Here is a 144,179-nt window from a genome sequence, read left to right as displayed (position 1 = left end):
TGCCTTGGAAGCCTAACAATATGCCCATAATCCAAAGGGAAGTCATTGGAATTCAAATCTGAGTTTTAACTTCCTGCAATAGCATTTCTCAGTGACTTAGCTCTCTGACTAGCATCTCTGTGTAGCTGCCTTGCAATGTATTTGCAGGGTGGTACCAGGAGCTCTCCTGGCTCAGAAAGGGTCAAGATGGGATCCCTTGAATGGTTTGGTTTCCTGGGACCTGCTGGAGCTTCTTAGGAAACAACAGGAGCTTACGCTCTCCAGTCACCATCTTCCTGGGCTTCTGGGAGTCTCCCTGATGTACCTGGCAAGTCAGTGCTTCCAGAAGATGTTCTGCAAACTGTAAGGTTGTGGGCAGTGTAACCCCACCATGAAGTAGGTACCAGTGTGAGCACAAGGCAAAACTGCACCCAGCCATGACTGTGACTGCTGAGACACCCCCTCAGTAGCACTTCTGGCTACATCAGAACATCTGTTCTGTTGACAATAGCTGAGTTTTTCAGTGTCAACACAGGTTTCATGGTATCACTGCCCTTGGGCTTGTACCTCTTCTTCAATGTCCAAGTGCAAAGAGGTTGAGGGGGGACAGAGCTTCTGCTCAGAGAATAAAAATGCTGGGAAGGAATAGGTTTTTAAATGTTCTGACTAAGCAAGTTTTAGCAACTCTGTTCCTGTCAAAGGTCGGACATGGAAACTATATGGGGAAAAAACAAATTAATAAAAAATGGCATACCTCTTCATTCTTATAATCTGGAAAGTTTTATGGAAAAGACAAAATCATTTTTTTCATGTTGCTGAAAACCAGAAGGCCTTTGTTCTTTCACTCCCCTAACCAAAGATAGGACGAAACATATCAAAAGATCTTTCCATGTTGTCTTCTGTCTCCTGCACCTTCCCCTGTCTCTCTGTCTGCAGCCATGTGTAATCCTGCTAATCCACCCTTTTGCATGGAGGTGAAGAGATCATTCATAGCAGTGCATTTAGAGCAGCTCTCTAAGAATTTTTCCAGCAAACCATTCACTATAGTCCTCTGAAAAAAAGGTATGAAGTAATCTCTCCATGTTAGTATTACATTATTTATGCTTCATTCCAGCTATCTCCTTGTTTCCTGTGGACAACATGTTGATTTATTCATGCTGTCGGGCAACCTCCTCTAACTATGTTTCCAGTAAAAAAAACTGAAAGGGAGATTTAGCCGCCTACTCCCCAGATGCGCAGTGGCTCCAGCTCTATGGCATCTGTGTAAACATCAGCAATAAACTTCTGACTGAGATTAAATACGGGGAGGTTTTCCTTTTACCCCATGTTCAGGTGCCTTGCATCAAAATATTTTAAAGGCATCTTTGGCATTTTTTGTTATGAAAGCATTTTGCACGCTATTCATCAAGGAATTATGTCCCCAGGAATCCAGCCACCACTGGAGACATCAAACCATACGACACCCCCATGAGAGGTCAAAGCCGTGATGTTCCCACCAAGGAATATGCCAAGGAAGAGCACAGCTCTGAGCTGCTCAGATATTAAACAGGGCTGCAGATGCCTGGTTGTGCTGTGGAGGTGTCACTGGTATCTCATAAATGAGGATGCTTAAGAGGGGTTATCCTAGGGCATTTACAAGTTAAGTATGTTAATTAACTAAGAGTAATTACTTAAATGTAAGAAGAAAAAAACACCAAAAAACCCCCAAAATAAACTATCACCAACTTGATGCTTATCAACCTAGTGATTAATTCCCTGAAATCAGTGGTCTGTTTTAGTATTTTACAGGAGTCAAAGCAATGCTTCTGTTTAGCAATATAATCCAGAAATTGCCTAGAGGAAGGGCATCAGTGGAGCGTAGCTGCCTTCAGTGGGAAGTGCATCATCTGGAAAGCTCCTTTTCACATGAGACAGGTTCAGTTCATTACCCTAATGACATTTTTTTGCTCTACTCACTCAGCTTGTACAAAACACGCCACTGTACTTGGGCCCACAACTTGCTGAAGGGTTGAAGAAGGGCTGTCAGAACAAAAGCGATCAGAGTTTGTATATCAGAGATATACAAATAGGGCAGCCAGAGGGGCTGGGTGGGGGCAGAACAGCCTGGGTCACATTGATTTTCTTAATTGTACCTTACTGCAGTAGCAGATTTAGACCTGCAGGACTCTGTCAGGGAAGGATCTTCCATTACCTCCCATATCACTCACTTTTGGCTTGGTTTACAACTGCCAGAAAAGGGGGCTGTGGCTGGGAGCTACACTGGTTTTCCTGATGCTTGAGTGCTTGACTTCTCAAACATGGCAATATTTTAATATAAGAGCTGGAGCAGTTTCTCATTAAAACCCACTGAAATTACCCCTCTTCAATGATGAGTTTAATCCTTGAATTATTAATACCCACCAATGACAGGCAGAAGATTGATGTTACTGCCCTGAATTGGTAATGTTGCTGGAAGAAGAAAGCACTGCATTAACAGACAACAGACAGATCAAGGGCTGTAGACTTAGCTTGTGCGGTTGGTTTTTCAGTTCAGTAACAGCTGATTTCGATCACTGCTAAACAAACTTCTGAAGTATTTTGTACAACCAGCTAATGTCTCTATAAATATCTTCTGTTTAACTATGGACAAATTATCTCACAGCTTGAAAAGCTAACCAGGGTTTGTTGGGGGGGTTGTTTCCTTCATCTGTCTATGACAAATGATTATCGATAAGAGACAAAATGTTGCCTTGGAGTTCACCCAGCTGAATCCCACCATGTGTGCTGTGTAGCTATACAGTACAAAACCACACAGTCCTGTATAGCTTTGTAACTCTGGAAAACACTAGCAGCTTTACAATTAAACTGCCTGTCTTGCCAGGGGTTACTTTCTGAGTCAAACCTCGAAACCCAAGAGTGCCCCAAACCTCAAGTTAAAAAGAGGGGAGTCTTTTGACCTTACTTCACTTTAGAGTGGAGTCCAAGCTCTCGTGCAATGCATGGTTTCCTCAGGCTAGAGCATGTCCTTGGCCAGCAGACTGTCCCGCAGAAGGAGCTGCTCCCTGTCTGCATCCTGTCGAAGCCTATTGGGAATTACACAGAACAATGCACTTCCGAGTTAATCTCAGCTCTGTGGAGCAGCCCAGAGAGCCCCTGGGCTGAAGCACAAGCTCCTGGGAGCACTGGACACACTTGGCCCTTAGATGTCCTTTGCCTGTCCATGTGCCCACCCCATGGGGCACCCCAGCACCAGGCAAGCTGTGTGCAGGGGTTTTCCCGTCAAAACCACATGGCAGGCAAGCCAAGGAAGACAGGGATCTAGGACTTACCTGACTGATGCTGGGCAAGGCTCAGAGCCTAGCTCAGTGGCAAATGGCCATGGCCAGGGGCCTGTCTCCTTTCACAGCCTGAAACCTGCTGTTTGTACAGTCCCTCAGGAAGATTCCCACTGGGAAAGGGAAGATGATGTAACGCAGGCAACATCCTCCTGTGACCGCTTTACATTTAGCTTTGTCCCCCTCTCTCCCCTCCTGTGGTGTCAGACAAAACAACATAGGTTGGACTTTCTGACTCAAACATGCATTTCCTGACACTTTTTTCTGTAAGCAGGACCTTTAAAACTATTTTCATAAAAACTGACTTGGCTTTCAGTGTTGTTCCATGTTTTATTTGAGTGAAAGCCATGTCTTCCTCCTAAGAACTTCTGGTAAACAAAAACTTCCTTATAAATCCTGATGGGAACTACTGTAAGGATGCTGGTGCATTGCACACACCAGCCAAGGCAGAGAGAGCCTGCACAACTGCAGCACTGAACAAATGACCCAAATCACAGCTTTCACTTCTGCCATAGAATGTGGCTCCTGACAAAGGAATTCATCATATAAAACCCCACTGTTCGGGCTAAATTATGAGATAAAATGCAAACATTTGTATTTCTGTCTTTCCTAAATTCAAAATACGTGGTGTTTTGAAAGTGCCATATCCAAATATAAAGGAATTGTCAAAATATCAATTTATGCTATAGTTAAACCCAGCTTTGGAATATCTGCCTGTCAATGGCCATATCATTATGAGCAGATGCTGCCTTCAAAGAATTAGACAATGTAGGGGGAGGAGATATTTCTCTTTCTCTCTCTCCTGTGTGTATATGTATGTGCACACACAGAGAGCAACCAAGAGCAATTGCGTTTGAAGAAAAATATGGAGCTATGCCACAGCACCTTGGCATAATAAACATATATAAGTCTACAGACATCCATTACACAAGGGCACTATGGCATAGATTTATAACTTTTTCACCATGCAATTCCCCTTCATTATACTGACAGTCCTAATAAGTTCCAAAGAGTTTGGCCTTCGCTATATCCTGCAGCTGAAAAAGCTTGGCAAGAAATAACCCAGCAGAAAACTTCAATTTTCCCCTACATATACCTTATTGTAAAAGAAAGAAAGAAAGAAAAAGAAAATTTTGGCATAGTATCCAGGTTTAAAGAAAGAAAAATAGCATAGCAGTAGTGAAACATACATTTTGCTGTTATCTGCTGGCAATCAGAGAGAGGTAGCAAAAATACAGTCTGTGTATGTATCACCTTCTGTTTTCCTCCTTTTAAAGAGGTGTAACTAAGACAATCCTCCTAGTAAGACCATAAAGAAAAAACATATCTGAATATCCTTCTTTTCAAGCAGGAAATTGTTGTTTACTTGAAAGCTACTGTGTACCATCAGTAACTAGAATTTTGCTAATATTGTCATTATCAAAGAGTTATCTGAGGAATGCAGTGACTGCCAAACAGCAAGGAGCATATCTGGGGTATGTCTAAATCGAAAGTCCGAAAAACACATACCTTGATGCTCTGTGTCCAGAAGAAAACCTTCTTACTATCACTGTTCACTAACCAGACCTTTAATGAAAGGCGCAGTTAGACAGTTCGCCTATTAGGTCATCACCAAGCCGTCATCGGCAGTGACACATAGCACCCAAGCAGTACTTACATCACCACAAATACTCAGAGGCACTGATAATGACTTCCAACACCATCTGCAAGAAAACTGAGTTTGGATTTTGATATTCTATCTCAGATTTGGTACGATGGGAAAGAAGACTATTTACACTAGAAGGAGAAATCCTACCCAGACAGAATCTCAAAATCGCTTTCAAATGAGACAAAGAAATGATTGCTATTGCTGGCAAGTGGCAAACTCACTCACACTTCATTCATGTGGCTGCACTCTCTTCTGCAGGATCAGGGATTCCTGTGAGAAGTGGGTAAGGGAATGGCTAAATCCAGCCCAGGAGGTTGCTGGTTTTATCCATTTGATCTTGTGAATTATTATGCCTCCCGCCTTTTCTAATGAACCTGCTGTCTCCAAAGGATGGAGATCCGATTTTTTCAATGTAGTCTGATTTAATATTATTACTGCATGTTCCACTATGCCACCATTAGACAAGGCATTCAATTTCCAAAAGAGCCACTTCCTCAAGTGTACACAGAACTTCAATACTCATCATTAATAAAAGTGCACAGGCAAAATTATTTATTTTTCATTGAAAGGCTACTTAAAGATTGACTCAGTGATTTTCTGTATAAAAATACCTAGTATGAGCTTTTTTCTTTCCTCTCACAGAAAGGAAGGACACCAGTCAGTGGGGTCCTCTGTGCAGCCAGGTGCACGTGCAAGTGGAATATTCTCCTGTGCACATATTTTTATGGATAACCTACCCAGCCAACATTTTGCAAATGAAACCCTTGATATATTGAGTGCCACTCTTTCAACATTCCTGGAAAATGGCTTTTGTTTTGTTAAACAAGGGGGTTTGCACTCCATGAGCCTGCATGATACAAAATTCAGTGTACATCTGTAAAAACGTCTTCTGCTCTTTGTACTGCCCCGGCCTCTCCAGTGGTGGGAAGGAACCAGAAACCAGGCTGCAAATCAGTCCCTGGTGAGACCCTTCAAATCTTGATAAAATTCATGCATAACTGGGCACTACAATTTTATTAAGTTTGCATTTTATTCTAATCCAGTGTAACGACCACCACTAAAACTCCTAAAAGTTTATGCAATAAAAGAGTAATATGATTGCCTCTGAATCTTTTTTCCTGTCTGGAGTGAAAAGCCATCCAGAGGGTTCCTATTATTTCGTCTTCTACACTGAGAAGTGAAAAAAAACCTACCAAAGTCTGATGTTTTTCAGTCAGCTATTACTATCACTTTGTCTGTTTATAACAGCAACAAAAAGAAACAGAAATTCCTGTTTCCAAGAGTCACCATGACACCTATAAAATTGGACAGACTGAAAGATCAAAATGAAAGCCTAAAAAACGATGTAGTACAAATGGTCCATCCAAAAAGACTTTTAAAGGTGGTTTCAGAAGATGTCAACAAATCCACATTTAAAAAAAAATTATGAAAAGTCTAAGTATCTAAAAGCATTTGATTTATACTGCGTGGGTGTTCTTATGCCAAAACTGGATATTACTCATAAAAACAAGAATAAAAGACACTTCCATACTTTTAAAGTAAGATAATGTTTTATCTATAGTCATCCAGCCTTCTAAAAGCAAGTTATACTGTAATGCATCGTGCTGAGAGACACCAAACCTGGAAAACATATCAAACGGTTACAACATATAAAAAGAAAATTCAGTGATAATGCTCTGCAGAGAGCAGTGAAAAATAATTACTTCAGAGAAAATACCTGGCCCATGCAGTTAATCACATTTGTCTGCCTGCTGGCTTTGTACAAAGTAAGAAGTATAAACTAAAAAATAGCACCCCCCAAAATTTCTCAGTTAAACAGACCCTGAATCAAAACTGCAGATCTGAACACTCTAAAAGAGCATCCAGGAAAAAAAAATCCTAGTCTAATCTACACAGATGAAGTTGTTCTTCACCTTCCACTCACTACAAGTCACTAGAAAAACAAACCAACCAAAATGAAGTTCTTATCAGTTGTACCTCCACCCAGAACACCCTATAGCAATCGAATGTGACCACGTAGGTGGTGCTGCAACTGCATGTCTTGGTCCTGTTACTGCCCTCCGTGGGAGATGTTCTGCATCCTGTGCCAGTTGGACCTCAAATATCACCAAATCCCAACAGCCCAATTGGATGTGTTCTGCACAACGGTAATGAACAGGCACCGGTTTTGAAAGAGTCAGACTTCTAAATCACTGGGAGACAGCAGAGAGGAGATCTCAAAGCCTCGTGTCAATAGTCACCCTTTGGACAAGCACAATGTTTGAAGGAATCTCAGCCCAAGAGCTGAAGTCTCTCCTCTAGACAAATCGCAACAGGTAGTTGCAAATAATCTGGGATTTTAGGCAAAAGCAATCATCGCCAACCCTAAAATCACTAAGATGATACAGCAAGTGCTAAACTGCGGCTTCAGCATGGAATAGCTGGTGTTTATTGAAAGGCAAAAGGTTTAAGGAAAACAGGTGGACCATACTGTACAAGCCGTGTCCAGCGCTGGCTGTCTTTTAACAGGTAACAGTTTCCACCACGCAACAGTTTAACAGCGAAATTGGGAACACTGAAAGCTAACTTAGACAGAAAAACTCACAATCCAAAGCTTCTTGAAGTCCCTCCAGCTTCAGACAAACTTAACGCTTTTGTTAGAAGGTGAAGGAAGGCTAAACAGCCCGATACCTTCCAGGATGGCACAGGATTTTACCATTCCTCCAGTTTGGCCCAGTCCTGCAGATTTTCTTTCCCTTCCTCCTTGTTTTGGGCAGAATGCCTTCTCCTTTGCAGCACCTCACCATCTGGTCCCACCCAAAGATACATCCCTGTTTTATCAGTTCAGCACCTCTTTTCACATTTCACTTGAAAACACACATGCTAGATAAGGAGAAATTTCTTCCAGATGTGAAGAACTGAATATGAACACATCCTTGTACAGAGAGAGGTGATATTATGTGATGGGAACACTGTGGGATAATTAGAAATAGAAAAAAGTCTTCTTTTAGAGGTCAGTGTCTAACTCTCCATCAAGACATTTTAAGTATTTAAGGTCTCCGCAGTATTCCTTACCCTAACTATGCCATCCAGAATTTGTCTAAATAAAGGAAGTCTTGGGAATATTTCAGAAATATGGTCTGTGTATTGAAGAATGACAAACTGCAAAGATGATAAAGACAAAACTCCCTTAAATCCAGCTTGGTCCTAGTGTTTGTCCTGTCCAGCTCAAAGGGAGCGCCTTCCCCCCAGCAGCTTCCCCTAAGGGACCTGGGTGCACCTCACCTCAAGAGACATCAACTCAGCGTTCCCGCCTGTGGGTAGAGGAGCGAAGAGGCACCCTCTGCGTTGTAGCTACAAACTCCAAGTTACACGTGGGGCATTTTCTAGATGCAAGACATGTTTACTTGGCTCCTCGCCACTACAACTTTCCTTGTACAATGGGAACAAAACAAATGCACCCCTTGTTCCAAAATCCAAGTGCGGTAGATGCGCATGACTGAATGATTGCTGCCATGGTAGTGGTTTATGACTTACTACATTTAGCCTGGTTCTTTGTAGCTGCATGAGTATATATTAGTCTGTTTTGTATGAGAGTAAGTCTGGTTTTGATTAGGCTTGTAGAGAGCTGTCAGAAAGTCAGACTCGAGCAAATAAGCCCCTGTAGGTTCACTTGGAAAAGCCCATAAAATGTCTGCTGTTCATTTAAATTAGGCTCAGAAAGAGACACAAACCTGAAAGCTGCCAGTGTTTATATATTTGATTAAGAATTTTTTTTTCTTGGGGGGCAGAGGAGGCTGGGAGAGGAGTTATTCTGGGAATGAGCCTAGTCAGAGAGCAGCCTTGGGTCCAGACCCTCATTCCTGCACACAAAGCAAAGGAAAAACAGGCTTATTCAGGCATCCTGAGCTGTCGTATAGCCAGAATAAATCCCTCCCTTGAACCAAAGCCCAGCAGTGGAGGAGCAGCACAGCTACTCTGCAGTCACTTCTGAAATGATTAGGTTGTGGCAGTGGCTAAAGCAAGTTTTGGGAATACTTTCTTATACATGGCTTGCTTAATTGCAGTTTTTCTACACATCTCTGAGCCTCGGTTGAGGAAATCTGCCTGAGCTGCAACCCAGATGGCAAGGCGAGATGGCTCGTGGCACTTGAGCTGCTCCAGGGCTAGCTCAGGTCTTCCCATGGGGCTGCCTTCCCCGGAGCATGGTCCCTGTCCTACACACAGATGCCCCTACATGCCCTGGTGTTTCTGCCTGCTTGGAGTGGATATGCCAACCGGCCCCTTTAACTTGTGCTATGCCTTTTTTTTCCCCTAAGTACCCACTGTTTTATATATCCACGTTTTAGCTGTCAGGGCCTCTCCCATGAGCAGGGGGTGAGGTCTGCACCCCCAGCCTGGATGATGACATTGATCTGTCATCTTCAACTCTCACTCCTTGCTGTCTGAAACACTACTTACAGTTGATTTTACTTAGGAGGCATCGCCTGACCCCCCTGTCTATGCTGTTTCTGAGACGAGCAGGCTGGCTGCTCTCTGCCCCTCTCCCTTTCATGCACGCACATGTGCATCCTCAGCTCTCCCACACCCCTGGCTCACGCATTCTCCATATGAAGACAATAGGCTCAAAACTTCCCTTCTTTGCCTGCCTCTGCCTCATCTGGGTCCCACAGGCTCCAGCGCATCCCCTCCCTATGTGTGGATCCACGGCTGTCCTCCAGAGCCTTCCTCGAGGTTCCTGCCTGCGCGCCTCCCCCCGCAGCCCCGTCTCTCGGGTTTTGGGGGCACATCTCCCACTGCCAGGCTGCCGTAAATCAGCAGCACCTCCCAAAGCCCCCAGCTGCATAGCTTTTCCTGGAGGATACACCTGCCCCTTGCACGCATACACATGCATGGGTCCTGTCTGCTCCTCCTTCTCGGTGCTTTTTCAACGTGCTTTTGGCCTCCCGAGCTGGGATGGAGAATGGACATAGCCTCCGAGGTCCCCAGGCCAAACCCGAGGGTGCAGAGCCTCCCCCAGGACCTCTGCCAGCTGCCTGCCCCCAGGTGTCTGGGGGTTAAGCGTGCCCCATCCCTGCACTGAAGGCACACAACCATCCTGGGCTTGAGGCTGCTACTTCAGGGGTCAGAAAGGACAGATTTCCTCAAGATTTTGGCATCACAACTGCTAATTATTTAACAATCTGAGAAACAAGTAGCTCTAAACAAAACTTGGAGGTCTTGCATCCCTGGGTATTTGACCACTCTGGATCAGCATCTAACTGCTCAGTGGGGAAACTGGCACCTTGGACCCTGGAGGGGGAGAATCTCTCTTTCTTTTTCTCTTTATTTCTGTCTGGCCACCCACTCAAATGCTTACAGAGATGTTGTAGCTGCTGCATCTAAGCAACCAGAACAAAGTCCCTTGATGCCCACTGCAGGGTCCTGAAGACAGTTTGGGAGTCTCTGAGACTTAAAACTTTCCATTAATTATTATTATCGTTGCTAGCAGGAAGGTGGGAAAGCACTGGCCTGCTCAGCGGGGCAAGCGACAGGTGGTGCCCTCATTTTAATCAGAACCTCCTCCTTCCTACCATATCAGGGTCAGGCTGCATTTGGCTGAACACACATGTGCTAATTGTAGGAAGAAGTTAATAGGCACAAAGAATTATCCATATCTTATCTAGTGCTGGCATTTTATTAATTGTTCCCAAAGACTGAGGCTTTTCAGACTTTCGTTTTAATTAGAAGGAACAGTTGCCAAAAGCAATTTCTCTCAGGCAACATTCACCATTCGTTGAAGTCTTCATTTATCTGATATTATTACAAGGTCGGGTTAAAAAAAAAAAAAAAAAACCAAAACAAAAAAACCACAGATGATAAGAACAACCCATCTATTCAGGTTCTGAGAAGTCTCCTAGACAGCAGCTGGGGGGGAAAAGCCCTTGTGAAAACCTCCTGTCCTTGGCTCAGCCGAGTCCCCCGAGCAGATTTGTTCCCTGCGTGCACTCCATGCTTCAGGGAGATACGAGGAGGCTACCTTTAAGCGTGTTCAAAATAGGGGAAAAGTGTCCGATCACCTGCAGGAATGCTTAAAAGACCCACTTGCGTTTCATGGGTGATTTAGGGAGGCTTTCTGTGTAGCAGCGATCTGCCTTTTGATCATGTTCCCTCTAATCCTCCCTCCCTGCCTTTTTTGCTCACAGGAATTCGCGCATGTAAACACTCATCCAGCTGCCTGGGTTGTTTTTGTTTGTACTAGATGACAGAGCTGTTCGAACTGCACAATACCTGTGCACAAATAACGATGGATGCCGTGCAAGGCAAAGGTGGATGGGTCCACAGCTATCTCACGGGATGAGGGGAGCACGTTGCACTGACCAGTGATAACAGTACGGCTGTGCCTGCTCCACAGACACATTGCCTGTGACATCCAGTCCTGCTGCGCTGGCAGAGGTAAGAAACTGTCCCTGCCCTGACAATTTTAGTCCCCAAGAGGCAAGGAGCTGTACAGTAAGCAAAATGCGGAGGAAGAACCATGGGGACAATAACCATATCCTGTGGGCGCACAGACTTATATACATTAACAGGATAATTCAGTGACAAAGGCAGCCCCGTACACGTTGCCTGCTTGGCTGTTAATGGTTGTATAGTTCAGACACGAAGCGATGGCACCAAATCATCCCTAGCCTGGGGAAAGTCCCATCCAACCAGGAGAACAGACTTCAAAGCTCTGGGTGGCCTGGGAGTGAGAGGGAAACAGCACAAATCTATGAACGTCACAGAAAATACTTTCACAGAGGTATTTTGTCTGTGACAAGTCACGTACATGTGCTGTGGAAATGGTTATGATGTCCCTCAGCAAATCGAAGATATGGACAAATATGACTACGAAAAAAACTTTTCTCAAGAAATGAGAGTGTCGTTGATCAATCAAAAGGTCAGGAGTTAGATGACTTATAAAATATTTCTGCTTTATTTTAAGCTCTTGCTGCAAACCATCAGGTACACAAGTTACATTCTTTTCATGAGGAATTTCTAGTATTTCACTCTGTTAATACTGACAGAGACCTTCTGTGTGTTGAATGGTACCCTATATTTCAACAAGTTTATAGTGACACTCTTAGCATTTATTTCTTCTCTTGGCAAAGTGAATATAAATAGAGCTAAACAAGATATTTTCCTTTGTAACATCAAGCTCCAAGCAGTTTCTTTTATTGCTACTAAAACTCTGTAAGGTTGATTGGTAAACTCTGCTCAGGCAACTTAATGCAAGGCATTACCCTGCAGTAGTTTTTAGTAGTAGAACACACCATGATGTTTTACAGCACCCACAGACACCACTGTCATGGTATGCGTGCAAATGGATGTCCAAAGTTCAGAATTTCTACAATAACCATGCCACCCATATGAAAGGCATTTAGAGATGGAAAATCAAGCACTCACAAAAATATGTGTAGATGAATTGATGTTCTAGGGGAAAAAGACTCATCAATTTGAACCAACTGGGGATAATAAAGCTTATTAATTGATCACAGATATTGAGCCACTTCCCAAAGAGATGCTACAATGGTACAATGAAATTGATAAATGTATGATACAAAGCTCTTGTCAGGCCTTCTTCTGAATACTGTGCACCATTTCTAGTCATCTGTGCTCAAGAAAGATGGATTGAAATAGAAATATACCCAGGGCCACCCAAATAGGATGATCAAGGGAATGAAGAGCCTCTCTCTTCAGAGGAGATGGAAAGATTTGGCTTTTTTAGCCTAGAGAAACAAAAACTAAGAGAAGACATGACTGCTTTCATCAGTAGGGCAAATACCAAAGGAGGGAACAAGGACTTTGCAGATAAAGAATGATACTGGCAGAAGAACAGAGAGATATACCCTGGAAGTCAATAAATTTGGGCCAGGAATCAGAATAAAATTTCCAAGCATCAGAGAAGTGAAATTCTGGAACAATGTTGCAATAAGAGATAGAGCATGGTGCAAAACAGACTTGTTTTTAAAACAGCAATTAATAAGATTAATAACATGATTACCCAAAGCCGTTGCTGTGACAGGAGGGCCCCTTCCAGCTCTGTCCTGGTGGTTCAGGAGATGTGACTGACCCTGTCTTTGATTGGAAAATCAACAGAAGGTGCAGCTAAAGGCAGGGAGTATGTTTCTGATTCAGAGACTTTGCAGAACTTATTAGGAAAACACCTCTTTCAGTCACAGGCAAAGGGGAAAGTAGAGCAACTTGCCAGCCAGCCATCACAACTGCACAATCTCTCAGAACAGAACAATTTTGCAAGCTGATATTTTCTTGAACTACATAAGAACTAGGATTAATAAAAAGTGGACAAAGGTTAAAAGTAGTTAATTTTCAATATGATTCTCAGTTTGTTTGTTTTTTTCTAAAGTAAAAGTTCTTTGAGAAGGTCAGTCAGGATATGACCAGGTAAATACCATTCACTTTAGAAAGCCACATTAATTTTGAAAAATTGACCCCCAAAAACCCTAAACCCAAATCAGTTTCTCCAATAACGGATTGATAGTGATGTTGATCTCATCAGCCGTATCTCAGGAGTTTCCACATCCTTATCAGGCAGCAACCTTTAACAGATCACTCAGCAAGCTAATTCTCCATTTGACATCTGTTGATACTGCCCGGATCTGTAACATTTACACATATATTTGCAAACCTCTCTTTGGCAATCAGCTTTTAAAACTGCGGTTAAAGGTAAAATCTGCTTTTTCTGTGCATAAGGCAATAGTGCCATCTCGTGGGAAATACTCTGCTTCATGCCTTATGGCGGGCAAAGCAGCTTGCAGCATTTCTCCACACAAACATCTCCTCAAGAAAAATAGATGTACCTTTTTTTTTTTTTTTTTTTTTAAGTTGGCTCGATCGGGTTAGCACAGAAACTTTCATCTAAAATGCTCACTAGCCTTTTCTGGGTGCTGTGGTAAGGTTTCATAAGGTTTTTGCTCCGCTCCAAGCTGCTCTCCTACAAACCATGGCCCCAGCACCCTGTTTGGGTACAGCGCAGGTCCTGTGCCCTGCTAGGAGGGTCCCGTGGGCAGTGGGGAGAGCACCCAGCCCAGCTCCGACTGCCCGCAGGCAGGACCAGCCTCCCTGGGCAAGCACATGCCATGAGTCCTCAGGTCCTCTGCACATGCGCTACACACGCACAGTTGCCGGTCACGTCTCATCCCTGCTTCTCCTATCGACATTTTTGGGCCTTTTTATCTGATTTTGTGCCTCTTTACCTTTTTAATGTTTTTTTCCTTCAGTCTCTGCAGAACACACAAACAGCACTTCACACACCGGAGAGCACTGGAAACCTTTTTACGTTTAAAATGTCGTCTGTCTCACAGAGGGAAAACAACGAGGATTCATCTGTCTCTTCCATGAGCAGTGGAAGAAGTGTGTCAGGAACAAGGCCTGACATGGCAAGCTCCATGCGGAAGGGAACGGATTGATTAACCCAAATCAGCTTCCTTTTACACAAAGCAGGTGTTCAACAGAAACCCCCGGCCTGCTTCAGACTCCAGCCTTTTCTGTCAGGCTTCGCCTCCTCCTGCCACGCTGGTCTGCCCTGACTCCTCACAGGCTTTAAGGGCTCTCCCGCCAAAATTACAGCAGGCTCTAACTCCACCTGGGCTCCGGTCAACCTACTTCTTTGTAAGCAAATAAGGGTAAATCCTAGCACAGCTTGTTTTTTTCCAGATCCCCGATAAAGGTGGTGAGTTTTGGAGCCACCAGATATAGGTATTAACCAGAAATGAGAATTAAATAGCATTCTGTATTCATAGCAAGTTTTCTTTTGCAGCCTGCACTCAGTGGTCCAAGACACACTCAAGAACAAATCTCAGGCTGGTACTTCCATGATGCTGTTGGTCCAGCATTACCAATGAAGCCAAGCATCAGGAAAAAGCGTAAAAGATTACCTTAATTTATCATTTGTACACTCTTGCAAGTATTATAAAATTGGTATTTATAATACCAGTATTATAAAATGAAAAGAAACGGTCATACCTATCTGTTTCGTCTTCCTGTACGAGGCTCTAGATTTCCCTGGATTGTTATACATGTAGTGCAAGACAATAAAATAAAAAAAATTCCAGTGATGGACAATCTATCACAACTCTCAATAAACTGTGCCAGCCCAGTTACAGCAGTATCAACAAAAAAGACCACAAGCTTACAGAGAACAGATGTCACCTTGAGGTTTAGCATCAGACGTCCATTTGCAATAACAGCAACTGACATCTGGTTTAATTTGGTTTAAACTAAATTCAGAGCAGGTCAGGTGCTGTCAGTGTAAGGTACAAAGAGCTTAGGCTTGGTATTTCATTAATTCTTTAACAAAATAACCAACTTACAATACAGTTTTGAGGTACTAGTTTAAAACATGCTGTTGATTCAGACTAATTGAAATGGACACGTTACTTAGATTGTAGTTAGTCATCCCTGAAATACCAGTCTGGGCAAGAAAGACATATGGTGCTAACTGGTATTAATCAACTGAAAATGGTTAAATTCAAAATTTCATATGCATTTCATAGATTTAATAGCTGAAGAATTTGAAGACAGTACTTCATTTAAAACCCAAGCTCTTCAGGTCGAGCAATACACCATACACTGATTGGAAATGAAAATACCAACTCTATTTATATATTAAAGGACTGGCACAGCTCTACCTGTGTCTGGTTTTAGTTGGGTAGATTCCTGTCCAAATTACAGATTATTAGAAATAATTGAGTTTCCTTTTCTGAGCAAAGGTCTATGTTCAGGGTAAAGTTGAGAGCAATGACAGTGTGCCTTGGGGAGGACTTTGCACTGAGCCAGATAATACTTCACATGCCCTAATCTAAGCAACTCACTGCAGCCTGAATAATAATCCTTCACTTACTTGCAGCGTGTAAATTGCATTTAAAGAATAAAACATTCAATTTCCGATTGACACATAAAACCACAAAGCATACATAAAGGTTCAGGGAAAATGAAGTCTGTCTACACAGCACGCACTAAATGCAGTATTACGATATGAACAAGTCACCCTGAAAGCAGTCATAAAAGCTTAGCCCTGGGAAAAAGAAAAAAAAAAACTGATAAAATAGCCCTTGAGATTGTCTTAATTTTACATTTGTTTCACAAGAGATTCTGATAAATCTTTGTTGTAAGTTAGTTAACATGAAAACTGCATATTGTCATATTTTTAAAAATTTAGTATAGTCATTTTATACAATAAACTTTGTGTGATTTTCCTAAACGGCAACATTTTACCTTATTTTTTTCATTAACTAAGTACCTGAGAACCACACTTTACCAGAAGACAGACAAAACTTGGAAAAATACTTGTCACTTTTTTAAAACTCCATTTATTTCTTATTAACTAAAACAATTCGGCCATTAAAAGTGCAAACAGTATAAAAGGTCATAGGGCAAAATAGTTTCTGTGAATAGAGAATGATGCTTCTAGATAATAGGTGTTTGTCTTGTCGATGCTGTTTTGAGGGTGCATGTATCACCAACACAGAGATGGGTTTTCACTGAAGGTCATGAATGCAGTTTATAAAGGTTAAGTGTTATATCTACTTTATGTGATCAATGTAAAAGGCTGAATGCCAGTTACTGTGAAGAGAAGGAATTAGCCTACAGTGATGTCTCTTTATAAAATTTTTCTTTGTTTTAAAAGAACTTTGAATGCAGGCCAGAGCCCTTTAGGAAAAAACAGTTTCACAGGAAGCAATACTAACAGTAGTAAACAGCATCTTTATGCTGACGGTCTACTTTCAAACAGGTAACATCATTACTTTGAGAACTGTTTTTGCAAGGCAGAAGTGTTGCCTTCTCAAAGTCATAAGAAAGTATAAACACATCGCCCACTTCATTTGTGTTTATGCTTTTGTCTGTTAACAGTAAAATGACACCAAGTGCTCTATGTTTGTGCTCCGTCTACCAAGTGAAACGTACAGCTTCTACATAAACAACACACCTGTGTATCAGCAAGAGCCTGACAGATACATGTGTTGCTTTAAACTACCAAAGACCTGTTTCCAACTTCTCAACCATAAAATGAAATGTTCGTTTCTTTAGTATATTTGATTAGTATGCTGCATGACTAAAAGAAATACAGTACTGAAACTTAAAATATTCAATCTGAACACATGCTAATACAGCTGCAAGCCATAACGCGTTTTCATTTCTTTAATACAAAGCTTTACTATTTAATGCTACAGTGAGAAAATCATTGTGTACTTAACACCTATCAAAAGCAGCAAACAAATGTTACATAAAGCTGAAAGAGTATTTAATTCTCATGGCACTTTTACAGGATGACAAACTTTTGCAGTACATACATACAATATAAAAGTAAAGTTAAAAGGCTCAAATCCTGGAGGATATACAGGCATATGTTTTCCAGGAAGCATTTTGATAATTTTTGGCCTTCACATTTACTTTTTTCAGGCTGTAGAGTATTTTTGCTTTAAACTTATCACTCATCTCCACAGCCTCCTACAAGACTGACTCAGCACTGCAACTCACTGCCAACCAGATTAGATGGGAGGACTCCACCAACCTCCTGCTCCCAACTTTCTTTCTCCTATCAGGATGCTAGGAGAATATCTAAGCTAATTTCTGAATTTAAATCTTCATTGTTCAGTAGCAAATTTAGCTGAGCTATTTACTCTCAGTATCTGTTGGCTCTGCATGAGTCTCTACTTTATGTTATTAAGCTGCAAACAGTGAAGAAGGAAGACCGAAGATATTTTGATGACATGGTATTTTCCCAGAAATAGGTGACAAAGCATCCACACATTTAGACTGACTGCGGGACAGCCTTTGAATTGAGACAAACATATTCAGCCTTCAAAGAGCTGACATCCAGGAGAAATTCTCCAGCAACCTCAAAATCCCTCACATGTGCTGTTCTATGTGAACACCTTGGCCCAAAGGTGGTGCTTTTTCACATCCCGTGCAGTCTCATTTCCATCAGTCCATCTGTGAATAGTTTAAATTAGCTCAAAATCTAGCCTTCTTTTTCGTGGTATTAACACTTTAATCATCATAACTGTTCTATAACTATCTTGTAATAGAAACCTTATTGGCTATTTTTATTTGTCACCTATTAGAATTCACCCTTACTTTTTCTACTTTGCTGTATTTGCAAGTGTAGCATTATCCAGGCTTGTGATTTAGAGAAAAAAAAAGAAAATTAAAAAATCTTACTTAAGATTTTAAAAACACATATTAAAATATCCAGTCATCGATTTCACATTCATGATCCATTCTTTCATAAGGTCTTAAAAGCAATTTCAGAAGTCCCTTTTTATAAGTTATTTTGCATTTGCTGGTTAATTCTATATAATCTTTATTGGTATGCATTCGCTGCACTGTAGATTTAATTGGCTATAAATAAGCTGCGCAAGCAGTACAAATAGTATATTCCTATAAGAAGACTATGGGCTGCAGAGTACAATTGAGTAGAGTTAGGTTTGTTTAATTACTTAAGTGCCAACTATGCTGTAGACAAAAAAAAAACAAAAACAAAAACAAAACTACACCAACCCTAGAGCTGCTTTCTCGCTACCAAAACAAGTCATTGGCTGTCATTTCATTAGTTTTCTCTTTTGCTTTGAGACTAATTAGCTCTCTAGGTACCTGCTGGGGGAGCAAGATAAGATGGTCCACCAAGCACTGAGAATTTGTCTTTTATGGCATCTTTAGATCTTTGGGAATACTAGTTCATAGTGGCATCACAGGTGTGTGCAAGTCTGGAACTACCCTGCCTCTCAGGCTTGTCAAGGAAAACATACTTTCTTGATGTAGTCTTAGTTTTCTTACAGTTGGTATGGAAACTTACTTCAACTCACAACAATAACACAGAAATGTCTTGGCAATTACATGCAGAAGACAAATATACAATATCTAATTTTAAAAAACCTACCTCCCCTTGGTAATTACAAGGTTTCTCAAAATAATTTTTCTGCTCAAAACCATACTCGGGATATCTAATTATCTTCTGTTGCCACACAAGTTGCAGGTGCTCAGTTTTTCCAGAACTGTGGCCTTTTTAGCCATGAGATCAGTGCAGAAATATGCAGGTTCACTTCAAGCCCAGACCCCTAGCTGTGACCAACAATCAGGCTCTTAGAAGAGGAAACATTGCTTTGCATTTTCTCTTGTGACTTTCTTAGATGCAAGAAAGTACACCACATAACGTGCATGTGCCTTTGTGTCCCCTTAGTTCATTCAGAGTGGCTCTGTGAATGACACTCAGGACCTCATTTTGCTCTCATTGGTTACTAATGGGCCTAATTCCAATGAAAATACATCTGTGTAACTAGAGTCACAGCTGATCCATGGCTCATGTGGACCAATGCTAAAGTCTGCCTGAACTCTGATCCTGTGTCAAAGAGCCTTGTGCCGAAGTCTTAAGCCACACAAGAAGTAGACAGAAAGAGCACGGATGTGTAAACCTGCGTAAGATCCCTGGAAAGGGATCACAAAATTTGCTCCTCTAACTTAATTTTAATTACTAAATAGTTTCAGAACTAATAAAAATATTTTTGCTCATGTTATTACAGTAGTACTAATGAAATGTCATGTTTCAGGGCATAGGCTGATTAAAAGAGGAGGCAGAAAGGAATTTTTCCTCCTTCCGATTTTTTATATTCCAAAACTGTGCAGACGAATTCGGGGAAAGCACCACATACCTTTGAAGCATCAGGTATTGACTGGAATGAGACAGTGGAGTTGGTGAATTACACATCAGCTCCATTATGACAAATCCTATGTTTCTGTGTAAAAGCACAAGGCCCCATGCAGTCACTTGTGTGGCCTTTATTTAAGGCTGGCCCTACAGATGAGGTTCTGAGAGAAAGACAGTACCAGTTCTCTCGAAAACAAAAATGCTGATATTAAAATAAACATTTACAAGGGGAACAAATTATTTAAAGTGCCAGAATAAAATCTCTTCAGGACTCTAATTTTTAAATTCAAAACTTAATAAACTCCCACGGTAAGAGATAACTGGATGGGTTTTTTTCACTGTGTTCACAAGAATTACTAATCTATCAGTCTGGTATGAAAGTCCATTAAAAGTGATACCAAATAGGCCACCTCAAGCAAATATTTCAAGCCTACAAATAGTCAGTGGCACACTTTCAAAATACTTTAAGTTCCAAACTACAGATTTTTATGATATTAATTTCTAAGTAACAATGAATTTAACACGGACTATTACCTTGCTAAAGCACAGACCTGTGTTTTCATAAGTAAACGTCAATAAAGTCCTGGGGATTGCTGGAGTATTGGTAGTTTATGACTGTTCTGTGCAACTTTTACATTGTAGTTAGAAAATTCAGTTTACTGCAAGGACATATTTAAAAGGATTCTGTGTGAGACTGGCACATCCTAAGATTATTGCTGTTTTCTAAAATTGTAAATAAGCACCAATTAATGAAATCGTTTCCAAGTAACAGCTAACCTCAACACTCTGCAACATTCACCATTTAGGTTATATTAAACATCCTATCAAGATAAACTGCATCGTTTGGTATCTGTGGAAAATATTCTAGATGCAATAATTCTACCTTCATCTGCAGGATTACAGCACGGGTTCCTCAGTGCTCTGCAAATTTTGCCAAACAAGTATGATCCTGTATTGCATACACTTTTTTTTCTTTTAAATCAGAAGGGTTGAATTAGTTTCTAAAATTATAAATAAGCCTTCTATAATTCTAAAAACCACACTGAACACAAACTCCATTTGGAGTGACAATTGCCATTCACATTATTGCAAGATTTGAGGTATTCTTGAAGAGAAAAGGCACCAGTGAAGTTGTTGGATCCGGATGTACTGAATCATAGGAACATGTTCAGTTAACTTAACGTCCTGTTGAAGAAAAAAAACACATTTCAGTACAACTATTTTCCTCTAAATCTCTAAATTGGCTTGGCTTCAAGATGGGCACACATTCGTACTGTTTGAAATCCCTCACTTCACCGTTGCCGCTTAGCTACCTCTTTGGATTTTGAACGGCATGAAGCCAGCAGGTGTGCAGCTAACTGTCTCTTGTGTGGGGAAGAGAACAAGTTTTACTTACTATAGAACTGGCCACAATAAAGGTAACCATCAGAGTTGGTGGTCTGAGTAGAGCAAAAAACAAGCTCTCCAAGTCAGAAATTTCAGCCTTTTTCCACACACACAAAAGAAAGGAGCTACCCACTTTAACAGTAAGACTTGGACAAGTATTTCAGAGTCAAAGACCTTCAGCATATTATTTTGTCTCTTTGCTCAGCCATTCAAGAGCTTAGTGGGAAACCCATGAGTCCTTATGAACTAATACGCCCACTTACTTGGGCTTCCGCTCCTCAGTGGTGAAGGACTGCGGCTTTGAGACAACTGCAAGACAAACAGAAAAGGAAACTCAGGTGTGCTAAAGAACTGTATCCAAGAAAGGCACCTGGGAACCCATCAACATTCAGAAAGTTTGCACATGTTACTCTACCAGTGCAGCTCTACTGCTACCAAGTCAAATTCAACAACTTTGTAATTTCTTTTCCACACCCTGCGCACACACACAAAAAAGTGAGTCTTACGCAAAACCTCTCACATTTCCAATATTCACATTTTAAGTTGAGGGCACCTATGTCAATTTAGTAAGATGGGCTAACAATTAGAAAAATACACAATTTTTACAGAAATAATTAATAATATTGTGTAACTATACCATACGCAGAACTCTGCTAAGGTTTCATATATGTTATTAGCACCACCTTGGTTCTTCCCCTCCTGCCCACCCTACATTGATTTTCTGCTCCTGCAAGGCATTAGAGGGTAAATTTAGATCACTAACTCCAGAAGGCAGGGATCATGTGCTGTATATGTACTGCAAGATGACTAAAACACTTCCAGATGATGTGATTAGTCATTCAGAAGGGTACTGAAGCAAGGGAGAGTAGGGAGAAAGCATTCTGAGATCCACAGTTGATACTTCTGAGAATTTAACTGTGATCTACTTCTCATACAGTATCTCCACTGATAATTATACCAGGCAATAACTATCTTTCAGTTCAGCTTCCCCTTATTCCAGATCTAGCAAAGGCATTTAATCCCAATGTTAAAATGTACATGTGGCACATTAGCATTTTTAAAAGGTTGCCTACATTCTGAGTTTAAAATACTTGATGCTACAAGCATCCAGCTGGGGCTTACATGATGAGATAGAAGAGGACTGGTGCTACGGTTGCGGCTTCTGCTTCTACTTCTGCTTCTGTGAGACCACTACAAGAGAAGAGTTTGACAAAGCTCTTTTGAGAGAGGGCATTTAATAAAGACAGATTTGGCAAGCAGACTTGCCATGCTGGAGACAAGACTTGAAGACAGAGAGTAAACACAGTAAACTTTCTCCTTAGAACAGGCTCTGCCAACAATCGTATATATGCATAATGAATACATTAAGGCAAATGGAACTATTCATCCTAAATGCAGGATGAGGCACTAAAACCTAACTGAGATTTGATATACACAATGCCAGCCACATAGGGAACAATCAATAATTTATCTTTTTAAATTTTAAAAGAGTGTTTAAATCCAATTACTTCCCTTAACATGTTTCTTAACAAAAGTACATACCAGCGCTCCTCTTTTTGTGACTGCCTCTCCCTTCACAATTACAACATCATTTTCCATCAGAGCAGGCCATACATGATAGGCCACCAAGGCAGCTGTGAAATCAGAGTCAAAACTACGATGGTACCTGTTGAAACACAGAGTACAAGAAATGTCTGCGTTTAAGTGCCAAAAGATAAATATGATTCTTCAAGTCATCAGTGCTGATGCAGAATACTAGTTACAGCTCATAGACATCTTTCTTGACAACATTTCCATATCACAAAAAAAGTATTCTTTAAGTGAACCTGTAAAAGAAATGCATTTGTAAGACAGACTTAGCAGAATATGCTGTCTACTGATACTGAAAGACACTCCAATAAAGCCATCTCACACTTCAGAAGGCTACTAGGCCATATTCTTGCGTAAGCTCCACACATACCAGGGTCCTTGGGTCCAGTGACAGAATAAATCTCCTGAGCAGCATTTTGGCAGGCATAATCATCCCATCTTCCTGAAATATCTTGCTAAAACAAGACCCCGATACAGGACATTGCAGAAATACTCTATCTCAACTATAAAGTTACTTCCTAGTATCTTATGAGACATAAGAGGCAACTTTATTAACAAGATCCTCAGATACTGATAATGAAACAGTGACTTTTCAGCTAAAAAAAATTATTTTGAAGGTCTGTATTAACATACCAGATATATATTAACTCCCTAAGTCTGCAATATTGGCTGAATAATACGTATCTGGTTTTGTGGATTCAAACTCAAACCAATACCAAATAACTGAAATAAAAAATAGCAATGCATCTATACATTAGTAATGTATATACAATAGCAATTTATACAAAACAATGTTGTAAACAGAGGCATGAAGCTCTGCATGGAGGAAGGTATAGGGTACGATGAGGTTTGGCCAGCCCTTTTATAGAATGGTATCACACGTAACTAACAGCTGTTTTAATTTCTACAAATTTTGCTCCATCTCTGTGTACCACATATATGTGCTATGCATGGAAACATATATATGCCACATATTTATCTATATAGATGGATAGATGTGCATATATATGTCTCCTGCAGCAGCACATGTAAACACATTACACCTGTTTTCTGAAGGCCACACACACCAAGTAGGTGGAGAAAGCATCCCAAGACTATACCATAGCATTGCTGCCTTCTTAAGCCAGCCAATAGCTTTGGGTATCAAATAGCTAACTGCCCAGTATTTGGGCAGGATCATTAAGCAGTCATGTATGACTATGCACTCTCCTGTTGAAGGGCTGCTTTCATCTTCCCTGTTTCTCTCCTTGGCTTCTCAAGCTCTTCCCCATCTGTGTTCCATTCTATTTCAAATTATTATTAGAAAACTCCTTATTGGTGCAGCTTTTCCTGCTTTTAAGAGCATTTTTTTTGGAGCTATCAATCGCGTTAGTTTTCTTGAAGGCATGCAAGTACCCTAGAGTTCTCTGCCAGCTAACAAAGCAGCCAGCCTACGGAAAAAAGAAAAACTATGTTATGGTGTACATTTTTTTAGACAAAATTTCCATTTTTAAAAGGCATTTTTCTTTTTGCTCAGCTCTAAACCAGAAGAGATGGGAGTGTAATAAGATCCATATGTTGTAAAGCAGTCACAGCCTGGAGGTCACAGCACACATATTGATGATCCTGGTAGCAGGCACCAACTGCCAGATCTCAGTAAGCATGACTTTTACAAGATGGGCCAGAAAGAAGGAATAAAGATGCACACGTTTTATAAACACTGGAGGCAGATAGAGACTAAACAGGGAAAGGAAAGTTGATAATTTTCCCCTTGAAGGATAAATTAAATATGCTCTAGACTGAACTTTACCCAGAAAATTGCTCTGCTGTTCATTAAAAAAGCTGTTAACACTGGTCTACATCCTGGCATTTATACACCATCATAAACCTTAAAGACATACCAAATTCACTACAGACCAGGAATATTTGCCCCAAATTAATGCTTAGCATCAATCTTAAACCTTTATATTAATTAGGAAAGAAGTAGACTATACAACCTGATGGATTTTTTTTAATAATAAGAATCTGACTGAAAATAAAGAGTTCTTACTTGGTCTCACTGAAAAGCTCTCCATCAGTACCAAAGGCAATATCAAGAGGAGGAACGAGTGTCTGCATTGAAAAAGCCACACGGCACAACTCTCGAATCAAAGTGCTGATCACAATGAAATCAATTTCTGGTGGAAATGAAATCTTTGGGTTGATGTTCATGGAGCGAATTACTTCCTGAAAATAAACACAATTGAGTCATTTGAGCTCACTTTTACCTGCAGGCAAGTATGGAAATCCCTCCTGAATATGCCTCTCAGCTTTCTACATTTAAAAATCAGTGTAAGAAGCTCCCAGCAATGTTGTCTTAGGCTATTCCAGAAAATATCAGCTTCAGAAAGAATGTGCTGTTATTTTAGAAATAAAGTATGAGCTACCTCATTGACATCAATCTTAGGAGGGAGACGCAGTTTTTCAGTAGGGCACAGAATTTAAGAAAAATATGAAATTTAGCTTACATTTGTTTGATTAAGACAGTTACACTGTATCTTGCCAAAAATATTATTCTGGCAGACAGAGACATTCTAGTCACAGGCAAATAAAACAAGTGATTACTGGCCATTGGAAAATAAACTTCTACAAGACATAAAATCCACGCAATAAATGCTTTTCCTTCTTCAGGTTACAACGGGTTTCTAGTTTACACACTCCGAATTTATTAGCTACTGAAATGGATCGACACGTCACTTCCCTGCTGCCCTTGACTTACATTGACACTGGCTTGAACATCATACAGATCCTCATGGCGAACTATATAATCCATGACAGTGTCTTCAAGTGACTCAGGCCCCGAGTGACCTAGAGACAGAGTCTCTCTTACACGTATTTTGAACTGCCTGTAGGCCATCTTTGCTGCATGAAAAGACTCCTGCAAACATAAAGAACCTCTAGTTAAATCCAGGAGACAGATTAATTTTTTATCATTGTCTGAGAGGATGAGCTTAACCCAGTATCATCATTGTAAGGAGGAATATAAAACGCTGTTGTAAAAGTGAAAGTTAAAAACAGTACTAATCTGGGAGGACTTCTCTGATTAAATCAAGTGTGATTTATTTGCAGAAGACAGGATTGAAAAGCTTCCCACCTAACCTTCTATTTATGTAGGATTCCATCACACATCCACGATCAATGGAGTCACACTCAAAAATATCAAAAGCAGAATTCAGTAAGAGCATTTTATGTGCCACAGCCTAACATGTCAGACAGGAGCACCTCTTGTCTGTTGGGAAGAAAGGTTGAATTGGAGAGTGACTGAATGACAGTTGTGGGGAAAAAAACTCAGTAAGTTAATTAAATGTGCTTGGGATCACACACATCAAGAGACGCACTGCCTCTCTGACACAGGTATGTACTACATCAAGTTTATAGAAAAGAATATTAAGTACAGAAAAATGAAAACGAGTTTCTTCAGACTGAGCTCATAGTAAACGTGAGGTATCTAGGTAATTTCAAGGGACCCAATAAGACTAGAAAAGTACTTAGCTACAGGCAAGAGGGAAGCATGATTTGGAAAGATTTTTAGCTTTCTAAAACATAGTATTCCCAAAAGAATTAATCTAAATGAGGCAGTGTTGTTTAGTGCAGGAATCATCTTTCAGAGCCATTCAGTCTTCTTATGCACCCCTTTTAGCACATGTACTGTAGATCACTGACCCTGTTCACATGTTGGGACAGGACAGTCAGAAAAGGACATTAAATTGAGAGTTCAATGTAAAAGCGTGAGGGAAAGAAAGGAAATGAAAAGGGAAAAAAGAGAAGTTTTCTTCTCAATACTTCACAGAAATGTTAATTTACACACAATTTAATCCAATCCAGCCATAATATTTTATAAAACCCTTCTGGCCTGTAAAACAATAAATTTTTTTTTTCTTACCACCGCTGCAATGTATATTATCCTTTGCACCATCTCTGTGTCACTGATGTATGTCCTCAGAAGGGTCTCTGCATCCAAGCGTTCTTGAGCATAAATGTCACCAAAGCGAGCTACCAGGCAGGCGCGACGCGAAGCATTTGTACGTCTGGCTCGGCCAGGTGAGCAGCTCCTCAGGGGAAGCGAACTAGGCGACTTGCTCTCACCGTGCCTTGGGGAAGGAGAGCGGCTCCGTGCAAGCCTATGACAGACATGTAAAGAGGCATGAGGTCACTTCATCATCCTCAGATGCTTTTGCCCAGTGCACAGTTTTGTGTCAACTTAATTATTACCAGGGTAAGCCGAGATTTTGAGCCAACACAATTAAAGAAGTAAAGCTGCAGCTGGTTAGTCTAATATGAAGGCATTTGTGTCAATACATTTTATATGCTAGAGCCTAAACAATAAAATTAAAGCAATTCCTAAAGTGTGTACAGCCAAGCACTTTGTTCTGGGGAAACACACTTTTAATTGGTAATACTTTAGAGATTTGTTCCACTGTCCATACCACTGAAGAGTTGTAAAGTTGAACAACTGAGAATATAACAACAAGTTCTGCCCTGTAATGGTACAGTATTCAAAGAGGACTTACAAAAAAATCCCAAAAAAACCCTAACCATCTCTTTTTATCCCATACACTTGCACTCAATATATTTTGTAAAGCTACTCTCTTTGCTGTTTTTCCAGAAACGTACCATAGCTGCCTGAAATTAAAACATTTGGTCACTAGGAGAAATCAGTTAAAGAGTTTATGTTCCTTCATAACAAAGCACAAAAGCTTAGCTTTTGTTTGTACTTCAATTTAAAATGAGGAGGGAATTCATGCTACCTAACATGAACAATTTCTCTGATTCAGTGACTTCTCTGAATAACACCTCTACCTGCTCTGGAGAACAGACTTTTGGGCATCCAGGATAGAAATCTCATCCCGCAGTATTTGAATCTGCTGCTCATAGTCATTCAGACGATCTAACTTCCTCAGGGCATCCTTCTCTTGGGCACGGGAAGTCTTCAGACTTAACCACACAGAATAAAGTCAGTCACAAGAGGTCCTTCTACCAATGCAAACCATCAATTAACCCTCATCATCAAACAAAAAGAACAGAAAAGGAGGAGAAATATTGAGCAAGATCCTTATGCTGAAATACAGGGAAATCAAGAGTTTAAAAAATGCATACTCCAAAGCATACTCTTAATTAAACTTTAAAATGTAAAAATGTACTGTGACAGGAGATTGGATACACTACACTTTATGTTACAGGAGAGATCATTGGTAAACGTTTGGTGTCCTTGCACTAGCTCAGATGATGAGGTCTAAGAAATAAACTGGTTTCTTTCTCATATTTAAGATGTTAACTAAACCGGCTCAGTTTTCTTTCCTACAGTTTAAGACTCTAGGTATCTTCTTATATCAGGTCCTCAGATTCTTTTCTTTGCTGGAATATATTAGTCAGTCAAAGGATATCAGCAATGATGTTATTCAAGTAATATCAAAAGTTAATGATTCCTCTCCTGCTCTCCCCAAGAGAAGCAGTGTTTCTTAAACATTGGCAGACAACCAGTTAAGCAAGTTTATCTTCCATCCTTTACTCTTACTTAATGTTAGAAAGTATCCCAACATCTCTGCTTACCCTACTAACACAGATGTTACTGTTTTCCTCTTTCCAAAAGAAGGAGGGAAAAAAAAAACAAACCCACAATAGATGTCTTCTGTTCATTTTGGAGGCATTCAGTCTGTCCTTCCTTTTCTTTACTGAAGGACCCTGGTGAGATTTTTGAGGATCTGAACCAAGGAAAGCTGTAACACCTATCAATTCACAAGCTTCCTGCTTGGGCTTTAAGGAGCAGGCTGACTGAGAGGACCACAGGTAATAAGGCCAGCACATCGCCTAAGAGGAAAGACTGTCCTTCTAACCTGGGTAGGAAAAGCCGCAGATACTTACAGATGCCTGAACATGAGCCAGCAGTGTGCCCAGGTGGCCAAGAGGGCCAATGGCATCCTGGCCTGTATCAAGAATAGTGGGGCCAGCAGGACCAGGGAGGTGATAGTGCCCCTGTACTCAGCACTGGTGAGGCCGCACCTCGAGTACTGTGTTCAGTTTTGGGCCCCTCACTACAAGAAGGATGTCGAGGTGCTGGAGCGTGTCCAGAGGAGCTGGTGAAGGGTCTAGAGCACAAGTCTTATGAGGAGAGGCTGAGGGAGCTGGGGTTGTTTAGTCTGGAGAAGAGGAGGCTGAGGGGAGACCTTATTGCTCTCTACAACTACCTGAAAGGAGGCTGTAGGGAGGTGGGGGTCGGTCTCTTCTCCCTAGTAACAAGCGATAGGACGAGAGGAAACGGCCTCAAGCTGCGCTAGGGGAGGTTTAGGTTAGACATTAGGAAAAACTTCTTCACCGGGAGGGTGGTCAAGCATTGGAACAGGCTGCCCAGGGAGGTTGTTGAGTCTCCATCCCTGGAGGTATTTAAAGAACGGATAGATACGGTGCTTGAGGACATGGTTTAGTGGTGGACTTGGCAGTGATAGGTTGACGGTTGGACTCGATGATCTTAAGGGTCTTTTCCAACCTTGACGATTCTATGATTCTACTATTACAATCCCATGGGCATCCTTAGCCAGCTCCTCCAGCAAGGACTTCTAGCAGAGTAGTAGTAAAAGAGGGCAAAAGAATTCTAATATAAAGAACAACTGGGAAAGGAAAGGAGATTTGGGAAGATGAGTTCTAGAGAGAGAGATTGGGGAAAATCATTATGTACTAAAAAAAAAAAAAAAGTTAAAAAACCCTATATAATACACAACACAGTAGTCAGGCTTTCCTTAAATTGCCATGATAGACAATGCTGACAGACAATGCAGTGTTAATAACTATCCAACAGAAAGGATAAATAAAAAGTAATCATTTCACTTCTGTATTATTTTATTTTTGTTATTTACCCCTATTCACACAAGGATTTTTCAGAAACTTTTACAGCCATTTTTGATGGTCTTTATCTTATTGGTGTGAGATCCACAACACTTCATCATGACCACAGATAATGATTACAAATACAAACAGATGCTTAATTATAGGTCTGCCTTTATCAGGAAAGAGAAAACAAACAAACAAACAAACAAACAAAACAAAAACAAAAAAAGAAAAACAAAAAAACCCCAAAAAACACAGGAAAACAAAACAGGAGAGCACATGACAGACTGAAACCAGCAGAAATGCCTCCATCTTTCATTGTCACAAACACAAGAAAAGCCACCACTGAAAATGAATGTTTCTTTCTTTGTAAGAAAAACTAAATACCAAAAGGAAAAAACCAACTTTCAGGCAAACACATTTATGAATTACCAGTGCTGACTTTTGTAAGCCTTATCACTAATCCTTTCCACACTAATTAAATCTATGAAGTATTTAGAGTTTCACCTGTTTTTTTGTTCGTTCACTCTACTGCTAAAAATTAATCTGAAATGAAGAGAGTATTATCATCTTTCTATTAAGGTTAAAGAAATGTAGATGCTACAAAAAAATATTGGGAACAAAGAAGGCAAAATGTGGTTCTTAGAAAAATCAGAATAGTTTTTATAACCCACTTTTATTTTAAGGCTATAACTAGTGTTTTAAACTCCACCATCTAACCATTTAAAAATAAAATAGACATCTTCAACCAGTTTCTCAGAAGAAAATACAACATCTTTGAGAATTTGTGTCAAATATCTGCTTAATGCTGTTTGGATAAAGAAGCCCACTGCTACCCTCCAGTTTCAAACAATTCATTAACGATAAAGACCCTCACAGTTCCCCAGTCACTGGGCTAAGCCCGATTCAGTCAGTCAGATTGCCTTGAAATTCAAGGCAAGAGCAACTCCACCTATGTCATTCTTAGCCAGATGCCTGTTTAACCTATTTTAAGAGCCCCCTGCACCAGCTGACACTACAGGGCCTTGAGGTAACCGATTCAAGCTACCATATTGGCTGTTGTTAATTACAATCATGTTTACCAAAACTTCTTCCTGCCAATCTCTATAACAGGTCCTCTGTACAGCAGGTCAAGAAAGAAAAGTCCTCTTGACCTCATTTACTTCAAAGTGAGTCATCTGGCTTTAAGTTTGATTAGAGCTTGGCACAAGTCTAAGCACCCTAGTAGTAAGTTTCCATTTATAATAGTACTAATAGGATTTTGTTCAGTCTGCATATAACAACCATTTTTAGTACACTTTATTTTTGTGTTCCCCTGAAGAACTTCAATTACTTTTAAATGTTGATCATTATTAATTTTTAAAAATTGTATTTTCCTTCATAATTCTGCAGCAAATAGCTAAATCCTGTTATAATCAATATCTTGATATAACAAAAGCTTATACTAGCTATAGAATTTACTTATATTGAGTCTAGACCACATTTGCTCTAACAACCCAGGTGACCAAGATGTCTTGTAAAACATGTTTTGATTTAAGTATGCGAGACAGACAGACTACAGACAAGAGGAATGAGATCATCAGCTATTCCAAAAGTCTCAAAAAGCAAGTTTACAGACAAAGATGCAAAGGACACTCCTGGCAAACTGTTCCTTGTGTAAAAAAAAAAATCCTTCCCTCAGTGTCACAGATCAGTCCTGACCTCATTTCCTCTACTTTTAGAAGGATTCTGGTTTTGACAGGCAGGTGAAGACTAGGCAAATCTGATTTCACCCAACTAAAAGGGTTCAAATTTTGAAACGATGATTCACAGAACATGAAAAATAGCACCTTTGCTTCAATCAAAAGTTCAACACCCAGACAGAAGATGCAAATGTAGAGTGCCACCCAAACTGAGAGCGAACATGAACCATAAGTATGTGGAGATTATGGAATTCCTGAAGTCACAGGAAGATAGGAATGTTTTATTCTTCTGTCAAATGGCAACATGAATTTCTGTCCAGTCTGCATTAAGACCTACACATGGGAATTGTGAGATGCTTTATTCCCTACTAATAGTTTTAGTTGGGAAGACAGCAGTCAGGTTATATCTAAGAATCAGGGAGTAATACGAGCTACTTTCCCCCCAACAAATCAAAAAAGCCCATTTTATGGGAATATGAGTTCATACCCCAGGTAGCCATCCAAAAAATTAAAATCCAAAGCGATCAACACTTGCAAGGAGAAGTCCATGGATGAAATCTGACAATTAATATTATTCTAGAAGCAATGATAAACATCCAGAGATGAACAAGTGATATTCAACTTGATATTAGAAGTGGAAACTCCAATGGCCCGAGGTTTATTTGTTTGCTTATCTGTATCAGGAGTACCTCATCCTCTTGCCCTAAAAGGAAAGATAAACTTATGGACAGTTATAACCTTTCCTACAGTGTAAGCAGCAAAGTCAAGTTTCGTCCATTTTTAAGAGCAACAATGTTATTTAACTGAAAGGCTGCAAGCCTTTATTTAACAAGTATGACTATATTTCTGTTGTTGAAATGTTAGTTATTACAAGAATTCACATGCTGTTGAAATTGATTTCAACTACCTTTGTATTCTTTTCTGATAATATAACTCACACAAACACAAAAAAAAAGAAAAAAAAAAAGAAAAAAAAAGACGTGGGCTACATTTCATAACAGTGAAGAATTATTACTGCTTCTGAAACCGCCTGTACATCAAGCCACAAAAGGAAATTAGTTTTAAGGACCCCTGTATTGAAATGGAAAAGTAGGTCCCCCAGCTGCACCCTTACCAATCCAGGTTAAATTCCCAGATGTGACCAACACACTTAGAAACTCAAAATCCATTTTTAAACCAGAGATGTCAGCATTACCAATAGCAATTACTTCTGCGCAGACAGGCAAAAGGATTTGGCAAAAATGGTCTAAGAGAAAAAGCCATATAAAGAACTTTATCTTAAGACAGAAAGGCTGAAGTGTCTTTTATTTAACACACACACTACTTCCAAGAGCATCATAGTAAATTGCAAACAACAGTTTCCAGTTATATTCGGAATATGGTTCTCTCCTACTTAACTCCATCTACAAGATTCAAATGCTATCAAGCTGGTACTTTCAAAGTAATCCTTCCTCTACCCTAAAAAAAAAAAGGATAGAAGTTCAGCCATAAACATTCTTCTCACATGGATCTGCTTATGCTAATTCTCTCTCTATAACACCAAGAAACAAAGCTACAGGATGTTAAGGAGCTAGACCTGTTTTTTTGCTGTAGCATAGGACAGTGTAGAATAAACAGAACCTGCTCAGGTAAATGACAGGCTGTGTCTCTGCATGCTGACTTTCTGCCACAAATACCCCAAGATCAAATTTTTCCTTACACTGCTTTTAGCAGAACAATTTCATCTTCTGCTGCCAAAAGAGTAGTGGCTGATTTGGTCTTTGTGTCTTCAAGAGCCAACTGGGTTTTTGCCAGACTGCAAGAAAAATTAATAACCTTCATGGTAAAGGCAGAGATTCTACCAGAACATTTAATATGACAAACTGACTGTTTAAGCAGACCAAGTCCATACCAATTTAACATATGAAAACAATCGCAGTGGGCTTTGTGCAGACGATCAGCACACAAATAGCTTATAAAAAGTCATATCTGACTATGGAATAACAGAATTATTTTGCTACAACCCATTATTTTCATTAAGACTCAATTCCAGTTTCTCTATCAATTTCAACAATTTACAGCATTCAGAATGACTTCACCATCCATAGATAGGGTATCTTGGGACATGAATTCTCTTTCTCCTGCACCTGTCCCCTGCCTGCCAATAACTACACAATCATGACTCCGTACTGCATCACCTTGAAAGCATCAGTTCTGAAACTGTCACATACGACTTCATCTCTGCTTGAATTACCTCCTCCCAACCCTCCACCTTCCAGACTTCTACCTTTGCAAACCACTGCCAACACCTCTCTGACCTGACTGCACAGAGAAATGCAACCCACAAATCTGTACAAAAGCTTTACCACCGATTTCCCACTTCTTGCAGGAGCTAGCCCAAAATGACTTTTTCTTGTATTGCAAACTGCCACACACTCACTCCAATCTGTATTAGTGAATAACTTTCCTTGCGCTTCTCACCTTGACCATCCAACACTTTTCTCCAGCTCATCAAATAATCTCTTTCCATCCACACAGGAAGATAGGATGAAATGCCTCACCCGTAAACCAACCTTTATATATACCTGAACCACAGAATGGCTGAGGTTGGAAGGGACCTCTGGAGGTCATCTGGTCCAACCCCCCCTGCTCAAGCAGGGCCACTTAGAGCCAGTTTCCCAGGCCATGTCCAGACAGCTTTTGAGTATCTCCGAGGATGGAGACTCCACAACCTCCCTAGGCAACCTGTTCAGTGCTCAGTCACCCTCACAGTAAAAAAGTGTTTCCTGATGTTCAGAGGGAACCTCCTGTGTTTCAGTTTGTGCCCACTGCCTCTCATCCTGTCACTGGGCACCACTGGAAATAGCCTGACTCTGTCTTCTTTACACCCTCCCTTCAGGTTTACACATTAATAAGGTCCACCCATCTCCCATAACTCTTCTCTATAGGTACAAATATCAACAGAAAACAACCCCTTTGCTTATTAAACCTTCCAGGCTGGAATTATTTTGCAAGATTACCTAATTCTGGCAAACCAGTTGAAATGCCAAGAACAAAAAAAACCTCTCTCTTCTTCCAGATAGTGTGGGGTCCTTCTCTGTCCCACCTTGTCACTTTTGATATTTAATGCATACTGCGAGATCACAAGATTTTTTTGTCCTCTTCTTTTCAAGGGGATGCACTGATCTTTAACTCAAAGTTGACTGAGAGACTTTTTTGATAGTGAAAAATTAGAATGCCTGCATTCATCCAAGATGAGACATAACAGACACTAATATGCATTGGTGAATAAGGGAAGAGCAACTGATGTCATCTCCCTTGTCTTCTGTGAGGCCTTTGACATGGTCCCACACAACATCTTTGTCTCTAAATTGGAGAGATATGAATTTGATGGATGGACTAATTGACAGAAAAGGAATTGGCTGGATGGCCATGCCCAAAGAGTTGCAGTTAATAACTCAACATCCAAATGGAGATCAATGACAAGCGGTGTCCCTCAGGGGTCTGTATTGGGACTGGTACTGTTCAACATCTTTATTAATGACATTGACAGTAGGATTGAGTGCACCCTCAGCAAATTTGTGGATGACACCAAGCTGAGTGGTGCAGTTCATACTCTTGAGGGAATGGATGCCATCCAGAGCGACCTTGACAGGCCTGAGGAATGGACACATGTGAATCTCATGAAGTTCAACAAGGCCAAGTGCAAAGTGATGCACCTGGGTCAGGGCAATCACCAGTATCAGTACAGACTGGGGGAAAAAATGGATTAAGAGCAGCCCTGTGGAGAAGGACTTGAAAACAGTGGTAGATAAAAACCTAGAAATGAGCTGGCAATGTGCATTTGCAGCCCAAAAAGCCAACCATATCCTGGGCTGCATAAAAAGAAGCGTGGCCAGCCGGTCAAGGGAGGTCATTCTCCCCCTCTACTCCCCTTTCATGACACCCCATCTGGACTACTGCATCCAGTTCTGGGGTGCCCAGTAAAAGAAAGACATGGACCTGTTAGAGCAGGTCCGGAGGAGGGCCACAAAAATGATCAGAGGGTTGGAACACCTCTCCTATGAAGAAAGGCTGAGAGAGTTGGGATTCTACAGCTTGGAGAAGAAAAGGCTTCAAGGAGACCTTATTGCAGCCTTTCAAAACTTAAAGGGGGCTTATAAAAAACATAGAGAGAGAGACTTTACTTTTTAACCCTGTCCTAGTGATAGGGGAAGGCGTAATGGTTTTAAACTAAAAGAGAGAAGATTTGGATTAGATATAAGGAAGAAATTATTTACAATGAGGGTGGTGAGACACTGAAACAGGCTGCCTAGAGAAGCTGTGGATGCCTCATCATTGGAAGTGTTCAGTGTCCCGTTGGACAGGGCTTTGAGTAACCTGATCTCGTGAAAGATGTCCCTGCTCATGGTAGGGGGTTGGACCAAATGATCTTTGACGGTTCCTTCCAACCCAAACCATTTTGTGATTCTACAGTTCTATGAAAGCGGGAGATATCTGCAAGATGAGGATACAGGATGAAATATTCTATTGAACCTCTTTCTTCTAATCTAGCTAATAGAGTTTACAGTTCTGAGAACTTGATATTCTTGGAATCACTGAGTAAGAGCATTAAATTATATCACTTATTGTACTGACCCAAGGACTGTGAACATTCACTGTTCTCATGCTAAGAGGATGCATGAGAAACCGTCTGTCACTTGGAGCTACCTCTGAAATGGCCCTGAAAGTGGCACTAACTACACAAATTTGTTTCTGAAGCAATTAAGTCATTTTGAGACTACAGTGCTCCACAAAACGTGTTTTATGCAACTGGACAAAAACTGTTCAGTCCTAGTCACTTATTTGAAAATCTGTCTCTTTCTTCCTCCGTCCTATCACAGTGGGTTTTGATCTTCTTAGATGTTCACATACCAATTACATACCATAACTAACTGTCACATGTTGTAGGTCTTCAATAAGTGTTGCACTATAGCTACTCAAATGATTTTTATCAAGGTTTGCTCAGCATGCAACAGTTCATTGACTATAATTCCACTGGGACGGTCATGTACTATACAAAACCCTTTTGTCTAGAATACTGGCATGTTTTCCAACTCCTCTGCCAGAATCAAAACCTATGAAGTCATTTATAAATGAGGGTATGACTGTATCATTTGTACCCCACTTTGGACACACACGGACAATCCAGAGCCTAGATGTACTTTGAAGCTCTGATTTTAAGGCAGAAATGAAACGTTTTACAAATCTCCATCAGTATTTAGACATCAAGAGAAATATATGGCTTGTTGAAGAACAAAAAACAAACAAAAAGAATCACAGTTAATTCCCCTACTCTTGTTGCACATGGTTGAGCTGTAGACGAGTTGAAGTCAGTTCTTCCTGCAGCTCTTGCAGTTGAAGAGTCTGATTGCTGGCTAGCTCTCTCAGTTGCCTCTCTTTCTCAATTGAATCCTACAACAAAACACAAAATCACACTGCTTCAATGTTCTACCTTACAGAATCCTTCAGCAACGTAGTATAGCATTATTAGCAGATGTATTTCTAAACATTTCAGTGAAGACCATTTCTAAAGTAACTGAAAACAAAAGCAATTGCATACCTTCTAGACACATAAGCAATACCTTCCAGGCACACAAAACAAAGACTAAATTATATTAGGAAAAATATTCACTTCATTTACACCTCATGACAGAGAATATGGAAGGTCTGCATGTGCAGATTTACTACCTTTATACACATCATCTGAACAAAGTGTTCTTGCAGATGTGTTACACAGGTTTTTTTTTCCAGTCAGTCATCTTCTGACTGACTATATCACCAACTCAAGGAAAGGTTTTGGGAATTCATGTACACACAATAGCAGAAAAAGTTATTAGAACAGAGGAGGCAACTACTGTCATTCCAGAAAGCACACAACATATGCAGCTCTGTCTTTAACAACCTGTAGATTTGCCTGATACTACCAGATTTAAATAAGTAACTGTGCAGCAGGCCTTTCTTTAAATTTTGAATGTCACATGCAGTGGCAAATCCGTAACTGGTGTACTATCATTTAATAACATCATTATTTTACATTTTGGGGCTTTTTGGCAGAACCCTCCTCCTGCAATACACTAGAATCTGACTCTTAAGGAATATCACTTTTCATTTGGCCTTATTTTAGTTGTGAAAAATTTTGACAGAAGAGGTATAAAAATGAGAAGTCAGAGAACATGGAAACATCACTGTCAAATCTCAAGATCTTCAATATTTTCCCCTAGTCAGCATCAACGAATGCTCTTATTTTCTTTCAAAGCACAAAGCCACAGCAGATCTCTCTTTCCTGCCAAACTGTCAGTAGTACAACCCCTTCAGTAAACATCAAATACATATTAACTCCAAAACTCAAGTCAAGCGCGTGATGGTAAAATGATGGACATGAGCACTTCTTTTTCCCTTCTGGAGATATTATAATGCTCAGATACTAAACAAAGATTTTTTTCTTCAAAAAAATAAATGGAACTCACAGATAAATGCATGAAGTTTATACACACTTTCAGCTTACATATGTTTTTTCACATAGTATTAGGTTTTTACTAGTAAAGATATGGTATAAATACTTCTATGTCTTTGCAAATGTAAATGTAGCATAATTCTTTACCTAGAAAAGGAAAGCAGCACAAGAAGATAGCTTCTCTTACAAAGCACACTCCTCCATATTGTCACTCATTGCTGTGAAACAGCTTAAGCCCTAGAAGGCCAAAACTAACTTCAATGACCTCTTTGATTTCCCTTTCAAAGGAAACACAAGATGAGACAGAGAAATAGCATAGTTGTCTCCATGAGCAACTAAGGACATATTTCATTAAGCAAAATCAGGGAGGGAAGCTATTATTAACAGAAAGTCATTAAAGCTCCCCTGCAGGTATAAATTCACACCGTTCTTTCCCTTAAAATAAAGTTTCCTACATACCTGAGTGAGAGAGAGGTTGGTTTCAAAGAGCCTTCCTGAAGTAGCACAGGAAAAACAAGTCCCTAGCCATGGCAGGAGACGAGTTTTTATTGTTTCCACACCTGCATAATGCCCACCTAAGAAAAGATACATTAAGAAATTGTGAGAACACTTACAGAAAGAGCCAGAGTTTGAAAAGATGACACATGTAAAATGTGTTAGTAATAAGACATGGCACTGATTTACCTTCTTGAGATGTTTCATTGAGGATTGTGAAGAGCTGCCCTTGAATCTCAGAGTTCAATTCTATTATTTCACAGCACCGGTTCAGATTCTGATCACAGGAATTAACCTGTAAATTAATGTGTATTAATACATCTGCCTGGGCTTTCTTACTTAAAATGATTCCTGTTATGATCATGACTTTCCCCCCCCCCCATAAGTACATCTTCGCAACCTTTTCTTACTGCATCCGCTAGAATACTCATCTTTAAAAGGTTCACATTGTTAATAGGTAAACAAACAAGACATCAGGACTTCCATCACCCAGTTAATTCACTACTTGAGAAAACTTACTGCTTTCCCCATTCATAAAGAAGATGCAATCATAAATATCTCTAAAAGAAGAATCATAATAATTGTGGATCTGTGTTAAAATCTTTCAACACAGAGTTTTTAAAATAGTAAGATAGGAGATTGTTGGATGAAAAACCTATCAGTCCAAAATCCGATTTTCTGCATCAGCTGAAATAATACATACAAGGCTATTATTTTGCTTTGTCAAAAGCCACATGAGGCCTCCATGCAATTTCATCTGATTTTTAAGAGTTACCAATGGAAACAAATAATACTGAAGAGTGGGCAAAATCCAGCATTATGCCTAGGAAACAACAGAACAGCAAAACTACACCACTTTCAGCAAATGCAATTCTGAAAAGGAGTTGATGAGGTTAATCTGTCCAGGATGCTACTGCACCTGCCCGAAGAACACATACTTTGTACCTGTTTCCTTAATCTTTATCCGTAACCTGTGTATCATCTTCAACATAGATCACCCTCTAGGTCTTCAGGCTTTAATGGCTCCATAGGGTCCTTACAAGCTTCCAAAACAGCTATGACTCCCACCCGTGCCCCTGTCAGCTTGCATTTTGATTGCTGCAACTCTGGCCTGAAGGAGCACAGTCTCACCCCGCTAACCTCCACCAGAACACCACTTTTGCAGTGGTGCATTTTTCCAGCTCATTACGCTGACATAACACCCATGGTGCTTCCATCTGCCAGTTCCTCCTTTTCCGCAACGGCAGCCTGAAGCTACTCATCTTCATTTCCCAAGACCTCACGACTACCCTCACCTCACTTATCATGGAGAGTTCAGCTCCCGCTATTGCTCAGCACCCCCTGAGGTCTACTTCCACCATCCATTCGGAAGATTTTAAAATGAGTGCCTCTGTTCTTCCTCCTCTGGTGTCCGGCACCCTGTGGTAGCTTTACAAGCTACCCTCAAACTCCTCCTTAAAACCATCCTTTGCCATGAATCCTGCAGAGAGTTTGACTGGCCATTAATACGCTGTAACTCCTACAGATCGTGAAGTACAAAAAGGAGCTGGCTTCGCCTGAAAAGGCTGTGTCTCTGCTCAGTCCCTTTCCTCACCAACCATAGCACACTGTAGATGCTTACAGGCTCACGACCAAATCAACTATCAGTGTCCTGAAGCTAATGAAACCTGGGGACACAGGAGTGACAACCCTGCCAAGACTCCTTCTGATGAGAAAATTTCCAGTTTTCAAATCTCAGTTCCCTTCATCTCTTCTTTCCCTAAATTTTACACCTTCTCTCCTGCTTCCACTGTTTTGCCTCCTCAATCTCCTGTTACCTCATCCTCCTCCGTGCATCCCATTACTTCCATCTCCAGCCTTCTCCTCAACCATACCTGAAACTCTTTGCTCACGCCTGCTCCCCCTCCTTCCAAAGCCCTCCTGCAGCCGTGCTGCCTTGCAGCAGCCTCTCAGCAATAACAGGTTTCACACCCAGAAGAGCCAGCAAGCCGGACGGCCCCCTTCTCACTTTCAGCACCCTTTTTCCTCACATTTTCTTGACTCTTCCCAGGCCACGGGCGATTCCTTCTGAGCGCACCCTCACCCGCGCTCCTTCCACCTGCTGGTCTTTTACCACAAAACTCTTTTCTGATCCAGATTCAGTCATTACAGCGCAAATATCACTCTTAACCTCCAGTCCTCGCTTTCGGTGAACCTTGTCACAGGCAAAAAAAGAAAACAGCCGAAGCTGCGAGTGCTACAGGCACCAGGTGTTAAACCGGCGATACCGGGGTGCGCGTGTGGGCCACCGTCCCACACCGGCCTTCCCAACCCAGGCGGCGGCCGCTCCCCGCGGCCAGGACGGCCGGCTGCCGGTTTCAGTGGCAGCGGGCGAAGGGCAGCGGCGCCGCCCGGAGGCGGTGGGGGCCGCCCCCGCTCCGCGTCCCGCCGTCACCGCGGAAACCGCCGCACGGCCCGGGCACCGCAGCAACGCCGCCGCGGCCGGCGGCCTCCCGCCCCCTGAGGGCCGGCGGGGTGAGGCGGGCCGCCCTCCGCGCACCCCCCAGCAGACGCGGATCCCCCCCGCCGCTGGCGGCCGCGGCCCACCTCGTAGTCCCGGTACCAGCTCTCCAGCTTCTCCTGCAGCACCCGGCCGCTCTCCGCGCCGACCAGCCTCCTCAAGCCGTCGGCCATGGCCGGCTGTCAGCTCGCTCCCGGGGTCGGGATGGGCTGCGCTGGTTCCCCCGGGAGCCCGCCGCGGGCGGGCGGCGCGGCGGGGAAGATGGTACCGCCGGGCCAGGCCCGCTGCTCTGGGCGGCGCCGCGTTCGCCCCGCCTTTATAGCCGCGATTGTAACGTGGGCCGGCCCGGCGTGGCGGCGGGTGCCACGGCGACGCGGGCAGGGCTCGCCTCGGTTGTGGTAACGCGGCGGCCGTCCCCCGGCTGCCCGCGGCCCGGCCCGGCCCGGCCCGGCCCGGCCCGGCCCGGCGGGGGGAACACCCGCTCGGCCGCCGGGTGGCGGCGCCAGGTAGCGCCTTTGCGAACCGGCGGCGCGGACCCGCCTCGCACAGCGCAGAGCAGCGGAGCGGAGCGGCACCGGGGGCGCCCCTGGCCGCGCCCCCGGCCGCCTCCCTCCCCGCGCCGCAAGGGGGCGCCCGCGGGCCCCTCCGCGGCGGCGGCGGCGGTGGCGGAGGAGGAAGATGGCGGCGGCCGCTTCCGAGCAGGTCTGTCCCCGCCGAGAGGCAGGCACGGGGAGGCGGCGGGGCCCTCCCCGCCAGGGCAAGGGGGGAGCGAGGCCCGCCCCGCCGCCCGCCGCGGCGAGCCGCCCAAGCAGCCGCTCCGGCCGAGGGGCGCTGCTTGTGGAGGGGACGCTCGGGCGGGGGCGCCATTTTCGCGGCGGTGGCCGAGGCTGGTTTGGTGCCGGAGCCCTCCGGTGCGGCGGGAGTGCGGGGTGGCGGCGGGCCTCCCCGGTCCCCCTGCTCCCCAATGCCTGCACCAAGCGGGGAGGGGAGGAACAGCGCTTGGGCGGTGTTTCCGACCCGTGCCCGGCGCTGTCCGGGAAGGACGGCCTTTGCCTGGCCGGGGAGAGGCAGCCTGAGCCCGCTGCCGTGGCGGGAGGCTACAGCCCGGAGCTGCGCCGTCCGGCCCGCGGGCGCACGGTCTCTGACAAAGAAAAATACTTTCCGCGTTCGAAATAAAGCGTTCTGGCGTTTCTGCACAGGAATGTAACTGTCTTGCGTCAACAGGCACTTGCCGCTAATGAGTGACGCGGGAAGCAGCTGGTCGGTGCGGTTGGTATTTATAGGCCTGCGCTGTCAGTCGTCTTGCTGCGCTGGCACGAGTGTGGTAGCTCAGCGGCGGTGTATAAATAAGACTGGGGCTCAGACTGGGGCTCAGCATCCGAGGTCTCACACGGGCGTGAAAGCTCAATTTGTCCGGAGGGGCGTCACCGTCACCCAGTCGGAGGGCTGGGACGGGGGCTCCGGCAGCGCAAGCCGGAGGGAAGAGAACGGAGCGGGCCGAGGGCTCGTCCTGCAGGAGCTCCTGCATCTCCATGGGACTTCCAGTCAGTGAGTCTGTGCTGGTGGCGGCAGTGGGTAGGAAGCCTCAGATTCCTGGGGGGTCCTGTACCCGCCTCGTCGCGGGTGCCATAGGAAGCACTGCCTAGTTCTGCATGGATGCTCCAGCACTTCTTCCAGCAATCACCATTTCAGCCATGTTCTCCCAGTCCTGGTGCTGTCTTCTGTTGCGCTGCCTTACCAGGTGAAAAAACTACATTGGAGTTTTATCTCGCCGTCACATCCTTTCAAGAACACACTATCCTCAGGACAAGATACTTACTGTCCTGTTGTACAAGATTTCCCCAGACAAGAGACCTCTTTTCTGAGTTTCCCTGCCTGCCAGTTCTGAGTTTGTGCAGGGTTAGGGTGGCTTCCAGAACATCACCGAGGAAGCCCTCCATAAACCTGTTCAGGTCGAGCACCTTTCTGAACACCATTTCCTTGTTCTTTAGCAACAGAAGAAAACAAGATGTCTTTGCCCGTTGCATCTGTATAGACATACGCAAGTGCAGCAAGCTTAAGGTGCAGCTTCAGGATTCATTTCAGATGAAGAAACTTAATCCTATCAAAAAGATCAAGCCCCTTCTTTGAAGAATTGAACCCTTAAATAGCAACCTGTTCCATTCAAGGGAGGTAGAACAAAATTTTGGACAAAGTTCCAAAAATACATCAAAGGTTTATTTTCCCTTATGAACAGCTACAAGAGTTTCCTCTACATATTAATTTGTTACTTTGACAAGCTCTCTTGCAGTCAAGTAACTTCAAATGGTTAAATTAAAGCTAGGCTGGCCAAGTTCCCCATGCCAGGTTTGAAGCCTTACTTTTTCTTAGTGCTGCATGCAAGCAATAGAAGTTGAATGCAAACCCTGTGCTATCAAACTAACATTAAAACTGTATCATCCGCCACGCTCCTTTTGCATAGACTCATTGAGCGTCTATCCTGCATTAGCATGGAGGGAACTAAAATCCTGTGTATTGGTAAATGGCCTGCAGGATTATGTCCTGAATTGTCCCCAAGAGGTAAAAACTTGATGAAGTTCTTTACAGCTGTTTTTTTTTACTGCAGTGATGTCATTAATAATTCCTATCTGCCATGATAAAAATGAGATATAAAAACATATTGTCGGGATATATCGGGATTTTAATTTTAGTCAATGTGTTAGCAGAGGTTGCAGTGGTTGTAAATGTGTATTCCAAGTATAGAGTGGCAGACTGAAATATAATATTGAACATGATGTCTAATGCATTCCACTAGTCAATTCAAATTTATATTTTTTGCATACATATATGTGTGTCATTTCAGTGGATTTACATGCCTTATAACAGCTGATCCATGCTTTGTATTATAGCAAAGTTCTAATGGCCCAGTGAAGAAGTCTATGCGAGAGAAGGCTGTGGAACGCAGGAACGTTAATAAGGAGCACAACAGTAACTTTAAAGCAGGATACATTCCGATTGATGAAGACCGTCTCCATAAGACAGGGTTACGTGGCAGGAAAGGCAACTTGGCCATTTGTGTGATTGTTCTTCTTTTTATTTTGGCTGTCATCAATCTGATTGTGAGTATAATACTTAGGTTGTAAGCAACATTAGGACGTATTTCATTTTGATGGTTTATTACAGAAATATAACTTATTCCAGTATGGCTGAGAAGGACTTAAAATGTACTGAAGGAGATTTCTCATTTTTCCCTTTCTTTTTTGTTCTTTTGTAGTCTGAGCAAGATTAGATGGAAGAATCTTATAAGTTCAGTCACAATTATTTCAGTTATCATGGTCCCAGCAAGGAACCTACCATTTATGCAACACAGAATTAGGAACCCTGAAAGTGTCTCTCCATTCCCAAAACTCAGTAACAGCACATGCGCAAAGTGTTATCAGTGCAGTACAAATGCATTCAGGATAAACTGTTATTTCAGGAACATTTTACATACAATAACAGAGCTGCACATGAGCATTCAGAATTAATCAGCCACTGCGCTTTAAACCTTCGTTGTTGTAATTACCACCTTTTTATTGCTTGATCAATGAGAAGTAATACATTATTTTTGATAACTGGACATCCACCTGTGAAGGTGCTTTCTTGTAGTTCAAGGGTAAGTATATCCTGAGTTGAGCTACTTTGTTCAGGAGATTTGTTTAGCTAATGATACCATGGTTACCCTTAAACAGGAGAAAGATTTAATTATGGATGTGATTTAATTTCAAATATATATATATATATATATTTTAGATGTACACAAATTATTTTAGTTACCATTTCTGATGTTTCCAATAGGAATTAAACAGTGAATTAAAGCAAATTCACACCTAAAGCTCACTTAAACACTAGCATTAATAATTATTTCAAATAAAACATCTAGTTAATACAATACTTGTGCTGAGAAGATCCAAACAATGAAAGTAATCTTTGAAAATGTGTGTTACTCTTTCAGATTACACTAGTTATCTGGGCAGTGATTCGAATCGGTCCCAATGGTTGTGACAGTATGGAGTTCCATGAGAGTGGCTTGTTGCGGTTTAAGCAAGTTTCTGACATGGGTGTTATACATCCATTATATAAAAGCACTGTAGGAGGCAGACGTAATGAAGATTTGGTGATCACTGGAAATAATCAGCCTGTAAGTTATATCATGAATTGAAAGTTTGTGAGCAACGCCATAGAATTACACTTATTATTAATAAACGTTGTATTTGAATCATCATTAACTTCATGACTTTGTTTCTGAAGATTGTGTTTCAGCAAGGAACAACCAAGCTTAGTGTGGAAAAAGACAAAACTTCTATTACCAGCGATATTGGCATGGAATTTGTTGACCCACGGACACAAAATACCTTGTTCAGCACAGACTATGAAACTCATGAGTTTCATCTGCCAAATGGAGTTAAAATCTTGAACGTACAAAAGGCCTCTACAGAGAGGGTATGTCTCTTTTAACTACCTCTTACTTTTTGTAAAAGCTCATTACAGTTGTAGAATACGAAAAAACGTTTACTAATCCGATCTTTCAAGGATATTTAGAAATTTGACTAAACGTAGCTAAAAATGCAGCTCTGAAAATGTAAATTGCCCTAAAAATTAGAACAGAAATGGAAACTGTCATCATTAAATGAGTGTGATATCGGGAATACCATGCCAACTAGGTCTGTGTCTTTTTATTAAGCATTTATCCATTTGTGCACGGGTAACTGTTTCAGAAATAAAATCTCCATGAAAAGCTTCTCTGTTTCTAGTAAGATCTTACAAAAATAATTACCAGATCTTCATGTATCATTTTCCTTCTATTGGAGGTAAATGTTAATACAATCAGAATTTCAGAAGTCTGAGTAAAAGTGTAGAGAATAATCACAGCGTTACAGGAGTTGTGTCAGTTCATGGCTTTTAGGTTAAACGCGTTCTTAGTTTGGTTTCTATATTAAATATGCTTTATTTATCAGAAAACTAAAAAACCTAAATGTCAGGGTGTGTACATTTAAAATGTTGATCTTAATGTCAGACTAAAATTTCTTTCTTGCACATCATCACGCATAATAAAGCCTTTACAGATGGAGTACAGTGCATAGTTCTTCTGTATAACATTAGTAGAGTAGTATCAGTGGTTTTATAGAGGGTTGAGCGTGCCTTAGGAAGCATTGCACAACACTGTTAAGGATGAAAAGACTTTAGTTTGCTCTTCTTCGTGTTTCTTCTGCAAGGCTAATCATTAAATAGTATGTCCCAGGAAAAAAAAAAAAACGCAAACTTATAAATACATAGGAGGAACAGATTAAATGACAACAGGGGAGTTAGTTTATATAACCAGTCCTAATAGGAAGCCTGTATTTGCTACGAGTGTTAACTGTGTATCCCATAAAATTGTCATATGAATTGTTATTTTTATCATAAAAATAAACTATTTTACATACCTTCCACAATTAAGTAATCCTTGTTTTTAAATGTGAATGTGAAAATAACAAATGGGCAGAAGCTTCATAGGCATAATGGCAGAAGGGCAAACAGTACATTGAAGTTTTTTATTCCATTGTGTAGCAATATTTTTAAGGTAATTGAAGTTACTCAGACAAACCCAGATGACACATCTTCATTGATCTGTAATACACTTTTTTTGTTCATGTTTTTAGATTACCAGCAATGCAACCAGTGATCTAAACATAAAGGTCGATGGCCGTGCTATTGTCCGTGGAAACGAAGGTGTTTTCATCACAGGCAAGACCATTGAGTTTCGAATGGGGGGTAACATGGAACTTAAAGCAGTAAGTATTTCAAATCAGCATTTTTTGAACAGCTTAGTTTCAAATTCAGGCTGATAATAAACTGATGTAGCTTTATATGATTTCAAATTTTATATAAAGTAGTCATGCATAAAAGTTTAGTTGCAGTCAGTGTATTTAGTAGGATTTTAAAAGGTGGTTTATTACTTTGCTGTTAATTAGTAGTTCAATAGTTTTCAAGTAAAAATGATTTACTACTGTTAAGACGCTAAAAACGCACAATGCAATTAAAGCTAAGCTATTGGGCTCTGCACTGAAACGAATACCAAAGGGAATTCATCTTCTCTTCTGGAGGCTTTACGGGGGTCAGCAACCTTTGACAGAGGAGCAGAGCATGCAGTCAGGAGCGCTACCTCCTGTGCTGCTGCAGTAAGACTTGCCAGCATTCGTTCAAGATTTTTGGAGATTGTCAAGATTGCAGGGCATATAGAATGATGGAAAAGGTTAAAGGAGGATAAAAAATAGAGATACATGCACTTTTATTTCAACTATGAATTAATTTCATGTATGAGTTCAAACACTGATTCCCATGTCACGTCCGTATTTTTAGATTTACTGCATTTGCTTACAGGTCTGTAAAGTGAAAAGCCACACTACTGCTGCCTCTCTCAATACTGATCTACTACTGGAATAGCAAAGTACATTGCTGACTATAGTTGAGAAATTTATGGGCATTGTTCACAAATTTCATTAAAAAATGAAACCTTGTCATATGTACTTTTTTCATTCTGTTGATTTCTACAGCCACCCTAAAGATGTCATTTATTCATTAAACCAGCTTGTCCTTTCCAAAAACAACATGCCTTGTTTAAATTAGAAGTTGTACTTTTTTTTTCTCCCTCTTAATAGGAAAACAGCATTATCCTGAATGGAACTGTGATGGTCAGCCCATCGCGACTGCCAAGTTCTTCTCACGGGGAACAGTTTAATAACGACGACTGGCTGCGTTTCAAGCTCTGTATGTGTGCGGATGGGACACTGTTCAAGGTTCAGGTGACAGGCTATAGCATGGGTTGTCAGACTTCTGTCAACCCGTGCGGAGCCACGCACTAAAACAGAAACCACTATCAATCAGGAGAGTTCTCTTTTGTGTTTACATATATTTATATGAAGTAATTGCATGCCTTCAAGGATTTCTGGTTTTACAGCAGTTTATACTAACATTTATTACATAATATTTTTAAGCAAAGGCTGTTATGTTCGGCAGTATTATGTCATCATCTTGTTAGCCGTAATCGTGGCACTGATTTAGTAAGCTTTCGGTCTACATGCATACTGAAATACCTTCCTGAACTGGGATCAGTAGAATATATTTAAAGAACGTGATCTTCGCAACAATCTTGACTGCCTTCAGTTGCCTTTAGAGGAGGTTTTTGTCCTACGTCCCAAGACCTTGAGGGCCGCTGAGAACACAGCTGTGATCTGAAGTACTTCAGCAGGAATGTCGATTTGTTGGTGGAAGCGGATTTGCCTAGGATGGCGGAAGTGGCAGATTTCTGTCTTCTCTTCGTTTCTTGCCGAAGGTTGATATAATGATTTCCCCCCAAATTATGTGGTTTACCGTATGTGTACTAAGAGAGGGGCAATGGCAGATTCACTTTAAAATATTGCATTATTTCTGCCATATAATCTCATGTAGTTAAAAAAAAAACAACAACCTATGCTAGCATAAATAATATTTGCAAAGTAATATTGAGTGTGGAAATGTAACTTCAATTTTGAAATAGTCTTGCAATTATTGAAGTGTTGCTTGAGCTCCCATTCTATCTGTGCAGTTTAGGCATTCTACAGTTGCTTAATTTATGTGGAGTATTTATAAAATGTGTTTATATTAGAAGTACATTTTTAAAGCTGTACTTATAGCTTGCTCACTACCCAAAAAAAGTGTTTTCCTGGGTTCTTTAATGTGAACAGTGTACGAACCTGTTATTCAACAGGTAATAATCTAAAGCATGACTGGTGCAGCAGTGTCTGAGATCAGATCTCTTCTTCCCCATAAATGTCAGTACTGATGCATCACTGGGAACCTCAGAATTAAATTCTGAAGTTAAGCTGCAGGTCTATAATTCTAAATGTGATGGTATTGGATCCTCTGACAGGAGAGTAAATACATGTGTATCTGAATTTGTCAACAGTGAAACTGTGCCTATGGTGAACTGGGGCCTTATAGAAACTGTTACAGCCTTGTAACTGCTTTTGCAGAGGTAAGGTGCTCTGTACTAAAAATAGACCAGCTCATTATGAGAGTCCCTTTTCCCACCCCACGTATGTCTTCAGTTTACAATAGTTTTGTTTTGCAGTACCATCAAGTAACCTTAATAACGGAGGCCACAAAGGTGACTTTGCAAGTGGCTTTTTGACAAGTTTTTCTAGATAAGCAGACACTTCTCTCCCTGTAAGTTGTGCAAATGTTACACATTAACTTCAGAATTGGTCATTTGTTACAGGAAGATAAACAATCTACCCTTGTTTTATAGCTCTCACAGTACACAGAATTCCACAAAATACAAATCAGCCCCTGCTGCAACGAGAACTTTGTATCTAAGGTCCTAATTCCTGTATTTACTAGAAGTCAGTAAGCCCTCACGCAGGGTGTGTATGGGTGGAAGTGATTTCTAGAGGGGGATCCTTAGGTCAGGCGTTACGCCGCGTGGGAGGTCAGAGGGGTCACGTTTCCCTCATTGCTCAAAGGCAAAGCCAGATTTTGGTGCTCAGTAGATGCTGGGGTTTTGGGGGGTGGACAGCAGTGGAGCTAAGAAAAACTGAATAAACAGATTAAAATGTAGCAAAAGCCATTGAATTGCTCACACTAAAGGTTATGGGAAAGTACTAACGTTTTGCATACTGCCTTCATGAACTTCATAGTTTTACTGGAGTTAGTATTTATTAACCACTTCAACACACATTTTGCTGAAAACTTGCACACGTTTCCTGCGAAGTAGTGCCTCAATTAGTATCTGTTACAGAGGAGGAAATAAACTATAACATTTTTAGAATTTTCACTCTCATGCTAATGGAAGTTTTTGTCACTTTATTTTTATATATATAAATCCATATACACACACACACATATAAAAATACAAGCAGCAGTATCCTCAAAGCTGAAATAGATCTTGAAAATGACAGATACTGCCTTGGTCAGGCAGATTAGACACGAAGAGCATACTAAAGCTCTTCTCTGGTTGATTCTGACATGCCTATATGCTACTATTGGATTCTTGTGATTATCAAGAGTTCTTTTTAAAACACTGTATGCAACATAGCTGAAAGATTTGTCACAAAGGTACTCTTAAATCATGGTCTGGAGACTTTGTTTTGAAGCGTGGATTTTCTGTCAAAACATAGCAAAACTGATCATACAAATACCAAATGAAATAAATTATCAATTTGTAAGCCACTATTTATGTATTGTTAATATATTTTGTTGACTTCACTACACAGTTTGAGAAATGTTGGCGCCACACAGGCCTTGCGTTGTGCATTTATTTGTTGTTTATCTTCTAACTGCCTGAGGTACATTTTTCTATATGTATTTAAAACATTGTGTGGCACATTACTTATTTCAATCCCAGAGATGCACTTAAGATTCTGTGTGTTTAAGGTACATTCTACATGCCTCTGTGTAAAATACCATACTGGGTACATTGAAACAACGTAGATGTGAAGAGTTCTCAGCATATGTAAAGGTGGTGGTTGTTTCAATAGCTGAAAGACAATTGCATTTCTAATCTTTGTTTTGAAATGAAACAATAAATTCTAAGACGCAGCTGTGGTTCAGAGGTATTATTTGTAAGAATATAGTTTTTCATTACAAATACATTGCTGTGTTACTGACAGGGAAACGAGTATTTTATTGACTGTAAGTATGAAAATCATTCCACATCTATGCGTCACGGATTGTATCTGGTGGACTTTGCTCAGTGGTAATTGTGTGATACCTGAAGCAGAGTTCAAAAGTCTCCACAGTTGTCAGTTCACGAGTTCCTGAGCAGCTGTGTTTCTCTACCAAAGGGCTGGAAAAGAAAGAAAAGGTTCGGATTGTTTTTTGGGAGAGGTGGCGGGAGGGGGGAGGTTACCGGTTTATGAATGTTCTTTTTGAAACATACCTATGAGTCCGAAACAGTATGTTTAAGGCAAAAGGTTGGTAGTGCTTTGGGTGTTTGGTTTTTTTAATGTCAAAGTATTTCCGCTTTCTATTTAACTCTTGTTATGCTGAACTTACCATAACTTTACATTTTACATATAGATACTATGGATAACCTTCGCTTGAGTGTCATAGCTGTGGTCCTTCACTTTCATCTTCCTGGATCAGTGGGAGCCAAGTCACAGCAGGTTGTTGTTGATACACATCACCCTTCAGACTGCCGGTGGGATGGGGAGTTCTCAGTGAATTGTTCGTTTACCGGAACGTCTACTATTCCAGAAGATGTATCGCAAACAGCAGTAACAGCTGATTTTAGTTACAATAATATTAAAACTTTTATGTGCACTGATGGAAGCAATGAAGAATGGATGCTAAAACACTTGAATCTCAGTAACAACCTGATTTCTGAACTCTCCTTCACCACTTTTAGAAATTTACCCCTTTTAGAAACGCTAAACCTCAATGGTAATGCCATCCGCACCCTCACGCTGGACGTACCTACGCCTGCACGTGGGTCTGAAAAGTATGGAAAAGGCTGTCGTCTCCTGCCTGCTTTGAAAGTATTGTCAGTTGAAAGAAATAATCTTAATACAGTTCCAAGAGGTAAGCATTTCAAAACCTTTAAGGGCCTCGCTCCCCAGGGGTAAGTTGGTTTTGGATATGATTCGGTACACCTTGCTGAATTCAGCGTGTGACGATCTCATTTAATTATGCTTAAGGTGAGGGAAAGTTCCACCTGCGTGCAAATCCAGAGACTGAAGCAAATGGGTTGTTTTGGATTAGGCTGGGTCTTTTTATACATCTTTGCAATCGTAATGCCTTAATGTCTGTCAAATATAACCAAGTTTATCCTCTGAGAGCCCAAACAGTATTTTTCCTTGTTGTATAGAAAGGGAAGTAAGGATCTTTGGAAACCAAACACCAGCCTCCACAACCCAGTCATGAACCTTAACATCAAGGAAATTATGGATAATGAATGTCGTATTACTCTTCAGAAGAAAGTCAATACTCTCTTAAATAAAACCTGCTCCGATTTCAGTATTTCACGAAGACAGGAAAATACATTTTGTTCAGTCAAAACAACGTTGCTCTATGCCGTCTGACACCCGACCAAAGTGACACCTTCAAGAGAGGGCTGTAAGGTTTTGATAGACTTTTAGAAAGTGTTTGCTCGTCACTGAACTCTGCTAGGCATCGCAGCCTTTATGACAGCCTCCATCCTCAGAAACAGATGGTTCACGTTGTCCAAGCAGTGTTTAAATGAAGCAGAAGCTGCACTACGAGCAACGTTATCCTATATATTGTTTGCTGAGTTTAACTGATCTCTGATAACACCACCAGATTGATTAGCTCTAGATCTTGAAAACACGGGGCGGGGGGCAAACCAAAAACCCACTTATCTCGCAAAGTCAGAAAAAGAGAATAATTTTGCACCTACACAGGGTCCTCGAAGTTCTATTTTTCTCCTTTTTTTGATACTAAATAATTCTCTGGCATGCAGGAAAACATTTCACTTCGTTATTCTGTAGTATCTGTAAGGTTCCCATACGGACAGTATAGAAAAGCTTACATTATAAAATACATTGATGCAGATTTGATTTGTTTTGATGGATAAATATAACTACAGATTATAGGATGCCTCAGTGGGTCAGACAGATCAAGCCTTTTCTAGAAAAGACTCAATTTTTAGATGTTAAAAGTCAAATTGCTATGCATCGTACCACCATACTTCAAGTTATACTTAAATCCCGTATCATTTAAATGCATGTTCAGAACTTTATTTTCCTCCTCCCAAATACTCCACTAACATCCTTGGGTTTAAGCTCTGGTAAGAAAGGACAAACTGAAGTTGTAGAGCGGAGGGGTTTGGCCACAGAGAAGCCCTTCTCACAACCCCCACCCCCGGCGTCAGGCTGCTGCCCACTGCTGCCACACCAGGGTATATTTTTGGCACAAATTTAGCTTCAGGGAAGCATCCAAACTACAATTCTTCATGCAGGTGCAAGGAAGAATTTATGAACTGCCAGAACTTCTGAATGCCTTTCCTATCAGCTACCTCTAGTTTTACAGCAAGAATGAATCGTTCTCTCTGCTTCTCACAATAAATCCAAAGATCAATTACTCAGCAAACAGAATGGCAAACTGGAATAATCGATTTCCAGTAAACCAGATGACACCAAGGGCAAAATGTTTGAGGAGAACTAGTAGCTTCTCAACAACGCTTTATGATCAAAAATCTCTTTTGAGGGACATTCGGGGGTTACAAACTGTGGTGATGCCTGGTGTTCCAGCGCCTGCCTTCCCCCGGGAGCTTGCAGGCTGGAGCTTCGGGAGCTGCGTGCACAGCACCTGAGAAAAATGAGGCATCTCCAGCATTCAGAAGGGCTACTTAGGCACGACAGGTGCTGTCCTAACTAGGACACGCTGAAGAATATACTGTCACGCTTGGTAATTCACAGGCAGACAGGCGTAAGCAACAAGTTTGTTTTCAGTCAGGTTTACATCCTACGAATATGGTTCAAATAATTCCACATATGAAAAACTCCCATGAACTTGCAGATGGCAACGAATAGGAGATATTGTATCACCTTTTGCATCTCTACCTTTTATTTACAATTAACGTATTTGAATTTTATAAACAGAATACATTCCACCCTTTTCACACTCCTCCTTTCCTACCTCCAGTTCTCCAGAGCAGCGTGCTCGAAGTACAGAGATCACAGTCGGAATAATTTTGATAGTACAAAGGAACATTGCTGCTTTCACGGAGATGTGAATTTTCAAAACGTGCATTGCTTGTGAATGTATTAACACGCCTGCTGCTGATGCTACGCAGCTTTTAGAACGGGACGACCACTGCGCAGGAAAAGCGTAACTCAGAGCCTGCAGCCACTCATTGCAGTAGGCAGGAATGGAAGGAATTTTGTTGCAGAGAGTTTTAAAAAGCCACTTGACGCTATTGGGAAAACAAGAACATGAAATGTAAAACGGTTTTGTTCTTCCTAGGACTAGGCCTGCTGCAGTCTTTACAAACTGTCCGCCTGTCATCCAATGCCATACGACAGATTGATCTGAATGATTTTCAAAACTGTTCACAGCTGCAGGACATCGACTTGCAAAACAACAAGATAACTAAAATTCATCCGGACGCCTTCAGGCATCTCAACAAATTACAGGTTGTAAAGCACTATTACAACTGTTTCAATGTTTTCTGTTAATCCCCATTAAACACATTCATTATCAACTATTTAGCATGATTATATTGGTCTTTGATTATTATATTAGTATATAATTACAAAAACTAAAGCAAATGGTGAAAATAATCATTATTTTTATATAACATATATTTGCTTTTCATATATAGGAAAACATACACACTCGTAAACATACAAAATGTAACCATAAATTCACCATTTATCTGTGCCACAAACTAATCCATAACTGGCTTAAACACACACACGTCCTTTTCTACCCCCATCCCTTCCACGGTGAGAGCCCTGCGGCTTCCCATTCACACAGAGGTAGTCTACAACCCCAGAATTCTAAATATACCACAATTTAAGTTTTTCATTTAAATTAAAAAGCTTAGAACAATATCTTTGAAATCCTAACCAGATATATTGTTCCTGTAACTGCAAAAGTGCTTGTATACTAAATAAATGTTATCGTTGATAGTGCAATTAGGGTTCCATTGTAAGGCTTATCAAATTAATTCTGAATTATTTCCAAATAGGTTGTGGATCTCCGTGAAAATGCTCTGACAACCCCTTTACCACAGATACTAATCAGTTTGAACTTCTTTCGACTTGAAGTGGGTTTGCCAAATAACACCTGGATCTTTAACTCCAGACTAAATGCTTTCAAACATTTATTTTATTTTCTTTTTGACTCCACGAGGAAAAAATGGAGTATTTCGTACAGTAAATCTGCCAACAACTCACAGAAACCTCTGCTGTACCTTTCAAGTTTCCATTTAAACTGCAGCGACAGCGTTTTGTTCAAGAGGGCTGTAATCCCAACGGGGAAGACATCGGTGCTAAGCTGTGACTTGGATAACACAAGGGGTACGTAAAACAGGGACCCTATCCGTACGCTGCTAAAATCCAAAGGCATGCAGAATGATCAAAGAAATCTGGTTTAAAACGCGGATTTCTAAAGATACTGTTTAAAAATAACTGAACGACAATTTAACATGCACATTATTTCATTAGAAAGTAGCATACCGGTTAGAATATTTGAAAGTCATGTTTCCCATAAAAAGTCTTCATCGCCTTCCTTGCATTAAACTAATAAGTGACGCCAGATGATACACAAATGCATTTCAGTAAGTAGCACGTTGCAAATTTATCAGTTAATTTTGGAATGCCAACAAAGGACCAAGCAGCGGGGTGGCACTTCTGGGGCAGGTAGAAAGCTGAGAAGAATGCAACAGCGTTTCTAATACTCAGTTATAGCAAAATGAAATGAAAGGTTATTTGCAAGGGAAAGGATTTATATGTCTTCTAAAAAAGTACAGCTACTGTAGCACACAGTCCACTTTGGAAATGAATTTGGCATTTACAATTAATACAGAGCACTTGCAGTCCAAGTGACAAAATCTACAGAGCTAAGACTTCCCTTGCAGAAGGAAAACTCAGACCAAACTTAGAGCAGGAGGTGTATTTGTCACGTGCCATAAGGCAAAATGCTTTAACTCTAACGGACTGATAGGACTTTGAGGTGGTAAGGCTTTCCCCTTGGAACACTTTATCCCCAAATGAAAATACATAGGGTCTATCAGAAATTACACCCGCTTTGCCTATTAACAAGGAAAGTCACGGGAACTCCGATCACGGGCTTAAAATCAATACGCTGGATTGCGGCAAAACTCAACTGGGAACGCAAGCAGATCCAAAGGCAAAGGTGCACATACAGCCTTGAAACGCAACCCCGAAAGCCAGCCACCAGCCATGGCCCACACTAGCTAAGGCTGGAACAATTTGTATCGGTAGATACAAATATCCTTGGTTTCCAAACCTTTCTGCTGCAGTCAAAGCAGTAACCATGAGAAAATCACAGTGGTTGAAACATTGACAGTGAACTAGTGAAGTTTTATCTCATAACGGCACACAGTGACTGCGGCCACGTTGGAGAACGGCAGGCTATAAATATGGATCTTCCACGAGGGAGATCAGGTGTTCCTAGCGTGACCCAGAACATACTTAGATAATTTCAGTGACCTCCTCCCTCACCCATGCCATTTTTCTTGCAAAGTCTGCTATTAAAACCCCATACTTAGTGTGTTTTAAATGCGTGGTGGGAAATACATGATGGTTTAACAGATACTTGGTACCATGTAAAATGACTATGGATAGATAAAAAGAAAATGGATTTCATAATAAATAGTTAAAATTATCAAAGATAGGTCAGGGTATGTTCTTATAGAAAGAACTTGATCCTGCAAACCAAGTATCCTATACTTTTAAGAAAGACTTAGTTTGTATTTTATTTTATTTTATTTCAGGTAATGGAGTCTCTTGGTGGACACCTAAAGGCAGAATTTCAAAAGATAATAGTTTTCCTCATATGACACTGGATAAAATGAATAATTTAGTGATACACAATGCTGAGAAAACTGCTGAAGGGTTATATTTGTGTATTTTTAATACAACAAAGGAGAAATATCTCCTCTATAATATACAGGTGAAAGAAAGGGTTTCAACATTTTTGACTAGAAAAGCCCGGGACACTACCACTGTTTTTAGACAAGGAAGAACGGAGCAAGACCTTACTTTGGCTGTCTGCCTCTCGGTGCTCATCACGTTTGTTTGTGCTTTTTGTCTGGGTGCTTTTGCTAGACCCTACCTTGTGAGCCTGTGGAGACTCATGTGCAGGAACAAAAATTCAGGTTCAGAACACACTTATTCTAACCAAGCTTTTTCAGATGAAACCTTGAGCAGAGAGTGCTCTGCAAGCAAACCAACAAATCTGCAGCATAATTTGTTCATTTATGATGAGAATTCCTCAAGAAACACATGCATTTTTCCTACAGAAACTTCTACTTTGCATGAAAATTTCATTGATAGCAGCATACATGCACCAGAAGAGTACCAGAAACAAAGCAATAATGAGATCAACGTGAAGAAAAAAACAGTGTTTTCAGACATCAAAACTAGTATCAGCAATGATAAAAATATAAATGTTGATAATAATGGACTACTTTCTGTAAGGACAGATTACAAGAACAGCAATGAAGTAAGGCCAAGAAAATTAACGACTAATAACGTTTCATTATGGAAAGATTCACTGACTCACACTGACTCTTCAGATTCGGATTTATCTGTCACGGGAGAAACTGGCTTTCCATCTTCCACAGCACAAACACATACAGTGGAACAAGATCCTAGGAACAGCAAGGTAAGCAGCAGCTCCGGCCTGCTGCAGTCCGAGATTGCAAAGGCTACACCACATTCTCCTGAAAGAAAAGGTATTGCTGCGCATAACGAACCCACGAGTACTACAACATTTACGCCTGGAAGGCAACGCTGTGATGAACAACTTGGTCTAAATGGCAACGTAAACATAACCAGTGATGTGGGAGATTTTATTTTACCCAGTAGCTGCAAGAGATACACCAATATTGAGAATTTAAGTGTCTACCAAACAACAGAAAACTCTCCTCTTACAGAGTACGACTGTAAAACGGAACGTACAAATGAAAAAGATGCTTCAGCAGATATATTTGGCGATAGTTCATCTGAAGGGACTCCATTCACAATGAGTGACTGTAGTTCTTTAGCAGACCTTGAACTGGAACAGCCTGACGTTAGTGGCAACCTGCCGGTCTGTCAGGCGTCACTAGAGGAAGCCGATACGAACAGTGGAACTGAGAAGTTCTCAACACTGCCAGAGTCTCCAAATATTGCTGCTGAACTCCAGCATGTCGGGAAAAATGAAGATGAGACCACTGCGTATTTTGAAACCGCTGTTAATTATGGATCAGATACCATCATGCCTGAAACGGCATCACCCTACGCTGATAAATGTGGTGACCATGTAAGCATGTCAGATTCAGACACAGGTAGCTCTTCGAGTCAAGAAGTTCCTGATACGTTTGATTGTTTTACTAATGCAGAGCCAACAGTACAAAACTCTACTTCTGATTCTCTCCACAATCAAAGTACAAATTTTGGTAATACGTTACTTTCGTTAAAACATTCTCCCACGTATGACACAGATACAGAGAACGCTCCTGAAGAGGCTGAATGGCAGCTGTATCAGTTTCCCACTGAACCACAGCATTCCCTCAGCTTCAGTCCCAGTCGACAGAAAGAAAACGCACCAGAGGGAAGTACAGACGAGCACACAGATAGGAACTCCTCCGAAAAGAATCATGGTGAAGGGGACATCACATTAAGAGGAAACACGAGTACATCTGAGGACAATGATTTTATTTTTGCTCCCATTGATATGGGTTTGAATGAAATTGTTAAAACAACATCGCTACTGCGTTCCAGCAGCGAATCCTCTCTTCAATCTCTGCCTGAACACGCAGCTGAAATACATTTTACGGTTATTACAGAGAAAGATGACTTGGCACCACAGAAGCAGGTGAACACAACTAAGGCTTGTGCAGATAAAATGCAAAGAGGTTTTAATGAGAAAGACTGTGATGGATACACAGAATTACAGGATACCGGCAACTGTAGTCTGCCCAAAGAAACACAGTCTTATCTTATGGCAGATTTGCTGCATCTTCACTCCTCTGGGAAAACACAGTCACTCTTCAACACAGAAGGTCATTTCCAACTGGGTCAGAGTGATGAGGATGCTTATTCCTTCTCAGTCCCGCAAGGCTTCTTCAATGAAAGCACACAAGACGGTTCATGTTCATTCCCACAGAAGCCTACAGGAAGTATAATCTCCGAAAGCGCTGATTCCAGCAAGACGGAGGATGACACTACTTTGACAGGACTGGAGAACAATTCTACAACAGCTGTCAGCCTCCAAAATTCAAGTGAAAAACTCAGTCAAAAAAGTCAGACCAATTTAGGACAGGGCCAGTTTTTTGTTAAGAAAAAAAGAGCATTTGATGGATTTGCTAATCTTTTGCAAAGCAGGAGAACAAACTTCAATAGTTGAGACACAAAAGTATAACACTAAGCTCTCACAGTGTTTACGTCATACAGTAGGTGCAAAAATGATTGTGTCTTAAAATGAAGTGTGTAGCTTTTAATAACTGTTAAATAGCATGGGTTGTTTTGGCTTCCCCCCCCCCCCCCCGCCCCCCCAGTACAACTATCTGCCTTTAACTTCAGAAATCCAAGTTATGGAACTAGACTCAACAATGAGATGTACAAAGCCTGGATGCATCCAATTTAAAAACACCGTAATTCCAAAGGGTAATTCAGGGCAGAAGCCATGGACTTTTGTTTAGAAGGGTACTTGTGAAAAAAACAAGAATAGATTTTACGAAAAACAACTCTAGGATACTCAAATGAGTAAACTACTCTGTAGTTATAACTGACAATAAAGCTTTTGCTGAGTTATAATAATATATATTTACTTGCTCATTATTGTGGGTACTAAGATATTAGTTTCTCTTAGAATTTGCCTCTGATATCAACTGTTTTGTTTCTCTTTGTCTAAAATAAATGTAACACCGAAATTATTATTACTATTACTGTGTTTTCCTGTGGGACTCACCCTATACAGTGAAGTAGTACATATTACTGTCTTCTGCTTTTTGAACCAAATTTGTGGATTAAGTGTCCCAATTCCCACAGTTTTGCAAAGATAGGTAAAGTCCAAGCAATATTTAATTACATTTTAAAAATTACTTTTTTAACTTGGCAAGACAGAGAGAGTAATGAAACCCTTCTTTCTCAAAGAAACAGAATAGAATTCAAACCTTGCAGAGAAGTCAGTTATGGAGATCTAGCTACTGCTTGGACATCACCTGTAGTTTGCAGATGGGATGACATGGGCAGGGTAATTTAAAAAAAGACAACCTACTATTACTAAGGCATAACTCCCTATGAAAAAGGATCCGATACCCACTTCAGAATTTTACTGAGAGGGGCAAATCAAGAGCAGCTCAAAACTGCCGTACTAGAATATCAAGAGCTTGATACACAGTAAGTTCTTCTATGCCAAAAGATAACAAATGTAAGATACAATATGGCCCAAGGCCCTTTTAACATACACAGTATCACTGATGTAGTCCTTGCAGGGGAACGCCATCACCAAGGGGAACAGCCCCAGGTTCCCAGGAAAAGCAGGAGGCTGGCCAGCAACTCCGGGAAAACTCTGTTATGAAGACACAATTAATTCACTAAAAACTCTGAACAGAAGGAACACATTTCAATTCCATCAGATAAGGAGCAAGTCCAGTGGCACAGTACATCTTTGAAACTATCTTTAAAGAGAAAGCTAGGGAAGAACAAAGAGATACTGACAGAAGCTAATAATTTTTGTTAACTTCATGTACTTGGAACTACAAAAAAAAATATATATATATATTGCAAAAAACTTAAGAGGCAAGTAAAAGCAACTGAAGGAGACCAGTACTGATATTATTTGATCTTTTGAAAAATATTTTCTTTAGCACCTTCAGTTCCTTTTAAATAACCGTTTTACACATCTAGCATCACAATTATCAGTGATAGAGTTACTGAGCCAAGTCACCTATGCTTAGATCTCCTGTTGGTTTGGTTTGGGGTTTTTTTCTGGCTGATTTTCTCCAAATCTCTAACATAACTCAATACAGGTTATATGGCAGTTTCAGGTAGGCACTGCATGGATTTGATTTAGGCCACCGCAGTATTTGCAAATAACTGCACTCAGTAACATCTGTAATTCAACTACAAGCAATGAATCTGCTGTCATTCACACAGATCTTCCCGCTTCCCAATTAGTTCTTGGAAGATTTCTGTTCTTTTCGCTCCAGTACTCAGTGATATCTAAACTGATAACTAAGCAGCTTTTTTAAGAGCAGGTACTGGCTTAATTCCTTCAGTAGGGAGTCCACTCAGGAGCTAAGGATGAAGTCATCTTCGGAAGAAATTTATAATTTGTCATCAAATTATTCATGAGTTTAAGGGTCTGATTTTGTTTTCTGTTTTTCAAACACTGGAGAAAGTTTTACATATTTAACCGTCCAGAATTGTTCAGACAGTCTGGCTAGACAAGAACTAAATGACAAAACACTCAAATGTGCAAAAATCACAGCATTCCCAGAAATGTTAAAAATCAGTAATTCTAAAATAAAGTACGTTTCCCAATACAACTCATCCCTTCACTGTATAAATGTCTGCAAATGTTATACTACTGCAACTTTTCTCTCCTAATCCCCACAGTCTCAATACCCATGTAATGCCTTGGCTTCTATTGAATTCAAGTCTGCTGCTCTCAGAGAACAGTGTGTGACATAAAAAAACCAACTGTGTTTTTAGAGGCTGTCTAGAAGTAAAGAACTGGGTAATGTGAGCGCGATTCCTCGTAGGAACAGCTAGATAGCCACTAGGAGCAGAAACCAGAACAGTATTTCCTCACCACCAGCGCTTTTCTTAGCGCCATAACCAGCGTTCAGTAAAACTCATTATACACAGAAATCACTTGCGGCCAAAGCAACTTTAAAAATGGAATACATAAAGTGCAGACTTGCTCTTCATGGTACGTATGAGTCTTCAAACATTGTGTTGATAGACCTCTCCAAGGTCTGTCACCTTTTGGGTGTACCAGCTGCTAACAAGTTAAGAAATCTAACTACATAAGCAAGACAATTTCACGGATAGTGGGGGGGGAAAAAAGGGTATTTGAGTGGTTCTATTGATGTCTCATAGACAGCAATGTTTTGTCATTTGCTTCTGCTACAGTTCAGCAGGCTTTCAAAATACATATTGGAAAATTATTTTCTCATCTTTTTTTGGACCATGGGAATGCTGCAGTGGCGATGCAGACAGTACACTACTTGTGAGAAGCTGCGAGTTTTCTAAGCCTTCCTTTATGCCATAAAGTTACAGAAAAAGGTTATCTGCTGTTCTCATCAGAGAAAAGAAATTCATTCCTTCATCAAGGGATTTTTAACACATGACAAAGTATTTCATTCTACTGTCAGAATATTGTTGATGTTCTATCTCAAACTTACCTTCAGATTTCTGCCTAATCTTGCACCTTTCCTTTGCTACTGATCACTCCAGACACTCTTATTATCACTTCTTCATTCAAACCCAAACACTCAGCTGCTTCTCCTTCGTATTAATTCCTCACTTCATTAGCAATTGCTTTTAAAGTTAATACAAAATCTTTTGTATTTTCTGTGGCTTCCAAGCAGTACTCTTCATACTCTGCTCCTCTCCATCCATCCTACCTCTCCGTGCCCTTCTGTATACAATAGCTACACAGGACCCCACACACCGACTCCCTCTGAGATTTTATCCACTTGCTTTTCTTTACATTTCAGATGATATAGAATCATTAAGGCTGGAAAAGACCCTTAAGATCATTGAGTCCAACCGTTAACCTAGCGCTGCCAAGTCCACCACTAAACCATGTCCTCAAGCACCACGTCTACCCATCTTTTAAATACCTCCAGGGATGGAGACTCAACCACTTCCCTGGGCAGCCTGTTCCAGTGCCTGACCACCCTTTTGGTGAAGAAGTTTTTCCTAATATCCAACCTATACTTCCCCTGGCACAGCTCGAGGCCATTTCCTCTCATCCTATCACTTGTTACTAGGGAGAAGAGACCGACCCCCACCTCGCTACAGCCTCCTTTCAGGTAGTTGTAGAGAGCAATAAGGTCTCCCCTCAGCCTCCTCTTCTCCAGACTAAACAACCCCAGCTCCCTCAGCCTCTCCTCATAAGACTTGTGCTCTAGGCCCTTCACCAGCTTTGTTGCCCTTCTTTGGACACGCTCCAGCACCTCCATGTTCTTCTTGTAGTGAGGGGCCCAAAACTGAACACAGTACTCGAGGTGTGGCCTCACCAGTGCCGAGTACAGGGGCACTATCACCTCCCTGGTCCTGCTGGCCCCACTATTCTTGATACAAGCCAGGATGCCATTGGCCCTCTTGGCCACCTAAGCTCACTGCTGGCTCATGTTCAGGCGGCTGTCAACCAACACCCCCAGGGCCTTTTCCGCCAGGCAGCTCTCCAGCCACTCCTCCCCAAGCAGATATCAATCCACAATATCTTGTTCGCACTGAAAACTTCACTAGTTTAGCTGGTTTGGTCACTGAGAATTTTCTAGAATACCTATACTACTATAAAACCAGTTGCACTTATAGCGTACATTATATAGACACCAACTTTCTTTTTTCCCCCTGCATAGAAGTTACAGTCGCAGAGAGAGGCATAACTGCAACTGCTCTAGGGATGTTGAGACCTCTTCAGCTTCATCAGTAACTTCAGGTAGCAAAACTCATGTTCAGGTAAGACTTACGTTACTATCACAGTTGATAGTGGGTGAACAGACCAAACCACAGAACAGGCTCAATAAAAAAGGTGGCTGAGCGTATGGTGTATGAATTCGTAAATGAAGCACGAGGAGGCAGCCAAAAGGATGTCAGTAATAGTCTGGGCACACCCTTCTCACAGGGCAGCGGCGTGCTGAGCTCCAGGGTTGACAGGACATAGTATCCCTCACACAGCGAATCAGTATAGGAAAAGATACTGAAGTCTTAAGAGTAGATCGAGAACTTCAGATACAGTAATCAGAATGAAACAAAGCTCTCATTTTCAAACACATTTATGATACTTTGATAATTATCAAGTTGTTTGCTGTAGGTACAAAGCATTCCAGTCTTTCCAGAGTACGCTGATAACTGGGCTGGAAAATAACCTTTGAATAGAAACAAAAGACATTCACATTTAATCTACATATAATTAACAATGGAAACTATTTGGATAGTAATATCAAAGTTTTCATGGTGCAGAAGACTGTGACTCACCCCCTCTGATGAATACAAGCAGCAGGCTACATTCTGAGAACTGGTGAAGGCAATCCCAGCCTTCATCACCAACGTGAACAAAATGAAGAACTGCTTCTCTAGAATGGGCTCTACATTACAATATTCTAATTGCAACGTAAATACATTCAACTTTAAATAACATTTTAAGTCAAGAGCCTTAGGACCGGTAGCTCAAATCGTGCAAAATATATATAAAAAAATTTCTTGTGAAATCTCTTACATGTGCTCTTTATTCTCTTTGCCAGCTTTTAAGTCTGTTTCCTACTCAAAAACAGATTTGCAACTCTGCAAGCAATACGAAGTAGTAAGACTAACTAATGGCTCCTTTAAAAACTAAATTTGTGAATGTGTTATGGACATTTAGGCTGTAATTTTCATGTCATTGCTAGCAGCTTTTCTACTGCTCTGCATAGATACTATCACTTCTGCTTTAAAAAGATCAATGTGACAGCTCATTACAAGTCAAATAATTGAAAAACTCTTCTAAAAAGTAAGAAAAACGCAAGTGTTTAAGGTCATGAACAGACCCTCAGATCAAAATATCACCACATTTAAATACTACTAGACTGGTCTTCTCTTCCAGCATTATATCTGAGTAACTCAGAGAATTTCCTTTAGCATATGCTTTTAGAAATCACAGAATCATAGGAGGGTTGAGGTTGGAAGTGACCTCTGGAGGTCATCTAGTCCAAGCCCCCTGGCTCAAGCAGGGCGACCCAGAGCCAGTTGCCCAGGCCATGTCCAGACAGCTTTTGAGTATCTCCAAGGATGGAGACTCCACCACCTCCCTGGGCAACCTGTGCCAGTGCTCGGTCACCCTCACAGACAAAAAGTGTTTCCTGATGTTCAGATGGAGCCTCCTGTGTTTCAGTTTGTGCCCACTGCTTCTGGTCCTGTCACTGGGCACTGCTGAAAACAGTCCAGCTCCATCTTCTTTACACCCTCCCTTCAGATATTTATATAGATGAGTAAGATACCCCCCCAGCACTTTCTCTTCTTCAGGCCACAGAGTCCCAGCTCTCTCAGCTTTTCCTCGTAGGAGAGAAGCTCCAGTCCCTTCCTCATCTTCATGGCCCTCTGCTGGACTCTCTCCAGTATGTCGGTGTGTCTCTGGTACTGGAGGGCCCAGAAGAGGACACAGTACTGCAGGTATGGTCTCACCAGTGCTGAGCAGAGGGGAAGGATCATCTCCCTCAACCTGCTGGCAATAATTTGTCTAACATGGACCAGGATACCATTCGCCTTCTTTATGGCAAGGGCACATTGCTGGCTTATCTTCAACTTGGGGTCCACCAGGACTCCAAGGTCGTTTTCTGCCAAGCTGCTTTGCAGCTGGGTGGCCCCCAGTATATATTGGTGCATGGTGTTGTTCCTCCCCACATGCAGGACTTTGCACTTCTCCTGGTTGAAATTCCTGAGGTTCCTGTCAGCCCGTATCTCCAGCCTGTTGAGGTCCCTCTGGATGGCAGCGTGACCCTCTGGTGTATCAGCCACTTCTCCCAGTTTGGTGTCATCAGGAAACTTGCTAAGGGTACGCTCTGCCCCATCATCCAGGTCATTACTGAAGATCTTGAACAGGACTGGACCCAGCATTGACCCTGGGGTATACTGCTAGCCACTGGCCTCCAACTAGACTTTGCACTGCTGACCACCGCCCTCTGGGCCCTGCCATTCAGCCAGTTTTCAGTTTACATCACTGTTTGCTCATCCAACCCATACATCAACAACTTTTCTATGAGGACCTCATGGGCTGAAAGCCCGTGTCAAGATGAGTGGGTAATCATCACGCTTCTTGTAAAATTTTGTCTTAAGAGACATTCCTGCTCAAATTGACTCTTTCTGTTGAAAACTTTTGTATTACAATACTGTTTTACACCCACACACTCCATTTGAAACATACCTTTCCTTTTTCAGTCTTAAATACTGATTTACCTTACTATTAGAAATAAGGATGACAAGACTGTACATACAAGTTCTCTGCTACTAAACGATAAAGGTTGCCAGCTGACACGATGCATGTTCAGACATCAAAATTTCTGAAGTATGAACCACAGAAACATCTGAAGTCAGTTGCTGAAACCAACGCAAATACTGTTTATTTGTGGGATGCCATTTTACATCAACACCAGCAAAAGACCTAAAAATCAACCGGATGAACTCATGTTAGGTGGCGTAACAGTATTTTCATCAGGTCGTGAGTCACAGGAGTTTAGCACACCTTATTTATGTAATATCCAAATAACTAAGACAAAGCATTCACAGTTACAGGTTAACTGCTGTTCCTCCAACAGCAGTGTCAGTAGGTACTATTTTGTGACAACACGTGTACACACGCACACACACACGGCGGGGGTGGAATTTAAAAAATAAAACAAAAAAAATATCAAGCCGAGTTTTGGTCTCAATTACAGACAACAAACTATTTAGTTGGTGGATGGATTCTATACACTTTCACAGCAATATGAAAGGACAAAACGTAAGGCCTAGAAAGAGGTATTTTAGCAGTTATAATTAAAACCAGGGCACAAGCTAACCTTTAAAGCTGTCTATATGAATTCCAAGAGTATTAAACAATTTGTTAGACTTGTGACCAAGGGTCAACAGAAATCTGGGAAAACCTTAATACAACTGATGTTCATTTCTTGCCCTCCAAAAAAGTAACTTGGGAACATTAACCAAATAGCAATGAGCTGTAACTAATTTTGATTATGTGAGCATATTTGTGATGAAATAAAATGCATGTATTTGTGGTAAAATGGGAGAAGCCTCCATAAATGTTAGAAAAGGCTACACAAAGGTAACCCAAATATTTATTGTAGCTTAAAGACAACCTTAAACAGGTTTTAACTGAAAACTAAAGTATATAAGGGATTCCAATAAATTCCATCCTCTTCAGCTTTCTTTCCTTGAAAAAGATAAAAAGTGAAAAAAACCCCACAGTAACACAGAATTATATTAATATTTTAAATACTTAATATTATTTTGCTGTAGAATGAAATTTAATTTGTGGAATGTTTTGGTTACTAATATTCATAGAATCATAGAATCATTGAGGTTGGAAAACACCTTTAAGATCATAGAGTCCAAAGAGCTCCAAATGTTTGTCATCTATCAACTTAGAGCATCCACTGCTATAGTCTCTGGATGCTGTTTTCCTTTCACTAACTGGCTTTCCACTTCACATCTCCCAAATATCAAGCATGAACTGCACATGGATTATCAAGTTTCTGCTATAAGGACAGTAATAGTACACCAGAAAGATTAGCATAAAAGACTTGTGACACCTCTGCTAGAATGACCTCTCAGTGTCTTGTACAAGAAGCCAGCATATTCTGTATATAACTTTGCAAAAGGAAAAAAAAAAAACAAACCAAACACCCAAACAACAACCAAACCTACACCAACTATAGGATAGCACAACAAATAAAAAAAGCAAACACCAAACTTCCACTAAATACAAGGTAAACTGAGTAGCTTAGGTAAATTTCCACAATTATTTAAAAATGAGAGGGAATTTCTCCAAAATACAAGAGCTGGCAATGTTAGGATCCTCTGCTTATCAGCATATATAGCAAAAACAGAAGGATGGATAGCACAGAGAAGCTTATCAAGACATACGGGTCCATTTTAGTCCATTTGTTCTCTACAAATGTCAGTAAAGCTGTCTACTAGCTGCAATGGAATTTGTGGTTTATTTTATGAAGATGCATGCTTATAAAACCAGCTGAAGACTACAGATTCATCCTGCTTGCGAGTGGAAGAAAAAAAACTTTGCAGCATCTATCTGATTCATTTCCAAACACATTCTTCCTTTCCATCAGTCCTGATCACTTTTACCCAAAGAAAAAAAAGAAGAGTTTGTTTACTTATACAGCGTCAGTACCTTCTGAGGTTCCTCCTCCTCTGTGTTCTTTGCTTTTAATTAAATTTTGTATTCTGCTAAACAGTAGTAAAACTTGGACAAAGAGCACCTGGTTGAGCTGAACAGATTTCTGTTGACCCTGTTATATGAAAGTTATACCTATAACAGATAAGATTCAAAGTGTCTTTGGCTCTTGCTTCCATTATTGGAAGCCAAATTATTTGTGACATACAAAAACTTTTATGCAAACCTTATATTTGTTGCAGGATTCATGCCAATTTGTGTTAAACAGTTTTCTAGAGTCAGTGACTAGCTTCACGTTTAAGAACAATTACAGTATTTCACTAAAATCTTAGCAACCACAATTTAGCCTAATGTTAAAAGTTATATTGCTTCTAAGTTCGTTCTTTTAAGAACTAAACCAGCGGCTCCACTGATATTTCCTTATGGTTATACTATGGTAATATACACATTTACATCAGAAGTCTCAATAAAACATGTGTGTTTTAGTAAGAGGCTTATTGTAAACATTAAATACCACACTCCACTGAATTAATTTCTTGTGCAAACTGGCATCAAACATGGAATTTAAGTTATGCATATTAGGACATGAGAAAGCAATGACTATGTATGTTTTACCACTATTAACTTTAAAGAGTGCTATTTAGTATCATGGAAATCTGAACATGACTATCTCACAGGGAAAGGTAGTATTTTCTTCCTAGCATCATGAAATTCTAGGTTTTGTATGTGCATACATATCGTATATTTATGTATATACAAATATACACAAACACACACACACACAATTTTTGTCTTTGGCAGCTGAGTCTGACAAACAAAAACCAACAACAACAAACAGATTTGAACACAACTGACCACCTGTAGCACCACAATTACAACCTCCTGGTCCAGGGCAGCAAACTAATGTGCTTTTGCTAAACTAGGCTTAATCCTGAAAGTAGTCAACTTAATGACAGTTGTTCCTGACTTCGGTGATGGCAGAACAGGACCTTCAATACAGCTGAAAATTTCACATTCAACCTAAAACGCTTTCCCCCGCTTCCCCTGGATTGCATTCTAGAGAAATATCAAAACTGCCAATACCTTGTAAAATATTTCTACAGGAAAGTAACGTTATTCTTCATTCCAAAACATCCACTGGCCCTTTTTTGTTAAATGCTCCCCAGACCAATATGGAACATTTTATTAAATCCTTAGGGATCAAAGTTTAATAGCACCGGATATTTCAAGGACCTATTTATAAAAATCAACACTAACATTACTTAATAAAGAAGGGTAAGGCAAAGAGAATGTGACAAAATTAGAGAACTTAAACAACACTCCATTCACTCATTTTCCCCAAAATAATCACTAGAACTGTCCTATACAGATAAAGAAATGAGTGAAATAGGCAGTGGTCCCTACTAAAAAGTACTGTCATTTAATGCTGGTGTTTAACATGCCCATTGCCTGCAATGGACATTCTGCTAGGAAATTCCAATCCCCAGCCTGAAAGAAAAAGTAATGTTTTGACTATTCTATATCATATTTTAATTACTTAGAAACACAAAGCTAGAGATCCTGGGAAAGACTAATGTTACAAACAGAAAAAAAAAAAAACCATATCTGTATTATCTACCTGCTAGGGGTGAGCAGACTTTATTCCCCAAACCACTAATTTCTGCTAGAACTTTCAATTTCACTAGATTGCAACATAGACCAAACACTCTTGGTACACCAAAAACTAAAAGCAGTATGCCAAAGGCAATTTACAAAAGTCTAAAACCCATTTTTAAAAGGTACTTTAATTTGTTCATTTGTACCTGTAATAACTACTGCAGTTTTAACATTAAAAAGTCAGTACTTTTTTCTTCAAATGGAAATAATCTGTGGCATGTACAACTATTACAGTGTTTTAATATTTATATGTATATATAATGTATTTCTTAAGACACCGATGTTTCATTCCTATTAAGCATTAGGTCAGGTTTGGCGGATTCCGGTGAAGAAAGTCACAGCATGTCTTGTCTTCTCCCCTCAGAAATTGGCATCTCAAATAGTAACATTAAAATTGACAATAGTTCTTCACGTAACTATGTCCAAGCAGTCTGTTAATTTCATTTTCTGAAATGCTACATTTGAGACCAAAAGAAAAACAAAATAACTAAAGTTTCAACAAACATGTAAGTGATGACTAGAAATATGCCACAAAATTATTTTTACAATACGTTTCTGCAGAAATAACCCTAGGTGAAGCTTTTTTTTTATACACATATACAAAATTTAGACAGCAATATACACATAATCACAGTGAAGACGCTGGCAAGTTCACCAATTCGTAGTGTAAATACAAAATGCAAAGCAGCCTTCAAAGAGAACAATGCTACACAGCAAGCATAGCTAGCTTGTTAAATAGCAAACATCAAAAGTTCCCTGCAAAAGGGATGCAGTGCAAGAAAAGCAGCATGCACTTTGATACAAATAGCAGTTTATGGCTAATGGTTGACATAACTGTGGTAACAGTGACTCTTGAGTGGCTGTGCATAGTTAAACTCCTATGTCATCTGTTTTCCTTTATACCATTCCACAAACTCATCCAACAACACTGGCCCTGTAGAGAGATCAAATAACTGTATTTTACACAATTTTGTAAAAGGACACTGAATGATTAAGCTCAGAGAAATAAATTATTTTAAAACACGAACATATGGTAGTACTTACAGGCTCCATCTTCATCATAGTTACTGAGGTCAAGGTTAATTGTTCTGCTGAATTCAAGAACGTTACACCATTGGTCCTTATTGATAACTTTGTATTTTGATTGCTGCTTAAGGCAAGAAACAGAAGTTAATAAAATACATTTTCAACTCCCTCAAAGTCAGATTTTCTTACAGAAAATTTCAACCTTGTGATGAATTGTTATTTTAATCTGTATGCCATCTAAAACTAAACAGGTTTAAATAAACCACTAAGGAGTCAAACTAGTGTTGAATAATTCATGTTTCTGATTAAGACATCTTTTAGTGGACAAACATACGGCAATAAAAGGAAAGTCCAAAAGCAGAGCAAAGATATTCTATACATTGCCCTGTATTAAATAAACCTTAACAGCATACGGATTTGGGGAAAAGGAAGAAAGGAAAGCTAATCAGTTACAAGTGCTGCTTTGGGGGTTAGTATATTCTAAATCAGAACCAAAAAAAATTTAGCTGTTTATTCTACTTCTAGTTAAAGTATCAGAGAAGACATATAAAAAAAAAAGTAATTCTGTTTCAAACTCCATACCTCTAGAAACTGGTGAAACACTGGAAAAAGGGACCATGTTTTTCCTAAAAGAAGGCCCAACATACACTTGGCAGTATTGATATCTAGGCTGCGCTGATCCTTTTCCTGCATGAAAAGAAAAAGGTCAAAAAGGAAAAAAGAGCCCGATTTCAGGATTTTTCACTTCCCCGACTGCCTGTACGACAGCTCACCCATACATAAAATAAATCAATAAATAGCAGTATCTAACAGTGGTTTTTAATAAAACACAACTTCCTAGTAAAATTTCCTTCCTCGAAGCTAATGGTTTGCTATAGAGATGCTGCTTTCTATAGACTTTCCCAAAAAACTGTCACCGCTGCTGCAGATGAAGCATACGCTCCTGTTTGTGACTTCAGCAAGCAATGGCCACCAGACCCATAGCCATGTTTGCACGTATGCCTCTGCATAGCCATACGTCTCTTAAAATAGTATCACTGCACATATTTCCTGTGGTATTATTACAGCGACATAAACTACTTAACTGTCTACTTGACAGTTATCAAGTAACGCTTGACTATGCAAGAGTGAGCCAAGGAGGTTCTTTGTTCTGTTATTCTACTGATTACATGAAATTCAAATTAAATTAATTATCAAATGAGCAGAGGGAACATAATATACTAGCACATGGAGACCCCTCTCAGAACGGTCCCAGTTTTAGTTCAACGTAGCAGTAGTATATTAAGGCTTAGGGGGTGAGTTTTTTTGTTTCTGCTAAGAAAAAGAAGCATCATCTGTACCCAGCAGATTCATTACATCTAATCAGTGGGAAAGTTAATACATTTGATAACACAACTTCTGCACATCTCAAAAGTAATGTGTGTACATGTAAGATTCCATTTTGTTATTTTAAGTAGTTTATCCATCTACATTTGCTGTCTTGAAATTAAATTTTGGTGCGAGATGGGACGTAAAACCCCATCCTTTTATGCCTTGGTTATAGCATTAAGCTACAAATTCAGAAATCAATGAAATAATAAAAAATAAAGTTCCATGTTAGCTACTGTAGACCTTGATCGCTCTATATGTACTCATGATGGCAGACTGCAAAGTCTAAATTAAGAAAAAACAGGGATTTAGGGATATCCAGGATACAGGGAGTGCCTAACAGAACAGTGCAAGACAGCTCCCCAAGACAAAGGGAATTGAGTCCTATGCCTCACCTGTACAAGTGCAGTTGTATGTATTACAGAATACACATCTTTATGAGAAAAACAAGCTCAAAACATAACTGAATTGTCTTCTATCATATAGGAAGGATGTGGTAGAGCAAGATCCCAGTTCTCAGACAACAACTGAATGCCTTAGCCACAAGGTTATCCTCTCTTCTTGAAACCCACTTCATACAAAATACACCTCCATTCTAAAATTGTGCAGACAGAATTTAATGCAGATTTGTTTTGGAAGTGGGGAGGCCAGCAACTCTGAAAACATTAGAAGTTGGTTTACATTCTAGTCACTAAATCCAAGAGGGACTTCACTCAATCTGATCTAGAGGGAAAAAGTAAATTCCAGGATGAACAAAGCTTTTCAATTAGTAATGAAGCTGAAAAACAAACCTGTAAAGGCATTTCTGTATTAATATGATACAATTCTTTCACTTATTTCCAACATCAAATCGTTCTAAAAACTAATCCTCTTTCCAGATCCCATTTAAACCTCTGTCACAAACATCTTTAAGCAGAAATCATACTGCTGTGAGAATATATTTTATTTTCCATACTGTTTATACTCTGAATTCTTCTCACACACTCAAGTGTTATTGAAATCAGGCTCTGTTGCCTTTACTTTGGCCATGCTGTTTTTACATGCCTCACATTGTTAAGTTTCTGCATTCTCCCTCTCCAACTACTGTTCAGAACAAATTGTTCAGATAAGCCCTTCATGCCCACCTCCAACTGCCTAATGGCACATCTGCCATGACAGATGCTCCAATTTCATTCTTAACATACATTCCAGATACTTAACATTCTCTTTCTTGGATACAGTGGAAAGAATGTATTGACAAACTCTGATAAATTTCAGTATTTGTTTTACATTGATGATAGACAGTCTTTCTGAGATTTTTCTTCCCCCCCAGAATTTCAGATAAAAGACCTATTTAAGCCATGAAATATATGCATCTGTATGTTCTCAAACTTGGTGATGACAATGGCAAACAGGGGGCGAGGAATGTATTCGTGCTTAATACCAACATATGGTGTTTTAAATTATTTCCTCAAAATCATGCTGACTTTAATCGTGCATGCCACATAAAACCTTGATGATGCTTATTTTTATTGACAAACTAACTCTAAATACCAAATCACAACAGACGCTTTCAAAAATTCTCTCTTAAAACTTCAAAAGTTTAGACAAGGGTTTTTTGCCATGGAGTACTTCCCTGAAATGATTGCCCTTAGGATGGAAATTACACAATCTTCTGAATCAAAAACCAAAACTGCTCCCATCAGCATTTTCCTATCAATCACTTCAATTATTCTGATAAAAATTAGGTACAGGTTCATCTGCCGCATCTACATAAATATATCAGCCTTTGTCAGCATTCATTTCTATTCTTATGGATGCCATTCTCCTATAGACTTCCCCTGGCTCCATAGTATTAGAAGTTCAATAATTCTATTAATCTAATATTGTTTTGACAATTCCTCTGCTGATATGCCTTTGACTTGCAGTTCTACAATCTGTTTTTTGGGGGTTTTTGGTTTTGGTTTGTTTGGGTTTTGGTTTTTTTGGTTTTTTTGTTACAAATGATGTCATCTGCGCATCTGTGTCCCAATGTTTAAAGTCTTTTTCAAGACGACTGTTTGTCACGTCAATTTGTTACCTCTTAAAAAAACTCCACCCACTATCCTCTTTTTAAGTTTCTGCACGCACTTTTGACAGGCCATCAGCTGGCGCAGATTTGCTACCAGTACAATGTTTTTTAATCCATTCTAAATATTTCATCAGTATCTTGAACTTCTTTGGCAATGTTAGTTATTTCTAGCCTTTGCATTTTACGTTGAGCAATATTGGAAGAATAAATCTTCACATGGCAAAGGAGGAATTAAGATGTTGATATGGCTTTTTTTCCTCTCATACTAACTAATGCCGTGCATTCTGTCGTATTCAGCTGTAGGTTTCCTTGGTTAAAAGCAAACTACTGTGAATCTCTGCTTGCTGGCATCCAGAAAGCACTGATGTACCACAAATCTGAGTTACTTACGACAGACTTAACTATCAGAATTGCTATCAGTTCACTTTCTTCTTATTATTTTTCCCATGTTACTTTTTTTGCTGCAAATTTTCTTGGTGCTTTTGGTTCTCCTGCACTGAAATCTGAGCTTCAGTTTTGCCTGTGACCATTTTTATGTTAAATCTTCTGTACATTCCATCACGTTAGCAAGATGGATGTCCAATTCCATGTCAAAACGTTAATTCAGAAAATGAAAGTTCTTTTATTGCTCCCTTTAAGTAGGAATAGTCTTATGCATATTATGGGTTCCAATACCAGGTACAATTTTATCAATACATATTTTATAGCAGGAAGAGTGATATCAGGATATTGTTTAATAAATACTGAGAACATCATTAATGACCTTCCAACAGTCTTCTGAACCAGTATTTATATTATATCATATCCAGCTTTTATCATGTTAGTTATTTTTACCACCTGCAGATATGCCTGAAATGCCTTCCTGTTTTAAATATGTTTATGCTCACAAAATTCAAACAGTAAGAAGAAAACCCAGGGTAATTCTAAAACATGTCAAAACACTAAGCATCAAGCATCCTCTACACTTTTCTTTTTCAGTTCTAGCATTTTGCATATACTTTTTTAGAATATGAACAGCTGCATTTGTTAGAAGCAATCTTGAGTGGTATCTTAAGAGAAACACACTTAGAAGTATACAGTCTTTCAATTATTACTTATGAAAGTAAAGTTTTAATTTCAAATGCTGGTTTTCCACAGTACTTACCCGTGCAAAGTCAAATGCATATCTATAAATAAGTTTAAAATTGGTAGGCTCATTTAATAAAGATCTCAAGTAATCCAGAGAATTTCTCAATTTTTCCGTAGTATCACATCTACAAGAAAAGCACAGAGTGAATTTAGAGTCTGCGTTCTTGTACAGATGTCTGACATTTTAGAAAAGAATCTCTAACGTGTATCCCCATCAATCTGTTGAAAATTTATGACTCTGTACAAAGGCATTTTTATGAGTTTGTCTGCATAAAATGCCTTGATTAAACCCACAGTGTGAAACGGATGTGGATAAAACAGCAAAGTCTTACACTGGTACTCTGATAGAAATTTGTTTGGCTTTGTAGAAAATTTACTCTCCAACAGATTAAACTAAGAGCTTGTCTACACATGGCAAACAACCAGCAAGCCACAGCAGGGAAACAATACTTATGTAGTTTTGCTGAAACTATAGAACTTCCTACACAGTTTTAGTGATTCTGTTCTGGAAGATAAGTCAAAACACAGTTCTTTCTCCAACTCTCTATAAAACATGTGATTACTCAACTACATTTATGATAATTATGCCACGAAGATAAGCTCTCAACTGGAGAAAGTAATTCTTAGAAAGAACATGACAATGCAGAGTCACAGAAAGGGATTGTATTATTTAGCATTTTAAACTACACATGTTCTAACAACATACCAGCATCTAATAGATAGGTCCAATCCAGTGACAAACATAGACGTCCTTGGGGACAGAAGCAATGTTGAACCTCATGACATTTGTTTTCTTGAGACTGCAGACATTTTAATCCAACTGTATTTAAATGTGCAGCTGTCAGGTTTCAAGTTGTCTCTAAGTGGCCATATCACCACAAATAGGACCAAAAATGTATGGCTTCTACTCCACAGTAGAGCTCTCTGCTTTAGGTGTTATGAATCAAAACATCAAACTGTGTTTTTTCTAAAAAAAAAAATGGGTTTACTATAACAAACTTAAGAGGTTTTTCAAAGCACTTACTGTAATGATGTCATTCCTTTTAACCATTCTTGTAATGTAAAGTAGCCCATGTTTTGCGCATCCAACTTCCATGCTAGTACAAGCATAACTACCTGTTTTAAAGAGAAAAAAAAATGAAGACTGAAAACAATTAACAAAGATCCACACATTTTTCAAATAACTGTTTAGTAGACTACAAATGCTTTACTCTTATCAATGGGATGTTCAGACCTTTGCTACACTATTTTAAAAGTTAAAAAACCTGAAAATGACAAACCTGTACATAATCCAAACAAAGAGAAGATAACAGTGCAAAGATACAGAGCGAACATCCACCCAAGTTACCAGTAGCCATCTTACTTCAAGTGGGCATGCACAGTCATCTAGTGAGCAGTGCAATGAGGAAGATGAGTTGGTGCAAAAGCTACAGAAAAGGTTTCTCAAAACAACTACAAAATTTAAGTACCAATTGGACGACAAGTTACATTTGACATTTGTTAAACTGTCATCTAGGTGAACATCAGTTGCAATCCATGAGCTCTGTGAAATCCAATTATTCTAAAGCTAATAATAATCCCACCTGAATTCAGCTACCCCAAGGTACCATCAGCCTACCTAGTTTTGCAGGTCTGAACATGCAGTATAATTCAAGCAGATGTAAAGCTAGGTGAACTAGCATTAACACACATCAAAATAAAGGCTGATACATGAATACTTTGGGTTTGTCCAAAAGGAAACAGAGTCCTTTTCACATCTCACACCGAAGACTGAAGCAATAAAGAATTCAGATAAAGTGATACCATAAGATCATTATCTTATTCAGGAATTTAAGAAACCACTTTTGATATATACATAGAAAAACTTGCAGGACAACTGATCCTGCAGACTAGAAGAAAAAATAATCAAGTCATATAAATTTGCAACTCAGTCATTAACTAGCTAATGTTAGTGTAGCTATATACAGTTTCTAATGCAAAATCGGAATACCTACTTACATTCCCAAATGTCTGCATAAATCTCAAGTGTTTATTATACAAATAAAGTCCAAACTTAGCAAATTATATCTTATATTTCCAGTAAATCATTCAAAACCACAATTCTCATTTTACTTAGTCAGAGATGATGCTTTATGAATCCTGCAAAAGATCAGACTTGCATATACATTTAAAGAGCAAAAATTAGGCACTAGGAAAAAGCCTGCAAAAGGCACAAATCTTCCCTTTTAAGTTTTATTTACTTCTATATATATATACATACATATAAATTATACATATGTAATTATATATATATTCCTTATTTGTGTTTTGAAATGGCATAATGGGAGTCCTAATATTGCTCACAATATTTCAAATCCTTTTCTCTCCCAGAAAACCCAAAGAAAACATTACTTTGCAGTTTTGTAGTTGCTACATTAAATCTCCAGTGTTGTCTCACCGTTTCAGAAAAGGCAACCATCAGCTTCTTTTTTTGTTGTTTGTTTTTTTTAAGATCTCTTTCTTTTTGGGCGGGGGGAGGGAAGTGAAAGAGAAGGGGTGGCAGCAAAGACAAATTGAGTTTTTACAGGTCAACAGTTTGGGGTTTAAAATAAAGGAGGTTGTTTCCAAATGTGTGTATAAACCTCCCTTGGTTTATATTTCTTTAATTTTTTTAAAAACTCCCCAAAATTTTTTAATTCTTGATGGAAAAACAAGAGATTAGACTGGCTCATATACATCATAAGAGATTAGGCATCTTTTGAATGGACTCTGAACTTACATTTTCTGGTTCAACTCCAATGTCTTCACAAAATTTCTCCATACCTTCTGGCCCCACAATGTCATCAGTGCCTGCAAACAAAATGCATTTTACTTATCTCTGAAAATTGAAACAGTCTGACCTTTACAGCACAAGAGAAATACAATCACACAGTACAACCTGAACATACAATTTTTTTCTGTTTGTTTTGACATGCAATAAATATTTCCACATTTACTGTCTGACACAGATACACTTAAATCTTTATCTCATCTTTGGAAACACAGACAGAAACACTGTAAAACAACTTTTCATTCCTGAAAATATCCTTTATTCTACCCATTTACTGAGATAATCTTGGAAGAGTAAATTAATTAAGATCTTTAAGAACACACAGACCATCCACGTAATATTACCACAGTTAAATGACTGGACGATGGCTAGTGAAACTCATTTCTTGGCTTGAATCTCTACTGTTATCATATGATGATATCACACAAAAATGTAGCTATACAGGATACAAGACATTTTCATTCCCAGAATTTCATTCCTTATTGTCTCATATACTATCTTTATATAATGTTATCTATGAAGAAGAGCCTAAAATAAAAATCTCATGCTCCTGTTTATTCATATTGCTATACCATGGCCATACATTATGTGTATTTTAGTAACTGCAGGGGGAAGGAAGACATGAATTACAGCTATTTCTTTGCCGACTTAAAAGGAGAAAAAAGATTCAAAATACAGATGTTATTGAAATACACTACTATTAAGACATGCTGTTGAATCAAGATATTTGTAACTTCTACAATACTCCATTGAAAAAATTATATAGGCATTAAGAATTGAACTGTGCAATTCTATTTTTTAAGTACATTTTAAGTATTTGGACTATTTTGTTAGAATTATTTTACTCCTGTTTAAAAGGGCTCATTTGGGAAAAAAACATTAGAGGCTGAAACGCGTACTTTCATCCAATATAAAGATCACATGCACAAGAAAAAGAGGTTTTATAAAGGGAAGATCAATCTACGTTTTTTTATTAGGTGACCTACTATTCTAGAAATAACACGGTTTAATTATATCTTTTCCCATCTTCTCATGACATCCTCTCACAGTTCTCTGAATGTACACAACAGTCTTTAAAAAGACTCATTCTGTAATGTAAAGACACACTAAGGAAAAAAAAAAACAAAGGCAGTGTCAACTCTCTGCATATAGCAAGAAGACTTATGAAGCAAGAACACAAAAGAGATTATTCTTTGAAAATTCATTTTTTAGAATGTTACTTAATACTATAAACAGAATCATACTCTGTTTTTCTCTGTTTTATCTTGATGTATGCATCCAATGGAAACCCAAAAGTTCTTTCACACACAGCCTTCCTTTCATCCCTTCTTTCAATGAAAGTCTTGACAAAAATGAGTTATCCCTGTTGCTAGAGTAAAAAAATAAATCAAACTGGTCAGAAAGGCAGAGAATCTAGCAGGGTAGATTTGGAATTAATTTGTCTGAATCTCCTTTCACAGACTGCCACAGACAAGTGATATCTCAAAGTATTTAATTTAGTTTATATAATTTTATTACATCAAATTAAGTCACTCTTCATTACGCGTAAGAAGTAGACAAAACAGAACAAGCCGTGAGCAACGTTATCCAAAACAGCATCAGAAAACTGCAAGATGACCTTATTTTCTTTGTCAATCACCTATTTAATCTCCTTTTGGTCTTTACAGTCACAAAATCATTTTTCCCTATACTTCAAGTTCTCCCCTTCAGAAAACCACATGTAAAAAAAATTAATACAATTACCAACTTCACTATTAAAGGATCATCTTTTGTGATTGCAGATCATAATTAACAATCCTAGAAGTAATGCCTGAAGAAAGTTCTCATACACAAGAGCAAGAATAAATAATTCAGTCTACCTTCCCTATACCTTGTGATGGAAAACTATATAAAGACGAGTACAGGATACTTGAATTTATTCACTTCTTTGCTTGAAACCATAAGCACCAGATTCAGCAGGAACAAAACTAATGTTACTACCTTCCCTACCCTTTTTTTTTTTTTTTTTAATTGAAGACACACTTCTGAAACATAATTCTGTACTACTAAGCACTAACATGGCAGACAACAGAACTTCTAAAGCCAGAGAGGTAACAACATTTTGGACAGAAGTACGGCTTTAACTATAGATTTGAATAGTAAAGTATACATGTTCCAAAATATTTTAAGTTACACGCCTTCTGTGTTCTTTTTATAGAATAGAGACAAAGACAAAATTGCCCCTTGAACTCTTCAACTTCACGCCACACAGAACATAAGAAAAGCTTCTTTAAGACTATTACAAAAAAGCCTCTACACTCAGTCTTGGAAAAGCTCGGTTAACACAATTTTTATATTCCAATGTAGATTAAATTGTTATTAGGAGGAAAGTTGCATTTCACCCTTACCTGCGTATTCATAGAACCATTCTAAGCACCTCTTACTTGAAAAGACTTCTTCCTCTGCTTTTATTCTAGTTGAATCATATTTTCTATACATACTTTAAAAAAGAAAGAGAAACAAGTAATTAATTCATCAATTTTTTAAAAAGTCATCTTTTAGTCAACAGCCACTGTAAGCAGCAACGTTTTTCCTTTCATGAATCCGTTTACCCAACATTCTGTCCTCATATCCAGTCATTTGGGACACTGCTTAACAGAGTAAGAATCACTGAACCTAAATACTGCGTTTGCTCAGTCTGTCACATTTCAACTGATTCATAATCGTTATACATGTACATGAACTTCCCTGACAACAAATACAGTCAAGTTCAAATTCAACCCCAAACTGCTTTGTGTAAGTTCAAGTAAGACTTCTGCACACCATTAGCTACCACAATCAACTGATGGGCTGCAACTTGGCTGTGGGTCTAAACCCAGACTAATTCCATGTCACAGTCAACACAGGTCCTACCTGTAGGTGCACACATACCTCGTGCACTTTGAATTATTAACTAAGGAGAACTGCACATACTCTGTTTGCCTCTTCAAAAAATCCTGTAAAAGGCATAAAGGCCAAAACAGACATGACCCGCACTTACATTGCTCTAAAGCCAGTAGGTTGGTAACACAAAAGAACCACAGAGAACAGGTTACAGGTCCTCACTGACAATAACTCAAGGAACCTCATTCATCATGGGGTAAACAGTTATCTGAAAAGCTAGATCATAGCATCCCTTTCCCCCCCCACCCGAGATGACCAGCAAGGTAATGCTCTCCTTCGACAAGAAGTATAAGGAATTTTAACTACATTCAGGAAACAACACTGAAGTACTAGTCTCCTGAATTTAGTATCTGAAACACCTAAAGCATGGAAGGCACAGCAGATGTTGATGAGTTACCCCTGTTTAGACTTTTCTGAAACAGAGACAACATCATTTGTGCCTGTTAGAGGAAAGAGACTCAGCAGCCCAAGCAGTTGTTCACTGTTGCATTCTCTGATCCATTTCCACCACTCTGCAGTAGCTTGGCCTCAAAAAGGCTGAAAAGAGCCGAGCAACAAATGGCTTAGACTAGAGGAGGTAGCCAAGCATGGCTCTCTAAGTGTTCCAAGCATGCAGCCCTTCCTTTTATAGTGTCAAACCCTGCTGGGAGAAGGACAACAAAGTGGCTAATTGCTTCAAGGAGAATTCTGAAACAACTTGATGAAATTAATTTGGAGTTGATGTCATCACCATTTTGCCCTTCTAGAAAGACAGGTAAAAGCTATACTTACAAGCTTAGAGTACACTGATGCCACTATCCTCCATCTAGCTCGGCTATCAGCTCTGAGGAGCTGTAGCTAGAAGATAACCGCACACACATCATTCTGACAGTAATTCAAAGAACTACTTCATGTTTATTGTCATAGTTCCTTTAAAGCAACTAACCATTAGAAAAATAATACTAGTCAGAGCAAAATAATAAATCGCTAATTGGAAGACAAATACGAATGAGGCTCTTAAGAAATTTCAAGATGGAAAGAAAAATTAACACTGTACTGAAACACACGGATCTGCAACAAACTGAAACACTGCAGAAAAATGCCAGCCATACATGTCTCAAACACATATATTCACATACCCACAATTTGTGGGTTGTTTTTTGGGGTTTTTTGGGTTTTGTTTTTTTTTTTCATTTTGAAAACACTTTTTTCTATTTGAGTTACCTACTTTGTATAAGCTTTACTGCAGTTGCAAAGGAACAGGATGACAGCACTGCCCAGTAAGTAAACAACTAAGCCAGAAGGTAGAAGTCAGAGTTGGAACAATTCCTTTTTTTTTTTTTTTTAAACACACGTCTGATAACTTAACATTCTCATACTTGCAGAATGAACCATGATTATGAAAGGCCTATCCAATATTTTTTAGGCTATTCTGAATTCAGAGGAATCAAAAAAATGTCTTGAGACAAAGAAAGGAGGCATTCTGCCACTTTGGCAAAAGTCTAATTATTCAGTGTCCCTTTTTTGTAGCAAAGAAACGTGACAAACTCCAACTGGAATACCAAGTTGAAAATTGATTGTAGTAGGAGCTAGTCAACATCTTTATTCTATTCTATTTACTCAAGAAGTCTGTAAGAGCACTGCTGGGACCTAGGACATGCAAAGCTAATGTGGTTCCCAAAGACAGACATTCATCACAAGACTCAATGTTTTTTCTTACAAAGGGATGATAACCAAGTGCCTCGCTCTGCTTGTTCACATAACTCACCAATACACATTAGCTGTCAGTATGTGAACAGTGGATTTGGGAAGGAACCTTCAAGAAACAAGTTTATTGACAGAGCTCTAGGTCATCCAAGGTATTTCAGAAAAAAAGATTCCTGCATCTACAAGTGGCAGAGCTAAATACTGGAACCTGAACCAAGACACCAATGACAGCAGTATGTGTAAGAGGAATGGTGAACGAGAACAGAAAAATCCAGCCCTTTTTATACATTCACTGCATCTACGCATAGCAAGTTTTCATAGGACTGATACGGGACTGAGAGTCATTTGTTGTGCTTAAGGCTAAGGTCATTGTTTAGGAACTGCAGGAAACAACAATATTCATTAGTAAGTCCATGTGCCCATCATGTGGCCAAGTAACTCCAAGCAAAATGCCTTGGCCTCAAACTTATTGTTCAAAAAGCTCAATATCTGACCACTGGAGTTTGATTTTTGAGAAACTAGAACTGATTACAGATCTTCCAACTTGTGCTGGTAAGAGAAATTACTTCAAAAATTCAGAAAATAAAATCAGAAAGGATATAATCTTGAGCTATCCCAGTCTCTGCTACAAGCTAATTAGTCAGACATTCATTCATTAAAAGTGCAGGTGACACCGTATCACATTTGTAATGTAAACAGACTATGCATGGCCAGAAGTATAAAACCATGCAACAAAAATGGCTGGATGAATCTCAGATGCCTTTCTCTCAACCTAAAAGGAACTAATAGCAGATCACATATTCTGCAAGACAAGCATCACTTGAAAAGGAATAGGACAGAAACAAGTAACACCAATGCAGACCCGGTATTAGTGATCCCTCATGTATAAAGATGAAGCCTGTTCTCTCCCTGCTTACTCCAAACACCAAATGAGTTTCTCCCCCCAGTGCAGCCAAACCAGCTAGGTCTATTAGCAAGAGACTCCTAATCCCTGCAGTGCTTGGTGAAGCAAGATGAGCAAGGAGATACAAGCAAGTGAGTAGACAAGTATCTGAGATTACAGCCTAGGACAACTCGGTGCAATTATCACAGCAAGCCCAAAATGGCAGCACAGGGTAAAGGTGATTCCAAAGACTGACCTCTGAACTATCATTAATACCAATGGGATTTTCTCAAGAACGTATGTGCAGAGGATAAAAACACAAACTGCCAGAGACCTCTGTCATCCGCTTTGTGTCTTAGAATATTTCTCATATCTTTGGAACTTCTCTGTACATACTGCAAGATGATGTGCCTTGTCTTTGTGCTAAGGACAGTGTCTCCTGCTACGCAGACAAATACAAACTGCCGGAGTGCACAGGGTAGATATCCGAATACATCGGGAGCACCAAACATCTACTGAACAGGTAAGAGTTTCAAACAGCAAGTCCTCAACAGCTCGCAGCTTCCTCAAGATGACCAGCACCAGTACCTTCAAAGAGACGCACAACCATTATGCTGACCATGTTACAGTTTGGCAATTTGCTTATGCGTTGATGGTCCATAAGAGGAACCTGCAGAGTTTCAGTCACACGCCAGAAGCGAAAGAATGTATTGCTCAGAGTCTGGAGGAGAAGGAAAAAAAAAAAAAAAAGAGGAGGAGAAAAAAAAAAAAAAAGTAAAACCCCTACAGACATGTTCCATAAAGGAAGGGCCAATGAGTATACCTGGTACTTCTGATACCAAAATTTTTACCACTGTCAGAGAATGCTGACACTGGAACGGGATTGCTAAAGGGTGTTTTCTCTATCATCAGAACTAGAAAGGTGCGTGCAGAACTTTTTCCCAGAGTGTCTGCTATACCTCTCACTACTGGACAACAGCAAACTCCAAGCCTTTGCGTTTAGAATTACCCTTCCATTTCTGAACCCTGACACGTTACCCATCAGGAACAGCAAGTTAAAAAAAAATTACCTATGGGCAAAGAGTATGTGTCTCAGATGAGATACATATGCAGGCACAATGACTCAGAAAAATCTTTACTTGAAAAATAATAGTTTTTATTAGTTTAGCATGACACTGTCAGTGGCAGGACAGTGACAGCAGACTTCAAAAAATGTTTCTTTATATTATAACCAATATCCCCTTAAGGAGCATTTAGCTTTTTCTTTTTTATTATCTCTTTCTAACAGCCATTTTACCAACTAGAGAGAGTAAAGAATGTGGGACAGGGCAGGGAAAATGCAACATGAGATTATCCTGCCTAAATTTTGCAAAAGTGATATCAACTACTTAATGACATTTAAATGAAGTTATTTTCTCAGAAATGCTTGCATCTCCATCACGACCTAATAGCTGACTCATAACATCCATTTTTAAACTTATCTTTGAAATATTCTCATGAGCTAGGGAATTGTAATATCCCTGCAATAAAGATAAGACAATGTAGTTTATAATTGGAAGTGCTATAGGTAGATGTAAACAAACTAATTAAAAAACCCGAGTATCTAGGCCTTTTATGTTTCTTTAAATACACGATCATCCTTATCTTTTCCAGATTATTTTCCTCCATTCATAACTGATTTGGTGGGAAAGCAAAAGCACAAAAATTCCATCCAGCTATTATGGGGTGACTAGGCAAGTCATCGTAAGAGTACCTGGTCACTGCCAACAAAAAGAACAAGGTCACAGTAACTCTCTTCAGTCTACTACTGCAGTCTTCAAAGTTGGGTATCTACTCCTGCTCTGAGCATGCTTCAACTGTACTGGAATTTGTTAGAGCTCCACCTACCACAGCAGCAACTCTGGGCTGTGCAGCTCCAGAACATTCAAACCGAGATCAGCAAAAGCATGGAGTTTAGGTCACACAAAACATTCTCTTGATTGTGGAAGCTCATTTAAGGGCAAAAAAAAAAAAAAAGAAAAAGAAAAAGATAAGAAAAAAAGGGTACAGTTTATTATGGTAAGTCAAAAGTTAACCCCTCATGAAGATTTACAGCCTGCTCATTTCAGATGGTCAGTGTTTACTGAATGAAAACACTAAGAAATTTACCAACAGTAGCTTTGTTTCTATGCAGCCAGAACTTATTCAAAGCCTTTACCTCATTTTATTTGAGCTTCGAACTGAGTAGCTAACTGCTTTCAGATTATTTATATTTTGAAAGATGCAAACTTTTGATTGAAGAAGATGCCCCCTGCTACTTCCATTAATTATAATTAATTAATTTAACATTTTGGCTGAAAATTTTCATCAGTGCAACACAATGAAAGTATTTTTATAAAGTCGTACCTATTCATTCACAATTATGATTTTAGCAATAGTTTCATAAATACTGTACTAGAAACAAGGGGGGACGGGGAGAGACGTTTTACAATTTGCAAGGCATGACAAAGACTGTCTAAAGCAACCCTCAGGACAAATTTACTTGACTGGTAAGTTTTATGAGTGAACATGTCTTATCTCTCCCTATTTATAGACTTACAATCATCTCAACTTTTAAATCAATGTTTTGAACTTCATCAGGCTTACTTAAGAAGCAGTATGTATAACAGCATGCATGCCGATAGTCACATCTCCAATTTAAGTTTCTTCAGAACTATTAAGTGAAGTTCACTGAAAAGGTGTAGAAACAGGGAAAATTACACCTGTGTGTACTTGAAAAATCTCTAGTCGAGGAATAAGGTCTAGACATCTATGACAGTTGGTAACACAGGCTGTCTGCGTGGGGCAGGACCAAACCAGTTAGTAAACGACAACAGAATAAAAAAAACCCTCTCAACAGTAAAGGTTTTGAAAACTTCCAAGGTTAGTACGCTCCCATTTTACCTTCCCATGTTAATAATAGTGTTGACTGCGTTTTCAAAACTTATGTTTTTCCACGATAGAGTATGGAGCTTACTACTCAATAAAGAAAATACATTTTTCATGTTAATAGGCCCTTATGTGGTCCGTACACACATCCAGGATTAATTAGACTCTAGATCTAATTGCTTGAAAACATAACTTCCAGGAAAGCAGATAAATATTCTAGTTTTCTTCCCTCTAAGGTCCAAATATCCATTACTGTAAGATTTTTGCCCTCAGCATGATTCTGGAATAAGGAGTAGAATTATTTTTTAAATAAGACTATCAGAAAGAAGAGAAGACATTATGTTATACAGCTCATTTTTCCCTAAGGAAAAAACCACTATTTGGCTAGAGATTGTGTAACAAATACACAGCATTAGATAATTACACAGCGAGGACTATATTCTTACCTAGCAAGTATCTTTACATGAAACTTGCTTTACCTTTCGTAAGACCCTTAACACAGTGATGGAAGAGCAACGTACAGAAAATGTATTTTTAACTCCAATTTGAGAATACCCTATACTGTGAGAGTTGTAAGTACAATAAAGTCAAGACTGTCATACTGAGAGGAAAATACAAACTAAGCCTTCAAGTCGTTATGTTCTGGTGAGTGTGTGCTAAACCGTTTACTTCCAATAGCTATTCTTTAAGACAGGATAAATCTTACTGTGATCCAGAAATGAATACATCGAGTTCTTTTCATTATACATCATCTGGTATAAAAATTCCCTCCCATTAAAACACTGCATTCATGGTTCAAGGTGACGTTATGAACATTAATTAACAGAATTCAAGCTCTTATTATATAAGGATGGGATGCTAAAGAACATGTTTGGAACCTGTATTTTCCATAATCAGTCTATGCATGAGATCAGTATTTCCAAATAACTTCACTAACAACTAGATTTGTTCCTATAAATGCTTTTCCTCAATAGCCAATGTCATTATTCCACTAATCCTTCCAAGATGAGGCTGTATCCCTAACAGCCTGGAACTGAGGGTGAAGGATATTACAAGCTCCCTGGTATCACACGTGTTTAAGTTTATAAGTTTAGAAATCACCTTCTCTTTCAGCAGAGCCCTGCTGAAATAAACTTTCTGGAAAGAATACATATCTCAAAAATGTTACTATCATAGTTGAAGAGATTATAGGAACACACCGCAAATAGCAAAGACTGAAAATATCACCCAAGAAAACTATCCACATAAGGATTAAAAAAAAAAAAAATTTCCTTTGTATGGACAAACCAGGAGGAATCATCAACATTTGGTCTCAGCTGTGATAACACCATTAATGATGACACTCCTTTGATAACCTTCAGACTACTACCTAACATTTTTGCACTGGAAGCAAACAGGAGACTTACAATTACTGAATTTATTTGTTAATGTTGCCCCTATAAGTTTGCCACTGTAACTGAAAAACATGCAAAACTTAATGATTCCATAAGCATTTGAAGTGACAAATCACCTCTGTTAGGAAATACAGTCTCCTCCAGAGAGCACACATTGTATTTTTTCATTGAAAGTAGACATTCAAGAACAGACACTGACTACCTTTTTTCCTAATACAGAATCCACACAGGCTAATGTCCCTTGAAGGCTTATCCTGAGTTACCAGTACACAGCTTCTAGGAAGTCTGCCTCTAAAACAGAAGCAATGGTAAAGAACTGGACCTAGAAGCCCCTTATTCCATAAACTGGCACTGCACTATCCATACTGTTTTTATTGTATACAGCATTCTCTGCATACAATGTAAGAGGAAATGACTTTGCAAATGACTAGATCTGCTACAGTACGCTGCTGTAGAAGTTTCTGATTTCAGATTGATTTCTGCTTGACAAACTGAGATGTCTGACCTCCATGACCAAACATGACAGGCATGAGCTCCGCCTGACAGTCAAGCATGGAAGTAGGAGACGACCTGCTCTTTGTCTAACTTGTTCAAAGAAGGTTACAGAGGCATAAGCCAAATTTGAAGAAATCCTTCCTTGAAAGAAAATAGAGCTCCAAGACTGAGCTGAATGTTCAGCAAATGATTTCATATTGCCAGTCATACTGAAATAAAAACTGTTTTCTTGAAGACCAAAACAAAAGAAACGTATACACTGGGAAGCAAAGAAAGCCCAAAAACCTTTAGAAGTTAAGAAGGAAGACAGATGAAAATTGGAACCACATCAGAGAAGGATATTCCCCTGTGGCCCATGACTGGCAGATCTGGTTTCACCTCCACTTCTAAAAGCAGGCTAAGGTCTTCCTTTTAATAAAGCCTTACATGGCAGTAGAACGAAGACAAGATCCATTAGTTACAAACTGAAAGGCAGATACAAAAAAAAAAATCCTTCAAATTATGCTTTCAAAAAGCTCTTAAATTGTTATATATATATATATATACACACTACTGATAGAGTAAGAAATCAGTTTCTCATAATTTTCTTATTTGAATTACACAAATCGGTATCTCCTACTTACAGACAACCTCACTTTCTAGGGGTTTAGGGCTGTTCTGCTTTACCATCAGTGCCTTGGCAAAGGGAGGTAAAGTTAAATTTCGTGAACCTTTCTACTGAGATTCTAGAAACATTCTGTCCTCATTTCACTTCCATATTGTATGCATATCTGAATAAGCTGTAATGTCTTCTTATCAACTATTTACCTTTTATATTTTATTATTTCTGAAAAGCAACAAAAAATATTAAGGACATGTACTACTTTTTTGCTCTTGCTCGTGTTACATATGCAAAACAATGAAAGGGAGAGTTGAAATCTCTTTCTTCTTCTGCATCAACAGATCATTAAATAAAATTCCAGTGCAGCTACAGTTGTGCAACCCTATTAAACACAATGGAGTTACAGAGGCATAACCAGAGGCTTAATTTGGCTACCAGCATTTTTCTTACTCATGCCAGAGAACAAAAAGGAAAGCACCCAGCCTGATTTCAGGCTGACAGTTAAGAGAGAAATGCATCTTTTCACCTTCCTGAAGATACTTGTTACGGAAGCATGTGTTTTCTGAGTCACCGGTAATACATGAATGTAATAGAGCTCAAATTGTACTGACGGACACAGTGGCAACCAAACTTTCTGGCTGTATACGTCACTTTTCGACGTCAGGACAGTCCTGCACCTATCATGCAGGAGGGTACAGTCCTGTACTCCCACAAGTTCTGAATTTAGTGCACATAAATAGTGACTATCTTGCACACAAGGAGCACATTCAATTGTTTCTGAATGACTGAGGCTGACTGAACATACACATACTGAAAATCCAACACTTGCAGAAGCCTCACCTATGCAACACCTATGCCAAAAGAACACACTGCTTGTGCACACAGTTATAACCCACTTGCACTTCTGTTGCCCAGACGGAAGTTGAGCAGCACCACCTCAATCACCAGTCCACTGCTGGCCATCACCTTGCCTGCACAATCTTCACCTTTCCCTTACAAGACCAGCATCAAATCACAACACGACAGGGAGAGACTAGCAGGACTTCAAGTAAGGAGCGAGTGGGCTACAACTGCATTCACTTTTCTGACAGCCTGCAGATTGAGAATGCCTAATCCAGATCTTACACATGTATACAGGAAGATATTACTGTATCTCTTAGAAGTTGTTTTTGAACAAACAAGTATGTCTATTTTGACAGCTGGCAAACTAGAGCAAGGAGAAGTTCCCTACAAGCTTCTTGTATGACTAGAAAATGGTGAGATGCAAACTGACCCTAGATGTGCTTATCAATGTCCCACAGTTCAATCACAGGCTATGGTTCCACATTGAGAAACCAAGCAAATTTGAATACCATTTCCATTAGTAATTAAAAACATGATCATATCAGCTATTCAACTTTAGATATTCCATCAGTCTTAGCTCATGGTAAGATGACATACCCATCATGTCTACTTTTCTTAGCAGATAAATCATCTCCTGCTGCAGGTCTCCTCTTTTTCCTTGGAGGCATCACTTTACTAAAGCAGTCTGATGAACTGCAAGACCGGAGACTTCCTACAGAGGGAATTAAAAACACCAGTACAAGAAATGAAACTGTTGCAGACCAGTTAAACTCTGTCCACTAATAGGCATATTACAAAGGGAAGGGAAGGGAGGAAGTTAGTGGATTTAAAAATTACAAAAGAAATGGTCTCCTTTCAATAGCGAAATCCATCTCACTTTTACATGGTGCTCCATGACCAGCTTTCAGTTAAGGCCAAAAGTACTATACCAAAATGTACAGTAGTGCTAGTGCTACTTCAGTCCAACAAAAGGCAAGAACTGAGACTATCCTGAAGAAGTATTTAAGTCCTCAAAAAGGCATCCTTATTTTTAGTCATTTATTCAAATCAGAACTTCTAAGAGTTGTTCATTACTTTTGGAAATACATATGTGACTCAAAAACTAGAGCACCTACCTCTAGAAAACAGAACCTTTTTCTTTTTAAGCCCCAAGTTTTTTGTGATACAGAGAGCAAGGGGTAGGAAAGGTTTTGTTTGTTTGCTCTTTGGTTTTGTTTTTTCTGTTTGTTTTCTTTCTTCTTTTGGGGGACGGACGGACAGACAGGAAGAGACATTCAGCAACCACTAGGGGAAAAAATAAGTGGCTTGCTGTATCATTTGGACTGGATAGTTCTCAAAGAATGAAGGTCCCCAAGTAGGAAACAACCAATTCAAGACACTGATGCCAATCAAGTGGCAGTCTTTCCCTCCCCTTCTCTCAGCTACATACTCTTATGTCTCTGGTGACTCTTCAGTGTGCCAATCCAGTTCACCAAACCTGTAGATAATTAACCCAAGCAAAAAAGAATAACAACTTTCTGTACATTAGCACAAGAAAGAGCACAGGACCAGCCCTTTTGACCACAGCAAGTCGTTAAATTGCCTTTGCTGTCTCATGAAAACAGTAGGCTAACACTCCAGGCAAAATTTTGTCCGACTTTTATGTGCTGAAGACCATATGGACACCTGAGAAAAGCGTGTCTAAGAGCAGCTCAAAGAGCTATCAAAGGTCTAAGTGTTACACAGAGAATTTTAAAAGGAAAGGAAGAGAGAGGTGAGGTATAAAAATCCAGACACAAAGCGATGCCAAAGAAACTTGCAAGAAAATATGAAGAACTCCAGCATGCCTAAGCTACCTTCTCTTAGCTTCAACAGCATCCAAGTTTAGCTATGCTTTATTAAGACGCCCACAAAATCTTTTCTTTTAAATCACAGCACAGAAGCAAGCAATAAAACTTGGACTACTTTTTGACACCAAGGGAGCAGACTGAAATCAGAGGCCCAATTCCCAACAAATACTAACGGCAATCTTTTGCTTACCTATTCTTCGTATCTTTGAAAGTCTCTCTCCTGTTATAGGAGAAACACATGTAAGGAATCTTACAGCCTCACAGGCTTTGCTACATGTATTTTATTTTAAACATGCACTGAAACTATTACGCATATCAAAGTATGGATTCTTCTAGTATCAGGCAAGATGTTCAAACCAGCTTTTACATCAAGATGAACTAATTTGGTTTCAACTAATAAAGCTTTTGCACTTAGTATGCCTTCTTTGGTCTTACCTCTCTATTAGTTTCTATTAAGAAGAAAATTATTCTCTCCAGTTCAAGAAATACTCTTTCCAATTCAAAAATTCTTCCTATATATTCCTTTTTCTATTTTTTTTTTTTTACCCTGAAGCTCCCCCACCCTAGCATCCTCCCAGGAAAGTATGGCCATACCTACACTATCTTTTAGAAAGACAGTTTTAAGTATATTGCAAATTCAAATTATAATTTAACTACTTATAAAAAAAACCCCTTCCAAGCATTATACTCCATAAACTACTATTACATGAAAAAAATCAGAAGAATATACTTCTAGAAGCACTGTCCAGAATAAGTTACAAAACAAAATTAACAATAATAATATTTATCTTCTTCTCACCAATATCAGATATATTTGAAACAGGTAAGCCAGAGACCATCAGAAACTCACAGTACACCTGATGCATTTTACTACCCAGATTAAAGAAGCTAAGGAACCTGAACTGCTGAATGTCATTTGTTCCATCTGATTATGCCTGCAAATTAATGACACTGCAAAATTGTATTCCCATAAGTTATTGAAAGTGTGATGCTTTATGGCTTTTTAGATCAAGTTTCCAAAGACTCTGCCAGTAAGTATTTTTTTAAAACCTACACAAAGTAAAAACACTTAAGATGACAGCAGAACTTAACAGATGGCTAGACACAGCCAACAGACTCAGACACACACTGAACTTAATAAATGAAAACGTCTGCTAATGAACACCTTGCTTCAGAAAATACGTAGGTATTTGAGAACAACCTGTAGCTATCTCATTGCTTTGAGAGCAATTTGATTGTTTTTAAATGCCTTTCTATTAAAAAAAAAAAAATTATTTATGATGGCCACAGCCATTGGATGCTGGTAAAATGCAAGAAAAACCACCAGCCCCCCCACTGGGTTTGTCCAGTTTACTGGTTATTTGATTGGGAAAAGAAATATGAAAGGCCTCTGTGAAAAGAGAAGCATAGCAAAAGATGAAAATAAAATAAATAAAAATAAAGTAAAAATAAAAACAGTTCTAGAACAGGAAAATAATTTTGTCAGATCTGCAACCCCATACAAACCAAAGAATTTAACCCATGAATTCCTGCTTGAAGTCTTTTCCTCATTAAATGATTGGACATTTTTAGGAAGATCACTGAATTTGTTTTAAAGGCTTAAACTGAGAACAGAATTCACCATAACCCAATTTCTCCAATGACTCATGAAAAACTTGTACCCTTTCTTGGTTTGAATGTATCTAGTTGCAGCTCTCAAACTGACAGAAAAGGGAAGAGAGAGCTCAGAAATTGGTAAGTGGCTATTAAACACACATGTACACCCCCCTCACGCACAAACACACGCACACAGAGACACCAGGTGGACAAACATATTGTACATGCTTTCAGAGATTTAACATCTTAATAACTGAGGTTTGGACCAAGTCTTCACTATGTTTTAACTGTTGAATGACCTCTAAATTACTGAAAAACACAGTACAAGAATGTTACTTTAAAAATATTTCCTTTTGTTACTAGAATCAGTATACTGAATTTGAAGGGCAGTTATAATTCCCCTGTAACAAACTCTGAAAGTTAAACCAGCAGAGTATTTCTATCTTTTATTTCCATCTAAAGCTAAAAACTATCAGAGTTTGGGGGTTTTTGTTTAAATTCTTGCAATTTTTTATTTTACAGTATAGCTCACTAAGTAGCATCAATGTTAACCTTTCCTACACAGAGCTTTCTAATTCGAAATGTAATTTCTAGGTCTAGCCTTTCACAGCGAATTTCACTTCTCAAAGGTCTGATATCTGCAAATGAACATGCAGCTCCCTCTGACTTCATGCAAAGTTTGACAGGAACTTTACTTACCAAGTGCAGCTTCTCTGATGTGATTATCTTCAAAGTTTCTTACTCCTGGGTCTCAACTCAAGATTGGCAGAACCCTCCTAGTTCTCACTGTTTTTTTGAACACTTGAAGCTAGCATTTGCAAGGTAGAGCCTCCAAATGGCTGCTGAATAGGCCACGATCAGCCAAAAGCCTGCCGAGTATAAATGTTGTTTGCCAAACGTTCTATTCAGTACTTCCAAATTTGCAGGAGACAAAGCTACCAAAAGGAAATATCAACTCAAGAGCTAAAATTCACCCTAAGAAATTTAAAACAATATGCAAGATTATCACAAGGAAGGGACGCTCCTAGAATAGGAACAAAACCAGAACAAACAAAAAAGAAAAAACAGAGGTCAATAAATAAGAATTCTACAAGCTGTGTCCCTACAGAAGTGATTTACAAACATGTAATTTTCACCTTCTGTCTAGATAATGCCTGTGAATAATCCTGCTCTTCTGATGCTTAAGTAGAGGGATGTTTCAAAGGGAAAATAATTAGAAACTGTGAATGCTGAAGCAATTGGAAAGATATTGCTGCTTGCTTAATGATGCAACAAGACCACCACAAGCACAGTTAACAATCATCATTTTTCAGATACAAGATGAGAAAACTAAGATACTCATCAAAACATCAAACAACTTGCAATCTTGTTGTAAAAGGAAAAAACATCTTCTCTATCTTCAATTCCACACTACAGAATTGCTTTGGACTCAAGAGGGTTTTCTTCTCTAAAACAACAAAAAAATAGTAGAGGCAAAAGTAATTTCCCCCCCCCACAAGCTTCGAGAACAGCAATGAAGCCTTGTTTTTGTTGAAGACATTACTTCATTCTTTTAAACAAGCCAGGTGACAACAGGAAGTGTACTTTTACTTTTAAAGACATTTTAGTCTGGATAGGTAAATAAGTCACAATTTAATAACCAAATCATGACTTTAAGCTATTAACAAGTTGCTAGATTTGTAGTTATGACATAAAAAACCCTATTATTTTAAGTTCTAGAGGGAGAGTTTTCCAAGTTAATGCATATACATACCAGAAGAAAAAGAAATTGTTTGCAGAATTTGAATGCCTGCTTTTCTTACCCCTACAACCAGCTGAAAAGGCAAAGGCCCATGACACATTTATAGCCTACTTTATTTTTTAGATATATATGCACACTGAATGCTAACACATTTTATGAGACTGTAATCATTACAGGAGACTGGAATTTTGAAGCGAGGTCCATCTTAGCTCCCAAATCACTGAAGTAATTTTGAAACTGCCACCCTCTAGCTCTTAGATATTTAAGACCTGGTTCCAGAAGAGAAATCTGGCTAATACTTAGAAAAGATATAATTTGCTTAAAGTAATTTAGATGTCCAGTACATTTATTGTTAGCTCAGAAACAACCGATTTGAAATAAATGTAATATGCACTAAAAGCTCATTATAACTATTAACCTAAAACTGAAATATTCATTTTTTTCAAATAGCTTTTAGAAATCTCAACCAAGCTTAGATATGCATTTATTGACTCATCCCAAAAGCAGGGCCCACAACGTGATAACATTAATCAGGATAGTTATGTCAGAAAACAAATAGTAATCTTTAAGGATAAGGCTTGCTCCAGAAGATGCAGAGTGAAACAAAACAAAACAAATCCTCGAAACTAAAAAAAAAAAAAAAAAAAAATCATCTTTAGATGGGTTTGGCAACACTCAAAGAATCTTTTGCGACAGAGTTATCAACATGACTTTCAAATGAGTTCTGGACATAGAATCTCAAATTCATGTATCTATGCAGTTCTATAAATTGCATAACAAAATTAATAGGTCTTGACACTTCTTACTATGCAGTCAGTAACACTGAAATAGAAGTTCCAAAAATTTAGGCACATCGAAATCACACAATTTGCACAAGTAATTCTTTTTAGATTTACATAAGGCTCTCTAGTAAGATGTTTCAGAAGTGTCAAGTCCCATACAAAATGGACACGGGAGACTTCGCTGTACTATATTCATAATTGCAAAAATAGCTCCTTGCATGTGTATTTCTCCTCATATGAGGAAAACCAAGCACACGTTTCGACCGAATTCGCCTGGAAGTTATGCAGACACTGGGGATTCATCTTTTTTTACAAGGAGACATAAAACAGGGTAGAAGTAAGAAATACTGGAATGAAATCTGGAGATGAGGAGCCTGCCAGTATCAACCTCTACTTTCAGTTCTCATTTCATACTTGTTCCTGATTTGAAAGGTTCTTTTACAACCATTGTAAAAAATTACACTCTACTGGGATTTTGTGCCCAAACTCATTCAACGGGCTTTTGAAACAGCTTAATCCAAACAACACAATGCAGGCAATAGGATAGCCATGAGTGTCAGTATAAAAAAAGTTCATCAAACCCAGTAACATGCTCAAACACCTTCCACTAGAGATAATGAGAGCTCTGAGGCTAATTTCTTATACTGACCTTTATGACAGAAGCGCTAGGCAAGAGATAAGACAAATTCCAAATACCTTAAGCATGCCTGCTTGTCATGATTGATTACTGACAAAAGGGGACTACCTCAATGCTTCACAACAGCTTTTTGTGATCAAAAGCAAACAAAGATTATGGAATGTATTTTCATAATCATGAAATCAGTATGCATCTGTGTTTGAGCACCTGCATCAATAAGGGGAAAATTCCAAGTCTCCATCAGGAGATGGAAGAAGACATCAGTTCTAACATATGGACAATAAAACCTCTGACTGACTTGAACTACCTGCCTCAATCTCTTTTGCAGAGGTTTTTCATTTACGTGATCAGTTCATTTCAAGTATCAAATCCCTAACCACACTGAAGGAAAATATTTGATAGAAGCCTTTTGTGGCTAGGGTAAGATAGTTCAACTATGAAACAAAGTCACCTCTCACAGTATGGAGGAGGGTACATAAGCCCTAAGTGAGCTCTGTCCAACCCCTAATAATGCAGTCCTATGCATCTGTTCGCATTTGTCTCAGCTAAGAGTGCTAGATTTACAAGTGCGTCCTAGAAATCTCCAGGGGGAGCTGACAGCTCTCTCCACTTTCTTAAGTGCTCAAGGTAACATCAGCAAACACAGCCAGCACCTCAGAACAGAGAAAAACTTTGAGACAGATGGTAGGAGAGATATGGTCAGTTTTAAAGAACAGTTTTGCTGAGTGATCAGGGCTTGAAGCCAGTAAGTTATTTTCCTTCCTCCTTACGTATCATGCCTGAAACACAGAAAGGAAGGAAGAAAAAGAAATCAAGGAAGACACCACCTCATAAATAACAAGCACAAAAGGAGGTAACAAATGTTGCAAGATATCAAGTCACAAAGCACAAATGCTGATGAATCAAGAACGGCAGCAAGCTAGTACCAGGCATCCGAGATGAAGGCCTCGAAAAACGATGACATTTTATTGAACAGAAAACAGATTTGGACTAATAAGTAGCCCTTAGACACTGACTGAGAGTCTGCACAAGAAACAGGAACAACCTGCATCAAAACCACTCAAGAAAAAAGCTGGGTTGTTTGGAGCACAGCATTTAAACTCGGTCACAGGCATCACAATAGCCACAAGAGGTCTTGCATCTGCTTTGTTCTCACTCATGCTCTTTCAAGAGTCAAAACACTGTAAGAACATGGATATACTGCTAGTCTAATGGGTTGAGTCCAAGGAGTGAGAGAAATTTTTCATGAAGTCTTCTAAAGTACTTACACTAACAAACAGGCTGAAACCTGTGTGAGTCCTTCACAACTGCATAAATTAAAAGCGTGAACATTTTGAAGAAAACTTTAAAAAATCCTGGCACTTGTTTTCTGAAACTCCTTTAGCTTTCTAAAACATAATTTTCAATGATGTTAGAGAGACTTCTTCGAGGGAGCATGTTTAAATTGTTTCAATCTATTTCTACTACATCCCTATTAAATACCTGTCTGGTGATCGTCTTGACCAACGTCCTCTGTCAGATTCTGCAAGAGAGTAGGAACGATACAGTTAAACAAGATTGTTATCTTCATTGTTCACTTTTGTTTTTAACCTTTATTTGATATTAATATTCATCTTAATTACTTAAGGAGCATCTAGCTAAGACTGCAGAGCCTTTGTGTTTTCAGTTCATATTTACCTAAAAAGTTACCCTTGCAAATTTATCTGAAAAGTTCAAGGATCATCTTTAAATAATTTGAAAAATATTTTTGATTTTATCAAAAACATATCAAACTATGTTTCAAGAGAGGAAATAAATACCCATTGGATGGGGAATTTTGCATTGATATATCGAACAATTCCATTGATAAATGCAGCATTAGAAAGACTGAATTTACCATTTACCACAGAAATGGCTTTGCTTAAGGAGAAACACACATACGTGTTCTAAAGAAAACTGATTAAAACCCAACGGAAATCTTGGAAATTAGTTACCCCCTTTTTTAGGCAGTGTCTTTTCCACTAAATTTGCAGTGTACAAACAGAAGCCATATTGGCATTTCCAGCTATGGTTGCAATAAAACATGCAAATGCACAGCAAACAAGCAGGAACAGTCTTCAAAAAAATCTTGTTTCACTCTTTGCATGGTTGTAAGAAGACAGCTTGCTCATTCAATACGTTTTCCACAAGAACTGTAAGAAATTGGATAACGATGATGATTACCATTATTTGATATATCTAGGAAAGCTTCTTCTATGGAGACAACATCTAAATCCAATGTTGCAGTGAACAGTGCTCAAACTCCACTCTGACCCCCGGAGTATAATCTTTCACCTTTTACTAATACTGCTTATCTCTTAATGGATTCAAAACCAACAGCCTCTCACACAAAAAGGCAGTCATAGCTTTTAAAAGTGTAATCACTTAACGATTTCAATCACAAAACATTCTGGACTAAAGCCCTAGCTATTCTGCTAAGAGAAAATGGCAAGTCATTACCAGCCTATTGAGGGTGTGGTAAATCTTGTGAATATTTGCCAGTGTTGATAGGTGAGAATTCAGTTGAAAATCTAGAGGGGGAAAAAAACAACAAAAAAAAAAAGTTTTAAGCTCTCTGGTTTCCAGCTGTAGCAACCGATCTTCATATGTTCTGGTCGTTTAATAAAATCATCACACAACTATAAAATAAAAGCCATCTCAACACTTTTTCAGCATCAACATTTTCAACACCAAGTGGAATCAGTGAAATCTGCAAAAGATATCCTACATATGCATTTTTCTTAAGGCATGGATGACCATCAGTAAAATAGAACTATAGCTAATTATAGCTAAATACAAAATTATATTAAAAAAATAAATATTTAAAACTTTTTTCCTTTAAATTGGGAATCATAATTTCCATGCTACCCAGTCCTTCTGTTTCATCTATTACAAAACCAATTTAAGTACCATGTAACATTCTAAAATTACTACTAAAAATGCTAGTTTTTAAAAAAGATAAATTTTATTAATACACATGCACTTGCCTTTATACTAATTTCCTTGCAAAACTAAGTGACTGGAATACACTTACAGAGTTGAAACATGACTTTTGTAAAACGAACCAAAGGTCACAATACAGCAGCTGTTAAGACCAGCGCCAATAAAACCGAAAATAAAATATTCTGACACTTCATGAAAGAAGCAATAGCGTAGATGTTAACTTTGCTTCCATGCTACAAAAATAAAACACTTGAGTTTGCTTCAGTTGCAAAAAAGTGACAAACTAATTTTTCTCTATTCTTTTACATTCCCTGTTTTTGCTAGAGATGTGTTGAGGACAAAATTGGAAAATAAGTAATTTACAAAAAAGATCAACTGTGATCCAGCCAGAGAACATGCAAACCAACAAGAATCTCAGAAGCTGGACACAGATCAGCTGCAGGGATCAAAGACAGCCAACTACCATACAATATTTTCATTTAAACTAAATTAGCTACCCCATTAGGACTCGTGCGCAAAAACACTCTAATTAAATAGAGACATGTATTATATGACAAGCAAAGTATTTCAAGCAAAATTCTTCCGTACATGAAAAGCTGTACGTGCCTAGTGTCACCACCCAATTAATGCGTTAAAGCATTTCTACTGCGAGACATTTAATTTGGCTTTGCCCAGTAGCTGATACAGATGCAAGTAAGGTCAAAATCATAATTCCCACATTTCCATCCCTAGCATTTCAAACAAATGCTCTCAAAATACACTTAAGATCACCTAGAATCTAAGGATAAACAAAAGTCATCATTAAATATCAGATCCCCAAGTCAGTGAACCACACTGCTATGAAGTTAAAAAGTGGATCTGAAGGAATTGCCTGCTCTAAGTGTACTTGTTACACACATCATTATGGAATTCTCTTGTCTCAGTGAATAAAAAAAAAAAAAATTCAAAAGATACCTTCAAGAATCATACATTTCATTTATGTTAGCTAGAGAGTATAATTTAACTAATTGCTACCTAGTTCTTGATGTATTGTCCCCAATCCACCACCACAGCAATACAATTTCTATAAGTCAGAAGTGCCAAAGACAGGGTTTCCAACTTTAGATATACTTATCTATATGAAGTCAAAGATAATACGATAGGAAGATCTTGCATCTTGAATGGGGTTCTAGATTTCTTCCTGCATTAAGTGCTCAATAAAGTTCCATTCTGCAAACAATAATAAGCAGAACCATTCTGCAAAAAAACAACCCCGAGTTTCTTAGCCAACCTTCAATTCAACATAAAGCAATTAAAAAAAAGGGGGGGGGGATGGGGGGACGGGACATAAAAGCCAGTCCGAGAAGAGCAAGATTAAAAGGTAAGATTTATTTTGTTAACTGCCAGACCAGACTAAGCTTTCTGGAATATAAATTTTAAAATTTCCCTTGTTCCTCAGCTTAAAATCCACAAAGAACATGAGTCTTTAGAGAAACCAGTTATACCTGGAGGTAACATGCTGAGAACACTGAGCAAATATTTTATTCTAAACTAATATTAAACAACAATTTTAGATGGTACTCTTAAAAACAATAGAAAAAATATTTTAAAATTAGGATTATATATATATATTAGGTATCGCCTTCGAAACAAAGCATTCCTAGGCACTTCAAAACACATCATTCGTACCAGTATGTTTCACACATCCACTGGAAATATCCTTACAATTTTAAGCTGTTACTTCAAAAATAGGTTACATAATTATGATGGACTTAGAGGGGTTACACAAATATATTTTACAGCTCTTATACAACAAGCGTCACACCTTAGTTCCACAAAGACTAGTTTATCCATATGAATACAGAAGACCAGAGTCCAAAGTTTCCTCTCTTCCACAGGGGAAGGTTGCAAAGTAGGGATATTATCCAAAACCGAAAACAGGCTTCTTTTACAGTAACTGTTATAAAAGCAAATACGAGCAGCAGCCAATGAGTTAGAGAAGTTAAATTGCAGCTCAGGTCACCTTCTGAAAGGGTCACAGTGTTTATTGTATCTATATTGCAAGGAAGATACACAAACTATCCTACACCATTGAAAAGGCTTATTTTGAAAAAAATGGGTTTGAAGAAACAGAATCCAAAAAATAATATCTCCCATGCTCAAGTAACACCATCTTGAAAATTAGCAAAGGGACAATGGCATAGTCAACATGACAAGCAAGTGATTCAACAGCTGGCTGCAACTGTATGTTTCAGGAACACACTCCCCCGCCTCCACCTCCCGAACTTCCATATTTGCCTACGCAGCCTCCCAGTTGTGCCTGCCTGGCCCCCTTGGTCAGCCCCCTACCCCAGGAATCTGCTCCGCAAAAAATATAAACAAACCAACCCTGCCAGCTCAGCGGTCTGAATCAGATCGCCAAGGAGATGGAACACCAGATAAGCAGTTAGAGCAAGAGACAGGCAAGGTCCTCCCAAGTGGGAGCAACGTAGTCTCTTGAGGCAGCAGCAATTTGTTAAATCAAATCAACTGTCCATCCAAGCCCTACTATGAGAAGCGATACACCACGTGAAGCTACACACTCAACAGCTGGTTGTATGAGCTTTACATGAAGAAAGCCATCATGTGTGAAGCTATTTTTCATCTCAATACAAGAGTTTCAAAGCACATGAATTCATCTGAAAATATTTTGGGTTTTTTCCTGCATAAAAAAGTATTTTATAGCGAAGTACACCACGGTTTATTGACCTGGGATCAGAAGAAGGAAACCTGCTTGCTTTGTGAATGCTGAAAAGACATGTGCTGGAATGTTTGCTAAGACTTTAAGAGGTGTATGTCAAACAAGTGTATGTATTTTGTTGATTAAATTATTTTTCATGCAGATGTTAGCTTATCTTTAGCCAGGATTGAAGCAATGGAAATTCCAAATGGTATTAAATACTTTGCAATAATTCAGAATGTAACGGCTAAAGAAAAAAAAAAAAAAACCAAACCAAAAACCTAAGTAATTGGAAATCCAGAATCCAGAAAGGAAAGAAATGCCAGAGCCAACCTAATATCATGGAATTTAAACCTTGTCTGCAATTGATCATTAAGACTTAATGTTAAGTGTTAAAGTCTGGGTTAGTCAATTAGTCATGATCATATACAATTCAACAATAAAAAGCAAACAGTTTAAAAATAGCTTTTAAAATATTATAGATTAAGGTTTACACTATGGACCTGACAGTTATGGAGAGGCAAAAGAAACAACAGCTAGCTGGCCTTGCTTCTGTAACAAACTAGACAAAAATCATTCCACACCCCCTCATTAAGATAAACATACGAAATACAATGAACAAACAAAAACCCCAATATATCTTAAATATAAGCAAATTACACAGGTGAACTGAACTTGAACACTCTACTTTCCTATCTGAAATGAAAAAACTTTAAAGGTCAAGTCCAATTTTTTTACTGGGGGGAACGATGTGTTGCCAAACTATTCAAATGAAACCACAAATGAATACCTTAAAAAAAAAAAAAAAAAAAAAAAGAGTATTTCTGCCTACGCGCCTACTCACACATAGACACGTACCTGCCTGAATGAAAACTTTAACTTAGTTCCTGCAGTCAAAATTATCACTTTAAAGCTTGGACAAAATACATCTACAGGGTGCACTACAGTCTACTAAAAACCTAGTAAAAAATTAACAATAGTACTAAAGCAGATCAGCAGCTGACTCCAAGTTTCCTTTAAAAGCTTCTAGATTATTTTTCTGAGCAAATAGAAAATCTACACAAAATCTCACAGTAACAGTAGGTCTCAAAATACTTATCCTAGACAGACATGCCATATAAATGCTATAGATACAACTCTGGATTAAAAATTAAGTATGGAAGTAGTCATAGTAGTAATTTTTATTCCTGCTAAGACATATCTGACTCAGTACAAATATCATGGGTAATTTTCTGTAACCTTCTCAGAAAAAAATTAGGTGGAAATCACATACTAGGCAGACTCATTCCTGAAAAGTAAAATGGAATGTTTATGCTTTTACTTCTATTTAACTGGTTTCTTTGGTTTCAAATAAGAGAACTGGAGAAAACCTGTAGTAGTATTGGAAACAATAGTTCAAAGTACTGTCGTCTTAATTAGTTTTAAATAAACTTTACTTGTCCAGAAAAGAATAATTTAATCTTCTATGAACTACATCATTTCATGCTGTGTAGTCTACTTACAGAATTATCCTAACAGTAAGACAATTTATATTGATTAATGGACTTAGAAGTTCAGATCCAAAACCTACATTTGGTGAAAGACTTCAATACTTATGTTGCGGAAGCAGAATTTCTGTATTCCTTACTAAATGCAGAAAACAAAAGAAAAACGTGCATCAGTTTTATTTTCATTTACATAAAAACATCACAATACACCTAAAAACTGCAGTACAGAGCAGCTAGGAGCTGACTCCACATTCCTGTCAAAAACAGGATTAGGAATTCATTTCCAATGTGTCTGCAGCTGAATCCGCACAGGCAGTGACACCCTCCAGCAGCGGCAGCCTGCAGAAGAGCCCTCTCTCCCAGTCCCCGATGCGAGAGCAAGCATGCGGGCAAGGGGATGCAGAGAAGAACAGGCTTGAAAAGCAGGGTCTCCCTTGATTTGGTGGGGTTGAACATAGGGTATGATTCAGAAAGTAAGGAAAACAGAAGTGAATTCCAGCCTGGACAGTAAGGACATGCAAGTACATGGAAAGAGAAGTGGGATGATCCATCCTAGCTTGAGGAGCAACAGGACCTCGCCATTAGAGCTACAGACACGGTGCTGCAGGACGTTCCTCCTGCACGCACGCATACAGAGCCGCACCAAGCTCAGAGCTACTGCCGACGTCAGCAGTATCCAAACCCAGTCGCAAATTTGTGTACATTTTCCAAACACAACAGCCGAAAACGTTCTGAAGCAAAACACAGGGTGATTTAGGCTATTAAAAAACCCCCACAAAAACCTACAAAAAATCCAAACAACAAAATGTGGTTGAAATGACTACACACTAAAAAACACATATCACTTTAAGGTAAACGTTCACATTCAACTCTTAACATTTGGTATTACCACATGTAATCAGTCACTCGCTTTATCTGCAACAAAATATTTTAAAATTACTGCATGCTACATAGATAGGGAAAAGCATTCATCTTTTTTTCCCTGTAGGAACAAATCCTTATTCTACCCAGGTATTTAAAAAATACCTTGATCTGAAGGCTTGTTTACAAAAAGAGCTACTGCAGTTTAAAGTTCATTGAGAACTTTAGAGCAATTTAAGCAGTGAAAAAGTTGTGTAACTTACTGTAGTATGAATGCATTTTCATTTGTTTTAAATTGACTCTGAACAAATAAAAGCTATGCTAACATATGTTTTACTAACATATAGGATAAAAAACCCCTGCACACTGGCTCATGGGGTTTTTTAGGGTTTGTTTTGGTTTTTTGCTTTTTTGGGGGAGGGGGCTGGTTTTGGTTGGGTGTTTTGTTTTTTATAGAAAAGACCTAACACTAAGTGTATTTCTGGTGCAAAACATCTGTTCTGCAAATACCACTTGTGTACCTACTAAATGTATTTGATAAAAATTCCTAATGGAGATTCTTGCCAGAACATAATAAAGCTGGAGTGACCAGCCGCAGTTGGAAAAGAATGAGTAAAAGCAGTGAATAATTAGAGCTAATTTAAATCTATTTCTAAAGCATGTATTACCAAATCAAACAACATTTCAGTGATGCCATGCTACTCAGACTGTGAACGGACGTTCTTTCATTCTACAATTCAAGAACATAGGAAATGGGGCTACAAAGCATTTAATACAGAACCAATTTTACGCTCATTTGATACAAAGTGTTCATCCAGTCTAACTCTTACTCTACCATCAAATTAACTGAAAAAAGCATCAGTGAGTTAGTTTTACATCATCGGCTGCTATGGCCTGAGAGTTGTTTGCCAGGACTCCTCTTAACTTCATGCCAGATTAGGTGTCATCTGCCATCCTACAAAGGGCATAAAGCTAATAAAAACTTTGTATCTCATGCTCTAGCTAATTCAGCAGAAATGCAACCCTGTCAAGTACACACTACTAGGGTATCCAGCACCATGCAGATCTGGTATACATCACGATCAATCTGCAACAGCCTAGGAACAGCTATGCCAGTCAAAAGCATTACTGCCCCAGCTGTTTGCTTCTGCCTCTCTGCCAAAAGTTACAGACCCCGCAGCTCTGCCAGCAGCATAAGTCATGGGCGCATTCCCTAATCCACTTCAGGCAAAAAATCAACCCTGTCAGTTTAGACAATTTAAGTAAGTGGCAAGAGCTAACCCAGATACATTTGACTGAGTGGATTAGAGAGTGCTCCTACAAACCGTTTTACCAGTAGAGCAAGGGAAGCAGTAATCTACAGCTAATGGGCAGTAATGGGCAGCTGCAGTAGACAGAGTCCCACAGTCTGTGCAGCCACACATCTGCATCAAGGGACGCAGAAGCATGTGTCGCACCAGCTGGTTCCCCACGGCAGGCTAAAACTTTGTAGTTCTAACAACAAAATATATATATATATACATACTCACACAAAACTACATATATATAAAAAACACTGAGCAAACTGGTAGTTATTTCTATCTCTTTATGAGCCAGAAGTAGAAATTCTGTTTAACCTCAGACCTATGCTTTTAAATAAAATAACTTAATCGGACAGTGTAAGAGAAATGCTGGCACATTTAAAATAAGGGTTCTGCTTGAAGCCCTCGTTAGTAGTCTTACTTACTGTAGAAGAAATAACCACACTATTAAATGCTCTAATATTTAAATTGGATACAAGAGTTGCACATTTTCATGGGATGTACTATACTTCCTAGTGCAATGCTTTTTGGCAAGCACAGGACAGACAAATGAAACAAGTTTTCCTCTTCTGCTTGAAGGCACAAAACTAGGAAATAATGCTTTGAAAAAGCCCAAAGTCTTTGTTTTCAATATCTCCAAAGTAAGGGGGGAAAAAAGTAAAGAAAATACAGGATTAATAATTCACTTAAAGTTAGCACAAAAACTACTCAGACAAAAACAAATTTAAATCAAGTGCTACAATTACACAAATGAAATCTCATCCTGATACAAAAGAATGAAGAGAACCAGTGAGAGGAAGACGTGCCTAACTCAACCTATTGCATGGCCTTGCACAGAGAAGACATTTCCAATTATAGTTATTACAGTTGCAAGAAACTTTTAAGCAAACGTTTGCAATGGAAAAACAGAAAGTTGATGTTTCTCACATAATGTGAAAGGTGTATATTCAGCCTCAGAAAGTAAAACTGAGACTAAGCAAAAATGTATTAATGGAGTTAATGTCGTAAAAACAGATAAGAATCTAAGAAAGATCAAAAAGAAGACTCAAAAGAAATGTTCGGTCAAGAAACAATCATAAGCCAAGTTCTGCATGTGTAAAGATATGCTATGAATGCTTCTTGTTTCAAGCATTTAAATCAACGAGGAAAAAAATCCAACTACTGTGAAGCCATGGTTAAGGAAGTTAGTTAATTTAGGACATTACTATTTAAAATAACATATACACAAGGCCATGAACTGCCAAAAAAAAAAAAAAAGTATTGAGGTGGAAGATTCAGTCATTCCAAGGGACATTTTTAAAGAGAAGCCAGTAACAGCTGAAGGCTGAGAAACAGTACTCTTTTTGTTTTCTGCAGAGAAATTAAAAAAAAAAAAAATCACTACATAGTCTTAACATCCTACATGAGGCAGCACTGGAATATTTGTAACTGTAGCTTACATGTGTATAATGAAGACCTGCACCTTTTTTTGGACAGGCCACATGACAAAAGACACTGAACAGAAGGCATTTTCTAGAATAATTATCCTTCCATTTCCAACATGAGGCAGTTATTTGTGCTTTAATGGCAGCCTCAACCCCCAACACATAATGATCCTTAAACATAAATGTAAAATAAACCAGAACCACTACAGAAATAACATAACCTTACGAGTTAGAGCCTTTACCAGGCTGCGCCTGTCCAGTCTCTCATTTTGAGAGACACAGGAGGATTCAAGCAAATCCAGGCCTTATGCAGTATTTCTTTCCATAATTGCTTTCAGGACTTTGTCCAAAAGTCAGACCATCGTTCATTAGCATATGATCAAAGCTTCAATTTTCATTATCTTTCCCATAAGCAAGTTCCGCAGTAATAAAGCGTCTCAGAGCTGCAACTCCTTGCACAGTGAGAACACGCTCCTGGGAGATTTCACAGGAATGGGGAACACCGTTCTGCCGAGACAGCTTTGTGCTGGGGATGACAGCCTCACCTCTCCAGCGGACGGGGATGGAAGCTATTCCTGCACCCCACCGTCACCCGCACCCACGCGGGGGTGTAATCCCCCCCCGGCCAGGCAACCTGCCTACAGCACATGGTCCCGCCTGCTCTGAAACCAGAGCCAGAAACTATATTGCAGAGACAAAGCCCTCCCTACCCTCCTCCAAAACCGCCGGCGTGGTCTCCCCTTCCCCTTCCCCCTGCCCCGCCGCCAAACGGCCGTGCCCCAGGCCGCCTCCCGCCCGGCGGCGAGGGCAGGCCGCAGCGGCTCCCGGGGGCTCCCCACCGGCCGCGGGGTACCGGGCTGCAACTCGCACCCCCGCGCGGGGGCGGGGGCAGCGCGCGGCAGCGCCGCGGTGCCTGCTGGGAGTTGTAGTCCCCCGCCCACCGCCCCGCCGCGCGAGGCAGCCGCAGGAGAGACTCCACCTCCCACAATGCGCCGCGGCCCCCGTTCCCCTTCACAGCCCGTTTCTCCTGCACCGGCCCGGCGGAATCCGCTAAATTAACGGCTGCCCGCGGCCCTCCCCTCCCCTACCGCTCCCACGCAGCCGGGCCGCCCGGCAGCGCTGCAGCCCGCCCGCGCCCGCCCTCCCCCCGACAGCCCCGGCTCCCCCGCAGCCGGGCAGGAGGGCGGCCGCGGCCTCACCCGCTCGCAAGCCGGGTCGGGGAAACTGCGTCACACCCTCCGCGCGCCCCCAGCCCCCCCGCCCCCGCTGCGCCCCTGACCCGCCCCCGCCCCGGCCCCTCCCGCCCCCCCGGGGCAGCCCGCCGAGGGCCGCGGGGCCCCCGCCGCCGCCACGGGGCCCCCGCCCCCGGGTACGCACGCCGCCTCTCTCCCCGCCGGCTCCGCGCCCACAGGACCGACGCCCTCCCCCGTCACCGGGAGCCCCGGCGGCGCGTTTGGCCGAGCCTCCTCGGTGAGGGGCAGGAGAAGCCGCCCCCGCCCAGGCGGCAGCACCCGCCGGCGGAAAGACCAGGCCGGTGTCGCCGGTGGGTGGGCGGGAGCGCGCGTCCCGGCCCCGCCGCTACTCACTGACAGCGGCGGCATCCGAGTGCATTTTCGTGCAGCGCACACACGGCCCGGCCCGGCCCGGCCCGGCTCCCTCTGCCCCTCTCCCAATCACAGAGCCCAAGCACGGACACCTCCCGCCCCGCCCACCGGCGGCACCCATTGGCTCGGGCTGCCCGGGGAGGACGCAAGTCCTGCTCTCCTACTGCACGAGGCTCCTGCCATTCTCCCTCTGCCTGCCCCGCACCGCCTCCCCCGCCCGCTCCCGACCCCCTATTGGGCTCAAGGCTGAGCCGGCCCCGCCCCCCCTCACTCTGACTGGCTTTTGCCGGTGCCAGTTTTTCCTGGCCTTGAAAGCGCGTGCAAAGAACGCCACTTTGTGTCACCCGTGGCTCTGATTGGCCACGGAGGACAAGGGCCGCGCCCACGCCTTGATACGATTGGGTAAGCGGGGAGGGGGCGGGGCCGCCGAGGCTGCCCCGCCCCGCAGAGAACCGCCGGCGGGCGGGGGAGCGCCGCTGGCCCGGGGCGGGAGGGCCCCTCGGCCGCAGCCGCCCCGGCTCCCACAGCACGCCGACCGTTACACGGCGCGGGCACCGGCGCCAGCGCGCTCTCCCCCCGCCTCAGCCCCGAGGCCTGAGGGGACGGTAGGCAGCCTCGGCCTCAGGGCCGCCCCCCGCTGTCGGCACAAGCCCAGGCCTCTGCGTGCCCGACGGCTCGCAAGCCCCGTACCTGCCCCGTGCGGGTAAAGGAGTGCTTGCGCACCGACGTGATCCGCGCCCCGGGGCGGCGGGTGCCGCGCCGTCAGGGCCGGAGCAGGTAGCTGGCGCTGGAGGAGGAAGATGCCGGGACTACAGCGCCCTGCCTTCGCTCCGTGACACCCAGCTGCAGCGCAGCCGAATCACCGACTGGTGCAGCCGGAGTTCTTTGTTTCCCCCATCTCCCTCTTCCTAAGGAGAAAAATGGCAGCGGGCCAACACCGGCTGAACGCTCTGAAGCGTCCGGTCGGTGTTACAGCAGCGGCAGGCTGGGCCGCGGGCAGGCTGCTCCTTGCAGGCAGATGCAGCTGCCTCACTCCCCCCCCCCCCGGTTACTCTTCCTGATCCTAGAAATCCTTCCCCCCCCCTTGCAGTACAGAGGGAAAGAGCCCCCCATTCCTGAGCCAGAGGAGGAAGACACCGTGCAGGTCATCGCTGCGTAGCATGTGAGCTCAGCATCTTACCTCCCTTCAGGGAGAACAGCCTTCCCGTGCCCCGCTCCGTGCTGAAACACAGCAAAGGCTGCTACAGCACCGCCTGTGTGCAATGGAGGATTGTTAAGACAGAAATCACCCATGAAAAAAAAAAAACCCTTCCTCTAAGAGGTTAAGTTAAAAGAAAGTCAAGGACTCAGAATTGAAGAAGTGCCAGATTTAAGGTAATTGTCTCTTTGGAGCAATGCATTAGCATACAGTCCTGAATTAACCGATCACACACCTGGTTTGGGTTTTTCTATGACCCTTGCCTTATTCAGTGAACCGGTCAGAAGGTGCAAGTGCAGCCCATCTGTTTTGCAGAGCAACACCTTATGTTTCCAACTGCCTGTTTTACAGAGAAGATGAAGTCCACAAGAAAATGATTTCTCTCTTCAAATGTCATGTACTAAGACTATGTCAGAGCAATGAAAGACTCCATTATTTGAAATTCTTACTTGTTCACCAAACTCCTTGAAACTATTTCTGTAGAACTTCCTGCCTCTATCTCTGGTATTTTCCTATTTGCACCATTTTTTTTTTACCTTAGCAATTGTCATATATTTTACACTACCACCTTTAAAAATAATAACAATCTCTATCAGAGGAAAGCAGTACAAGCTAGGTTTCACTTCTCGGGGAGTTCTAACATCCCACATGCCAGACATTCACATCTGTGCATGTCATCCCAAGCTCTTATACCCAATAGGGGCACCACTGAGTTGCAATTCATCTGATCTGTTCTAATTCTGGATTGAGAGGAACAATTCCTTTAGGGGTGCCTGTTTGTTCACATTGACCATAAAAAGCACATAGACTGCTAGTTCAGAATAAAAACATATTCAAAAAGAAATCTTCTCCCATGCCTTATGTAGCTGTAAACCGAAACAGTTCTAAAGAAAGGTGGCACAAAAAAAAAACCCTATCTGGTTGTATCTGAAGCCATTTAGGACCTAAGGAAAAGTTTGTATTTTTTTTCCCCCGTTTATATTAGTCTGAAATGAAAGATACTACGTGGCTTTACAAATCTTAGACTACAGCTTCCGTAACTACTGCTGTCTGTAAGTGTAGAGCAAATAATACTGTTAAGTTTGACAAACAGAAGTTCAAAGTATTTTTGAATAGTTGAATGCACAAGTATAGTCTCTGACCCTTAAAAACTAGATCTGCAAAGAAATCCATAGGGAAACAGAAAAGAGACTTTCTTTTCTGCTTCTGCCTGCTAAACAAAGGGAGGTATGCTTCAGCCAGAAAAGGCCTGCCCCACGAGAACAAGGCCCATTACAACACGCACCTTCCTTCCAACCTTGAGAAGGTACAAATATCCCCTTTGTTACCACCAGCTGTAAACTGCTGTGCAAGTCTCTGGGCTGCCAGATCTTACGTAATCAGGCCTGTATTTTCTTTCTGAAGTACGAGTTTACAAAACACAGAAATATTTCATTTTACAGAGAGCACATCCATCGGGTCATGGTTGCTCAAGCATTGTCTCAAGGACAGAGACAGTTTAAGCAGTTCCAGCATTAGCCTCTTAATCCTAGCCCTCCTGGCATCCTTTCTTTTGCGCCAATACAACCATTTAGACTAGCTAGATAGCAAGGGAATCAAAAGAGCAAGACTGCCCCCAAAAAGCAAAAAAAAACCCTCAAACAAACCAAAAAACCCTCAACGCTTTTTTTGGTATTGTTCATTTGTTTGTTTGTTTGTTTGTTTTCCCAGCCAGATGAATATCCTGATCTGGCTCACCACACATATGTGCAAATGCTTCCATCAACACACAGGAGAGGAACAATAAACCAAGAACTGGAGAGGGGCAGGAAATGCATCAGCCAATGTACACATTGCTAGATCGAACTTAAAACTGCGGACTTTTTTTTTTTTTTTAAGGAGAAAGTGTCATTTTTTGTGTTGATTTTTTTAATCGATAGCTAAAATGGCAACCATATAACAAAACACCATAGACTGTGAAAAATACTGGCTAACATGAGAAAGAGGAGCCATTTACTTAGTTTTATCTTCTTCACTGTCAGAAACATAGTATAGAAGGGGTCTTCGAGAAAGAAGATCCCCTCTTTCCAAAGGGTATCAGACTCCAAATTGCTAGAGCCACTGCATCTCTCAAATACCTTTGTTCATCTTGCTTTGCCTAGAAACAAGCTTGAATGTTAATTTTAGGCACGAGAATCACAAACCATTACGTGTTTTACAAGTCAGAGGGGGAAGAGAATTATATCAAATCAGCAAAGCAGAATTTGCTGAACATTAACAAAGCAGATAAAGCAGCAACAAAGCACAGTACAGGGCATTGGAAGAAAAGAAACAAATTGTCTACCAGAAGCCCAGCAATCACAGTTCTAAATCATTTGCAGATATGGAAAAGTAACTGGTACCCGAGTCAATACAAACAGCTTCATGTAATGCTCCTGATTTTTCACCGCCAGAGTTACAATGAAACACCTGAACTGCGCCTTGTTCCTGCGTGGGACCAGCAGAGCAGCCCCGATCAGGGATCAGAGAGGACCTCAGGTGGCAGAAAGCAGCAGCTGCAGATTATGCGACGGCTTTCAAACCACTCCTCATTAAGTCATTCAGCTCATTTCAATTGCCCTGTCGCATGGACTCATACTATGCTCCTTGTTTAAGTAAAAACGTTTGGTTTGTTGCGCTTGCTCCACAGATGTGTGACTTTGACTCTAAGGGTCCTTCTGTGGTATGCTGCAAACAAACGTAATTTTACATACATGAGAAAAAACACGTTTCAGGGCTGTTGGTAGCTCATATTTAAATCCTTAAATTGGATTTATGGTTTTTTTCAGCTTCCGTTGGAAATTTTAAAAAAATTCTGCTTAATTCATAATTAGGAAGATCTAAGCAGCCAAGCTTAAGAGAGCAGCTCAGAATTTCTGCCTGTACCCTGGAGGTGCATCAAAACAACCAGCACCTTCGTCTGGGGCCACAAGGCTCCCTCACTGTCGGTAGAGGACCCTGAACGTTTTTGGCATTCTGTTTCAGTGAGACGTGTGGAAGCTGGTCACCTGCACACTTAAGCTGCACCCAATTTGTTTCAGTAACATCAACTCCAGTTCAAAACCAAAGGGTGTGCCCAAATTTTGTTTAATCAGCTTGTAGCTGTGACACCCTTTTTGAAGACGGGAAATAAAAATTTCAGGTCCTTCTTAGCCCCAGAGGTTTGAACTGCAGCTCCCAGGTTTCAGAGTGCTCTGTGACAACACCAGAGCCACTGCTCCTGAAGCCGAGCCTACAATACACATAGAAATGCTTAAGTCCAGACCCCAACGCAGGAATATATGTAGGAGGAGACTTGAGTCTCCACCCTGCTGAAGAATCCAGTACAATTACTCTCAGAAGTTGCTCTCTTACAGGTAACTTAGGGTCCTTCTTTCTTATTCTGAGATACAGACTGGTAGGTTCCTAATGTACTGCTGTCTCTTCCTGTATATTCCTAGAAACTTTAACTGACCCACACAGAATGTCAGAGAGGATAGAATACAACAGAATACATATTATTTACAAGTCAGATATATATAATCTAGACCTTTTACCACCAGGAAAACCTCAAACCTTTAGAAAACAATGTCTACTTTACACACTTTATCTTTTCATGCTGGCTCTGCATGCATAGTTACAGATATCCACAAACTCTTTGTCTCATAACATACTATCTTTTGAAAGCTGCGATGAAGAGAGTACGATTAGAAAACGGCAACATTAGTCACACACCCCTGCAGCAGGACCTGTTATAGCACATTTCTTACATAGTTTGAAACATAGTGATTGCAACTGAGAGAGGTACTGCACATTTTTCTAAACCAGTCAAATACAGGGAACTAGATCAATGTCCAGATTCAAGGACAAATAAAGTGTAGTTTTAGCTTCCCAATTCTAACCACAGTAGTAGAAGCAGTATAGAAACAGTTCATGGTCGTAGTTTTTCTTAGTCATTCTGATAAAATAATGCAAATGTCAACAAATACTTGCTACTCATTACATTTGCAGACAGTGTTTTCTGATATTAGGCATTATGAGGTATGGATCCACCAACATTAAATTACACAAGCTACTCAGAAGAAGAGACTATTCAAACTTTAGATTTTGACAACGTCTACGTGAATGCTTCTAATGGGGCGAACATGTCTAAATCCTGTGAAAATCCATCCAAGTATGCTCACAGACTTTGAAGATGACACACAGAGATGACATATAGTCTGATCTGTTACGCAAGTCACGCTTTGGTGTCTGACTTCTTGAAAAATACTCTATTTTTTAATTGTTAAAAAAAATAAGGGTTTTTCAAGCTTTTTATGTTTATAAATATCATTTCCTGTATCTCACATGAATTAACTGCTCACATTACAAGGGATTTGCAGAGTCAGCCTGTGGAGAATGTTAAGTAATGTGGCAAGATAATGTTATGTTTTGTATAGGCTAGGGAAAGGCAAACCTGTGGCTGGACGTGCGTCAGAGCTAGCGTGAGAGCATGCTGCAAAGAAGCGAGGATACTCAGAGCCGCTGTGCAGTGTTGGTGCCAGTGCCAGCTGCTGTTGCAGGCTGGGAGAAGAGAGAGACAGGGGCTACTGGTGTTTGCAGGAGAAAACTGCTGAAAGTGCAAAGTTACTCCCATCGCTCCAAAACCTAATTTATCCCGTCCTGCTGGAGAGTTACACAGAGAACAAGGTCAGAGGATTTCAAATCCTTCCTAAAGGATATCTAAACTGGTATGTTTAATTAGACTTCCTTAGGCTTGTAAAGACAAACACAGCACCTCTAGGTGAGAAGTAAATTAGTTCAACAATGGATGGTTAATTGTAGCTAACAAAGTCAGGCTTTCTAATACCATCTGAGAGGAAGTTGTGGTGACTATGTATTCCACAAGTGCCTTTCAAATATCCTCTGTCCACAAAGATCAGTGAAGTGTTTCACTCTCAGAAACACAGTCCTAAAAACAAGGGAGGACCAGAATAAAGTGACAAGCTTGGTGATGGCAGAAGTTATCTGACTCCACAGAACAAGAAACCCTGTGTAAAGGCTTATCCTGTATTTGCTTACACAGAGAAACAATAAAACTGAGTATGCTCATGCTGTTCTCAAAAGCACATGGTGGAGAATGAGAGGGAGAAAAAAACCCCACCTCTTTCCTGCAACGTGTCCTATTCCTTTCAGCTACAGTATGTTTACGTATTACTGGAAAGACACACAGTACTAAATACTAACATCGCAAGCATGGTTTCCAAGTTGAGAGGGTCATTTAAATAAACCATCTAAAATGTTTCTCACAAGCACAAAACTTCCTTTGGCCAACACTGAAGATGTGCTCATTGTTTAAGGGAACCTCTGCAGGTATACTGAAGGATCAGGAGTTAAAAGACATTGCCAAGAGACCTCGAGAAAACACGTTCTACATTGTGTTACATGTGTGTTACATAGTAGGTAGTTCACTGCCTTGGCCAAAAAAAGCCTCACTTCTATTTAGTCCCACTAAAAAGCATAGTGCTAGCAAAGGAACAATCCTTTTTTTTTTTTATTACAGTTCATTTTAAATAAAAATTACAATCAATTTTTCTCCCTTCTCAGAACCCTTGTCATGTTGAGCATGATTTTTTTTAAATTCTTCTGCAGCGTGTTAAGTGTCTCATAACAATAACTATTCCGAGGTACTTTACTCTTCCCTTTGTAAAAGCATTGCAGTGTCTAATGTCATGGTAAGAAAAAGTCTGTAAAAGTCACAGCCTTTTCTCCAATATTATGAACATCAATCATCTGCAAACTGTTCTAATAAAACTCATTTAAGAATAAAATGTGGAATAGCAGAAGATGTAAATACTGTTTCAGTAAGTAAACAACGCGCACACTTCAAACACAGTTACTGCATATCTCCCAATGAAGAAACACACTAGTCCCATTCCCATTTTGAAAAACCTAAGGCCAACCTTTTTATTGCAACAGCAGCAGGACTACAAAGTGCAGCATATATCAACAGGTTACCTACACTACCACATTATTTTGCTTTGCCTCAGTCATCAAATTGTGGAAGTCAGCTGAAACTCCTTGCTCATGATTGTTCCAGTGAGCTCCTAGGAGAGGAATGGGGTCATATCTGGACCCTAAAGAAAAGGTGGACAGATATATTCAACTCTGAAACAGCACAATATGGGATACCTTCAAAAAAGTTGAAGTTATTGCCAAAGCAAGTTCCCACCCTTGCTTTGCTGCATACAAAGCAGGCATCTGGCCCAGGTAGACACTGGTTTATCAAAATGCATGCATCTTCCCTCTCTCACAGCGATGACTCATTAAAGAAAAGAGTCACCAGCTATTATGCAGACATTCACAGTGTTATGCAGCATGGAAGTTGCTCACCCTTAAACAATGTAGTCTTTTTGGCTGCCAGTTCAGTTTCAACCAACAAATCTTCCTTGTTGGTCCCAATGATATGCTATTTTCTCATTCTAGTTTGTCTGTTTAAAATATTTAGGAGTGCTCATATGAAAGTGATGAATATGCTCATAATTATGTCCATCTTTATAAGATCCAAACCTAAGAAAAATATTCAACAAAGCAAAACCATTACGACATGATTTAACCCATGCAGTTAAATCATAGACTTACTACAGTATAATTAACACTCCTTCTGAATGTTCCGGATAGTTTATTTCAGAAACAGGCCACAACCCTACTTACATATAAATCATAATCTATGTACGCTATCTAACTAGAGGTCTTTGAGGATAATGGCGACATTTAATTACACTGATTGAATTAATGCCATAGGCACTTCATAAATGGAACTCCAGCTGACAAAGGCAAGCAGTGCTTTTATCTAGCTAAATCCTATGCTCTAAGTTTTTTCTACTGACTTCAGTGGAGATATAATTTAACCCTCCATAGTATCCAAATACTCAACCCTATTGTTAATATTGCACATCTTACTTTTGAAAATTATGGTGAAAATTGTAATTCTTCATGCCATATTTAAATCTGAAAGTTTTGACTGCTGGCTATTACGGTAGATATATTTACAAAAGTAAAATGTACTACTTTTTCAAAATATTAGTGCTAAGTAGCAGTTAAAAGCAGCGCCATTGCACCTTCAGTTAGTTGCAAAAAGTTAAACTTATTCCTAAAGGTTATAATTTTTTTCTGCTTATAGGCAGACATAAAAGAAATCAGGACAAGAAAAATATTCTGTGCTGAAATCAACTGAGAAAAATCTGAATGTGAACGCTAACTTTAGGCAAGTTTCATCATGTGGAAAAGACTGGGCAAACTCCTGCTTAGACAGGAAGCCAGTGACTGAGTAGTAAATGAAAAGTGAGTAAGCTCAACTGTTAGGTGTATATAAGAAATTAATATATTCTGTATTATGCATGTTAGAAGTAGTAAATATGGCATTGCTGGAAATTGTCTCTCTGTGGCAACACCTATCTGAAACTTCATGACTCTTCCACTGATATTCAATGTAGAATAAATACCTTTCTCCATACTTCTCTTCCTTACGCAATGCCAGTAGAAAAATGACAGCACTCTAGAAATAAATAACTTCTTCTGTGAAAACCTAGCCCTTTTTTTGTTTTGACATATGTAACATACATGCCTCAGGCATTTGTCCTCTGAGTTATACAGTATGTTTTAAAATGCTTATGCAAGGAGTATTTAATGTATATATTGGTTTTTTTGATCTAAGTAACAGTATATTAAGACCCCAATCCTGAAAAATGCACACAAACATGGGAGATCTCTAATCATCTATAAAATGAGTCACCACACCACTTGGCAAATATCCCTATCAAACAATCTCAGAAATTAATCACCTGCGTGAAATAAGCATTACCTTCAATTTATGCTACGACACAGCAGAGTGATTTTCCCAAGGCACATGCCAAGTCAGTAGAAAAAATAGAATTACAAATCAGAAGTTCTTGCCTCCTAATCTGCTCAGTTTGGTACTGACCAGTGTCTCCCACTTTAAAAACAATTTTGCTCTTAGACTTCTCTTTACAAGATGTCACGTGCATCAGCCCCTTAATTTCTTATGAGATACACTGACCTGGGATTGAAATGGATGTCCTCAGGAACTTGGCTGGGATCAGTGACAATTCTGTCATTGTCAACGTAGCTATCCAAGTGATCTGGGATCCTAAATTTGGCCATCTGGACTTCTGAATCACTTAAACCAGCATGAGATATGCGGGCGTAGCCCAACCTATCAGATACAAGAAGAGTTAATTTGAAGAAATAACTCAAGGCAATTTCACCACATTCTTAATTCATGTCTCTTTTTTCCAAGAGTTATTATTTAACCTATCAACATAACTTTCCATTTCTGTGAATCTCACCTTCAAAAAACTTAAAAGTGCTCTATAAACGAGAGCATTGTAACACAATGTCACAAGTAGAAAAACTGAGAAAGCCTAAGCGTTTGACAACAAAAATATCTAGATCTAGAAACTTATTTTTTAAATTACAGTTTTAGAATATGCATGCTGGTATAAACTCACCAACTTTTTTCACTGAAGAGATTTTGAAATTCAAGAAAGGAACTCAAGCATCAATGGAATGAGTAATGAGAAAAATTAGATTGCAAACGGGGGGGGGGGGTTGCTGGGTTTTTTGTTACTTTTTTTTTTTACTCAATACTGTTACTCAAGACAGCTATCTAGTTTACTGGTTTTACTCCTATGAACACTGCAGAATTTGCAGTTTATTCAGAATAAGCTGAATTCCATTCTGGTACGTACATCACCAAGAGAATGATTTACAAGCAACTTGGTATTAAAAGACATGGAGTGCATAGGTCCCAGGAGAGGAAAGTGCTTCAATATGGGCTTACACAGTTAAAGTTTCCACTAAATCCTGCATAAAGCTTGGCTGGATTAGATCAGCATTTTGCTTCAACAAACCCTACAATCATAGTTCAAAATTTGTATCTTCTGTGTCACATACAAATTAGGGCTTAGCCTTCACATTTTAGAATGAAGCTGCAAAGCCAGAGCTTTGGAAAAAAGTAGTTTTGTGTTACCAAAGCAGACTAGATCTGAAGGCTTTTGACACAGAAGGATGAAACCTGTAATACTGCCTCTGTAAATTATATTCAGAAATACACTGATTTATCCTGAGATCCATGTTCCACATTACTTCATGATACATCTAACTGCCCATACATAATTGTTTAGGGATATAAGACTCTTCCACAATTACCTACAGAAGGGTGTAAAACTGATTGTCATAAAGACATTTAAAACCCATGAATAAATGATCCACTTTAACATACCTTATTACTCCACGATACATAATATAGCTACACCATCTGTCATGATCTGTACTGTCAATATCCTACGAGTGAAAAGAAAAAGTAAAAAGCCAAACCAATAAGGCAAGCTCTCCTTATGGGTAGGCTTTAAATTGGTAACAGAGCCAATGTGTAAACCTGCTGCAGAAAAAATGTTTTGCCTAAAACATTTTAATAAGGTAGAAAGGAAAAAACCCACTGTTAGACAAATCAGACAAGTTTTTGACATCTCCTGACAGAAAACCAAACTGCAGAACTCAGTTTTAAAACAAAAGAATGACAGAATTAGAGGCTGGAAGGGACATCTGGAGGTCACCCACTCCCAACCCCATGCTCAAAGTAATTTCAAGCAGGTTGCTTAGGGTCTTATGTAGACAACTTTTGAATATCTCCAAGGATGGAGATTTCACAACTTCTCTGGGACCCTGTTCTAATGCTTAACAACCCTAACTGTGGTTTTTGGTTTTTTCTTCTACTATCTAATTGACATTTCCCTTGTGGTGACTGCTGTCCATTGCCTCTTATCCTTTCACTGTGTAACTCCACCTTCTCTGTAACATGTCAGGTAGCTGAAGGCTGTAGTTGAAAATGTGCATGTGTTTTCTTATATGCCTAAGTTACCAATTTGAAATATTAAGCTGAGTGTTTCAAATATATATTATCTCTAACTGCTAAAAGAAGCAGTATTTTTACATTACCTGGACACTTCCATTTTCTATTAATTCAATATAATCTCTGGATCCAGGAGCTGAGGTGATGTATCCTAGAAATACAACTTGCTTAGAGCTAGTCTTCAATAGGTTTGAAACAGCTATAGCCTGGAGTTTTCTGTCCAAGTCCTCTCTGAAAGAAATAGGAAAGACTCTAATATATACCCATTTTAGCTCAGAATCTTTGTGCTATAACATAGTAAACCGCAAACGAATCTGACACCTTTTTCATTGCTCAGTGTCAGAGAGTATGAAAGTTTACAGAAAGCTCACTGATTCAAAATGATCACTGTGTTCAATAAAAGCCACATGGTTGTGGTAGACATAATTAGGTTTCTCTTTCTAACCATTATAGGAACAACTTTTTCTATTATTGTTTTGTTTTTAATACTGATCTCATCACTAGGAAACGTGCTTGGTTATCTGAGGCTTTGCCTCTGCCTGCACTTGAAATTTAATTGTGCTAGCACAGAGTGGTGCGTAACAAAGAGCTCACAAGCTACCAAAACTTTTATGATGGACAGATCACGGTAAATATAGTCTTAAAGTCTGGGTCACATAATTTATGAAATATAACTTAAGAGCTATGTCATCCCATTAACACTAGTTAACGACATTTGGCAGGTATTCTGCATCTCTAACAAGATTTACACAACAGTTTCAACTTGACCAGAAGTGATGATGTAAGTGGAGCCTGGTAAAATACTGTATTGGATCCCATTCCCTGTCCTTGGATTTGTCATAACATAATGTAAAGGCAGTTCTCTATGATTCTCCATGTTAATAACTTTAAACAGTTGTGCAAAGCATGTTCTCTTCTATATTTTGGTAGAGCGGGCTAAATACCATCGAGACAAGGAGTTGATTTTGGTATCTGTAATCCCAAAAGACGACAAGAATTTAAATGCTGCTATGCTTTCTAAATAGCAGTACTTCTGACCAAAGCAAATGCATCAGGGAGAAAGAGCACGCAGACAGGAGACAAAAAATCCCCAACCATTTCAACAGAAGCCTGACCTAGGTATATGTGAAGTTGCAGGCTTAGCTAGCTGCCGTTTCCAGAACTACACCTCTCCAGAAGGTGTGTTGTTTTTTTTTTTTTTTAAATGACACAGGCATTGTTATATTCCCACATTTTAAAAACAGTCTTTAAAAAAAAATCCCTAGTTATCCAGTATTCTATAGCTTATGTCAGCAGATGAAAAAAAGATGAAAAACAAGCAGTTGTGTGTGCCATTTAATTACAAATTCATTCACCTCCAAACACAATCTAATTTGCACTCGTTTCCCATGAGTCTCCTCCTATTTTCTCCTTCATCTTTATCTCACCACTCTCTGAGGGGGGAATACAGTGCTGTTTTCTTCCACTTTGACAAATGTCCTCAGAGAGGCAAGTCTAATCATCTGTGTGAGGCAGAGAATGAAATTCCTTTCTAGAGTTCAGACTGGGAGTGGTTTCTGGCAACTATATGTGTTTAGTAAAAGGGAAACCTATAAACAATTTGCACGCTTAGAGCACAGCTTCTGCACAGGGGAAGGAAATGGGGAAGCTCAGTATGAAATAATGAGAATTCCTACTGCTTTCTGAGCACCTTCTTTGTGTATTATATTCTGCATCCAGTCCATAATTTTGCCTCTCCATGAATTATAACAAATATTAAAAAAAGTCCAAATCTTACTACATAACCACAAACATACTAGATATTGCAGCAAATAAAACAGAAAATACAGCTACACGGAGCATCACAAAACTATCCCTTTTTAATATTCATTACACACAAGTAATCAAGACATTGTTTTAAAATAAAGAACTGAAATCTTTTCCATCACATATTTGAGTTATTGGTGTAATTCTTCCTTTCAGAACCCAGAGATTAGATTTCATATTTCCAGTTTCATAGAGTCAGAAGGACTCTGGATATTTTTGTTGCTGATTTAACACTGTCATAGAATTCATACAATCATTTAGGTTGGAAAAGACCTTTAAGATCACCAGGTCCAACCATAAACCTAACACTGCCGAGTCCACCACTAAACCATGTCCTCAAGCACCACGTCTACATGACTTACAAATACCTCCAGGCATGGTGACTCCACCACTTCCCTGGGCAGCCTGTTCCAATGCTTGACAACCCTTTCAGTGAATAAACTTTTCCTAATATCCAATCTAAGCCTCCCCTGGCGCAACTTGAGGCCATTTCCTCTCGTCCTATCGCTTGTTACTTGAGAAGAGAGACGGACCCCCACCTCGCTACAGCCTCCTTTCAGGTAGTTGTAGAGAGCCATAAGGTCTCCCCTCAGCCTCCTCTTCTCCAGACTAAACAACCCCAGTTCCCTCAGCCGCTCGTCATAAGACTTGTGCTCTAGGCCCTTCACCAGCTTCGTTGCTCTTCTGTCCTTTCTTGGAGGTTTCAGAATTGTTAATTTTTATTTCAATACACATCAATTATCCATTAATGCTATCTATCTGTAAGTGTAACCATCTGCACTCATTGTGGAATATAACAGATCTATTCCACATGCAGAAAGTCAGAAGGATGCTATCCTGCACTGAGATGTACCTGTAGCCCTATTAGTTGTTGTGGTTTTGCAGAACTGTATCTTTATATGTCTAGTAAGTCAGATATTAGCTTCAGCTGAGTTTTGCATGACACATTTGTCCCTTTTAAAAAATGCTTCAAAATTTTTAACCAGTAGCTATGTCATAGTATTTCCTCCAATATGCCTTGCTAGAACCAGTATTACAGCAGCAGATTTTAAAGGGTACAAAAGAAATCCCAGAAGCTGACAAATTGCAATTATGTTACCCGCCTTTGCATGACATACGTAACAATAACTAAAATACACACTCTTCATTTCCAAAGTGGGCAACAACAAAATCAACCAGTTTCCCTGTGAAGTTGACAGTCATGGAGATGGCAGGTGCAATCTCTCCCTCTGGAGACGGAAGAAGGTGATGGGTAGATTTTACAATTGGATACCTTGATAGTGCCATAATCCTACATGAAGAGAGGGAAACAGTTACATTTTGCAGTTCACAAGCATCACAAGTGTGAACTAAGCAGATAAATGTGAGCAGAAGACTAATGGTCACTGAACTTAAACCAGCAGACCAGAACACAAACCATTTCTAAAGGATTTTTCTGAGTTTAGAAGGTTTTCCTCTAAAATATTACTTAAGTACATGTCTAAAAATGTATTATCAAATTAATTCCTACACTAAGAAATACCATTCCATATATATGAATTCTTACACTAAGCCTTTCAAAATCTGCATCCTCAGACAAAACAGAATTTTATACTACCAGTTATTAAAATGTATTTTATTAGAAGTAGAAGCAGGTAGAAATACATCTTTAAAGTGGGAGATTTCTCATTCTTTCAGCTTCTATTTGGAATCAACCTTAAAACCATTTTGCATCAGGTTTTTCAAGATATTTCATGAAGAAAGTTTCAGAGAATGACTTTTCTTCCCCATTCTGCATCACTTAAAGACACAGGCTCTGGAAGAGGAAAGTTACTAAATTCCCCTCACACATGGTAAAAATTAAACAGCCATTGCAACATCACTAGGAAGTTCCATCTCCCACAGAGATCTGCATATTCCCCCTGGAAAAAAAGCCACATCATAAGCCACTATTTTCCAGAGGGCAAAGATATTCAAAGATACGCAACTGGTAGTTGGTCAAGCATTAAAGTAAAATCAGACACAAAAAATCTGGTCAAATGTGCCTTTGTATGCCTATTTCCCACTATACGGCCCAAGCTGGATTTAATGAATTCAAAATTTCTAGTAACTCCAGGTGCAGTTACATATTGCAACTGCTACTGCATTTTTAAGTCTGAAATCTAAAGTTCTCATAGTGCAAAACAAAATTATGAGAAAAGCAAATCAGATATAGTACTTAGAATACCAGAATTCCAAATCTGTACATTAAGGGGCAGGATGCCATTCTCTGCATCACCAAAGCCAAAGTAGTTTACAAGGGCAGGCACCAAAACCCGATCATTTTTAACAATGAGAAAACTTCATCTGCATTGCATTGTAATGCTAAGGAATCAAAGCGTGTTCATAAAGACAAGCTCCAACAAGTGATTAGGGTGATTATTATTCCAATTGTTCCTTGCCCACGTTGTAGTGGAGTTAGCATTGGGTCATGTATTTACATTTATTTACTGTCACTGTGCATGTAAGGATGACTCACCCCCAAGTGTGATCTCTTGTGCTTGGACCAAAATCTGTGTAAAATCCTAGTCTTTCTCCTAGCCACATTGTTGGATCGTTGTTCCCAATGAATGGTTTAGAGGCATCACTCTCTATAATAGTGATAAAATCTGCACCTAAAATGGGGAAGAAAAAAGAAAATATTTCCAAATTTATAATTGTGACCTATAAATGTGATATATAAATGAGTCGTAATTTCCCTTTTAATTACACAAGGATGGACACAAGCCCTTCAGGAGTCAATCAGGACAAAATTTCTGCTGGCAACAAAGTCATGCCCAAACTTTCAGTCTCTGTAGGCCACACAGTCTTTGATGGAGAGATACTCAGCGACTGGATGCCATACCTCCTCCCTGGTGCATAATCAGACACACATGAGACTGCACAGTACAGCTGGCCTGCACATACCTAGCGCAGACCATTTCAAAAGCATTAGACATAATGTGCATACACAGATTAACAGCACAGTAGCAAATCTACAGCTTTCAACTTGATGAACAAGCGCTACACAGCACATCTGCACTTACCTTCACCTACCAAATCCTATTCTGCTCCAATGGGTCCTGTGCAAGAGGAAAGAGGTTGCTGCTGCCAAAACAGTTAATCAGCCCATAGCAACCTAGCGTCAGCCCTCAGGCGTGGTAACAAAAGGGTTCCCAGCTCTAGTGAATTGTTGACCATCCACAGCCACCTCAGTTTCTCAGGGCACTGTGGTCCCTCCCTGTTTACATGCTGAGGTGTGGTTTTGTCAGAGGAACACGACAGGTTCCCCTATATTTTAGCTGCAGGCTACAGGAAGAGCTATGCGGTCCCTCAAGGAACTGGCAGCTAAGAAAGACACACCCATGCCTGAAGGAACGTGAGAGCCTGCAAGCTGGCCACAGGGTGGCTGAACCATCCAGGCTCAGCTTGAGCAGCAGGTCGGTGTGGCTGCAGCCACAACAAGTGCTCCCCTCTTGCTGTGATTATGCCCCCCTTGGAGTGCTCTCCTACTCTAGAAGGCAGATCGAGTCACCACTTCATCCTCAGCCATAACATCCACAGCCTTCCGACATAAGGGATTAAGACCGCTCCATCCAGTACCACTTGCCACTTAAGATTTTTTTTGCTTTTGAAATGTCTTATTTAGCACTATGAAAGCAATGTTAGCAGGGAAAATGGTAGCTCAGAGTACTTTTAAGTGGATTCCCAGATTTTTGCTTCTACATCATTAGCATACATGCTGGCCACAAAAACAATGACTGAAACCATCGAGAGGGGTTGATGTTGGTTCCCTTCAGGGCAGACAGGAGTTCCAGTCACAAAAGCCATTACGTGGTGCATCTTCACTATTCCAACAGAGAGATGAGCCCAAGGAATGCACACCACCATGCCTTTAAAGATAACCCCTCTGCTGATGAAGTTAGACACTCCTTTCTCTGTGGCTCTCAAAATCAGCTACTCTTCTTTAGCAAACAAATCATTTAAGAATCACCAGCTTAACTTTGAATGCATTAATGCATTTCCTGCAAATGTTAATGTGGTATTTTATATAACAATATACATGTAACATAAAACGCCAGAATACTGTTTCTAGCAATCAGGAATTAAAACTTATTCATTTATAGTTTGGAATTTGATGCCTTTTTGCCTTATCAGTTGCTTCTTTCAGAAGTGATACTTCATTACCACAAAGAAATGCTCAATGGACATAACCGGGTAAATCACTTTTTCTAATATTCATGAATTTAAACTATAGGTACCAGAAATAAATGCATTCATTCCAGTTAATAAATAGATATGCAAAGATTAAATAAATACTCAGACATAAGTCATGAGCTATGGAATCACATATGTACAAGAATGCCCCAAATTTCAATTTATCAAATGTCCCAGTTGTTTTCTCATATCACTAGACACATCACTAGACAGCCTACAGAGCTCAGCCCTCTGAACCTTTGGTCACAGGACAAGAGAGTGAATGAATCACAACTCAGCCTGTTCCCTCTTCACTAACTCCTGAGCATCTCTGCCACAAAATCAAGGCTTGCACACCAGCACCTGTGTCAGTGCCTTCCCACTGCTTGGGTCTGTCAAGCTTGAGCTGCTCAGGAAAGCCAGGGTTGTTAGTCCAAATTCTTCATTTCCTATAGCTACTTTTCCAACTAAAACCCTGTCCATGAGCAACAGGTTAGAGACCCTTCTTTACAGTAAAATCATGACAACTCAACCAAGCTACAATCACTATTTTTCTTTTATACATTGCTCTGGCTCAGCAATGGAAACAGACTTGTCTATTTCTCCTCTGTACACCTCGTTTAGGGTATTTTAATTTCAGACCCTTTAGGAATTATTTAATGCTTCATATCTAAAAAAACCACAGAGAAGTTATAATACATTAAATTTTATCTAAAAGGATATTTATCATTATTTCATTTATGCAAAGAATTTCTCTATAAACAAGTAACTCATCAGCAATATGAGAAAAAAATCCAAATAATAAACAAAGTGATTCCTCCAACCAGAAACTTCTTTAAAATATATTAAAAAACATTATCATCTCTGCAAATGAATTTTTGACAGAAGTGCTTGTATTGGAACAGCTCACAATTTCAGGAGAAAGCCACTAGACACAGGTTCTTTTGTTAATGCAAGAATGGACTCAGTTACCCAGCAGGTGTTCTTGCCTCTGTCTCTTCAGATGAACCCTCTCAAATATAAATGAAATGGAAAAAAGTTACCTGTCTGATTAAGCAAATTAGCCGATCCTTCCAAATTAGACCATCCTTCATTGTCATATCCAAATCTAAAAGGCCAGATCATAGCAGAGAAGTCTCTTTTTGGAATCTCAAAAAAATAAAAGGAAAAAAAGTCAAGTACAATTTGAGTTTTATATATAATACCTTTGCAGTCAACAACATTAGATACATCGTGCCATAAAAGACACACAAGAAGAGATATTTTAACAACAGCTAAGAAAGCTGTCAGGATTACAAAAGGCTTTAGGTATTTTTGAGAAAAAACTGCTATTCACAAGAGGAGAAAAGTCATCGTAGTTAAAATGAATTTGTAGAAGTAACAGTAAATAAATGAACAGGAAAGAGACTACAATTTTTTTCATCTTTCTAAGAGGAACTACCCCCTTTTTTCCACATTCTAAGGTACTACAAACCTGGATGAGTTCTAAAAAGAAAGCCAACTGTGTATGTCTGTGTGCATGTGTGAATACACACGTGTGTGCGTTTGCACACACACAATTTCTACTTGGCCCTCATCACCTTTTCTGCATCTTTTGCTGTATCTGTCATCAGTGATTTCTCTAACAAAACAATTACCAACAGGAATCCATGTCAAGAGCAAGTTTCAAAGGACTATTTCCAAACTGCCACCAAAAGAAAAAGTCTAATTCATAATTGCAACCACCTGCATCAAAAAGTCAATTTTATATTAGTAATCAATTAAATCGTAGAATAGAAACATGTTAATTTGTATCTGATCAAAACAGCTCTAATTTTGAATTAAAATTACTAAATATGCAAGCAACACACTCGGACAACTTGTAAGTAATCTAAATGCTAAACTTTGCAAGCATTTAGCATCTTAATTGTTACTATCATTGCAATACCTAATTTTTTGCCAGATAGAAAACTGGAATATTCCAATTTTTATCCAATTTCCGTAACTAGTCTAAGTCTAATCTAAGTCAACCAACTTTTCTGAGAGGTTCAATTCAGAGTTATGCATATGAATATAGAAGCACAGAATTCCTTCAGCTGGAAGGAAGCTCAGGAAGTTATCTATTCAAACTTCCCTGATAAAAGATCAGGCTGCTAACAGCATTGTCAAGTTAAGTTTTTAATACAATTCAAACAAACTCATTTATAAAAGTTACATTCAAATTGAATGTATGAGGCAAGCATCTCAGTTTTTCAGAATATTTTTTTCCTTCATAGCAGTGCTATAAATCTCCAAAGACCCAGACATTTCCCACGTTCAACATGAATTTACAAATTAAACTTTTCGCATTTTCATTTCTGCATTATTGTTGCTGGAATACTTGCATACTGGTACAAAGACTTCTTCAGCACCAACCAACACACCTAAGATATCACACATGCATTTTAATGTATATTTGAAAGTTACTCTTTTCACGAACACACTACTCACCCCTTGGCCCAACTTCTTCTGGTAAGCTTTATAACGTAGACCCAATCCTAGCAAACCAACACCAACATACAGCCATAATACTTGAAACAGAGAAACACAGAAAAGTCATTTTTAAAGCACGAAAAAAAAATGTTGTTATTGCAGTTCAACAGAACTGGGTACACTGTCATTCTAAGGTGTGCTATTCATAGAATGGGGAATGTATACATTAAAATTTCCACATATGCCAGCGATAACACCATTCCAAACTAGCGTACTTAAGAGTACCTATATGTGTGCAGATTATCTATATGTGTGCAGATACACTTACATTCTCCAAGATACAACAGGCTGAGCAGCTACAATATACCAAAACTCCTTGGAATATTTACGTAAAAATGATACCTACTGAAGAATTCATTATAGGAGAGGAGTAAGAGCATCATGTAAACCTTTCAGTGTTTTCTTCTCTGTGTTCCAGGTATGCATTTGTAGTATACAATTTTTATTTTATATTAATATAACATATGGAAGAAAATTTAGTTTACTTCACAAGCCTTTAGATGTCAGAAAGATATGATCCCTGCCAGACCTCCAGAGCAGTCCTTTGTTTGACACATTCTTGGAAAGGCACTGTGGCTCCACAGAATGCAAATTCAGAGCTTTCCCATTGCTCCTGCAGCCTTGCAAATAACTGCAGTGGACACTTATGAGCTCTCAGGGTTTGGCACACTACAATTTGATGATTAAACCCCTCTGCAGTTACTTCATTTACACAGTGGCATATGGTACCTACAATGATTTCAGTAAGTCCAGTTTATTCTTCCATCAAATCTTTAAACAGATATGTAATTATTTTTATGCAAGTTTTCTGGAACAATTTTGTGTAAAATTTAAATGAATTCTACCATGGATGATGACAGAAGAAAGGACATGCTGTTTATATCAGTAAATGTCAAGCAATTTCATACTCTGCCAGATGCAAAGGCGCTTAAAGGGGAAGCTACTGTTGTAATGTCACAAAGTCAGCCGAGCAAGGGCTGTGCTCTGTGACAGACAGTACTTTCAAGTATTTACTCACTTTTCTGAAATGTTTTTGAGTAGTAATATTTAAACCACTTGCATTGGTGCTCACATTGCCTCTAACACACAAACTCTCAGGGTCCGCATTCTTCTGGCCCCGGAGTATATAGGGTAAAGACCTTCATAAAGATTTCAGAAACAGCCCTGAAAAGTGGTGAAGCACTATTGTCTCCACTTTCCAAATGAGGCAAAATGAGGTACGCAAATAACAACTGATTTGGTCCAAAGTCACAGAGGAAAACAAGATGCAGGAATTTGAACCTTCAGCATGCTGATCTCTGTAGGGTTAGCATGCCCCAACGCCTAGCAGTTCTTTCCTTTACCAAACTCCACAGTATTGACAGACTTTTTCCTTAGAAAAAGTACGCTAACAATGAAAACAAACCTGAACCTCAAATGATTGTAGAGAAATACTTGAAAACATCATTCAGATGGATTCCAGAGGTTTATAAGCCAAAAAGCAGTAAAGCCTCAAATATTTTCATTTCTCTTCAAAGCCTAAGGAAAAAAGCAGACCTCATACATATCATCTGGAAAGCTGGGATCCCTAGGCATAGTTCACAGGCAGGAGATGACAAAGGTTTCCTGAGGATAGGCCTGGTCTGAACATGCAGCAGGGCATCAGGATTGTGGAGCGATGTCATCCACAACAGGCTTTGCAGGACTGCCTCCTCATGCAGGAGGAGTGCCACATTATACAGCAGCTCCTGGGCCAGCCGAGTGCCATCCCACTGCCAGCCAGCTACAACACAGCCCTATAAAGGCTGTCACACTGAACTGCTTCAAAATCAACATACCGAATGGGCTGGGAAATCATTCTTATCTTTTGTACGCACATGTAATAAATCCCAAGATCCAGAGAGGCCTCCTCCTCAACTGCCAAAATGAAATCACAAATTATATCAAATCCATTTTTACATTTTCTTTTTTCCCCAGTTCATTTTTCTTTGGTCTCCATTTAACACACTTCATGAGGAATAGCCTCTCTCTCCACCGTAATGAATCAGCTCCTCAGTTAGTATATACCATCATTAAAACTGGAACTAGGGCAACACTAACTACAAGTCTGGCTCTAAAACTAGCACCAAAAAACATTTCTAAAACATCTGAGCAAAACACTTCATTGCATTACTCTTTTTCCTCAGACGGTATTCCTAAAGTCATGGAAGAAAGAAAGTAAAATTATACTTACGTAGTTTAATATAGTTTTTACTCTTTTTGAGTAGTGGCTTTTGGTTGCTTTTCACTTCAAAGATAGAGCTAAGGTCTTTCTTGGGTCCTGTTAGAAAGACTACGCCAATACATAACATTATAAACCCTGCAAAAATACAAGTCATTAGTTTTTTCATAGAGCTTTAACATATTAAATGTTGCTCATGAATGCACCATTTATAAACTCCCAGCTGTTGTGTTACATTCAACCTTATGGCTCCCACAACAAAGACAATTCACAGCACAAACACAGATAAATGCTATACCCAATGCAGTAATGCAGGCAATATGAGATTTATTGATAGAGAAAATCCTACTTATCATTGTCACAGTATTCACCTCAATTATGCCTGCAGCACTTCAAAAATTTTTAATTTAGTTGTACTTGTTGACATAAGCATTGCTTCCAACAAAATGAGCTAGTGACATTAAACATGCCACTAATGATAAATATTTCAAAAAATATTTCAAAATAGTAGTATTGCAGTAAGTCAAAGCTAAAAGATTATTTAAAATGCCACTGAGCACCTGTTTCACATAAAAATAGTGAAGTTCAAAATTATATTTTGGTTTTGTTTCCCCCTCCCCCAAATAAGCTGCTGCTAAGATTTAATACACCTGAAACAGCCTTATTAAGCCTGCTCTGTGCTGATGACTGAAAAGCAGACCTAATAGTAAAAGTATCTAGCCAAAGACCCCTGCACATTATGAACTCTACTCTGGACTACAGTGAGCTCCAAAATGCAGTCCACCTTCAGGTGTTTCAGGCTGAGCACACGGGGGGCTACTGACACTAATGCAACTTACAGCTGTTCTTGCTCTTCCCTTGCAACCCAGCAACCTAAGGATCATGATATTACCAGATAACTTTGTGGTCCCCAGCATCAGGCTGCATCAGCTGCTAATCAAACAGTCCTCAGAACCTGTCTCATTATTCACTATGGAAACACAGAGATATTTTAACTCTGCTGGTGCTACTGGGTCCCACTACTGCACATTTTATCAGCTTTCTTCTGTTAGTGAAATATTTGTTTAAAGATGTGTTTTCCCTTCCTCCATTCACGTACCAATTGGGAGAACAATAAGAACAATAATATTTTAATCCTTTGATCTGGGGCAAAGTAGCAAATCTTTCAGCAGACCTCCCCACCTTTGTGTATCCTAACACCAGCTTCCACAGAACCTCAAGCACGCTTAGCCAGCACTCTCAAGCAAAGATTGATTTGCAGTAGAGTTTCAGGGTATTGCATCGAAAAGGCTAGCACACGGTAGATAAATTATGCTAAAATACTTCCAGGCCCCTATGGACAGCTACATCTCTCAGCTCAGTCCAGTGCTTTCAAAGTTTACTGGAATTAACCTGGACTAGAGCAATTAAGTTACACCTACATATTACAGAACCTTAATGTAACAGCTCGATGAAAAAATACATTGTTGATTGTAGATGTCTATTATCTTTGCAAATGAACTGCTCTGTCACCAAGATACAAGTAACACATTTTTATATAGGAACTACAAAAACAATTGCTCAACAGTTTGTTCTAAAACAGTGTAAGCGGACGGCAGCAGTTTGGGAGGCCAGTTTAACATGGCAGCATCTTCTATTCTTGTGCTCCAGAGCCAATAAGGGAGCTATGCTTTTTAAGAATAGACAACTAAGCACACCTATAGACACATTTTAAAAGCTAGTAAGCAACTTCAGTGCACTAACTGTTGCAATGCACTGCGATGGTATCTTTGCTTTTCAACAGGTAGTTCAGACTAACAGTACAAGCTCTTTTCCCATCCCTTATGAGCTAAAGCATCCAATTACCTGCAAAGAAAATGCAGGAGCATAATGAATTGAATAAGAACTCTGCTGGAGAAGGTATATGTCCTTAATATCTTTGTGGCATAGTTAATTAACTATAAAAGTTATGTTTTATTTCAGAGTTATAGCTGAAGATGAAATAACCATTACTCAGTATTTTCTTATTGCCCTTACTTGTTACATTAGTTGTAGTGAAAGTTTGCAAACCAGGAAGCTGGGTCTAGTGCAATGAAGAAGGGGGCACACACAAAACCTTTCTCAAAGGAAGACTGATTGAAAGCCAGTAAAGTTGACGGAAGACCAGGGGTCCGACCCCTCAGCATTATGTTACATCACAGTGAAGCAGCACAGAAGTTTTCAATATAATGGTCTTACTTTCATTGTCACTTTTCCTGGTGCAGTTCCCTACCCAAACCGCGGCAAGAGAAAGGCAGGATATGGGACAGGAGGAGAAAGCAAGAAATAGCACTTGCACCTGAAAGAAACCAGAAGAAAATAAGCAGTTTGCCAGAAAGCCAAGCTGTAAGGGAAGAAGCACAGCAACAAATACACAATCTCATGGTATAATTTGCAAATCTTTGATAAGCAATGAGATGGCACCAAAAAGACAGAAACTGGATTCTCAGAGGGACTACAAACTCATGTAGCACCATCAGCTGAGACGGGTTCAGTTCACAGTTTTCTTTTTACCAAAGAGAAAGTTAGGCCCATGTCTGTGTTATTAGCCAGTGATCATGCCAGGTGAGTTAATTACAAGTATGTATTTAAAAGGCAGTGACAGAGAGGGATTTTATATATCAGTTTTTCTTTTGTCAAAGCATTACTTAAGAAAGCATTTGACACTCCTCTACCACATGTTTTCTTCACATAACATCAAAAAGTAAAATTAAATTAGCTGAGATAACTGTTTCTATGGTCCCCCAGAGTGCTTTCAGAACAAAGAAAACTGCAATAAGTGTAACAGAACTCTCCTCAAAACATAACAAACTGAAACCCTGCATGTGATTGCTGCAATATACGAAGCACATATGGAGACTAAGAAACTAGAGTGACAGAAAGTGGTTGCAAAGACATTTACAAAATCTAAAACCATTGGAGCAACAAGTCAAGCACAGCATTCATTAATCCTTTTCAAACAAAATATAGAATAATGCGTCACATTTTAAAATGTGCAACACACTTAGCCCAAGACAATGTTTGGCATTGTTTAAATATAATTAGTGAAACATGCTATTGAAATACATTAGTACCCATTAAGAAAATAGTTCTGGGGACAAAACCAGAAAGGGTTGGTTTCATTTCCACCTCCCCACCTTCATCAAGGGATCATTTTGCTAAAACCTTTATATTTGCTCACCTCAATTCTTCCTCATTGGCAAATACCTGACAATGTCTTTTCTTCCTCTCCTCTTTGCATGTTTCTGACACTGCAGGCTTATCAACATTCCTCCAAACATGCTGCTGTGTCCAGAAAGCATAAGGTAGAGCCATATGGAAATGAAGCTCAGGTCTCAAATGCAGACTAGCTAGATCAGCAGGATGCTGCAGTTTGCCCCTCAGAGCAGGGCTAAACAATGCACTGAATTATGTTACAGTCCCAGTAACACAGCCTTCATAAATCCCTGATTTTCCAGAAACTACATTGTTACCTGAGGTACCATACTGCTATCTTAGGGAGCATACAGGTGCATACACGTGCATTCACACCCTGGATTGCAGCCATATTTTCAGGGTGACTGATTAACAGACCTCTTCCTCAGTTGTGTACTGAGTTATCAGACTTTCTTTCGCTTTGTCATTTTCCCTCAACTGAATTCCATTTTCTGCCCACATTTTAAACTATTTCTAACAGTAAAGAAACAAGTAGATTATTTTTTGCATGTCTCACTAATTCCTCATGGAAACTCTTACCACAGTAAATCAAATAGAAGCTGAGCATTTGGAAAGACTATTTATACACTAGATACATTTTAAACATCTGGCTGAGGCTAAAGCAAGCGTATTTGTATTTGTTCATAGTCATAAATGTACCTAAAAGAAGATGGGAGCTTTCTCTAGCATAAATTCCTCCAGGTACAAATTTATAAGCTGTACACCATACACAGAAGAATAATTCAAGAACATAGGCAAACATGGCTGTACTCATGGCTTTCCCAGGGTGCAGACAGCTAACAAAGCATCCAGCCAGTTGAGGCCACACACACATAGTGAAGACAGCGAGAATGTTGCCTGCAACAGCAGCACTCCAGGTGTGTAAATAAAGGAGACCGGTCGAAGATGCTAAACCTGTGAAGGGATAGAAAAGAATAGAGTAAGTCACAGTCAGGTATATTATCTGCTACCTTCTTTTTCACATTCTGTCTAGGAAAAAAAGATACTCTGGGAAATGTAACTGTGCTTTGCAGCCACGAGAACTGTATCACTAGAAGGACAGTTATTCCCAATAGCCAAAGACAGCCTCTTACTTTTCCCAACACCTCATTCTCTTAAAGATTGCCTATTCAGCTGAAAACAGTGCAGCAGCAAAAAGACAGGAGAGAAACATCACCAAGAGCCAAACCTGAACAGTTTTTCTTACACAGAGCTCTCCCCTCCCAGCACAACAGAGGGATGATGCAGTTTTTAAGAGATTAACAGGTCTGCCTGTTAGGAACCTCCTTTAACATAATACAGAAAGAATCAAATAGGTTAATGTGAAGAGAAAACGTATCTTTCCCTGATCTTCTCTCCCTTTAGATAACCATATGATCGGCAAAAAAACAACTATTAATCTTTTACTAACTGCAAGATCCTTGATTTACCACACTGTCTTTGGCTGTGAGGGGATTTTACCCCAAACAGAACATTAACAACGACAGAAACTCTCTACAACAGGACGACTTCATTTTAAAACTTTATTGTAGGTAAGAAAATGTTTACTAACTTTCACACCATGAGAGCAAATGTATAGAAACATTTTTAATATTTTACTCTTATGCATCAAGGTTCCGAGCATTTTAGAATACAATGCTTGAATCAGCTAAAGAACCATTCTGTACTTGTTTTAAATTAGCAATGTGTGTACATCAAAAATCAAATGCTCGTACTTGCATTACAATCTGCACATACATTTCTTAAAACTAACACCTGCACCAAAAGGGAAATTATTTGGGCAACTGACGGTTTAAGCATTGCCAACTCTTGTGCATTTATTGTGACTTTACTGATATTTGATATTATATTTTGGTTCCTGACTAGAAGAAACTCAGTTTGCATTGAATTTCTTGTCTACAAGGTTGCGGAAAATAACTTGAAAGTGTTGGCTCTTAAGTGCTCCAAAAGAGACAGCGAATAAGAAAAAAGCAAAACATAACTCATTATTTCCTTTGGTCTCTGTACTTTGATATGTCCCAATTTATTATTAAACACTTGTAGGAAATACTACTTTGTCGTCTTGATATAAACATCTACAAACAATTAGCTAAGGCCAAAAAAGAAGCAGATATATGTTTTTATTAAACAGCATTTAGACCACTAAATTTCATTCAGATGGGCCAACAAGTTAAACCAAGCTGCATCCATCCATCCATGCTGAGAAAGTATGGAAAACACACCTCTCCATAGTTCAAGAGCAGAATTATTTCCATCTCCTCCTACTTGCTCCATGCATAGCTTGCTCCACAGTATAGCTATACCATTCTCCTGAAAATGGATGTCCAGATCCAGCACTTGAATCCCTCTTCCCACTACCCAAGACTCATTGTATGCAGACTGATTCACAGTTATACTGCTCCACCAGAGTGGAGCAATGATGTTTCGCTGTTCATAGTGTTTTACTGCCTGGAGATGTTGGCAACTAAGGAGACAGGAGGCAAGCTTGCCTCCAGGTGAACTGCTCATTAAATTACAAGTTATTGTGCCTCCTGTGGAATCGAGAGGCTTGTGTCATCTCAACGCCATAACCCTAGATGTAGCCTTACACAATGCAGATAGTGAGAACTGAGACGCTACTCGTGGGAACAGAACCTCAGCAGGGGCTTCTGAAGAGAAAATACGCTGCTCTGCAATGGCGCGGAGATTTGGCCTGTAACCCTTAGTCAACTGGTCAGACGTGTATACTACAGTCAGTGACAGAGAAAAAGACGCTTTGATTAGCAATTGACTTTTCTGAGATATGGTGTAAGGTCAGAGGGATGGAGTAAAGGGAATAAGGTAACAGAAACAAAAATTCTGCTCAGGATTTGCACCTACCTACAAGGAACCAGGCAAAACTGGTGACAAAGGACCAGCTCCAAAATGAAAGCATCAGTCCATGAGCCAGGCCCAACAGAACTGTACCTCTAATACAACAATAAGGAAAAAGAAATCGCACATTAATATAATCTTATAAACACCTGGCATTGAAAAAGAAACTTCTAGACATACAGACAAGGAAGCTTGGTCATATTTTATAACGCTTTTATTTTAAACAGAGCTCAATTTGAGCACAAAATATCTTTATCTTACACCCTGCTATATTTTCTCCCCTTTACTGGATGGAAAAATCATCCAGTTGAAAATTATGGCAGTTTATCATAATGTATAAGCGAGCTATGTTCAGCAGCAAAAGCACTCCGCTGAAGTACTGGGTACAAAAGGCAAAAAGAACTCAGCAAAAATGAGAGGGAGGAATCCACCCCAAATAGAAGTATTTTCTTCACGTCAAATAGGGGATCCTACAGCATCTAACATTGCTACCAGTCTTGGGTAGTGCTTGTGTATACTAATTCCAAATTATTAACTGCCTCACCTGCCACTACACATAGTTGACTCAGAATAACTCATCTGGTCCCTTTCTAGATTTTGGAACCCAGGTGAGCAACACATAGCATTAAGACTAAATTCTTACTAACCAAAACTTCTACAGAAGTGTATCTTTTAATACTGCACACAGTTTACTTTTTTTTATCTGTATGCATCTCTGACATACACTATGTCCTACCATCTCCTCTCTGAAGTCAACTGCTAGATTAATTTACTGTATATTATAGATGCACTTCATTCATAAATGTTTGAACCTCAGTCATAATTTAAAAATTGTTTTGCAATGTGGCAAATCAAGTTTTTTATTGCTGAAATAAAAATCATTCTGTATTAGAAAATCTTAAGTTTTATTGGTATGGACACAATGCTCAGAGGTATCTGCAAGCAAGAATGAATCCACAAGTCCTCTGTGTGAAGTACTTTGTACCCACTTTATTCTATGTAGTTCTTATACCATCATCTGGTTGAGTTTTAATTTCTCACCCACTACAGCACTGGTTTTTGATTACTGTTTTGTTTAAATAATAATAATAATAAAAAAACACTTACCCATATGGATTAGGATCTGGACCTGTATGTGGATGTCCACTTACTGCCCATCTAGAAATCAATGAGATCTCCCCAAATATCCACAGGGTGAGGAACATGAGGCTGCCAAAAGCAATCCCTGACAAAAGCCAATGAGGGCGGGAAACAGTCTCTCTAACTGCATTACGAGTTTTGTTTGTTTCTTGTTTCCTTTTGTCTCCACCTAGAATAAGAATAGAAATATAGCTGAGCAAACTGTCAAATGCTATTAGAAAGGGTTACTGAGAAAAAGAAGTAGCCAAGATCACTAAATTACCAGAATAAATTACTGGCTCAGGCACAAAAGCTAACTTTTCTGATCATTTGTGGAAATTGATAAGACAAAAAAATCTTTAATAACATTCCTACATCTGTCAGGAAAAGCTACTCACCTTAAGTGTACAAAAATGGCAACCTGCCCATATGATTATTCTTCATACTACTGGAATTTAAGTAATTAAATTGGCTCTGAAAACCAGCAGAAAAGTTATTAGAATTTGTTCAGAGGATTCTGTTCTCTGAAACTCTAAACTTTGATAAGAACAAAACCCGACACTTTCAAAGAAGCCAGAAATAAACTCCCTTCCTTCTCTTCTCCTTTTTCCGTGCACTTTAGATCCTCTCTCACTTAAGGAGAAAGCAGCGCATTTAATTGCATAGACGTATTGCTTTGTCACCTAGGAAGAAGACAGATTCCCTTCCTAATCTCCTGCAGTAGATTTCCTTTGTAAATTATAATGAAAGCTTAGGCTTAATTTATGTCATATAACGCAAGTCTACAAACGATACACACGATGCCAATTTATACCCACTTACACACAGATAAGGTCTTATCTTTCAATTAATTCATTCAGGTTATACTGAGAAGGAAGGAACTTCTGAGAATTTAACATGAGCTGCCTCTAACTAACCAACCCAACCTCGCTGTCTTCCTTGGCAACACTACCTTCACAGTTTTCAAGTGTGCTTCGCCTACGCCAGCCTGCACTGCTGTGTATGTCCAGATGCTCCAAGAACTCAAGCAAATTTTGACCAGGACAACTTGTCCACTCTTCCAACTCTTTCTGTTTATTTTGCCACATCAGCTGTTCCCCAGCTTTATCCTGTCTCCCTTTCTCTGTCAAAGGGTATGCACTGGCAGAGAAACTCAAAGAGCAGACTGAATTAAGAAAATAACAGAAATACCACAGATGTTTCATGTTGGAATGAAGATAATCCATTCTGGTTTTATCGGCCTAAGTTATGCCTTTGTTTGCGTTACTGTCACATTATTGATACTGCAATTAGTTGGCAGTTCCAACACCAACTTACTACAGCTTGTATGAATTGTGATATCGATTCTGTCATGTTACAGGCAGATGGAAGTACCCCATGGTTTCTAAAGTCTGCAATGCTCACACATCAGGTCTAAAACCAGACTGTACTGGGGAAAAAAACCCAAAGAATCAAAACCCAGTGACACATAGATAGGTATACCTTAGGATGTTTTCATAACTGCCATCTTTGCTGTAATATGCTCACCTGAATAAATTCGCTCCACTGCTGCTATAAAACCAATTGTCAGTATGACAGTATTGGCAGCTTGTGAGCTCCAGACTGGGTTTAGTGATGTATACCAGATGCGAAGAACAAGGAGCATTATCTTGCCTAGCATGAAGCCCCATATCCTGATGAACCTATAAGAATCAGTTTTTGAAACAGTGACACATTTGAGAAAAAAGAAAAAAAATCTTAAGTTCTCAGGAAAAAAAAAAGGAAACACCTTTTAATATAAAGAAATGTCAGTTACAACCCCGTCAGTATAAGAAAATACCTTTGTAAACTGTTTCCTGACCACCAAGTTACTGTTTGAACCAGCAATGAGGAGGAAACACCTGCAGCCAAGATGAATAGTCTAATTGAAGCATTTGGTGCCTGGTATGATGCTAAGCTTCCTACAAACAAACACACACATACAGAGGTTGCTTTAATAGGCAATAAAGATCAGGTAATAAGGATTCTCTGTGCATTAGTTCAATCTTGTCTGTAATTTGGATGGCTACACCGTTCATCTGAAAACACATGACACTACACCTTTTTAAACAAACCAAAGAAATGTAGGTATGGATAGAAATTGGGTATATATGACATTATAGCAGTTACCATTTAAAAAAAAAAAAAAAACACAAAAAAAACCCCAACCAAAAACCATGAAGCAATTATCCAAGACTGCAGTGATTGCCTTAATTTAAGTACTTACGGTCATTGATTCCATAAATAGAATATATGGATAAACTATCTAAGCATATAGATATTCCTGAACAGTGCACTTTCATAACTTAAAAGCCATAAAAGTAAGTGCACTATGGCAAAAGCCGTATCCTTTTTAGAAAGGAGCAGTCACCATACATTGCACAAGGATTAGTAGGCAATTATCTAGTGGGTGTGAACAAAGCTTTCTCTGGCCCGGTATCTGGTCTCAGAGTGGTCATTAGCAGCCTGTGTCATCTTGTTACTGGAAACTGTCACTCCCCCAGTCACTGAAAGAGACCATGCACATGCATTTCCGCCATTTTCCAGGGCACAGTGACCTCACCTTTATCAGCATTTTTAAACTCTGCTAGCAGGTTTTCAATTCAAGTGACTATGGGTCACACACATTCTCTTAACTTCAGTCAGTGTGGCAAATTCTGGCCCAGGATCAGTGACAAACAGCAGGAGAAGCAACATCGTTTTCCTACCAGCCATTTGCTAAGTGCGTATGAGTCAAACTTAAAGAGATGTTAAGCAAGGAAGGCCAGAAATGGAGCTGCTGATTCTGGCAATGCATGCTTGAATCCTCCAACTGTCTATTTGCTCATTCTGCTCAGAGTAAAAGACGCAAAGCTTAGAGCAAAGATGATAAAACGAAATCAATGTGTGGTGAAGATGTATGGACTTTAGCAGAGATTGCATGTGCAATGCACACAGATTTCTGTCTCTAAATTGTGCTGAAATCCGCAGCTCTGCCTCTTCAAATCTTCCATTACTTGTGCCAGCCAGATTACAGCTAGCGTGGGTTTGCCTACTTACAGTAGACACACCTTTTGTTGCCAAGCAAGTACACCCAAAATATATCTATCCAAACATGCAAATTTACTGTATGTTTTCTGAAGACATAGAGTCAAATGCACACTACCACAGGGCTAGTTCATTGTTGTTTTGTTGGGTTTTTTTGGTTGTTTGTTTTTTTTTTTAATGGAACACAAAATCAAGTAGTACGAAAGGACACGGAAATTAAAACAAAAGTTTCAGAGAAAATAAAACTTCCTGGAAAGGCAAAAAGAAAGATAGTGATGAATAAGGGAAGAGCCTTTTCCATCAAAACCAAAAAACTCCAACCCCCTAAATATTCTGGTTTTAGCTAAGCATGAAGAATTTCCAGATTTTTTGATTGTGAAATTGAAGACTGAATGTTTCCAGTGGAATGGGGTGGAGCACGCACAGGGTGGATTATTCTGCCTGATTTTGTTCAACAAGCTCCAGAGGAAGGCCACGGCCTTTCTGAGAAGGGAAAAAGGTCAAAAAGAGAAAGAAGGAAGAAGTGTCAGGATATGAAGAAGGAAAGAAAGCAGGAAGAATTGAGGAATAGGCAAAACAGCAGCACAGTATGATAGGGCAGAAATAATTTAAAAGACAGAATGAAGTGATGAGAACCAAGTAAATGAAAGTCGTAAAGACCAGTGTTGCCTGTGCAAGGCCATCTGGATAACTTGAAAACCTGCAGTAGGGAGGCAAGTAAAGAATGAGAGTTACCATTGGCTGCTAAACTCCTTCCTGCAGACAAAGAGGGTGAGGAACATGCTCTTACGTCTTCCCCAAATGCTAACCCTCACTGTAGAGCAACAGGTAAGGGGAATACAGAATAAGTGCAGTAGAGCTGGGAGAGAATACAGTGTAGTCTTGCCAAGGGGCGGACAATATTAGGAGCATTTGGGAGACGGAAACAGCAAGGGGATATAGTCGCTGTGGGAACAGTTCCTGTTCAGGCAGGAACGAAGGAGAGGTCACACTGCGTACAGCAATGCTCAGGTTAGCCCAAAAGTCAGGATGCGTACAGCTCCAGTCTCCCCATGCTCTGAAGTCCTTCTATGACCACCTCCATTAACACATCCTTTCACCAGATTACTACTGAAGGTGCTAGATTTTTGTTTGTAGTTAATATCTTCAGGAGCTTGTGATTCAGGTGAAGCAAACAGGCATAAACCAACAGACTTTATACTCCGTTATAGGCCTGTCACTCTCTCTACTTAGCAGAACAAAAATTACATTACACACATTTAAGCAATTTCCATCTCTTTTGCCAAAGTGAACTAGTAAACATAGCAAGATGATCTGAAGGATTAATCAATCTTAAATTTTGTGTTACTGTGGTATCTGAAGGAATGCAGGGTGCAATTTGAAATGCTTACACTCATTACTAGTTTCTAATTTAGCAGATCTTGTAGAAAGCAATGCACTGAGCACTGCTGCAGAAAGCTGAAGTGGAAGACTCCGCTCACTGAAAAGCTTATTAAAAAACAACACAAAAGTATTAGAATGGATACGACAGAAAGAATAGAAAAAGAAAAGAACATGGTAAAACTATACTTCATCCAAACTAATGAAACCAATGAGCTGCGTTCAGTTCCGTTATCTTTTTAGAGATAAAGAACGAGAATTCTTTTTAAAAATAAAGTCATACAGTGAAAGTAAATAAGATGATCCTGTTCTGTCTTCTACCAGTAAAAGACGAAAATTATATAGAAAGTGATTCTCTGATTATCATCTTATATTGATAAATGAGGAGCCAGAACTGCTGCTTCTGAAAAACACCAGTTAGCAGCAGCATCTTCCCTGTACACAGGATGGAGACCTTCATCTCCTCTGAGTTCATGCAGGTGTTGCAAACTCATTAGCAAGAAGTTGCTTCTGAATGTGGCTGTAGCTGCCAAACCTTCTCCCAACCAACTTTCAGAAAATCAACAAGTCAGAAAATCAACAAGAGCTAAGACTTGCACCAGTTAGCTGAAGACCAAAGAGGGAATCCCAGCAAGTCTTGGTTTAGGGAGGAGCATGTGGGATGAGTAGTGAGGCAGTTTTATCTTGAATATAAGATCAAACTTTCTTCCTGTGCAACTGACAATATGAGAGCCACCTCATACTCAGGATTAGCCTATAACCCCATCAATATGCTACAGGCATATAGACACATTTATCAAAGAAAAAAAAACATATTAACAAAAAAAAAAACCTGCTTCAGAAAGCAAGTCTACCAAAAAGAACGTTTCACTCACAGCAGATTACTTTTATAATAGCCCCAAGCTATTGTGTAACATCTCGTCTCTATCCATTGTCAGAGACAACTGCTATACAAAAGGCACCTGCTCTGCCAATCTCTGTGCAATATCGAAAACATTTTTCCTATTGGGCATGACTTGTACTAATTTAAAAGCTTCTAGAAACAGAAGTGAAGTGAGATTTGTCTTTACTTATGCAGTACTGGTCTAAAAACCAACACAATGGATGCAAACAATATTCCTCTAACCTTATCTAAAAGCTCGAGAGAAAAAGAAAAGCATCAGTTTGGGAGAGCAAGAACTTCTTATTCCTGTCTCTTTTCAGAATCATCTGAATTTTGAGGCAATTTGGAATGTTTATTCTTATGCCTTGATACCAAGATGGAATCTGTAACTCACTATGGTGCATACTTACCAACCATAGTCAGTCTCAGAAGGGCTAGGATGTACTTGTTGTTAGCCAACCTCCAAAAAGGGCCAATTATCAAGAACATTGGAGAAAAGAAGGCAACAGCAAAAACTTCTAGACCCGTAAGTGCCAGTGTCTGAAGAGGGAAGTAATAGATCATCGGTGGCAGTGCATGGTAAAGAGACCAAGAAATGTAGCCTGAAAAAAAAAAAGAACAAAACCCCATCATATATTTTCAACAGCATGGCTTCCTGGAGATTACTTAAAAGTATACCATTTTATACTTCCAAATGTAGAATATCAAATGTATTTGAAAGCAGTTCAAGTAACAATAGCCACTTTCTGTGAAGAAATATTTGCTATTTCAAGTTAAATAAGCACATTTTCCCAGGAAACAGAAGGATGAGAAGCAAACAGCTCTTCCCCCGCTCAGACAGCGGTTCCTACTTTGATCTTCAGTGAAGGAGTGCTCAATCGAGGAAAGGGCTAGCCTTCAGAGGGAACAATGCTGGCCAAATAAGCAGCCCACCCAGCCTCAGGGCTCCTCAGCGACAGACTGGCAGCTAGATGAATTACTCTAGGAAATCGGTGCGCCGCTCTCCCCTGAAGACCCCTTACCTAGGCCGGCTCGCGCCGCCCTACGATCTTCTGTGCCTTTTGCCGGAGATGCTGCACCCCGCGGCTGAGCCGGCGGCGCCGTGGGCCGGGGCGTGGGGGCCGCCCCCCGCCGCGCCGCGCCGCGCCGAGCCGCGGCTCGCCCAGGGCAGCACGGCGCGGCTCAGCGCCCGCCCCGCGAACGACCGAGCGCCGGCACAAGCGCTCGGCTGAGGGCACGCCGTAAAGCCCAGGCTGGTCCAAGAGACAAGAGGCATTCCAGCGCTAGAAGAAAAATAGAACCCAAAGAAGAGCACTCGGCAGTGACCATTATTTGCTCATTCCCAGCGGGGGAGCTTATTTTGAAGCACCTCGAGCTCCTCAGCGGGGCGCCGACCGCCGCCTCTCTCCCCCCGGCCCGCCTCGGGCACCGCGGCCCCTCACAGCCCCCAGCCCCGTTGGGCGGCAGCGCCGCCACCTACCCAGGAAGCTCTCGGAGAGAACGGCCTTCCACAGCGGGAACATCGCCCCGCGACGCTGCCCGGCTCGGCTCACCCGGGCTTCGCCCCTCTCGCCCGGAGCGAAGCCGCGAGTGCCCGGGAGGGTGCGGCGCCGCCGCCCGTCCCGCCTCACCGAGCCCGCCCGGCACGCGGCCGCCGGCGAGCGGGCGCCACAGCGCCGCCTGGCGGAGCGCGGGAGGCTCCGCGCGCTGCGCCCCGGCCGTGACGGGGCGGCCGGGGGGAGCCGCTTCCCCGGGCCGTGGGCGGTGCGGCCCGGGGACCTGGGGTTGCGCAGCCGCCGAGAGGAGCAGGG

General features: G+C 39.9%; 5 protein-coding genes across 29 annotated transcripts; 2 read left to right on the top strand and 3 right to left on the bottom strand.

Annotated features, from left to right (window-relative positions):
* Nucleotides 1-16,248: 16,248 nt before the first annotated feature.
* On the bottom strand, nucleotides 16,249-41,009 carry SPATA18 (spermatogenesis associated 18). 5 transcript variants are annotated; one of them, XM_087737443.1, is made up of 12 exons: nucleotides 40,661-41,009; nucleotides 38,264-38,369; nucleotides 38,039-38,154; nucleotides 36,419-36,537; nucleotides 32,804-32,899; nucleotides 27,401-27,535; nucleotides 26,484-26,721; nucleotides 25,320-25,478; nucleotides 24,612-24,787; nucleotides 22,535-22,658; nucleotides 22,115-22,183; nucleotides 16,249-20,791 (listed from the first exon to the last, which is right to left on the bottom strand). In XM_087737443.1, the coding sequence occupies exons 1-12, from the start codon at nucleotides 40,745-40,747 to the stop codon at nucleotides 20,690-20,692; spliced, it is 1,527 nt and encodes a 508-aa protein (XP_087593569.1). In that variant the 5' UTR covers nucleotides 40,748-41,009; the 3' UTR covers nucleotides 16,249-20,689. The 5 variants fall into 5 exon arrangements, with proteins under 5 accessions (XP_087593569.1, XP_087593571.1, XP_087593570.1 ...); XM_087737445.1 differs by lacking the exon at nucleotides 27,401-27,535; XM_087737444.1 differs by lacking the exon at nucleotides 32,804-32,899.
* Nucleotides 41,010-41,181: 172 nt separating this feature from the next.
* SGCB (sarcoglycan beta) lies at nucleotides 41,182-50,150 on the top strand. Its single transcript, XM_087735518.1, has 6 exons — nucleotides 41,182-41,276; nucleotides 43,463-43,672; nucleotides 44,548-44,733; nucleotides 44,844-45,035; nucleotides 46,235-46,366; nucleotides 47,234-50,150. Exons 1-6 carry the CDS (start codon nucleotides 41,253-41,255, stop codon nucleotides 47,435-47,437), a joined length of 948 nt encoding a protein of 315 aa, XP_087591644.1. The 5' UTR covers nucleotides 41,182-41,252; the 3' UTR covers nucleotides 47,438-50,150.
* Nucleotides 50,151-50,265: 115 nt separating this feature from the next.
* On the top strand, nucleotides 50,266-58,767 carry LRRC66 (leucine rich repeat containing 66). Of its 2 annotated transcripts, XM_087735499.1 has the most exons (5): nucleotides 50,266-50,415; nucleotides 50,631-51,131; nucleotides 53,535-53,704; nucleotides 54,262-54,592; nucleotides 56,032-58,767. In XM_087735499.1, exons 2-5 carry the CDS (start codon nucleotides 50,636-50,638, stop codon nucleotides 58,647-58,649), a joined length of 3,615 nt encoding a protein of 1,204 aa, XP_087591625.1. In that variant the 5' UTR covers nucleotides 50,266-50,415; nucleotides 50,631-50,635; the 3' UTR covers nucleotides 58,650-58,767. The 2 variants fall into 2 exon arrangements, with proteins under 2 accessions (XP_087591625.1, XP_009472559.2); XM_009474284.2 differs by having other exon boundaries at nucleotides 50,266-51,131.
* Nucleotides 58,768-65,547: 6,780 nt separating this feature from the next.
* On the bottom strand, nucleotides 65,548-108,175 carry DCUN1D4 (defective in cullin neddylation 1 domain containing 4). Of its 17 annotated transcripts, none has more exons than XM_087735507.1 (13): nucleotides 108,039-108,171; nucleotides 98,199-98,269; nucleotides 97,203-97,242; nucleotides 93,260-93,429; nucleotides 91,155-91,184; nucleotides 89,733-89,847; nucleotides 79,792-79,883; nucleotides 77,354-77,424; nucleotides 75,620-75,711; nucleotides 74,612-74,720; nucleotides 70,632-70,736; nucleotides 70,068-70,170; nucleotides 65,548-69,957 (listed from the first exon to the last, which is right to left on the bottom strand). In XM_087735507.1, the coding sequence occupies exons 6-13, from the start codon at nucleotides 89,801-89,803 to the stop codon at nucleotides 69,902-69,904; spliced, it is 699 nt and encodes a 232-aa protein (XP_087591633.1). In that variant the 5' UTR covers nucleotides 89,804-89,847; nucleotides 91,155-91,184; nucleotides 93,260-93,429; nucleotides 97,203-97,242; nucleotides 98,199-98,269; nucleotides 108,039-108,171; the 3' UTR covers nucleotides 65,548-69,901. The 17 variants fall into 17 exon arrangements, with proteins under 17 accessions (XP_087591633.1, XP_087591637.1, XP_087591626.1 ...); XM_087735511.1 differs by having other exon boundaries at nucleotides 98,203-98,269; XM_087735500.1 differs by lacking the exon at nucleotides 93,260-93,429 and having other exon boundaries at nucleotides 108,039-108,175.
* A 6,876-nt stretch (nucleotides 108,176-115,051) lies between these two features.
* CWH43 (cell wall biogenesis 43 C-terminal homolog) lies at nucleotides 115,052-143,978 on the bottom strand. Of its 4 annotated transcripts, XR_015699715.1 has the most exons (17): nucleotides 143,849-143,978; nucleotides 142,779-142,970; nucleotides 138,880-139,000; nucleotides 138,588-138,742; nucleotides 137,049-137,250; nucleotides 135,948-136,036; nucleotides 133,749-134,003; nucleotides 129,888-130,013; nucleotides 127,634-127,713; nucleotides 126,208-126,313; nucleotides 123,468-123,603; nucleotides 122,112-122,261; nucleotides 119,251-119,395; nucleotides 118,535-118,596; nucleotides 117,311-117,466; nucleotides 115,624-115,800; nucleotides 115,052-115,367 (listed from the first exon to the last, which is right to left on the bottom strand). XR_015699715.1 is itself a non-coding variant. In XM_087736708.1 (16 exons), exons 1-16 carry the CDS (start codon nucleotides 143,889-143,891, stop codon nucleotides 115,713-115,715), a joined length of 1,935 nt encoding a protein of 644 aa, XP_087592834.1. In that variant the 5' UTR covers nucleotides 143,892-143,978; the 3' UTR covers nucleotides 115,052-115,712. The 4 variants fall into 4 exon arrangements, 3 of the variants coding, with proteins under 3 accessions (XP_087592834.1, XP_087592832.1, XP_087592833.1); XM_087736708.1 differs by having other exon boundaries at nucleotides 115,052-115,800; nucleotides 133,920-134,003; XM_087736706.1 differs by having other exon boundaries at nucleotides 115,053-115,800.
* Nucleotides 143,979-144,179: the final 201 nt, after the last annotated feature.

This window comes from Nipponia nippon, unplaced genomic scaffold, assembly GCF_047370975.1.
Source record: "Nipponia nippon isolate SJK-2023a ecotype South Korea unplaced genomic scaffold, ASM4737097v1 scaffold_6, whole genome shotgun sequence".
In the NCBI taxonomy this organism is placed as follows: Eukaryota; Metazoa; Chordata; class Aves; order Pelecaniformes; family Threskiornithidae; genus Nipponia; species Nipponia nippon.
The sequence above is the reverse complement of the archived record's forward strand: the minus strand, read 5'-3'. Positions and strand labels throughout refer to the sequence as shown.

Excerpts from the sequence above, each read along its gene's own strand:
- SPATA18 (XM_087737443.1), bottom strand. The coding sequence starts at position 40,747 with ATGGCCGACGGCTTGAGGAGGCTGGTCGGCGCGGAGAGCGGCCGGGTG. Across the intron at positions 38,370-40,660 it reads GCTGGTACCGGGACTACGAG|GTTAATTCCTGTGATCAGAA; the intron begins GTGGGCCGCGGC and ends ATTAATTTACAG. Across the intron at positions 26,722-27,400 it reads AAGTCTGTTCTCCAGAGCAG|GCTTGCACGGAGCCGCTCTC; the intron begins GTAGAGGTGTTA and ends TGTCTGTCATAG.
- SGCB (XM_087735518.1), top strand. The coding sequence starts at position 41,253 with ATGGCGGCGGCCGCTTCCGAGCAG. Across the intron at positions 41,277-43,462 it reads CGGCGGCCGCTTCCGAGCAG|CAAAGTTCTAATGGCCCAGT; the intron begins GTCTGTCCCCGC and ends TTTGTATTATAG. Across the intron at positions 44,734-44,843 it reads TCACTGGAAATAATCAGCCT|ATTGTGTTTCAGCAAGGAAC; the intron begins GTAAGTTATATC and ends TTGTTTCTGAAG.
- LRRC66 (XM_087735499.1), top strand. The coding sequence starts at position 50,636 with ATGGATAACCTTCGCTTGAGTGTCATAGCTGTGGTCCTTCACTTTCAT. Across the intron at positions 51,132-53,534 it reads TCTTAATACAGTTCCAAGAG|GACTAGGCCTGCTGCAGTCT; the intron begins GTAAGCATTTCA and ends TGTTCTTCCTAG. Across the intron at positions 53,705-54,261 it reads GGCATCTCAACAAATTACAG|GTTGTGGATCTCCGTGAAAA; the intron begins GTTGTAAAGCAC and ends ATTTCCAAATAG.
- DCUN1D4 (XM_087735500.1), bottom strand. The coding sequence starts at position 108,063 with ATGCACTCGGATGCCGCCGCTGTCA. Across the intron at positions 75,712-77,353 it reads TTGGAGTTGAACCAGAAAAT|GTAGTTATGCTTGTACTAGC; the intron begins GTAAGTTCAGAG and ends TCTTTAAAACAG. Across the intron at positions 69,958-70,067 it reads CTATGATGAAGATGGAGCCT|GGCCAGTGTTGTTGGATGAG; the intron begins GTAAGTACTACC and ends ATCTCTCTACAG.
- CWH43 (XM_087736706.1), bottom strand. The coding sequence starts at position 143,891 with ATGTTCCCGCTGTGGAAGGCCGTTCTCTCCGAGAGCTTCCTGG. Across the intron at positions 134,004-135,947 it reads TTTTGCCTGGTTCCTTGTAG|GTTTAGCATCTTCGACCGGT; the intron begins GTAGGTGCAAAT and ends ATCCCTTCACAG. Across the intron at positions 127,714-129,887 it reads TAAAAACTATATTAAACTAC|TATTATGGCTGTATGTTGGT; the intron begins GTAAGTATAATT and ends CTCTGTTTCAAG.